Below are 144179 nucleotides of genomic sequence, written 5' to 3'. Positions count from 1 at the left end.
ATAATATTTTCATTTTCAGAGAGATTTAAAACAATCCTTTCTTCCTCATTATTTCTCCAAAGTTCTAAGACATGGCTGTCATATGTGGGCATGAGCTCTTTATTTAAATCAAACTTAATTTTTTTCTAAGACACATCATAAACAATTTCGTGACAAAAGAACATATTTGATTGAATTTTTAGTCTATAATCTTCATTATCTTCATGTGTTTTTGTTTGAAGAGTGTCATATATTGGGTTGTTTCTTTCTTGAAGCTTTATGATATGTGATGTTTCACTGTCTAAAGATTATACACTTGCTACTTCAGAGAACTGATTCTAATTAATTTATTCTTGAATCAAACATTTAGGAAATGAAGAATCTAAAGAAACATATGAACGACTATCCTCATACTTTTGATCAAAAAAATACTGACAAGATTGTTGCAAATTTTCATCGAGTTTAGAGGATGGAACATGACTATCATCATTAAAATCATGTTCGGTTTCATTTTTATCCAAGAGAGAAGCTACCATATCTTCTTTGTGATTAAAAGGGTTATCTTACAAAGCTTTTAGGATTTCTCCATCCATTAACTCTTCATTTCCATAATAATTTTCCTGATTTTGAATGAAATACTCAAAATGGTCAAAACAATTCTCAACCAATGACAAAGAAGGATGAGATTCTTTGTATTTCTCAAAAAATACTAAATGAAAATATTTAAGGGAATACAAGGTACCTGGTGGAAAACCTTCATACCAATTACCCCATTTTTCCTCCAAGGTATCCATGAACATCTTCATGAGGCAATATTCATGAAAAACAACCTTTAGCTTACACACATGCATGTGAAACTTCACCAAATGAAGAGAAGGATGATTTCCTACCCGATCTCTGAATTTTGGAAAACATGTTTACCAATATACATGAGGAATTTGATTTGGAAAACCCGGAATGTGATCTCATTTTAAAGGAGCATACCTTGTAGATATAGAACTCATCTTGAGCCAGTGCTATTGCCAGTAAAGCCCCGATTTTTGGATCCTGCGCCTAGTGGAGTATTTGGACCAGATTGAAACTTGATTTGAGTCACCAAGTGAATGGTACAACCTTCATGTTTCTGATTACTATCAACCATCAAAAATCATATATGAAACTTTTATGATCTTTCCCGGGGAAGATAGAACCTTTCACTCCTCACCAATGACGCCTGAATGTTAGCACTCGGTAATTTCTCTAGGCTAAGGAGAGAAATTCAGAGGTAACCACAGACCACTTAGAGGATGAAACATAACCCTTCCAACATCAGATATATCTCTCTCTATTTCAAATGTTTTAGTTAATTAGATATTAGGATAGGTATGGTGCTCAGAAGGATATAGATTTTAAAGGTTTTCTGGTAGGAAAGGAGACAGATCCATTGGATATGGCGTCATGTCTACATGATTATGTTTGAAGTGATGAAATGAAGAGAAAGAGGAGCTTCTATGGGGGTAAGGTAGGAAGGTGAGTGGAAGGCAAGTGGAAAATGGAAAGTAGAGCATCAAACACCAAGATGAATTCATAGATGTCTAGAAAACTGAAACAAAGCACTATTTGGAGTGAATTATGAGTCAATATATTTGTTTAACTAAACAAGATGATACATTTTAAAGCATTATTCTTATAGAAGATAACTTACAAAGAAATAAAGAACATCTCCAAAGAAAACTAACACAAGAATCCCTGTAAATTCCACTGCTTTTTTCATTCAGCGTAAAATATATATAAATAAGTGTAGTACACAATGTCCCTTCTCTTGAATCTGACCAAATTTTTTCTTAATTACAATCACATAAAAAATAGGCTAATACTAGTATGTTCCCACTTCTAGGAACCAAATTCCTCGTTGGGATGTCGATTTCTAACTGATGCAATGAAAATAGAACTCATTTCTAAAAACTAGGGACTCCTTGACTAAATCTTTTGTAAGCAATTTTACATTAAATTCTTAGCCAAAATTAATATTGTGAGTCATTAGATGATTCATTACAATTACTAAGACCATAAAAACAAATTACAAGATATTTTTTCATGAAAATCTCGGTCAAAAGGCTGATTGTGTGAAAGCACAGTGCTAGCGTTGTGCAACCTCGTAGTTAACCAAAAATGCAACAAAGAAGCACAATGACTGATATTATTTTAATATCTTCTAAACAATAATTTAAATTGATCTTACTTTTTGAAAGCAAGTCAATGTCATTATAACCCTTCTCCACACAAGATTTGAGCCAAATCCAAGTCATGGATCTCACGAAAATCTTAAAATGGTTGTAGATGACGATGGCTCATTTCTAAAAAACTGTGACATATTTTTCCTTGAAATTAAGTGGGCTTATTGATCTCACCCCCATCATCTACTATAAACATTTCATGCAAACTTGATAAAAGGGTTTAAGAGATGTGGTGAAAATACGATGACCGTGTGAAAGCGGAGTGCTCCAAGCTTATACTATCTCCGGCCATCATCTGATATGCTAAGGGTACTGAGATGGCATGGAATGGTCCATACAATGTTTCAAACCCATGAGAAAACTTCTAGGCCAAACACAAATATTGAAACCCTAAACCTTCTTCTTGAAGCAAAAGCACTACACAACTTCCATCTTCATGAATTGACCAAACATTGGAGTCTTCCCACTGAGAAAAATGATTTGGAGTTGATTCAACATTTCACAAAAAATATCCTACATGGACAAAAGTGCAAAAACCCTAGTTTCGCATCAAAATTTGATGCTTTGGTAGAAGCAGAACACCTGTCTGCAAGCGCAGCAAAATCCCCTATCTCCTTTGTGTAGTGACCTTCAAATACCATTTAGCTTGCTTCTAATAAAGAAATGAGGAGTTGTGTGGTTTTATGAAGATAAACCATAAATTTAAACTCCCAAGGTGGTTGAGCGTAGATTTGATGGGCGATAGTTATGATTTTTAACTTTAATAATCAAAGCGCAACAGTTGGCCGAAGCCCAACATTGTCCTGATGACCGCTAAATTGGTGATGTCATGAATAATCATGATTCAACATTCTAATTGACTCAAGATAACCTATAAATATGTGCCCATGATGACAAGGCATGGCAGTAGGACCTTTTGCATGATCTCTTGATCTAACTTGACCCTAGACCTACTTAACCGTTGGAAGTAATACTGAGAAGTGGGGGGGGGGGTGTAGGCGGGTGAATCAATATTATCAAATCAATATAACTTTTTCATTTCTATACTCAGATTCATATATGCTACTTCAGTTAAGGGAACCTGTGTACACGCAACTGTGTCTAATGCAACTAGCGTATATCTAGTAAACTTATGATTCAGTTAATCCATTAAATGTTGATCTTTAGTTAGTGCATCAGAACTTTATTAACCATATGAACAGTAAACAGGTGCAGTAAAACAGAATAGATCATCACACACATGAACACCATGATGTAAGGTGGAAACCCAATGTGGGTGAAAACCACCTGCTGCAAGTCGTCTCTATCTTCTTTTAATAAGAAACTTATTTTTACAATATTTTTGTACTGGTGCAGTCTTATACCAATACACAGGCTTCTACCTGCATAAGGCTACAACCTTCTCTCATTCTCCAGCTTCTCCTGGAAGGGAGCTACAATCCCCTTAGTTCTTGTACTAGCCGATCCTTTTACTAGTACGTAGGTGCTAGCCTACTGAATGCTCCAACCTTCACTCGTTTTCCAGCTACTACTACAAGGGAGCTACCACCCCCTTAGCTCTTGTACTAGCTGATGTACTAGTAAGTAGGTGCTAACCTATAGAAGGCTACAACCTTCTCTTTCTTCCTCCAGGTACCACGTTTCATAAATTTTCAAAGTGGATACTCATGGAACACATCATCATAATCTAAAGGCCACGTTTCATCCAATTTTCATACTGGACCCATCAATATCATTGAAGCACACAATCAATCAACACTAGCATCATCAATCTCTGAATCACCCAATACTGAATCACTGAAACCCAGTCAACAAACTGTAATCACCAGAATACAGAGTAGAACACAAAACTCTGCAACAATGTTTAGATCTAATTGTATCATCAAAAATCATGTATCAAAGCGCATACGCTACTTTCAAGAGTCAAACCAATGTGTATACGCAACTTCACAGAAGCGAACCAGCGTATATGTCATTAATTACTTACTTATAACTTTGCTACACTTCCTGACTCCAGACAAACCAAGATCATTACATAGACAAGGATAATACGTATGTTAGTAACTAGATCTAGTCCATCAAATTACATAAAGATAAGTCATTATGATCCTGATCCATTATAGATATCATCCATCAACACTGAGGCTAAACACAATCAACCAACCTGAATATGCAGAATACTGACACCAGTAAACAGTCATCAAAACTCATCAACAACTAGAACCACCTATAACTTCAAACATCATAGTTCATATGGTATACGCTACTTAGATGTATCTAACATACGTATGTACACGCTTTTATCATAGTCAACCAGTGCATACATCTGTAAATATTCATTCATGATTTGCAGTTATTCCAAAACTTGAGTTATACCCAGATCATAATATTTACAGAACATTACATGTGTCAGTATACAGATCTAGAATAAGTGTGATCAAACCATATAGAGATGATTCATTCCAAGCCATTAGATCCCAATCTATCCTTAGATCTTGTTCTCCATCAGCTGCTGAGGTTCCTCCTTAGTAAAGCATTATGAACCCATAACCTGCATACTAGATCTCATACTTCATTAGATATTCAAGACTTTCTAAATTACATTTGCCTAATGATCTTCTTCTCCTTTTATAGGCTTAGGCCTTACTCAATACCATGGTCCAAAACCATTTAGAACCAATACTAGGGACCCAATACCTGGGTTCAACACTTTGGACGCAATACCAAGGTACAAAACCATAGGTCTAAATACCACGGACCCAAAAATAATATTTCCCACATGTACATGCTTTTCCGTGCATCAAAATGCGTGCATACGCATACGTGACTTTTGATCAACAATCCTGCGTGTATATGCGCCTTTGTATACAGTGAACCTGCGTGTATAACCTGCGTGTATACACTACTTGGTATATAGCGAACCTGCGTATATACGCGACTTGGTATATATTGAACTTGTGTGTGTACATGACTTGGTATATAGTGAACCTGCGTATATACTTTTCTTTCTTAATTCTTTGTAGTATGATCATCAATTCTTTGCTACGGACCTACTGCACTATGATCTGTCATCTATGTGAGTTGCCATCAAGGACAACACTTGTATCATAATGCCAACAATCTCCCCCTTTGGACTTGATGGCAAAGCTAACTTGCCATACTAAGAACTGTCAGTTTAATGAGTTGTCATTGTACTTTACATCTGAACTGATTCCTTTGAGCTGCCCTGCATCCCATGTGTTCTGTCACATCTGGTCTCTCTTCTGTAGATTCATCTAGTTATGTATAAGTGAGATGTTTTGCTACAAGTGGGTTGCCATCAATTACAACACATGCATCATAATGCCAACATTAAGTTGACCCCCTGGGATATAAAAGATCATTTTTTTTACTCTTCACACACTTTTCCATAATCAGATTCAATAATGAAACTTTATTCTATAATAAAACCAATAGATTGATCTCTAGAAGATCAAAGCCTAAAATTATACACATTTGAAAAATAATTTAAAAGGCAAAACTTGTTTTTCTGACTACTCTGACTATAGGATACTAATATTGGCTCCAATGGGGATGGCTTCCTCCCTATGAGGTTCCGAGAACACCGTAGACCATGAGCCTGACAATTGATATTATTGACTCTTTAACTTAACTCAAAAATAACTCAAGGCAGACTCATAACTGGATCAAGGCTTATTTAATTATGAAAAATGACAACAAACCATCAAAATATTAGGGCCTCCTTTTCGACTTTCAAATTATGGTGGCAGTTGCCCACACCTGCAAATACATAATGAATTTGCAAGATGAAAGTTGAAGATTGACTTAGACAAACTTCTTGAAATACTGAAAACCAAATGCTAAAGATGACTGCACACTGTTTATTCAAACCTATTTACTAAACCGAAACATGGGTTGCTCATTCATGTAAAATTCAAAAGCCATTGTAACCATGAAATAATATGACCACTTACTTGAATTGTGCTCACATTTTCCTTGCTTAGGCAAAAAAAAAATAAGAGAATGGAAACTCAAATTGTAACTGAGACTGATATTCTTGGTGCAGACATGCTCTAAAATCTACCTTCATTGATGAATGTGACAAACTTGCAAGAGAACCTAAAAAATAATGAATGATTACCTTTTCTCGATGATCACAAAAATAAGGGAGAAACCTTCAAGTATAATGGCTAATTGTTCTTCTTCATTAGACTTATCATTTTCTAAAGATTGAATGAATTTTCCTATATTCTCACTACCTTTATTATGAAACCCAAATTCATTTACAAAAGAAAATATAACATATTGTTTGATAAAATATTCATTCATATTATCCACAAATAAAATATTTGAATACACATGAAAATCTTTAATAAGAACAACTATATCTCATATGTTTATTTCCTCATTCAAGTCATCAGGGATATCAATTTGCTTTTTCAAAATCTAATAATTTATCACTTCAAAGAATGTGTAATCTTGAATAATATTTTCATTTTCAAATGGATTTAAAACAAACCTTTCTTCCTCATTATGTCTCCCAAGTTCTAAGCCAGGTATCTTAGGTGTGGGCATGAGCTCTTTATTTAAAGTAAACTTAATGTTTTTTCTGAGACTCAACATAAAAAATTTCTTGACAAAATAGCATATTTGATTGAATTTGTAGTCTATGATCTTCATTATCTTCATGTGTTTCTATTTGAAGAGCATCATATATTGGGTAGTTTCTTTCTTGAAGCTTTATAATATGTGATGTTTGAGTGTCTAAAGCTACTACACTTGCTGCTTCAAAAAATTGATTCCGATCAATTTTTTCTTAAATCAAAGATTCAGGAAATGAAAATATGAGGAAATATATGAATGACCATCCTCATACTTTTGATCACAAAAATACTGACAAGTCTGCTTCAAATTTTCATCAACTTCAGAGGATGGAAAATGACTATCATCATTAAAATCTTTCTCGATTTCATTTTCATCCAAGAGCAAAGATACCATTTCTTCTTGGTGATGAAAAGGGTTCTTGTACAAAGCTTCCAAGATTTCTTCTTCCATGAAATCTTCATCACCATAATAATTTTCCATATTTTGAATTAAATCCTCAAAATGGTCACAACAATTCTAAACCAATGACAAAGAAGGATGATATTCTTTGTATTTCTCAAAATATACTAAATGAAAATATTTAAGGGAATACAAGCTACCATGTGGAAAACCTTCATACCAATATCTTTCTTTTTCCTCCAAGGTAGCAATGAACATCTTCATCAGACAATATTCATGAAACACAACCTTTAGATTACACACATGCATGTGAAACTTCACCAAATGAAGAGTAACATCATATCCTACCCAATCTCTGAAATTTTGCAAATAAGTTTTCCAATCTACATAAGGCATGTGATTTGGAAAGCCTAGAATGTGATATTGCTTTAAAGGATCATACCTTACAAATATAGAACTCATCTTTAGGCAATAGAGTTTCCAGTAAAAACCTGATTTTCGAGTCCTACTGCTAGTGGAGTATTTGGATCAGACTGAAACTTGATTGGAGTCTCCAAGTGAATGGTACAACATTCATGTGTATGACTAATTTCCAACATCAAAAATCAAATAAGGAACTTTGATGATCTATTCCGAGGAAGATAAAACCTTTCACTCCACGGAAATGGTGCCAGAATGTTAGAATTTCGTAATTTCTCCAGGCTGAGGAGAGAAACATAGAGGTAACCACATAACACTTTAAGGACGGAATATATCCCTTCTAGCATGAGAGAGGTCTCTCTTTATTTCAAATGTTTCAGTGAATTAAATATTATGCTACGTATTATGTTGAGAGGGGTATATATTTTAAAGGTTTTATGGTAGGAAAGGAGATAGATCCATTAGGCATGGGGTCATGTCTACCTAATTTTGTTTTGAGTGATGAAATGAAGAGAAAGAGGATCTTCTACAGGGGAAAGGTAGGTAGTATCTTTGGATTTTTTCATTTTAAATTCATTGTGGGAGGGTGAGTGGAATACAAATGGAAAATTACAAATAGAGCATCAAACACCAAGATGAATTCTAACTGTCATTTTAACAGAAGACATAGATGTCTAGCAAACTGAAACAAAGCACTATTTGGAGAGAATTTTGAGTCAATATCATTGTTTAATTAAATAAGAGGATACATTTCAATGAATTATGGTTATATAATATAACTTAAAAATAGAGAAAGCATATATCCAAAGCAATATAACACAAGAATCCCTATAAATTCCACCTCTCTCTTCATTCACTGTAAAATATATCAAAATAAGTGTAGTACACAATGTTTGTTCTCCTAAACATGAACAGCCCTCGATTAATTGCAATCACATCATAAATATTCTAATAAAACTTTTTTACCACCTCTCGGAACTAAATTCCTCATTGGATTTCTGTTTCTAACTTATGCAATGAAAATAGAATTGGTTTTTGAAAACTAGGGACTTCTTAACTAGATCGTTTCTAAGCATGTTTACCTTAAATTCTCAGCCCAAATCAAGCTTGTGAGCCATTAGATGCCTTTACAATTAATAAGACCATAAAAATAAATTACAAGATATATTAACATGAAAATCTCGGTCAAAAGGCTGACTGTGTGAAAGCGCAGCGTCGGCGCTGCACAACTTCCTAGTTCAATAAAAATGCAACATAGAAGCACACCATTTGATATTTTTTTAATATATCCTAAATGGTAAGCCTAATTGAGCTGATTTTCTGGCATCAATTTAATATGATTATAACCCTTCTCCACAAACCATTTGAACCAAATCTAACTCACATATCTAGGGAAAATCCAAAAATGGTTGTAGATGATGATGCCTCCTTTCTCGAAATTCATGAAGCATTTTTACCTGAAATTAAGTGGGCTTATTCATATCTGCCCCATGAAAATACTATAAACATTTCATGGAAAAATGATACAGGTTTGGAGAGATATGGTGAAAATATGGTGATTAGATATTAATCAATGCCCTAAGTGATAGCTCAAATTTCAAAGTGTTCGAAAGAGTGTTGAACCTAAGCAACCGGATAAATCTCATCTTCTTGATTCTGGTGCCATGAATGGTTTGAAAAACTGACACCGTGTGAAGGAGTTATCACAATTTGAAAAGTCCAGTAAACTGCAATTTTTGGACATTTGACCAAAATTAATTTGGTTTTTGGAAATATTAAACAAAGTATATTCCATGGAATATTATCTAGAATATTCCCTTTTGGGGACCAATCAAGTGCCGACACGTGGCAAGCTCGGAGGCTGCCACATGGCCCTGGAATGGTTATGTAAAATTTTGTATAAGTTCGACAAAATCGAACCTGCGACCTCCGCAAGACAGGACATCGCTCTACCACCTCTGCCCGATCTGTTTCTTAACATATAATTGTTGCGTTGTATATTTGTTTTGTAACCAGTTGAGGATTGGGGGTTAGGTCCACCAACGGTCCCCGAAAACCATTCACATGTTCCGATGCGAGTAACCACCGGTTGCAAACAATGTATATGCGGTTAAAGTTAATACGACCACCAAATTAGCCTAATCGTCGGGGTTATACCGCCATCATATTCACACCCAACAGTTATGGTAACAGCTACCTCTGACGGTTAGCCTGGCGGAGCAAAGAAATTTAGGCAAATTTTCCATTTTATCTGGAGTTAAGTGCAGTTAACCAATTTTGGTGGAGTATCCCTAGGGGATATTGCCTAAATGCACTCCAGGAGCAGATTTTGACCATAGACAGTGAAACAAGAGGATAGCTAGGCTAATTGGATCCTTTTGAAGCCAATGGAATAGCCCAGAGAAGTTGAAGAAGTCATCTTCATAGATATTTTCATTCAGGGAGATTTTGGAGCTCAGGGCCACCAGGAGTTGGAGGCAGTTCTAGGAGCTACCAGTAATCGTTCTCAGCAAACCAATAGTCATTCCTGACATTAATGAGACTTTTGAATCCACTGCAGGGATTTGAAAAAGAATTTTAAGACTTCTAAATGCCGAGATGCTACAGGTAAGTTTCAGGTAGCCTAGTGCCAACCGTGGAGGAAGGCCTAGTTTGGGGATGCAGTGCTCATTTTGAGCAAATGATCAGTCTATTTTTGGTGTCTGATATGTACTAGAGATAGTATATGAGGTTTCAGTGACAGTTAAATAATTATGAAGGAGTTAATGCCATCAAGAAGCTCATGGTAGCTCAAAGCACTGATCGAAGGAATCAAGTCTAAGAGATCTTAGATCTGTTTGTAGAGTGATGACATCCATGATAGGGATATAGATGGTATTCTAAGCCCATTGGTTCAGTTCAGTAACCTTTGGAGTTAAGTGTGGAACTTGTAAAAGAAACTTTTCCATAATCCCAAAAAGCCAAGTCAAGATGACAAATGCTCAAGGAGACGTAGCCCACAATATTCGGGTGAACTCCTAGATTAAATTTGTGGTTATGTGTTGATGTTTATTTGCTGCATTATATGGATGTTATATGTGTTTAATATCAGTAGAAACAAATGGACTTAAAACACTTAAACAGTTAAAAACAAAAGACATACACCTGTTTCAAGTATTTCATTCCGCAAATGTCATATATAAGCTAGATCATTTATTTGTTAAGCTAAGTGGGAGGTTCTTGTAAGAATAAAAATTTATCAAACCCCCATTTCAGATCAGGTGGTATTAGAGTAGGTTTCTTGTTTGACTTGAAAGATGTTTAAACAGTACAAAGAATTTGATTGTTTGACTGTTTGTAAACTGACTGGTGTTTGAGTTTGTGAAGGTGAAGGGAAAGCTACTAATAGCTAAGTCTAGGAAAGGACAAGGAGGAAGAAGGGTTGAAGGCATTCTCCTTACCCAAAGGACCTCAAGGAAACCATTGAAGCATAAGAGGTTTTGTTTACAAAAGGTTGCTTGAATAAGAGTTTGACTCTACAGCCATTTAGTTCACAAAGTTTGTCAATAGATTTTGAAAGCTTTGTGAATTTTGTTGAAGTTTTTTTGTTCATTTTTATAATGAAAACTTCTACAAGTGAGTTTTCGAAAGCCCCCTCCTTCATAAGATTCTTTGATAAAGACAAGAAGCGAGACTTGTTCATCATGATAGATATGGTGAAACAAATGTATGAAGATGAAAGGAAGAGCACCAAACTTCGAGAGCAGTTGAATTCCATGAAGGAAGAGAAGCAGTTGCTTTTTGACAAGTTGTAGGAAATGCAGAGCCAACTTCATATTACAAATATGAACCTATAAATGATGCATGATATGGAGACACAACTTGTTGTTGCCAAAGAAGCCTTAGTCAAGCATCACTTCGAAGAAGTGGTAAACAATCATATTTTGTCTTGAATTTCCTGTAAGAATGCTTATGTTGTTTCTTTTGAAAAACATACAAGAGGTATAGGGTCCAAGTTGATGTCAAAAATGGGCTATGAAGGAAAAGGATTGGGCAAACATGCACAAGGCATTATTGAGCCAACAATGGTTGAGGAAATGCCTAAGTATTTAGGTCTTAGCTATGGACAATCTTGTGGAGAAAGTTCCAAAGCAGCCATGAAGGCAATTGAAACAGTTCCTAGAAGGAGTTTCATTTTAGGTTCTCTACCTCAAGTTTGTAAAGATTGTATTAATGGGGAATGAAATTGTTTGAAACATACTTTGCAAGAAGAAGGTGTTCATAAGCATGCACTCGAACAAGGGAGTTCTGAAAGCTCTAAAATCATTGAAGAGATTGATGGTGTTCTGAAGGGAGCCACTTCTTCATTCAATTCACCTTCTCATGATGGAAATAAAGGTGAAAGAGAAAGGTATAAATCTGATTTCAATCATATTTATTTTGATCATGTTAATCATGGTAAATTTCCACATAAGAATTGGAAAAAAAATTGCATGTTCCTTTTGTGGTTTGGTTAACCATGGTGTTTCTAGATGTTGGAAGAAAATGGCCACATACAAGAAACTTTTTAAGAAAAGAAGGCAAGAAGCCAAAGGTCCATTGGACAAGGCAAGTTATGTGGTAAAGAGGATGAACATGTGTTGCACTTATTGCCATAAGCAAGGACATATTTCTGAAAAGTGTTGGATTTTGAATCCAACAATGCTTCCATGAAATTTGAAGAAAGTGGAAAAAGAGAATGGCAAGAATGTAAATGAAGTTTCCATAATTTATGTGTTTCAAGATGATTCACCTATTGATGTCGATGTGCAGTTAAAGCACCTTTGGTGTGGATTGGTAAGAAATGGTTAGATTTCTTATCCAATTAAGGTTGCATGTCTTTTGATTTGATACATTTCTTTGCCAATGGAATGCAAGTTGCAGGGTTTTACCAAAAAGGTGAATGAAAAAGTTGAGTATGAGACTCGCTTTATTGCAGCAAAATTATGTTCATTTCAGCTTTGTAAGTACATTTACATATGATTGAGGATCTTGTACTTATGATTGTGCCTGAGATAAAGTTGAAGAATGGAATACATGCATGAGAATGGTATGTATGAACAAAGGAATGTTGATGATTTCATTGTATTTGAACATGTATGTGTAATTGATTTGATGGTTGATTTCTTTGTTTAAACATGCATGCAAATTCATACCAACTTGGAAAAGTTGATTTTGTCTCCAAGATTGAAAAAGAGATAATGATGAAGTGTTTCACAAGAGGTGGAATTCTTGCTACCTTGAAAAAGAATCATCGAGTTCTTTTTGTACATGCTTGACTTGGAGAGTCAATTGTTTGGAAAAGGTATGTTTTTGTCAGCTTGTGATTTAGTCAACCATTTGTACACAAGATGCAAGAGACATGATGATGATTCACATGATGTGAATTTATGTCATCAAGTTGTTCTTTTCGTTTTGTTGTTTTTGACAAGATGTCATAAGAAGATTTGCAGCAGCAAAATTCGCCATAGAAGTGGCTTGGTAAGAAGTGGTTTGACTTCATGACCCAGTAAAACATACTTTCATTGATACATATGCAAATTACAGTTAAGTATGCAAATATTTATGATGTAATCTCACGTTTGTTTGAGCCACCTTCGGTCTATGATTAAGGAAGTGATGTTCAGCTACCTTCTGTAAACTTCTCAACAGAAATTCTGAATGAGTTCAAGGAAGACGGTTCTTAACAGGAGGACAAGTGCATTCAGGAAGGGAAGTATAGACTACCTTCAAGTTTTGGTTCAAAGGCACTAGCCATGCAAGGAAAGTGTATGGAGGCTAAAAAGAAGAGGGTGTTGTACTCTCATCTACTATACATATCAGTATATCAGTCTTTTGGGGTCCAAATGATTCCTAATGGGGAGGAGTGATCAGATATTGATCAATGCCCTAAGTGATAGCTCAAATTTCAAAGTGTTCGAAAGATTATCGAACCTAAGCGATCAGATAGATCTCGTCTTCCTGATTCTGGAACTGTGAATGGTTCGAAAAACTAACACCTTATGAAGGAGTTATCGCAATTTGAAAATTCCAGTAAACTACAATTTTTTGACATTTGACCAAAATTAATTTGGCTTTTGGAAATATTTAAAAAATTATATTCCAAGTAATATTCCTTGGAATATTCTCTAGAATATTCCCTTTTGGGGACCAAACAGGTGCCTACACATGGCAAACTCGGAGGCCACCACGTGGCCTTGGAATGGTTATCTAAAATTTTGTATAGGTGTGGCAGAATCGAACCCGTGACCTCCGACAAGACATGACAACACTCTACCACCTTCGCTTGATGTGCTTCTTAACATATAACTATTGCATTGTATATTTGTTTTGTAACGAATTAAGGATTGGGGGTTAGGACCGCCAGCGGTCTTACCTACCAGCAGTCCCCAAAAACCATTCACATGTTCTGATGCGGGTAACCGCCAGTTGTAAACAATGTATATGCGGTTGAAGTTAATACGACTACCAGACTAACCTATCTGCTAGGGTTATACTGCCATCATATGCGTGCCCAGCAGTTATGGTAACGACTACCTCCGACAGTCAGCCTGGTGGAGCGGAGAAATTTAGGCGGATTTGCCATCTTATCTGGAGTTAAGTGCAGTCAACCAATTTTGGTGGAGTATCCCTAGGGGATATTGCCTAAATGCACTCCAGGAGCATATTTCGACCAGAGAGAGTGAAACAAGAGGCTAGCTAGGCTAATTAGAGCCTTTTGAAGCCAATGGAACAATCCAGAGAAGCTGAAGAAGTCATCTTCATAGATATTTTCATCTAGGGAGATTTTGGAGCTCAACGCCACTAGGAGTTGGAGGCAGTTATAGGAGCTACCAGTACTCGTTCTAAGAAAACCAATAGTCATTCCTGACTAGTACTGTTCTAAGAAAACCAATAGTCATTCCTGACTATAATGAGCCTTTTTAATCCATTGCAAGGATTTTTAGAAGCATTTGAAAACTTCTAAAGATCGAGATGCTACAGGGAAGTTTCAGGGAGCCTAATGCCAACCGTGGAGGAAGGTGTAGTTCGGGGATGCAGTGCTCATTTTGAGAAAATGATCAGTCTATTTTTGGTGTCTGATATGTGCTAGAGACAGTAGATGAGGTTTCAGTGATAGTTAAAGAATTATGAAGGAGTTAGTGCCATCAAGAAACTCAGGGTATCTCAGAGCACTGATTGAAGGAATCAAGTCTAAGGGAGCTTAAATGTGTTTGCAAAGTGATGACAACCATGACAGGGATATGGATGGTATTCTAATCCCATTATTTAAATTTAGTAACCTTTGGAGTTAAGTGTTAAACTTTTAAGAGAAACTTTGCCATAATCCTAAAGAGCCAAGTCAATATGACAAAGCTCAAGGAGACGTAGCCCACGATATTCGGGTGAACTCCTAGATTAAATTTGTTGTTATGTGTTGATGTTTATTTGCTGCATTCGATATCTATTATATGTGTTTAATATCAACAAAAAAAAATGGACTTAAAGCACATAAATAGTTAAAAACAAAATACATACACCTGTTTCAAGTATTTCATTCCGCAAATCTCATATATAAGCTAGATAATTTATTTTTTAAGCTAAGTGGGAGGTTCTTGTAAGCCTAGCAAGTTATCAAACCCCCATTTAAGATCATATGGTGACTATGTAAGAGCACAACGTAAAAGCGTACTGCTCTAAGCTTATACTATCATTGGCCATCATCTGACATGCTGATTGTAATGGGATGGCATGCAATGGTCCATACAATGTTGCAAACCCATGAGAAAAATTCTAGGCCGAACAAAAACCTTCAAACCCGAATCCTTCTTCTTGCAGCAAACATGCAATACACCTCCATCTTCATCACTTGACTAAACATTGATCTTCTGACTGAGAAAAATTATTTGGAGCTGATCCAAATTTTCACAAATAATTTTCCACATGGAAAAAATTGCACAAAACCCTAATTCCTCTTTGAAATTTGATGCTTTGGTGTAAGTGCTTCAAAATCCCCTTTCTCCTTTGCATAGTAACCTTTGAGCTCCATCAACCCTGCTTCTGATAAATAAATGAAGGGTTGTGTGATTTTTCTAAATGAAAACCATGCATTCTAACTCCCAAGGTGGTTGATCACAAATTTGATGGGAGATAATTATGATTTTGAACTTGAATGATGAAAGTGGAGTACTTAGAGGAAGCACAACAATGTCTTACTGATCATTGTACTGATGATTCCATGACTGATCATGATTCGACATTCTAACTGAGTTAATATACCCTACAAATATGTGCCCATTATGACAACGCTTGGAAACATGACCTTGCTCATGATCTCTTGATGTAACCTGATACTAGACCTACTTAACATGACCCCTTGGGATATAAAAGACCATTTTTGTGACTCTTCACATACCTTTCCATAATTACATTCAATAATGAAACTTTATTCTATAATAAAAAGAATAACTTGATCTCTAGAAGATCAAAACCTAACCTTTTACGCATTTTCCAAATAATTTGAAAGACAAAACTTATTTTCTGGCTACTATGATTATAGGATACTAACATTGGCTCCAATGAAGGTGAGGTGCGGAGAACACCGTAGACAATATGTCTGACCATTGAGATTATTGACTCCTTAAATTGTCTCAAAATTAACTCAAGACAAACTCATGATTGACTCACAACTTATTACTTTCTGAAAAATGGCAATAGGGCATCAAAATCTTAGGGCCTTTGGAGTTTAAATTCTAGCGTCAACTGCCCACACTTGCAAATTCATACTAAAGCTGCAAGCTTAAAGATGAATTCTAACTTAGACAAACTCCTTGAAAGGCTAAAAACGAAATACTAAAATTGATTGCACGCTGTTTATTCACACCTACTTACTGAACTGAAATATGGGCTTCTCATTCATTTAAAGTCAAAAAGGCAGTGTAACCATGAAAGAATATGGCCACTTACTTGAATTCTTCTCACACTTTCATTGAGTAGGAAACAAAAACAAGAGAAGGGAAACTCAAATTGTAACTGAGACTGATCTTCTTTTTGCAGGAAAGCTGCAAAATCTACCTTCATTAATGACTATGATAAACTGGAAAGAGGATCTTGAAAATCATGTATGATTACCTTTTCTTGATGATCAACAAAAAGAAGGGAGAAACCTTCAAGTATAATGGCTAATTTTTCTTCTTCATTAGAATTCTAATTTTCTTAACCTTGAATGATTTTTCGTGTGTTCTCACTGCTTTTATTATGGAACCCAAAATCATTGACAAAAGAAAATATAGTAGATTGTTTGATAAAATCTTCATTCATATTATCCACAAGTAAAAACTTTGAATACTCATGAAAATATTTAACCAGAACAACTATATCCCGTATGTTTATTTCCTCATTCAAGTCATCAGGGATATCAATTTTCTTTTTCAAAATCTAAGAATTTATCACTTCAAAGAATGTGTAATCTTGAATAATATTTTCATTTTAAAAGGGATTCAAAACAACTTGTTCTTCCTCATTATTTCTCCCAAGTTCTAAGCCACAACTATCATGTGTGGGTATGAGCTCTTTATTTAAAGAAAAGTTAATGCTTTTCTAAGACTCATCATAAACAATTTCTTGACAAAATAGCATATTTGGTTGAATTTGTAGTCTATGATCTTCATGATCTTCATTTGTTTCTATTTGAAGAGTGTCATATACTGTGTTGTTTCTTTCTTGAAGCTTTATGATATGTGATGTTTGAGTGTCTAAAGCTTCTACACTTGCTAATTTAGAAAATTGATTCAGATCAATTTTTTCTTGAACCAAAGATTCAGGAAATGAACAATCTGAAGAAAAATATGAATGACTATACTCATACTTTTGATCACAAAAAGATTCACAATACAACTACAAATTTTCATCAAATTCAGAAGATGGAACATGACTATCATCATTAAAATACTTGGTTTCATTTTCATCCAAAAGAGAAGTTGTCATTTCTTCTTCGTGATGAAAAGGGTTCTCGTACAAAGCTTACAACATTTATTCATCCATGAAAATTTCATCGCCATAAGAATTTTCCAGCATTTGAATGAAATCCTCAAAATGGTTACAACAATTCTCAACCAATGAAAAAGAAGGATGAGATTCTTTGTATTTCTCAAAAAATAGTAAATGAAAATCTTCAAGGGAAGATGAGTTACAAAGTCACAAACCTTCATACCAATATCTCAATTTTTCCTCCAAGATAGCCATAAACATCTTCATGACACAATATTCATGAAAAATAACCTTTAGCTTATGCACATGGATGTGAAACTTCACCAAATGAAGAGAAGAATCTTCTCCTACCCGATATTTGAATTTTAGATAAGTTTGCCAATCTACATAAGGAATGTGATTTGGAAGACCTAGAATGTGATCTTATTTTAAAGGAGCATACCTTGAAAATATAGAACTCATCTTGATCCCATAGAGTTGCATGTAAAACCATTATTTCTGGGTCCTGTACCCAGTGGAGTCTTTGTATCAGATTGAACCTTTATTGGAGTTGTCGGGTGAATGGTACAACCTTCATGTCTCTAACTTCTTTCCACAATCAGCAATCAAATCTGAAACTTTAATGATCTATTCCAGGGAAGATAGAACCTTTCACTCCCTGAAAACAACACTAGAATGTTAGCACTTCGTAATTTCTCCAAGCTGAGGAAGGAAACTCATATGTAATGATAGACCACTTAGACGGTGGAATCTAGACCTTCCAGCATTATAGAGGGCTCTCTCTATTTCATATGTTTCAGTTACTTGGATCTTAGGCTAGGTATGGTGCCTAAAGGGGTATATATTTTAAAGGTTTTTTGGTAGGAAAGGAGACAAATCCATTGGGCATGGAGTCATGTCTACCTGATTGTGTTTCCAGAGATGAAAGGAAGAGAAAGAGGAGATTTTACAAGGGGAAAGTTAGGCAGTGTCTTTGGAGTTTTTTAGCTTAAATTCATTGTAGGAGGGTGAGTGGAAGACAAACAGGAAATTAAAAACAAATCACCAAACACCAAGATTAATTCTAATTGTCATTTTAGAAGAAAACATAGATGTCTAGCAAACTAAAGCAGAGCACTATTTGGAGTGAATTATGAATCAATATATTTGTTTGTCTAAATAACAGGATACATTTAAAATCATTATTGTTATATAAGATAACTTACAAATAAATAAAGAACATCTCCAAATAAAATTGTCACAAGAATACCTATAAATTCCACCTCTCTCTTCACTCATTGTAAAATATATCAAAATAAGTGTAGTACACAATGTCCCTTCTTCTGACCCTGACCAACCCTTTGATTAATTACAATCACATAAAAAATAGGCTAATACAAGTTTTTTCCCACTTCTAGTAACCGAATTCCTCACTAGGGTTTCTGTTTCTAACTTATGCAATGAAAATAGAACTGATTTATGAAAAATAGGGATTGCTTGACTAGATCTTTTCTAAGCATTTTTACATTAAATTGTCATCCCAAATTGATCTTGTGAGCCACTAGATTCTTCACTATAATTACTAATACCATTAAAAAAAAAAAAATACAAGAGGTTTTTCCATGAAAACCTTCGTCAAAAGGTTGACCGTGTGAAAGTGTAGCGTCGACATTGTGCAACCTCCTAGTTCAGCGAAAATGCAATAGAGAAGCACAATGACTAATATTTTTTTAATATCTCCTAAACGATAAGTTGGATTGAGTTTATTTTTTGACCACAAGTTAATATCATTATAACCCTTCTCCACGAAATATTTAAGCCAAATCCGACTCATGGATCTCACGAAAATCCAAAAATCAATGTAGATGATGATTTTTATTTCTCAAAAACTATGAAGCATTTCGAAATGACATTAAGTGTGATTATTCATCTCACCCCCATGCATCTACTATAAAAATTTCATGGCAAATGGATATAGGGTTTAAGAAATATGGTGAAAATACTTTGACGTGTGAAAGTGCAGTGCAAAAGTGTAAGGCTCCAAGATTATACTATCTTCGCCCATAATTCGACATGTTGAGGGTACTGGGATGACATGGAATCGTCCATAAAAGGTTTCAAATCCATAAGAAAAATTCTAGGCCAAATGAAAACCTTCAAATCCTAAACCTTCTTCCTGTTGCAAAAGCGCAACACAATTGCATAGCACACCTCCACCTTCATGAATTGACCAAACACGGATCTTTTGACTAAGAAAAATGATTTGGAGTTTATCCAAATTTTCACAAAAAACCTCCTACATGGATAAAAGTTTTGAAAATCCTGATTCCTCATCAAAATGTGATGCTTTGGTAGAAGCGCAACACATGTCTACAAGCGCAGCAAAATCCCTTGTCTTCTTTGTGCAACAACCTCCAAACACCATTTAGCATGCTTTCGATAAATAAATAAAGATATGTCCAATTTTTCTAAAGATAAACCATGCATTCAAACTGCCAAGGTGGACGAGTGCACATTTGATGGGTGATAGCTATGATTTTGAACTTGGATGATGAAAGTGCAACACTATCTGGTTGATTGTTGTATTGATGATTTCATGACTAATCATGATTCGACACTCTAACTGAATCAAGATACCTACAAATATGTTCCCATGATGACAAGGTATGGCATCATGACCTTTCTCATGATCTCTTGATGTAACTTGACCCTAGACCTAGTTAGCTTGATCCCTTGGGATATAAAAGAACATTTTCGTGAATATTTACACACTTTTCCATAATTACATTCAATAATGAAACTTTAATCTATAATAAAACCAATAGCTCGATCTCTTGAATATCAAAGCCTAACCTTTTACTCATTTTCCAAATAATTTGAAAGAGTAAACTTGTTGTATGACTACTATGACTATAAGATACTAACATTGGCTCCAATGTGGATGAGATCCTCCCTGTCAGGTGCCAAGAACACCATAGACCATGCGCCTAACCATTGGGATTATTTACTCCTTAACTTGACTCAATACTAACTAAAGACAGACTCATGACTGAATGAAGATTTATTACATGCTAAAAAAAGGCAGTATGACTTCAAAATCTTAGGGCCTTCTCTTTGGGCTTCAAATTGTGGTGTCAGCTACCCACACCTACAAATCCATACTAAGATTGTAATATGAAAGCTTAAGGCTGACTTATAAAAACTGCTTGAAATACTTAAAACCAAATTCTAAAACTAACTACACAATGCTTATTAACACCTACTTACTAAACCGAAACATGGGATGCTCATTAATGTAAAGTAAAAAAGCCAATGTTACCATCAAAGAAGATAGCCACTTACTTGAATTATTCTCACACTTTACTTGATTAGAAAAAACAAATAAGAGAATGGAAACTCAAATTTTAACAGAGACTAATATTCTTGGTGCAGGAATTCTGCAAGATATACCTTCATGATGACTGTGACAAATAGATAAGAGGATCTTAAAAATCATGAATGATTACCATTTCTTGATGATCAACAAAAAAAAGGGAGAAATGTTCAAGTATAATGGCTAATTTTTCTTCTTCATTAGACTTCTAATTTTTTGAACCTCGAATGACTTTTCCTGTGTTCTCACTGCTTTTATTATGAAACCCATAATCATTGACAAAAGAAAAGATAGTAGATTGTTTGGTAAAATCTTCATTCATATTATCCACAAGTAAAATATTTGAATACTCATAAAAATCTATAACTGGAACAACTATATTCCTTATGTTTATTTCCTCATTCAAGTCATGAGGGATATCAATTTTCTTTTTCAAAAGCTCGCAATTTATCACTTCAAAGAATGTGTAATCTTGAATAATATTTTCATTTTCAAGGGGATTTAAAACAACCCTTTCTTCCTCATTATTTCTCACAAATTCTAAGCCATTACTATCATGTGTGGGCATGAGCTCTTATTTTAAATTAAGCTTTATGTTTTTTTGAGACTCATCATAAACAATTTCTTGACGACATATTTGATTGAATTTGTTGTCTATGACCTTCATTATCTCCATGTGTTTCTGTTTGAAGAGTTTCAGATATTAGGTTGTTTCTTTCTTCAAGCTTTATGATATGTGATGTTTAAGTGTCTAAAGCTTCTACACTTGCTTCTTCAGAAAACTTATTTTGATCAATTTATTCTTCAATAAGAGATTCAAGAAATGAACAATCTGAGAGAAACGTATGAATGACTATAATCATATTTTTTATCACAAAAATACTGACAGGACAGCTGCAAATTTTCATGAACTTCAAAGGATCGAACGTGACTATCATCATTAAAATCATACTCAATTTCATTTTCATCCAAGATAGAAGCTATCATTTATTCTTGGTGATGAAAAGGGTTCTTGCACAAAGCTTCCAATATTTCTTCATCCATGAACTCTTCATCGCCATACGAATTTTCAAGATTTTGAATGAAATCCTCAAAATGGTCACAACAATTCTCAACCAATGACATAGAAGGATGATATTCTTTGTAGTTCTGTTGTGGTCACCAAAAACCCCCCTCTTTGTTTGATATTAGTAATAACATCAAGCAAAGGGGGACCCTTAACCAAAAAATATTTTTGTTTGAAAAAAAATCTTTTGTATCAACTCCCTAAGAGCTATATCACGTCGCAAAGGAAAAAGGAGAGCTTTCCCAAAGCACACAAACACATCAAGGAAGAGCGACGCGAGAACTCATCGCATCGCGTGCATTAAAGGCGCTCAAAAGAGGAGAACCTAAAGAGCAGCCGACGACCGATATGCGATGTCGCACATCGCAATGTCGCATGAGCAGCACAAAGTGACAAAGCGAAAAACCTTGCGACCTTGCGATATTGCGATATGCGATCTGCGACCATGCAAAGCTGTGACATGCGATCTATGGTGTGCGACAAATGAGACTATCAATTGCTGCGATGCCACCTATTTACCTCGCAATCTTCGATGCTGCAATGCAAATCGCAGAAGCCAATCATCGCAGGCATTCCTCGGCATGATCTAGGAGCCTAAAGTTAGGCGCGCACCTTACGGGAAATTAATGATTGTACGCCTGAGTATCCAAGGATGATTATGTTGCGTTTTTCGAAGAGTCAAGTCATAATGGGTGACATGATTATGCATTCATTAGAACTTAATTGCTTTCATGTCAATCTTTTCTTCTGTCTCTTTTCATTTACGTGAACTATAAGTCAGCAACTGATATAAATCTATATGCAGGAAACATCCAAGGAAAAGCGCCAGAACTAGAAGAAAAGAGAGGAGATGACGTCGCAGATGGATACCGCATACAGCAGGACCGTGGATCCCAGAGTATCACTCAACAAATGCTGATGGAAATAGGCTATCTAGGACTCAGAGTCAAAGGCGCACAAAAGCAAAGCGTTTATGAAAGATCCTGAGTCCCAAATGGGGTAAAGCAAAAAGAAAAACGCTTAAGGGGAAAGACATCTCAGAAAAGCCTGGAACAAAGAATGGAAACAAGTTTCAATTGAGAAAATCGTTCAGGCAACAAAATCCCCAGCTCATTGAGTCATTCGCACGGCCGGAAACTGAAATAGCAACAGCACAATCAATTTGAAAGAAATCTGAGTTGTACTAAGAGTACACGCCGTGAAGACACTCCTCCAGAAGAACACTTTCAAAAATATCTTCTAGTTTGTCAGAAAGAGGTGCCAGCTCTTGTTATTTCTAATTTTCAAGCTTGAACAAAAGGAAAGGACAAGCAGCTGACTCTTTCACAGCGAACAGCGCATCGCTTACAACACTAAGGAGCAGATACATAAATGGTTAGAAATTAGATTCAGTTTTTAGAAATAAATTTGTTTTAGTAAAAGGGCGGTCATTTGAAGTCGTTCCCTAAATTTGTGTAATTAAAATTAGCCGGTTAGTAGTATTTAACCCTTCTCGTTGCATTGGAGAAGGGTCCGGAAATTTGTCAAAAAACTTGTCCTTAGAACATGCACTTCTGCACCCTCGGAGGGGGTTTTTGATGAATGGACGGATCAAGATTTATTTATGTTTGCATTTTAATACCTGCTATTGATGTTGCACTTCTGTACTCTTAGTAGGCATTAGAAGTAAGTAGAAATAGATCATTATTGCTTCAGGTCTGTGAGTATAAAGTCAGTCATAAATGGTACTTTTATCTCTTGACGAGTTTCTGCTTGCATTCTTAGAGTAATATACAGCTGATGTTGTTTATATGTTAACGTATGAATGAGTAGACTACCATTTGGCACTTCTGTACGGTGGAGTCATTGATTTATGCTTAATACATGAATAACTGATTATGTGATATGCTGTTCACAACCGTTTTGTTTAACTTTTTATGCAGGATGGTTCATCTTAATTGATTTATATTCTCATAATAGCTGAATAATCTTCATTACCAGTTATTGTGTGAAATCTTTCTAGATCGCATAATGGAAAAAGTTCTATCCCGGGTTAGCGTAGATTAGATGTGTTGTTCTTGATAGATTAAAGTAGTATAAAGTTTAGTCTCAGAGTTTAGAACTAGATTAGCTTAGAAATAATTCCATATTTTCATTATCTAATCTTACACACACACACATCACCGAACTCTATACACACACACCCCCATAGAACGGGAAGCTGGTCCTGTTATCCCCAGTCGGACCCGCTACACCAAACGGGCACGGAGCCGCCAACCAGGTTCCTGACCGGGTGGGTATCCCCCTTGTTGTTGACCCGATTTCAGGGCCCTCAACATATTTGGCGCTAGAAGGAGGGCATGAACTATGAATGGCACATAAAGAAATATCAAAATACCATTCTGAGAGTAATACACCCTCATCAACTCCCTCGACTTCTCCAACACGGTTAAACCCAGAATTTGAAGTCGCTCAAGTACCTACCACTGCTACATATCCGAACATATCAGACCAATCTATCATTGATCCCCCTGAAATTCGAACTTTGATTCGTAAACTCCAGGGATTCTCTATTTTTAACCAGAAGTCTGATAAATCTAAAAGCAGCGTGACTTCGCAGTACAACCCTGCTCATCCCCTTACCAGATCAAAGAGTGAAAAATTTGGCATACAACCAAGTGAACTCCCTCTCCCCACCAGGAAAAGAGCAAGGAAAACACCACCAGAGTCTGACAGTTAGACTCCTTCATCCACTTCATCCATATCAACTCCCTCACCGCGAAGTCAACCACCCACTCTTTCGTTCCAACTCACTCACCCATCTTCTACAAACCTTCCTCTTCAAACATCAAAGATCTTAATATCTTCATCTTCTCAACATCAGAGATCATCTTCTGCGCTTCCATTAACTAGCAGCTCAACGATGGCTCAGTCTCCATGGAACAATCCTGGGGCGGTTTTAATGCCTCCACCCCTGAGCCCTATACCGGCCCATCCTGAGAAATGGCTGCCTAAATTCAATCCGGAAGCAGGAATGCTAGCCGAGGAACATATCAATAATTTCATGCTTTCTGTTAATCTTAACGGAGTCACTAAAGAAGACGATGTTGTCCGTCTTTTCCCTTATACAATGCAAGGAACAGCCGGGTCATGGTACTTTTCGTTACCTTCTGGATCCATCACAAGCTGGGACATTTTTCAAAGCCATTTCCTCACCAAGTTTGGTGATGACAGATCCACGGCGACATTGATCAATGACCTATCTAATCTTAAGGCTGAGGCTAGAGAACCCATTAAAGATTTTAACTTAAGGTTCAATAAGATCCTCAACAAAATCCCCGCTGCCTCACAACCCAACGAGGAAGTAAGATGTGAATGGTACATCACGGCTTTACCTCCAAACTTGGCTATCTTCATAGATAGGGCAAACAAGACCACCTTAGTCGACAACTTAACAGAAGCGTTAGCAGTGGAAAAATGCGTGGTAGCCCTAGAAAAGAGATCCGCTATATAATAACGCAAATCTAAGAAGATCTCTTTCAAAGAAGACACCAAGAAGAAGCAAACGAAAGATCCTTTCGATTTGGAAGGATTACAAAAAGTGTTGAAATCCATGTCAAATGAGATGATTGATATTAAGAAACAAGTAGTAGAGACTTCTTCGAAAAAGCCTTTTAGGACTTTTAAAAGAAATCCTCCCATGGAGGTAAGACCACCTAGTGTTGTCTCGAACGTTGAATCTGAGGAAGACGAAGAAGAAGAGAATACCACTGAAGGGCAGACCGACGAGGAAGAGATCGTAGAACTACAAGGAATGTGGGACTTCATCCTCCCACAAGAAGATGATCAAGAAGCATTTCCTGTTAGCACGAGAAGCAGAAACCAACTTGATCCTCCCCTAACTACCCGAAAACAAAAGGGCGCAAGCCCTGCAACAAAAGAAAAGGTCACGACAAAAAAGGCAACTGCTAAAGCGACCCAGATTAGCCCATTCCAATCTGATCAAACGCCTCCATCAAGAACACTAATAGTGTCGGATGAAATGGAGTATAACATCATTAATGACATGAAGAAGACTAGGGCTAATATCACTCTGTATGAATTGAGTAAATTGAAACACCAGCAGAAAATAATGATGAAAGAATTACATGCTGTGCCTACTACATCTTTACCTACAGCTGTAGCTTCCCACAATCTGGGGAGGCCTCCAACCAACACGATCAATAAAATTGATCCAAATGACATCGCCTTGATTGGAGGAAGATCAAGATCTCATACTCCTCCTTTTCTTCTCACATATGAAATCTTCAACAAAAACATGCACAATTGCTTGGTCGATTCTGGTGCTTCAACGAACATTTTACCCAGGTCAATATGTGCCAAATTGAATGTGCAACCTCAAAAATTCGCAGTACGTATAGTTCAACTTGATCGATCCCAAGTCGAAGTGATTGGTGAACTCAATCAGGTGACCATAAGATTGTCGTCTAACCCAAAAGTGTGTCAGGTTATCGACATTCTAGTAGTTGATATCCCTGAGTTCTATGGTTTGATTCTTAGCAGGGATTGGTCGGAAAAACTCCACGGATATTTTTCAACCGATTGGTCGCACATGTGGTTACCATACAATGGTAAACCAAATCAGATAAAGGTTGAGCGAGAATTGCACCAAAAATACATAGTGACAGAACTGGAAGGATAAAATGAGGCCATAACGTACAATAGCAGCATTGTAGGAAATTACGCAATAGATTCTTTCCTAGGTAATTTCAATGCTCATATTTCACCATACTTAGAGAATTCAGTTTTATCCCAAGTTGAAAATTTCTCCCAAACTGATGACTCAAAATGTTTTAGTTTTTTAGATAATTCTGTAAATACATCTTTATTTTGGAAATTATATTTTGACGGATCAAAATCCAATGAGGGGGCGGGAGCAGGATGTGTTCTGATTAACCCAGACGGGAATAAGACTATGCTCACATGCAAACTTGAGTTCGATTGCACGAACAACACAGCGGAGTACGAAGCCTTGGTTCAAGGCCTATGCAAAGCAATCAGATTGAACGTTAAGTATATTCAAGTCTTTGGAGATTCAGAGATCGTCGTAAAACAGGTACGTAACACCATACATTGCCTGTCAAGTCATTTAAAGCATTATCAATCATTAGTTCAAGATCTCACTGCACATTTCGTAGCATTCAACATCTCGTCAATTCCAAGAATTCAAAACGCGAGCGCAGACCTGTTAGCTAACGTAGCCTCTAGACTCATCCCTTCTGAAGATTTTAGTCCTGATAGGTTTTCAATAGAATTAATCTTTAGACCATCCATCCCCTGACAATATCACCAATTGGAGAGTGTTCAACGACGATCCTGACATCGTAAATTTCCTTACTTCTGAAGGATCCTACTCAAATCAGATAATCGACGAAGACCATCATGATCATCAAATACAACAAAATGGCTCCGACAATGCTATACCGAAATCGGTGGTCAAGTTAGAAGATTTATATGATTTGAAAAATCGGTTCAAAAGGTCCGCCAATGCTAAACTGTGCAGTTCTACCCTGAACTATGAATTGGTAAACCTAGGGACCGATCAGAAGCCACAAAACATTAACCTAGGTCATGGCCTAGCCCCTGAGGAGAAATCAGCATATATCCGTCTTCTGAGACAATACAAAAACGTTTTTGCCTGGAATTACGATGAGCTAAAAACATACAACACTTCTATCATTCAACATGTTATCCCTATGATTGACAATGAAAAACCTGTCCAGCAGAAGCTCAGAAAAATACACCCTAACCTAGAAAATCAGATAAAAACTGAGCTTAATAAGTTGTTGAGAGCCAGAATAATTTTCCCCGTAAGGCATTCTAAATGGGTATCCAATATGGTGCCCGTTAGGAAGAAAAACGGAGACATTAGAATCTGTATCGATTTCCGAAATCTCAACAAAGCCTGTCAGAAATATAACTTTCCCCTCCCACCTATGGAGCAAATATTACAAGTGGTAGCAGGCTCAGAATTAATGTCATTCCTGGATGGATTTTCAGGATACAATCAAGTACTGGTGCATCCCGATGATCAGTTAAAGACTACGTTCCGAACCAAATGGGGCATCTATGCATATCGGAAAATGCCATTTGGTCTGATCCATGTCGGAGCTACCTTTCAGAGAGCCATGGACATCGCGTTTAAAGGGTTAGTCAATAAATCAGTAGTGATTTACCTGGATGATATAACAGTGTACTCCAAAAAACGAAACAACCACCTCAAAGATTTGAAGCAAATCTTTCAAAGATGCTTGAGGTATGGGATTTCGCTCAACCCAAAGAAATCTTTCTTTGCATTAAGCGAAGGGAAATTGCTCGGATTCTTAGTGTCAAAATCTGGTATTCATATAGAACCTGACAGAATCAAGGAAATTTCCGAAATATCCATACCTCATAACAAGAAAGCCATGCAATCCTTCCTTGGACAGATCAATTTTGTCAAAAGATTTGTCCCAGATTTTTCACGTATTATTTCTCCCTTACAAAATATGATAAAAAAAATTTCAAATTTCAAATGGGGCCTAGATGAGCACGAAGCGTTCAACTTAATCAAACAAGCTATCATCAATGCTCCATCTTTGGCCACCCCAAATTTTTCAAAATCTTTTACCTTATACACTTTTGTCTCAGAGAAATCCTATGCCGCGATTTTGACCCAAACAAATCAAGAGAAAGCGGAAGCTCCAATCGCATTCTTTAGCTCGAACTTACAAGGTGTTGAACTTAATTACTCAGGCGTAGAGAAACAAGCATACGTTGTTTTCAAAGCGATCAAATATTTCAGACCTTTCTTGCTTAAAGCCCACACTAAAGTCGTAGTACCGTTTCTGGCGGTAAGAAACCTTTTAGTGCAGAAAGACGTGGGCGAAAAGAGAGCTAATTGGATTACCGCTTTACAAGAATATGATCTTAAGATCAAACCAGCAAACATCGTAAGAGGTCAAGGCTTCTGCAAGATGTTAGCCGGAGCAGCGCAAATCCCGGAGAACTCATCTGAAGAGGTACAAATGTATGAGGTAAGCCTAAACGATGCAGAATCATCATATGCTGACACCATTTATTTTCTTAAGAACGGGTATGCTCCATCACGTCTGGATCATACCAAGAAAAGAGATCTGAGATTAAAAGCTAAACAATACCAGCTCATAAATGATGTCTTGTTTAAAAGGAATTACGATTCTGTGCTTCTCAGGTGTCTTGAGAAAACTGAAGCCGAAAAGGTTTTGCAGGAACTCCATGATGGACCAGCAGGCGGACACTATGCCGGAGATGCGACTGCACATAAAATCTTGCATGCAGGATATTATTGGCCCACGCTGTTCAAAGACTCATACAATCACGTGAGGAGATGCCAAGTCTGCTAGACTATTGTAGGAAAACAAAGGAAACCTGCCATGCCGCTACAACCAGTCATCATCGACCAACCATTCAGTCAATGGGGCTTGGACATAATAGGTGAGATCGTTCCTCACTCTTCTAAGCAGCATAAGTATATCCTTACGGCAACTGATTATTTTACCAAATGGGTAGAAGCAGTTCCTCTCAAGACAGTTCATTCTGAAAATATTATTGAATTCATAGATCAATTTATCATCACCAGGTTTGGATTGCCAACAACATTAATATTTGATAACGCTTCATATTTTTCTGGAAATACTATGACTGAGTTTGTGCTTAAAAGAGGTTTCAAACTGAAATATTCTGCCAACTACTATCCGCAAGGTAATGGATTGGCTGAATCAACGAACAAGAACCTAATCAGAATTATCAAAAGAACAGTCAACCAAAACCAAAGGAATTGGCACAAAGTGCTGGTAAATGCTTTATGGGCTGATAGAATCACAAAGAAAGCTTCAATCGGCACCTCTCCCTTTAATTTAGTTTATGGGAGAGAAGTGGTTCTTCCGACTCACCTAGTCATTCCCTCTTTGTCCTTAGTGCAATATATCGATGAAGTATCTACTTCCTCTTTACAATTAAGACAAATGGAAATAATCAAACTAGAAGAACAAAGAGAACAAGCTAGGAAAACCCATGCTCATCACCAAGCGCTAATAAAATCTTCTTTTGACTCAACCATCATAACCAGAAAAAACTTTCAGATGGGTGATTTAGTTTTGAAATGGGATAAGGATCATGAAGAAAAGGGCAAACATACGAAATTTTAGAAGCTGTGGCTTGGCCCTTTCCAAATTGTGGAATTCGTAGGCCCATCTACATTCGTGTTGCAGGATCGGGCAGGAAGGAGAGATTCTTTACCTGTCAATGGACTGATTCTTAAATTATATTTTCCATAGAAGAGAAATCTTCTAATTTTTGTAGGATAGATTTAGTTTTTAGTTTTTATTTTGTTTCGATTTTCTCTTTTGAATAAAACCCATTGTAGATGATCATTTAAAAAGGATTCATGAAAGAGCACGCCAATTCTCTATCAGATTTTGATTTCGCTTGTACAAATAGCAAAATTTTTGAAAATCTGAATTTTATTATTGACAAATAGAGTTAACTTCACTTTGATTACGATACTCGTTTCAACCTCTAAAAAACTTTGACAAAAGCAACCTCTGGTAAAAGAATTGTTTTGTATCAGCACCATGAAGGGTATCATCAATAATAAAATAAGCATTCTCTGCAAAGATGTTGTTTTCAAAAACTCTATTATTGTCGTCCAGAGCTTTCTTAAGGAAAAACAATGACTTCCTCCCTACAAAAAGGAAACTACAGCATCCAGAGAAACAATCCAAGCAAAACACTACATCTCAAAGAATACGAGGTCTCATCACGAGCCGACTTATCATGATCACATATATTATAACTTGCTGACTTTGCCAATACTGTCTATCAAAACAGGGCAACGACTTAAGATTGTTGCAATCCAAAGACAAGAGGTCTCATCACGAGCCGACTTGTTCAGCACAAGTGTAAATCAGGTGAATGACTGTGTCATAATTTGGCCACCAAACCAAGACATTGTTCTTTAGAGAATTAAAAAAGGAAAAGTGTGTTAAAAAGGATTTTTCTTTGGAATGTTGCGAGTAACCTCAAGCAGGAAAAACGATCATTGCTAGATAATATGGTAACCCTGTCGAGGCTATGGACGCTTGCAGGCAGCAGAGGCTCTACCTACGGCAAATGGGCATACTTTTAAGCCAGTACGCAGAGAAGACCTTATTTTATCTTTTATCAAGACCAAGTAACGTCTGATGCAAATGCAAGAAGAAACCTGAGGAAGCAAGAAATTGAGATATAAAACGGGTTGAAACAAAATATCGTCGACAAGGTGAGGGGAAATCTACTCTATCTGTCCATAACACAATTTAGACATATAAAAATTTTTGTTGTTTCGGAAGTGAACGATCAATAGAAATGCAGAGATAACTGGTTCTTCACAGTGAATCGCCATTGTTGTGGTCACCAACAACCCCCCTCTTTGTTTGATATTAGTAATAACATCAAGCAAAGGGGGACCCTTAACCAAAAAATCCAAAAAATATTTTTGTTTGAAAAAAAATCTTTTGTATCAACTCCCTAAGAGCTATATCGCGTCGCAAAGGAAAAAGGAGCGCTTTCCCAAAGCACACAAACACATCAAGGAAGAGCGACGCGAGAACTCATCGCATCGCGTGCATTAAAGGCGCTCAAAAGAGGAGAACCTAAAGAGCAGCCGACGGTCGATATGCGATGTCGCACATCGCAATGTCGCATGAGCAGCACAAAGTGACAAAGCGAAAAACCTTGCGACCTTGCGATATTGCGATATGCGATCTACAACCATGCAAAGCTGCGACATGCGATCTATGGTGTGCGACAAATGAGACTATCAATCGCTGCGATGACACCTATTTACCTCGCAATCTTCGATGCTGCAATGCAAATCGCAGAAGCCAATCGTCGCAGGCATTCCTCGGCATGATCTAGGAGCCTAAAGTTAGGCGCGCACCTTACGGGAAATTAATGATTGTACGCCTGAGTATCCAAGTATGATTATGTTGCGTTTTTCGAAGAGTCAAGTCATAATGGGTGACATGATTATGCATTCATTAGAACTTAATTGCTTTCATGTCAATCTTTTCTTCTGTCTCTTTTCATTTATGTGAACTATAAGTTAGCAACTGATATAAATCTATATGCAGGAAACATCCAAGGAAAAGCACCAGAACTAGAAGAAAAGAGAGGAGATGACGTCGCAGATGGATACCGCATACAACAGGACTGCAGATCCCAGAGTATCACTCAACAAATGCTGATGGAAATAGGCTATCTAGGACTCAGAGTCAAAGGCACACAAAAGCAAAGCGTTTATGAAATATCCTGAGTCCCAAATTGGGTAAAGCAAAAAGAAAAACGCTTAAGGGGAAAGACGTCTCAGAAAAGCCTGGAACAAAGAATGGAAATAAGTTTCAATTGAGAAAATCGTTCAGGCAACAAAATCCCCAGCTCATTGAGTCATTCGCACGGCCGGAAACCGAAATAGCAACAGCACAATCAGTTTGAAAGAAATCTGAGTTGTACTAAGAGTACACGCCGTGAAGACACTCCTCCAGAAGAACACTTTCAAAAATATCTTCTAGTTTGTCAGAAAGAGGTGCCAGCTCTTGTTATTTCTAATTTTCAAGTTTGAACAAAAGGAAAGGACAAGCAACCGACTCTTTCACGGCGAACAGTGCATCGCTTACAGCACTAAGGAGCAGATACAAAAATGGTTATAAATTAGATTCAGTTTTTAGAAATAAATTTGTTTTAGTAAAAGGGCGGTCATTTGAAGCCGTTCCCTAAATTTGTGTAATTGAAATTAGCCGGTTAGTAGTATTTAACCCTTCTCGTTGCATTGGAGAAGGGTCCGGAAATTTGTCAAAAAACTTGTCCTCAGAACATGCACTTCTGCACCCTCGGAGGGGGTTTTTGATGATTGGACGGATCAAGATTTATTTATGTTTGCATTTTAACACCTGCTACTGATGTTGCACTTCTGTACTCTTAGTAGGCATTAGAAGTAAGTAGAAATAGATCATTATTGCTTCAGGTCTGTGAGTATAAAGTCAGTCATAAATGGTACTTTTATCTCTTGACGAGTTTCTGCTTGCATTATTAGAGTAATATACAGCTGATGTTGTTTATATGTTAACCTATGAATGAGTAGACTACCATTTGGCACTTCTGTACGGTGGAGTCATTGATTTATGCTTAATACATGAATAACTGATTATGCGATATGCTGTTCACAACCGTTTTGTTTAACTTTTTATGCAGGATGGTTCATCTTAATTGATTTATATTCTCATAATAGCTGAATAATCTTCATTACCAGTTATTGTGTGAAATCTTTCTAGATCGCATAATGGAAAAACTTCTATCCCAGGTTAGCATAGATTAGATGTGTTGTTCTTGATAGATTAAAGTAGTATAAAGTTTAGTCTCAGAGTTTAGAACTAGATTAGCTTAGAAATAATTCCATATTTTCATTATCTAATCTTACACACACACACATCACCGAACTCTATACACACACACCCCCATAGAACGGGAAGCTGGTCCCGTTATCCCCAGTCGGACCCGCTACACCAAACGGGCACGGAGCTGCCAACCAGGTTCCCGACCGGGTGGGTATCCCCCTTGTTGTTGACCCGATTTCAGGGCCCTCAACAAGTTCTAAAAAAATATTAAATGAAAATATTTAAGGGAATAAAATCTACCAGGTGGAAAACCCTCATACCAATATCTTGCTTTTTCTTCCAAGGTAGCCATGAACATATTCATGAGAAAATCTTCATGAAAAACAACCTTTAGCTTATGAACATGCATGTGAACCTTAACCAAGTGAGGAACAACATCATCTCCTACTTGATTTCCGAATTTTGGCAAATAAATTTTCCAATCTACAGGAGGCATGTGATTTGGAAAACCTAGAGTGTGATCTCATCTTAAAGGAGCATACCTTGCAAATATAGAACTTATCTTGAGCCAATAGAGTTTCCAGTAAAACCCTGACTTCTAGATCCTACTACTAGTGGACTCTTTGGATCAGATTGAAACTTGATTGGAGACACCAAGTGAATGGTACAACGTTCACATGTGTGATTGTTGTCCACCATCACATTAGGGGATTTTTGAGGTCTAAAATGGGCCTCCTAAGGAAATTATAAAATAATAGTGCAAATAATAAAATAAGATTAGATTACATCATCAAATTTTAGAAGGAAAAAAGACAAAACTATTTTTTCAACTCGTATTTTTAATGTATCTTTATATGGGTTTACTCAAATTTCACGCAGAAATGCTCATTGGATGCATAACTCTATTCCTCATCCAAGTAGTACCCATGTTGCATACTTTCGATGGATCCTTCTACACGAAAAAAGAGAAATACATGAAAAGTGTGATTGCAATCACGTGTTTTCATGTATTTCTCATTTTTCGTGTAGTAGGGTCCATCGAACGTATGCATCATGGGTACTCCTTGGATGAGGAATTAAATTTTAAATTCAATGAGTACTCCTGCTCGAAATTTGAGTAAAATCTTAGGGAGCTTAGTTCAAAATACGAGTTGAAAAAGTAGTTTTATTATTTTATTATTTTTTAATATTTGTACTTTTTTACTCCAAAAATGGTGAATCATCCCCCATGGTTGAAATCATCATCTTGAATCCTATTCGTTCTTACAAAGTTTATTTTGGTTGTACATTTTTCTTAAGAGACCCATTTTAGACCTCAAAAATCCCCTAATGACAATCATATCTGAAACTTTAATGATATATTCAGGGGAATATAGAACCTTTCGCTCCCAAGTAACAACGGCAAAATATTAGCAATCCATCATTTCTCCAGGTTGAGGAGAGAAACTTAGAGTTAACCACGTACCACATAGAGGCTCGAATCTAACCCTTCCAACATCAAAGGGGGCTTTCTCTATTTAAAAGGTTTCAGTTACTTGGATATTAGGCTAGGTATGGTGCTCATATGGGTATATATTTTAAAGTTTTTCTCGTAGGAAATGATACAGATCCATTGGGCATGGAGTTATGTCTACTTGATTATGTTTCGAGTGATGAAATGAAGAGAAGGAAGAGCTTCTACAGGGGAAAGTTAGGTAGTCTCTTTGGAGATTTTTAGTTTAAATTCATTGTAGGAGGGTGAGTGGAAGAAAAATGGAAAATGACCAATAGAGCATCAAACACCAAGATGAATTCTAATTGTCATTTTAGTAAAAAACATAAATGTCCAGAAAACTGAAACACAACACTATTTGGAGTGAATTATGAGTCAAATTATTTTTTTTTAACTAAACAATAGGATACATGTCAAAGAATGATTGTTATATAATCTAACTTATAAAAAAAAATCACATCTCCAAAGAAAACTAACACAAGAATCCTTGTAAATTCCACATCTCTCTTCATTCACTGTAAAATATATCAAAATAAGTGTAGTACACAATGTCCATTCTCCATAACCTGTCGCTTAGTTATGTAGAGTCCCTACTTTACACCTTATCATCCACCATTACCTACTGTTTTCATCACTTTCCTCTCTCTTTTGCCTCATTTTCCACCCAGATCATTACATTAGTTGACATTAAACATGATCAAGTGAGCTTTGCTAATGGGTAATTGTTTTTTTTAGTTTTTGACATACTTGCAGGTATTCCGCAGCTTTCTGCTGATTCCGCAGCCATCTGCTGATTCCGCAACCATCTGATGATCCCGCAGCCATTTTGTTGATTTCAAGGTTCCACATGCTATTTTGCAGAATGAGCCACGTGGGCATGTTGGAATATACGTGCTCGAGGTTCCTGTGCCATCAGTTCAGCCGGCCACGTCATTTGTACCTCCGGTCAAAGGGGGTCAAGTTTCGGTCAAATAAAGGCAGCTTAACGTGGATGCGTAAGCTGTTTGATCACGTCGGTGGAAAAGGTGACTTGGCCGTGTTTTAGAAGCCGTGGGGGACATGATCTAATGTTAGATTCATTGCCCATATCGACCAGGACCTCCAGCTTGACCACGAAGCCTATGACGTGTTAATTGCACCTTTAATATGCATGACAGTCAGTTTATTTTCTGTTTTTATGTTTACGTATTAGGCCATCTTGCAGATGCCTATATATATTTGCGTCTGCGTACGCTTATGTTAACTTTTCAGATGCTGTAGTGTATGTACTTGTGAGAATTTTGGCACGTTTTCAAACTCTGTTTTTATAAGAGCTGTTCCAGCACTTTTTGATTATGTATCTCTGTATATAAAGTAATGGAAACGCTGTTTTGAAGTCTTAAGAGCATCTGAGTTTTCTGTGGATAATATGAACGGAGGGCCCCTGTTCGTATTAGCCTTGTAAAGTATTTTCATGTTTATATTTCTGCAATTTCTTTATTTTACAAATAGAATTTCTTTTCTTGAGTTATGTACAGCTTGATTTCTCTTTATTGTTGCAGCCTTTATTTTCACTGATCAGATTTACTTCTTTGCAGGTTTTCACCCGGGATTAAGTGTGTTGTGTTCGCTTTAATATCTAATGGTAGTTTCTGTTGTCTTGTTCATAATGCTGCCCTTTTTACTCTGTTTTCTAGATTAGTTTTAGCTTAGTTTTACAAGTTGGATGCTAACTAATTTATGCTCTCTTTATCATGAATGGCTTATCTTTCAAGAGAACAGAACACTAATTAATTGCAGCTTGTATTTGAGTAGTCTTGGCTTGTGATACTAATACTTTTTCCACTTGTTACACATAATCACATATGTAGGAAGCAGTATGTTGGAAAAGGCTTAGTAGTGTTACAATTTGTCAATTAGAGTAGATTAGAGTTTTTATCAATTCTTGGATTTGTCTTCAGCTACCTCCTAATCGTGTTTTACGCAGTACTATGTGGTAGAAGCAGGGAGTTAGGAGGAGATAATCATTATCATCAATCCTTGAAGTGATTTTATTGTTTCTTTTATTTGCAGCAATATGGATAGAGACTAATGCCATTAGAACGTGGTCATTTACTTTCAAGTCATTTCAATTTATTCATTTCTTTCAAGCTCTTTTCCTTTACAAATTCAGCAAGTAATTAGAATCACCAATCACACACACTTCCACTCATCTAGAACTCACTTTTCACACACTTGCACTCATCTGTCTATAATCATCACTCCATCTTAGGAAGATAAGTTAACCATAAACAACACCCCCAAACGACAAAAGCTCTAAGAAAGTTACTTAAGTACATATAGTACACCTTCACTTCATCAGCTTACGAGCCCCGGGTTGACAATTAGTGACATCAATTTAGGAACACTAAATTGACTAAACATTTTGGCGCCGTTGCCGGGGAAGTGAAATTAAGTGGCCATACTTAGAGAAAAAAAACATAAAAATTTTCAAGGAAAGAAGTTAATAACCTATCCAAGTATGCTCTCCTCTTGCACTTTAAAGTGATCTGGAGGATCAGAAAGGAGAAAGTTATTGATTTAGTAGTTTCTTGAGTATGCTCTCTTATTGCACCTAGAGTGAACTGGAAGATCAGAAAAAGAACTATTAACTTGACTTGAAGAAAAAATAAAAAAATGACATGCATAGAGCTAGAGATTCTAGAGGACGGTTTTTAGCTAGAGCTCGAAGTTCAATTTTTACAAGTCCATCTACTTCAAGGGATAGACAAGAGACACCCCCCTTATCTCCAACCGAAACTCCTAGTCCTAGAATTCCTGGAATTCAAGAGCCAAGAGTTGACTCTCCTACACCTTCTATTGAGTTTGAACCAGGAAGAGACTCTTCTCTTTCTCCTACAGGAAGACCAATTGTAATTGAGGAGTTGGAATCATCTGAAGAAGAAGGAGAAATCTCTTCGCATTCACCTTTTGTAGAGGAACCAGAAGATTTTGAAATCCCTAGGAGAATCATCATGGCAGAGGAAGAAGGAGGAGGTAGAGGTAGAGGTAGAGGAGGAGGAGGAAATAACAATAACAATAATGGAGGTAGAGGTCCCATAGGAGGAAATAGAAGTGGGGATAATTCATTTGGGTTTCCCATTGTTAATGAGGATTCCCAGCCACTATGAAAAACATATCACCATCTGTCCTCCCTAACTTCCATGGTTTAAGGACTGAGGACCCCGAAACATTCTTATTTGAGTTTGAAGTGGTGTGTCGAACTTATGACTACCTGGATGACTCTCAGAAACTCAAGTTGTTCCCTTCAACACTGAAGGATCAAGCCTTGAAATGGTTCATGGGGTTACTCACTCAATCCATTAGGAGTTGGGATGAGATGAAACAGACATTTTTGGATAGGTATTTAGACTATTGCATGCCTACTAATCACAAGGACGAGGTTTTTAAAATGGTACAAAAAGAAGATGAGAGTCTAGAAGATTTACTTGAAAGATTTCAATATAACTTAAAAAGAGCAAAGATGAATACCTTGGATGAAGAGACCTTAAAAGCCCTCTTATTAAAATCCATCAGGGATGAATGGATAGACATCTTAAACATGATGGGGAAAGGGGATATTTCTCAACTTTCTCTCAATGACATAGCAGAACTTTGTATCCATCTCTCAAGGGGCAAATCAAAAACTCAAAAAGGGCCTAGAGATCCTTCTCTCCTTAGGGCGAATAAATCTGCAACAGGATCAGTGAGTAGGGCTGAAATCGGCAGTATGCTTGATGAATTTAAAACTGACATCTTAGGGAGTCTTAGTGAACAACTTGATACCCTTAAGATTCGCAATAAACAAAAAGCAGAGGCTGAGGCTTTGGCTATCTTTTGCCCGAAATGTAGAAAGAAACATGCTTTAAGGGAATGTCCCTTAGATGCACACGTTGTAGAAACATGTGTAATTTGCTCAGAAACTCATGAGACCAAGGATTGTCCTTCAATCCCTGGCCTCAAAGCAGTCTTTCAAGAGGATCCAGATACACTCGAATCTCTCTGTTTTATTGCAAGGAGACCTTGGCAAGGATAACAGAATCAAGGGTTTAACAACTCTATGAATTCTCAATCCCAACCAAGTTGGAATCCTTGGCAACAACCTTGGCCTCAACCTCAAAATGCTTTCCAAGCGTGGATGCAAAGCATGCAAAATCCTTATGGGAGATTTGCACAATTCTATCAATATCCTCCATCATTTCAGAATCAGCAAGCTCCCCAACTTCCAAACCAAGGTCAACAACTATCATTGCCATACCCTCAACAACAACAACCTCCTCCACAAAACCAAAATTCTCAATTAGCACTTCAATCCCAGCAGAAATCTAATCAACTTCCCTCTCAGCCATTACCGAATCCAAATAATAGGAACCCTCAAAATGCTTACATGATGGAAGGTCAACCATTCCCTACCTATATGGTTGTTCCTCTTAATGAAGTACAACTTAGATCAGGTAGAATCCTAGATCAACCTTCCACAAGTGTTCAACAACCAAGCATTTCTGAGGAGGAATCTCTCAAAGTCAATAAAGGTTCTGAAGTCTCACTTCAAACCCAAAATATCCAAAAAGAAAAAGAAAAAGAATCAATCTCTACAACTCCCCTAGTTGAGCAACCTACACCTACAGCTACACCGCCCTTTCCTGAAAGATTGCAAATTGATAAAGGGGTGGAAAAGCAGATATGGGTGCCTGACTATAACTTCCTAGATGAATTGAAAAATGTATGTATCAAGATCCCCTTGTTACAAGCCATTAAGGAAATTCCCATTCTAGCGAAGACAATAAAGGAGTTGAGTTTGAAGAAAACAGTAAAAAGAACCAAAGATACTAAAAGGATACATCTAGTTGGAAAAATTGCAGACATAATGATGGGTAAGATTACCATGCAAAAGTATGTAGATCCCGGTAGTCCTATTGTCAAAACTCATATTAATGGGGTTGAAATCCCAAATACTTTGATTGACTTAGGGGCCGCGATCAACATCATGAGTAGACAGACCATGGATCAGTTAAAGCTTCCTAACCTTCTCTTTACACCTACTTTGCTGCAGCTTGCAGACAGATCAATCATTAAACCTGATGGTGTATTGGAAGACATTCCAGTCTCTCTAGATTCTTGGGAATATCATGTTGATTTTATGATTTTAACTCCCAAGAACAATCTAGGAGGACATCCTCTTATTTTAGGAAGACCTTGGCTGGCCACAGCTGATGCTTTCATAAGCTGTAGGTCTGGAGACATGTATATATCAGATGGTAATTCCACCAAGAAGTTCAACTTGTATCCCCCAGCAAAAGCTATAACAGAAATAGGAGAAGATGAATGGGTAGAGGATGAAGATACTATACAACCAGTTCTAACCATCTCTGAGATCAGTGAGGATAGTCAAATTCTAAATACATTAGAAAATTTTGAAGTATCTTTAGAATATGACTCTGAACATTTTCAGATAGATGCAGACATTGAATATCTCTCCTCTAGACAAATGTCTCTCTTCTCAATGGAAGAGTTTGGGAGTTCTACAGTTGAAATTCTCCCAGGGAAAACATTAAACATTAACAAAAACTTGGGAAGACCACAACAAGAAGAATTAACTAAACTGTTGCAAAAACATTCCACTGCCTTTGCATGGGAATACACTGACATGAAAGGAATCGATCCTAAGACTTGTATTCATCACATCTACATTGAAGAGAATAGTAGACCTATTAGGCAACCACAAAGAAGGATGAATCCAAACCTTAGGGAAATTGTGAAAGAAGAATTGCAGAAATTGCTCAAGGTAAACTTCATTTACCCCATCTCAGACAGCCAATGGGTTTCTCCCTTGGTTATAGTGCCCAAAAAGAATGGTAAATGGAGAGTTTGCATTGATTATCGAGAATTGAACAAGGCAACACTAAAGGATCATTTTTCTTTACCTTTTATTGATCAGGTACTAGACACTTTAGCAGGTAAAAAGTATTTCTCATTCTTGGATGGTTTTAGTGGGTACAATCAAATTCAGGTAGCACCTGAAGATCAAGACAAAACCACATTTACTTGTCCTTGGGGAACTTTTGCCTACCGAGTACTCCCTTTTGGATTGTGCAATGCACCTGCTACATTTCAAAGGGTTGTATTAGGAATCTTTTCAGATCTGATTCATGATTGTGTAGAGGTATACATGGACGATTTCAAAGTTTATGGTAATACATTTGAAGAAGCTTTGGAAAATTTGGAAAAAGTACTGGTAAGATGTAAGGAAACAAATCTTTCTTTAAGTCATGAAAGGTGTTTTATGATGTTTACTGAAGGGATTGTTTTAGGACATCATATTTCAGGAGATGGGATCAAGGTTGATAAATCCAAAGTTGAAGTCATCTCTAAGTTACCTGTTCCAAATTGCCAAAAGGATGTGAGGAGTTTCCTTGGGTTTACTGGGTATTACAGAAGATTTATTGAAAACTTCACTAGAATAGCATCTCCTCTTTTCAAATTGCTTACCAAAGACTGTGAGTTTAAATGGGATCCTGAGTGTCAATCTGCCTTTGAAGCTTTAAAGTCTAGAATATCTGAAGCACCCATCTTAAGGGGGCCAAATTGGAAACTCCCTTTTCACATCTCTACTGATGCTTCAGATACAGCTCTAGGAGCTGTTTTGGGACAAAAGGATTTGATCCCTTATGCCATTTATTACACAAGTAAGAATTTAACTCCTACTGAGTTAAATTATACTATTACAGAAAAAGAGTTCTTAGCTGTGGTACATGCAATCAACAAGTTTAGACACTACATAACCGGCTAGGAAACCTTTGTCCACACTGATCACTCTGCCATAAGATACTTAATGAACAAACCTGTCACTAATGGTAGAGTTACAAGATGGCTTTTACTCTTGCAAGAATTCAACATTACTGTGTTAGATAGACCTGGAAAGCAAAACACAGTAGCTGATTTCTTGTCTAGAATCCAAAACACTAATGAGGATTCTCCAGTAGAAGATAAGTTTCCAGATGAATACTTGTTTGCAGTGACTACCAAGACACCTTGGTATGCAGATATGGCTAATTATCTTGTTACAAGGAAACTTCCTCTACACTTATTTCCTAATGAGAAAAGGAAAATCATTCGGGAGAGTTCACATTATTCTTGGATTTCTAATGAATTGTTCAAAACAGGGCCAGATTGTATAATCAGAAGGTGTATTCAGGAAGATGAAATGCCTGACATCCTTAAGGCATGTCATGATGAACCATGCGGCGGGCACTTTGCGGACAAGAGGACAGCCTATAAAATCCTTTCTCTAGGATATTATTGGCCTTCTCTCTTTAAAGATGCAAAGCAGTATGTTAAAAGGTGTGATAGCTGCCAAAGAGTTGGGAAACCAACTCCTTCAAATGAAATGCCTCTACAGCCTCAGGTATGCATCAAACCCTTTGAGAAATGGGCTCTAGATTTCGTTGGACCAATTAATCCACCATCAAAGCAAAAGAAATATATACTGGTTTGTACTGATTATGTTACTAAGTGGGTAGAAGCAAAAGCATTGTCTTCTGCCACTGAAAATTCAGTTGTTCAATTTCTTTTTGAGGATATCTTCACTCGTTTTGGTGTCCCAAGGGAAATTGTGACAGATCAAGGCAGCCAGTTTACATCTAATTTGATGGAGAAGCTGATGGAGGAATATAAGATTAAGCACAGAACATCTACTCCCTACCATCCACAATCCAATGGTCAAGTGGAATCTACTAATAAAGTTCTTGAAGGCATTATCACCAAGACTGTTCATCTTCATAGAAGAGATTGGGCGGAAAGGCTCCCTGAAGCCTTATGGGCCTATAGGACTACATGGAAGAACACAACAGGACATTCTCCCTATGAACTTGTTTATGGGAAGGAAGTCCTGCTTCCTATTGAGTTTCAAATCAAGACCTTCAAGATGGCAGTCCAATTGGGAATGAGCCTCTCAGAAGCTCAAAGACACCGAATGGACCAGCTAAATGAGCTAGATGAAATGAGACAAGATGCAATTCTAAGGACCGATCTAGTTCAGCACCAAAGATCTAAATGGCATGATCGTCATATCAAAGAAAGAAAGTTTCAGAAAGGAGATTGGGCTCTATTATTTGATTCAAAATTCAAAGACTTCAAAGGAAAGTTTCAAACTCATTGGCTTGGGCCATATGAGATTGATGAAGTCTTCAGCAATGGAGCAGTTCGAGTAAAAACTATCGATGAATTTCATACTCCTCTTATTGTGAATGGCCACCGCTTGAAAATCTACCAGAAGCCATTCTCAAAAGAGGAGTTTGTCAAATTGTTCAAGGAAGATTCTGCAATCAGGCTGGTGGAGAAGGATTCTTCTCCTCCATCAGCCTAAAGCTTTGGTTTTTGAAAAAAAAAAGAAAAAAAAAAAGAATAAGTGTATGAGCCTGAAAACCAATCTCTGATTGGCAGTCTCATACAGAAAACCTGAGGTGAAAATCAGGGTCACCTGACACCTCATGTTTTCTAAAAGAAAAAATCTCTCTCTTCCCTTATTTCATTTCATTTCATCAATACCACCATTTCACCCACCATTTCATTCATTTTCCACTCCACCTCATTTGTTTTCATTCATTCATCCACCCACTACACTCCATCTCATCAATAAAGTCATTTTTTTTTACAACTAAAGTTGCTTTTGTGCAGTCGGAGGCTACTACTGCAGATTCCGCAGCCATCTGAGGATTCTGCAGCCATCTAATGATTCCGCAGCTCTCTGTACCTGCATAAAAAAAAAAAAAAAAAACACGGTCTGTTTGAAATTTCTCTACAGCAGTAGTCATCAATAATAAATGGAAAATAATCATGCAACAGTCATAAGTCAGTGAACGGTTAAGTGGCAAGTCATCAAAGGCAAATCTAAGTGGGAATCTGAGGTATGTTTCAAATCCTAAGCTTACAGTTATTCCATTATGCAAAGTTTTCTAAGTTGTGTTTCTTGCCACTAAGTGTAATGATTACCAGCCATGAGACCATATACCCACGTATTATCCACGTCTATCAGTCCTTGATTACCACGATTTTAAATCTCACTTGCGGCTGCTTCTTTCATTAAGATCTCATACTTAGGTGACGTAACCTAATGTACTACGTCTCTACGACATTAATTCATGCAGCCAAGTGTAATTTCGAAGCCGAGATCTAAGGACATAGCCGTTGCTCATTCATTAACCCTTCTACCCTCTTACGCTCATATCATTTCACTCCCATTTCCACTCGCATGTTTCATTCCATCTACGCTGCTACCATTCACCACACTCTGTTATGCTGTGCTCACTACGCTGCCATTCACCATACTCTGTTTTTTTCTCTCTGCTAATTCTAACCACCAGTGGAGGTCTGTTACGGCCGTATTCAAAGTTGAACCCATAATCCACTGTGTTGAGGCCGTCAATTCACTGTGTAAGGCCATTATAAAGTCGAGTTCCAAAACAGAGCCGTGAATTCACTGTGTAATACCCTTGTTGAAGCCGTGTTCCAGAACAGAGCCGAGAATTTACTGTGTAAAACCCTTGTTGAAGCTGTGTTCTGAAACCAAAGCCGTGAATTGACTGTGTGAAGCCGTTTAGAAGCCGTGTTTCAAATAGAACAGAGCCGTAAAAGCCAATGGGGAAGCTCTTGAGGGCAGAACCGGAAGGTTCAAAGTTTTTGGAGGGTTATCCTCAAGTCAAGGAAGCATTACAAAAGGCAAACTGGTTGCAATGCGTACAGAAGTTCAAAGGCTACCATAGGGAGGTGACAAAGGCCTTTGCAAGGTCCTTCAGAGAAAAAGATGGTCACGTGGAGATAGGAGGCTTACAATTCACAGTCAATGAAAGCAGCATAGCTCAAGCTACCTCACTTCCACAGACCGGAGAAAGGTGGTTTAAGAACCGGGCAGTTCAAGATCAGCAGTGGAAACGAATTTTGAAAAACCCAGGTATGGACACAAGTATCTTTACCAAAGGGATTCCGGTTTCTTATGTTAAAGAAGAGTGGACCACTTTACTCTTGTTAGTGCAGAAATTTTTCACTTGTGAAGGAAGATTTGGGGTCTTATATGTTTATCATGCAAAGGTGATGATGCATTTTCTAGGAGATGATATTAACCTCCCTTACTTTCTATTTTCAAGTCTTAAGAAAATGTGTGCAATGGTCCAAAAGAACCCTAGAAATGTTGAAGCACATTTATGTCATCACGGTCTTGTGAAATTGCTGGTAGAGGAACAATTAAAATCAAAAAGAGACTCATGGGAGAGGTTTCTCATAAGAAACCATTTTCAAGAATTAGGAGAAACTTCTAGAGGGTCCCCTCAAGTGCCAAAAAGAAGTAGAAGGAAAAGAGGAGAGGGGGTTAACCAAGAAACTACTGCCCAAACAGAAACCATTGTTCCTGATACAACTATGCCTGAAACAACTGCCCAAGAGGAAATTGTTCAAGAACAGTTTGATGAGGAAACTGATATACAACATCCTGAATAGGATATTGATCCTGGATTTACTGAAGATGATAACCAAGCAGCCCAAGGAATTATCACTGAAACTCTTTCAGAACTTGCTCAAGAAATTGCTCAGAAAAGGAAAGAAGGGAAGAAGAAACGTAAGCAAGATAAAGGTAAATCTGTAGTCCAAGAAACTCCCCTCACTCCTGAAGATACTAGTGAGGAAGACACTCAACCCTTAGCTCAGAGAATGGCCAAACTTCACAAAACTGCTCTTTCCAAAAAGGAGGAAAAACAGAAGCAAAAAGTACCAAAAGAAAAACATCAGAAAGTATCAAAAGTAGAACAGAGTACCACCTCTGTAAGAAGGAGCAGCAGATTGCAAAATAGAAAAGTAGGGGCCACAAAGGGTAAACAGTCATTCTTCATTGACTTAAGCTCACCTCAAAAAGGTGCTACAAGTCCTCCACATGCTGAGCACATTGAGACTACTCCTCCACGTGAGGAAAGTCCGTTTGAACATGAACTTGAGCATGAACATGGATCTGAATTTGATTATGAACCAAGTACCAAAAAGTCACCTGAAGTGGACCCGGAGTAGCAAAAAGTATATAATTAGCTGGCCCAAGTAATGTTCAGCCTTTAGAACAACAAGTCCACTCCTTGAAACAGGAAATTTTTGAGATTGAGGTTCTAAATCGACATATCACGCAAGAAAATGAGAAGTTGAAAGAGCAAGCCAAATTGGATAAGATGATTCATGATAACACCATGTTACATTTGGGCCTGTGGAAAAGAAATAACAACAAGTTAAGGAAGAGATGCAAAAAGCTCAACAGAGCCTTGATCAACTTAAAGTTCAGATGCTTAGTAAAGAAGCCAAGGGTAAATGTGTCTACACAGAGAAAGAAGAGGAGATTGGATGTCTTGGCAGAGGCATCACAGCAGGTTGATTGATCAGTCTTTTTGCATGAGGACATGCAATGCCCTCGTAGTGGGGGTATGTAGAGTCCCTACTTTACACCTTATCATCCACCATTACCTACTGTTTTCATCACTTTCCTCTCTCTTTTGCCTCATTTTCCACCCAAATCATTACATTAGTTGACATTAAACATGATCAAGTGAGCTTTGCTAATGGGTAATTGTTTTGTTTAGTTTTTGACATACTTGCAGCTATTTTGCAGCTTTCTGCTGATTCCGCAGCCATCTGCTGATTCCGCAGCCATCTGATGATCCCGCAGCCATTTTGTTGATTTCAAGGTTCCACGTGCTATTTTGCAGAATGAGCCACGTGGGCATGTTGGAATATACATGCTCGAGGTTCCTGTGCCATCAGTTCAGCCGGCCACATCATTTGTACCTTCGGTCAAAGGGGGTCAAGTTTCGGTCAAATAAAGGCAGCTTAACCTGGATACGTAAGCTGTTTGATCACGTCGGTGGAAAAGGTGACTTGGCCGTGTTTTAGAAGCTGTGGGGGACATGATCTAATGTTAGATTCATTGCCCATATCGACCAGGACCTCCAGCTTGACCTCGAAGCCTATGACGTGTTAATTGCACCTTTAATACGCATGACAGTCAGTTTATTTTCTGTTTTTATGTTTACGTATTAGGCCATCTTGCAGATGCCTATATATATTTGCGTCTGCGTACGCTTATGTTAACTTTTCAGATGTTGTAGTGTATGTACTTGTGAGAATTTTGGCACGTTTTCAAACTCTGTTTTTATAAGAGCTGTTCCAGCACTTTTTGATTATGTATCTCTGCATATAAAGTAATGGAAACGCTGTTTTGAAGTCTTAAGAGCATCTGAGTTTTCTGTGGATAATATGAATGGAGGGCCCCTGTTCGTATTAGCCTTGTAAAGTATTTTCATGTTTATATTTCTGCAATTTCTTTATTTTACAAACATAATTTCTTTTCTTGAGTTATGTACAGCTTGATTTCTCTTTATTGCTGCAGCCTTTATTTTCACTGATCAGATTTACTTCTTTGCAGGTTTTCACCCGGGATTAAGTGTGTTGTGTTTGCTTTAATATCTAATGGTAGTTGCAGTTGTCTTGTTCATAATGCTGCCCTTTTTACTCTGTTTTCTAGATTAGTTTTAGCTTAGTTTTACAAGTTGGATGCTAACTAATTTATGCTCTCTTTATCATGAATGGCTTATCTTTCAAGAGAACAGAACACTAATTAATTGCAGCTTGTATTTGAGTAGTCTTGGCTTGTGATACTAATACTTTTTCCACTTGTTACACATAATCACATATGTAGGAAGCAGTATGTTGGAAAAGGCTTAGTAGTGTTACAATTTGTCAATTAGAGTAGATTAGAGTTTTTATCAATTCTTGGATTTGTCTTCAGCTACCTCCTAATCGTGTTTTACGCAGTACTATGTGGTAGAAGCAGGGAGTTAGGAGGAGATAATCATTATCATCAATCCTTGAAGTGATTTTCTTGTTTCTTTTATTTGCAGCAATATGGATAGAGACTAATGCCATTAGAACGTGGTCATTTACTTTCAAGTCATTTCAATTTATTCATTTCTTTCAAGCTCTTTTCCTTTACAAATTCAACAAGTAATTAGAATCACCAATCACACACACTTCCACTCATCTAGAACTCACTTTTCACACACTTGCACTCATCTGTCTATAATCATCACTCCATCTTAGGAAGATAAGTTAACCATAAACAACACCCCCAAACGACAAAAGCTCTAAGAAAGTTACTTAAGTACATATAGTACACCTTCACTTCATCAGCTTACGAGCCCCGGGTTGACAATTAATGACATCAATTTAGGAACACTAAATTGACTAAACATTTTGGCGCCGTTGCCGGGGAAGTGAAATTAAGTAGCCATACTTAGAGAAAAAAAACATAAAAATTTTCAAGGAAAGAAGTTAATAACCTATCCAAGTATGCTCTCCTCTTGCACTTTAAAGTGATCTGGAGGATCAGAAAGGAGAAAGTTATTGATTTAGTAGTTTCTTGAGTATGCTCTCTTCTTGCACCTAGAGTGAACTGGAAGATCAAAAAAAGAAATATTAACTTGACTTGAAGAAAAAATAAAAAAATGACATGCATAGAGCTAGAGATTCTAGAGGACGGTTTTTACCTAGAGCTCGAAGTTCAATTTTTACAAGTCCATCTGCTTCAAGGGATAGACAAGAGACACCCCCCTTATCTCCAACCGAAACTCCTAGTCCTAGAATTCCTGGAATTCAAGAGCCAAGAGTTGACTCTCCTACACCTTCTATTGAGTTTGAACCAGGAAGAGACTCTTCTCTTTCTCCTACAGGAAGACCAATTGTAATTGAGGAGTTGGAATCATCTGAAGAAGAAGGAGAAATCTCTTCTCATTCACCTTTTGTAGAGGAACCAGAAGATTTTGAAATCCCTAGGAGAATCATCATGGCAGAGGAAGAAGGAGGAGGTAGAGGTAGAGGTAGAGGAGGAGGAGGAAATAACAATAACAATAATGGAGGTAGAGGTCCCATAGGAGGAGGAAATAGAAATGGGGATAATTCATTTGGGTTTCCCATTGTTAATGAGGATTCCCAGCCACTATGAAAAACATATCACCATCTGTCCTCCCTAACTTCCATGGGTTAAGGACTGAGGACCCTGAAACATTCTTATTTGAGTTTGAAGTGGTGTGTCGAACTTATGACTACCTGGATGACTCTCAGAAACTCAAGTTGTTCCCTTCAACACTGAAGGATCAAGCCTTGAAATGGTTCTGGGGTTACTCACTCAATCCATTAGGACTTGGGATGAGATGAAACAGACATTTTTGGATAGGTATTTAGACTATTGCATGCCTACTAATCACAAGGAAGAGGTTTTTAAAATGGTACAAAAAGAAGATGAGAGTCTAGAAGATTTACTTGAAAGATTTCAATATAACTTAAAAAGAGCAAAAATGAATACCTTGGATGAAGAGACCTTAAAAGCCCTCTTATTAAAAGCCATCAGGGATGAATGGATATACATCTTAAACATGATGGGGAAAGGGGATATTTCTCAACTTTCTCTCAATGACATAGCAGAACTTTGTATCCATCTCTCAAGGGGCAAATCAAAAACTCAAAAAGGGCCTAGAGATCCTTCTCTCCTTAGGGCGAATAAATCTGCAACAGGATCAGTGAGTAGGGCTGAAATCGGTAGTATGCTTGATGAATTTAAAACTGACATCTTAGGGAGTCTTAGTGAACAACTTGATACCCTTAAGATTCACAATAAACAAAAAGCAAAGGCTGAGGCTTTGGCTATATTTTGCCCGAAATGTAGAAAGAAACATGCTTTAAGGGAATGTCCCTTAGATGCACACGTTGTAGAAACATGTGTAATTTGCTCAGAAACTCATGAGACAGAATTTATTTTCTTGAGTTATGTACAGCTTGATTTCTCTTTATTGCTGCAGCCTTTATTTTCACTGATCAGATTTACTTCTTTGCAGGTTTTCACCCGGGATTAAGTGTGTTGTGTTTTCTTTAATATCTAATGGTAGTTGCAGTTGTCTTGTTCATAATGCTGCCCTTTTTACTCTGTTTTCTAGATTATTTTTAGCTTAGTTTTACAAGTTGGATGCTAACTAATTTATGCTCTCTTTATTATTAATGGCTTATCTTTCAAGAGAACAGAACACTAATTAATTGCAGCTTGTATTTGAGTAGTCTTGGCTTGTGATACTAATACTTTTTCCACTTGTTACACATAATCACATATGTAGGAAGCAGTATGTTGGAAAAGGCTTAGTAGTGTTACAATTTGTCAATTATAGTAGATTAGAGTTTTTATCAATTCTTGGATTTGTCTTCAGCTACCTCCTAATCGTGTTTTACGCAGTACTATGTGGTAGAAGCAGGGAGTTAGGAGGAGATAATCATTATCATCAATCCTTGAAGTGATTTTCTTGTTTCTTTTATTTGCAGCAATATGGATAGAGACTAATGCCATTAGAACGTGGTCATTTACTTTCAAGTCATTTCAATTTATTCATTTCTTTCAAGCTCTTTTCCTTTCCAAATTCAGCAAGTAATTAGAATCACCAATCACACACACTTCCACTCATCTAGAACTCACTTTTCACACACTTGCACTCATCTGTCTATAATCATCACTCCATCTTAGGAAGATAAGTTAACCATAAACAACACCCCCAAACGACAAAAGCTCTAAGAAATTTACTTAGGTACATATAGTACACCTTCACTTCATCAGCTTACGAGCCCCGGGTTGACAATTAATGACATCAATTTAGGAACACTAAATTGACTAAACAAGTTACAATCACATCATAAATACTGTAATAAAAAAAAGTTCCCACCTTTATGAACTGAATTCCTCATTGGGATTTATGTTTCTAACTTATGCAATGAAAATATAACTGATTTCTAAAACCTAGGGACTGCATGACTTGATCTTTTCAAAGCATTTTTACTTTAAATTCTCAGCCCAAATCGAGCTTGTGAGTCATTAGATGCTCCATTACAACTACTAAGACCATAAAAAAAAAATTACAACATATTTTGACTTGAAAAACGCGGTCAAAAAGGTTGACTATGTGAAAGTGCGGCGCGAGGGCTGCGCAACCTCCTAGTTCAGGAAAAATGCAACAGAGAAGCACAATGAATGATATCTTTTAAATAAATCCTAAATGATAAGAAGGTTTGAGCTGATTTTTTGACAGAAAGTTAATATAATTATAACCCTTCTCCAAAAAACATTTGAGCCAAATTTGACTCACGAATGGCGAGAAAATCCAAAAATGGTTTTATACAATGATGGCTCATTTCTCAAAAAATGTGAACCATTTTGACCTAAACTTAAGTGGCCTTATTCATCACACCCATATGCATCTACTGTTAAAAAATCGTGGCAAATAGATATAGGGTTTAAGAGATATGGTGAAAATATGGTGATCGTGGGAAAGCATAGCACATAAGTGCAACACTCCAAGATTATACTATCTCTGGCCATCATCTAACATGATGAGGGTACTGGTATGGTATGGAATGGTCCATACAATGTTTCAATTCCATGAGAAAACTTATAGGCCAAACAAAAACCTTCAAACACGAAACCTTCTTCTTGCAACAAAAGCGCAACACACCTCCATCTTCATGACTTAACCAAGCATTGATCTTCTGATGGAGAAAAATGATTTGGAGTTGATCTAATTATTCATAAAAATCATCTTACATGGATAAAAGTTCCAAAAACCTTGATTCCTCTTAAAAATTTGATGCCTTGGTAAAAGTGCAGCAAACTCCCATGTCTCCTTTACGGACCGACCTCCAAACACCATTTAGCCTTCTTGCAATGAAGAAATGAAGAGATGTGCGATTTTTCTGATAAACCATGCATTCAAACTCCCAAGGTGGTTGAGAAGAGATTTGATGGGCGCTAATTATGATTTTGAATTTGAATGATGAAAGCGAAGAACTTGGCAAAAGTGAAACCCTATCCTACTGACAGTTGTACTAATGATGTCATGGTTGATCAAGATTGAACATTGTAAATGACTCAAGATACCCTACAAATCTATGCCCATTATGACAAGGCATGGCAGCACGACCTTTCTCACGATCTCTTGATGTAACTTGACCCTAGACCTACTGAACTTGACCCCTTGGGATACAAAAGACCATTTTTGTGACTCTTCACACACTTTTCCATAATTACATTCAATAGTGAAACTTTATCATATAATAAAACCAATAGCTTGATCTCTAGAAGATCAAAGCCTAACATTTTATGCATTTTCCAAATATTTTGAAAGACAAAACTTGTTTTCTGACTACTATGACTAGAGGACACTAACAAAACCCAATTTGATGAGTAGAATAGTCTTTCATCTTCCCCAAATGTTCCATTGCATAAATCCCTTTGATAGTTTCAATTCATAATTTATTTTTATTTAAATTATTGGGTAGGTATATTTGAATGAAAACACTATATTTATTTGTAGAGAAATGACAATTTACCAGCTTTGGAGGGCGACACTAATGAAACCAATAAATAAATATAATATATATATATATATATATATATATATATATATATATATATATATATATATATATATATATATATGTATGTATGTATGTATGTATGTATGTATGTAATAAGGATCTCGCGGAAATGCTCAAGTTTGAATTTTGTAGTTGATAAACATCCTGTGAGGATATGGCCCATTGAAATCTCAATCACGCGGAGGAAAATTTTGTCTTATCTTTGTATGAGTCATTGTTGAGTTGAGAAATGAAAGCATAACCTGTGATTAGGTTTAATTGCATAAAATAATGACAAATAAATAAGATAACAAAATAATGAAACACATAAATTGACACAGTGTTTTACATGGTAAAACCCTCCTTATGAGGGGAACATCCATGGGGCTATGATAATGGATATTCTTATTATTAAAGGGATATTTACATAAACCAACTTAGAGGCATACAATTTCCAATAATAATTGCCTCTTTGCAAGCATGTAAGGAAACTATGTATTCTGACTCAATAGTGGATAAATCAACTATGTTCTGAAGCTTCAACATCCAACTAACAACTCCACCTACAAGAGTAAAGACATAAAAAAGTGCATCTCCTCTTGTCCAAGTCACGTACAAAATCTGAATCAACATAACTACAAACTGAATCATTACTACCATTATATGTGATAGAATAATTTCTTTTGCCGTTAAGATAACAAAGCACCCATGTCACTATTTCCCAATGCTCTTTACTTGGATTTTCCATGTGCCTACTATCAACACTAGTTGCATGTGAAATATTTGGCGTTGTACTAACCATCACATACATTAAGAACCCTATTGCATTAACATATGGAACACAAAACATATACTCCTTTTCTTCGTCATTACTAAGACACAAACATGAGAAAAGCTTGAAATGGGAAGCTAAAGGGATTTGAACATGTTCCACATTATTCATACCAAATATCAAAAGTATTTTCTCCATATAGTTTTGTTGTGATGACCATAGCCTACTATTTTTCTTTCTCTATGTATCTCCATGCCAAAGATTTGTTTCTCTTCTCCAAGATCCTTCATTTCAAAAGTCTTAATGAACTAAGCCTTTAACCTATTTATCTAAACTGTGCGTTTGCTTGATATAAGCATATTGTCAACCTATATCACCAAAATAATGAATATGTCATTTTCCAACTTTTGAAAGTAAACACAATGAGCATACTCACTTTTGGTAAAATTGTGGCTCATCATGAAGGAATCAAAATTCTTGTACCAATGGCTGGGAGATAGCTTCATGCCATATAATGACTTCTTGAGTTTGCAAACAAACCTCTTGTTGTGATTTCGAACAAACTATTTTGGTTATTCCATATATATATCCTCATCCAAATCTACATGTATGTTTTTTTTTTCACATCTAGTTGGTCTAATTCCAGATCAATTAATGCAACTAATGCTAACACAAGTTGAATTGAAATAAGCTTAACAACTGGTGAAAAAATATCATAGAAATCAATGCCCTCTTTTTTAGAATATCCTTTTGTAACTAGTATTGCTCTGTACTTTTGAAGAGTACCACCGACAAATTTCTTCAATTTGTAAACCCACTTGCAACCAACAAATTTCATGTTCGTAGGAAGTTCCACCAAATCCCATGTCTAATATCTTTGTAATGCATCAATTTTCTCTTTCATCGTTGCTTTCTAATTATCAATATTAGGTATTTATATTTCTTCCTAATAATAAATAGTTTCTCTATCATTAGCAATCAAAGCAACAAATGTAGGAAAATCATTATGCCTTTCAGGAAAATATCTCATCCATGTAGATATTCTTAGAATTTGTTGCGGTATTTTCAAATTTTCTTCAGAAATTTATTTAACATCATTTTCTTTTGTAGGAGTTTCTTCATGTACATATTCAGAAGCAAATGTAAGAGTACATCTTCAAAACTAATCCTTTGTTTAATTCTCTCACCAACTTTGTCTTTCACCACTGTAAGAGTTTCCTTGAACTTGCGATAAGTATGATATCATTTACATATAATATTAAAATAAGCATTTTAGAATAATAAAAAAACCAGTTAATTTTTGAATTTGTCTTAGTGTAACCTAAACTTGAAATAACTCATTGATCATGTAGTACAATGTACATGGTGCTTGTTTCAAATCGAGTCCTGAATGATCCTTCATATCAAGGTACTTCACTTCACAAAAATTCTTATTGACATTAGAATATACTAACAATATCACTAGAAAGAACCAACCACATCGATATAAAAGATATCTACTCTATTGCATATGCATATGTTCAATAGAGAGTAAATTAGGATTCAAATAATATTAGATCATACCTCACTTGATCCAACACAACAACAACAAAGTCAATGTTGACTTTGTGTATGCTTCATCAAATCAAGGGAGGTTTGATCCAAGACTAGACTACTCCAATAAATTATTCTCGAAACCAAGAGGATCTCATCCAAGTATTCATGCACTCACATATTTTTAATTATTATTTAATCATAAAAATTTATATTAATTTATTTTATTATTTTTCCAATTTTTAAGTGTTGGTTGAATCTGTAGAACAACTATTGGAGGACATTACAGTAGGAATCTTTGGCGTTGAGTCTTTTATACATAACCCTATTATATATTCCCCTAAACCCTGTAACTTAAAAATGGAATAATAAACATGGGGAATCTTCATATCCCCTTTATTGTTCTCTTCGTAAAAATACAAAATTCAACCATTGTAATATCTCCACAATCACTAATGGATTGTCAAGATGCTACGATGGTTGAATGTTGTATTTGTTAGAATGAGGACAAAGAAGGAAATATGTAGATTCCTTATGCATATTATACCATTTTAAAGGTATAAGGTTTATGGTAGAGGCCGTAAGATCTTCCATCTTCACGTGGTTGTCCCTTTTCAATAGAGAATAAATTATGAATAGAATAATATTGGAGCAAATCATTGTCGATCCAACAAAGCAACAAAAAAATCGGTTTTGACTGTGTTGTTGCTCCATAAAATCAAGAGAGGTTTTCTCCCAGATAAGAACACTCCAATAAATTATTCTCAAAACAAGAGGAGCTCATTCAGGTATTCATGTACTTAAGTCTTTTTAATTATTCTTTAGTCATAAAATTGTTTGGTAATTTATTTTCTTATTTTGTCAATTCTTTAAGTGTTGGTTGAATCTTCTGCAAATATCTCCTCCAACAAAATTTATAGATTATATCATTCATCTTTATGTGAGGGACAAGGAGGATTTTGAGTAAGAAGTTAGGGGTATTTCAATTGGGACTCAAGGTAAAAAAACTTGTTTGATGTAATATGTCTCTTGTTGCATATATATATCTATATGATTTTCCCCTTCATTATCTTGTGTATTTAGTCTTTTATGGAAACAAAATGGTATATATAATATTCCTTGAGTATATTATGTTATATTATTAGTGGTCAATATGCCTATTGTTTGAAAGGGTTTTATATTGACATTCTTGATCTCTTGTGTGTAGGAATCAAGTGGTAGGAGCTGGAACTTGATATTTGGGGCTCTATCAGCCAACATTATGTAAGGAAAAATATCAAATAAATGCTATGGACCATATTCTCCATTACCTTAGCATATATTAGGATTTAATGCATGGATATTGTGTAAAATACGATTATAGTCTAATGTACCACATTTTGTCTTGGAAGTATGTGGAAATATGTATGAAATAGTTTGAATTTCAAGGCTCTAGTATGTGTCCATTACTCTATTGTGTACCATTATGGTATATGGGTGTTTTTTTGAAATCTAAAACAATATTATTCATGTAAACATATTGTAGGTTCCCTACTATGTTCAATGCTTTAACATAACACTATTTCATCTCAATCCATGAGATGAATCCATGGACATAACATTAAACAATAATGATCATCATCCTTGATCCAATTCATGGATCAACCCTTCTTGTCCTGAAATTAATCTTAAATGTAGGGGCCTTAGAGTAGTCATCTTAGTCTTAATACAAGGCGAAATTTTATACATATTTTCTTAGACAAGGGTTGAGTCCTATTATAGATCCATTCCTTGTTTGATCATTATAGGTCCAAGAATTATGCTTGAAATGAATCAACCTTTTGGAATAAAAAGAAAACCTCACTCTTTCCTTATATCAAAACTTGATGCCTCAAGATGTGGCCTCCACAAGGCTACTATGGACCAACTACAAGTTCAAATTTGACTTAGAACAAACATCAAATAAGGTCTAGTTTGTGTCTCAAATATTAATTTTATTCCTTGCTCTTCATACAAATATCCATATAGGGTTCATCCTTCACTTCATCTTCATAAAATTGTCTTTTATTTTATTCATATAATAGAGGTACTCGACCTCTTATAGGATTGTAGCCTCCTTCTCCAATTGTGTCCACAATAAAGCACTTATGCTATCCTGAATTATTCTTTAATATGTTTATCAAATTTGGCTCCAAAAACATTAACATGTAATTAGTATCTAAGGGTTCTACTTCAAATATTAGCATCTTCTAGGCATTAAAGGACCTCCAAATGTGACCTCAACATAGCCCTAACTAGAGCCAAATTATTTTCAAAAGATTGTCATAGGGCTAGGCTAAATTAGGCCCAAATGTTTTGGTTTAGTACCAAGTTAGGCTTCATGATACTCTTTAAATGGTGAGATAATTTGGGTTCATGCCATTGTCCTCGATTTGAATCCATTCAGGTGTCCTTAAGCAAGACATATTAGTCATAGTGGCATATCAGATCTTATATTTTTCTTCTACTATGACTTCAACCCTTGGTGGGTTCCCAAGCCCAACCCTTGAAACCCATTTTCACTTAGAAAGAAGGCATTAGTTTTGGAACCCTCCTTAGAAACCATATTTATCCATGACTTTCTATCTTACATTCATGTTGTGATTAAATTGATATATCGGGAATTTATTAGAGCATATTGCTCTTCAATCCATATGTTTGTGAAAACCCTCTTAATAAAATCATGAATCTCAGGAGAATTCAAGCTAAAATCGCAATGAATACTTCACAGGTTATAATACATAACTCACACAACATTTAGACTTGTTTCTTATGTAAGGGGTTAATGTGGAAATTTATGATGATGATGATGATAGTGGTTAACGTCCACTGAGACCAAATTGGTCTATTGGACCTATAATTTTCTTAGTTTTTAATTGTCTGGCTCCTTGTATTTCTTGGCGAGATTGATGTTGTAGCTTTCTTTTTTTTCTCTACGGTATTCCAACTTCCTGTTTCTTGCATCTCCTTCATCCCTTCTGGTTCTTGGGACATTGGTGTCTTAGCTTCGCGATCTATTGTGTTCGTCCTCTTGAAGATAGACAGAGAAGAAGTTTGGTCTAGGAGAATTTCTTTGTTGTTAAATGACGATTTATTTTGTGCGGTATCTGAATCCTCATAATTGTTGATGCTTGAGGGGTTGTCGAGTTCACTTTTTTGTTTCTGGGCAAGGCTTTCTCCCTGCTTGTATTGAGAGTTGTTTCTTTCTTGTGATTTAGAGTTTTCTCTAGAGTATTCTTCTTTGATGACAGTGTAGTGTTATTTTTGTGCTCCTTCCCACCATGTAGATTTGTGGTGGTTTTTTCTAGCAGAATTTTTCTGGGAGGCTTTTGGGCAATTTTTGGCTAGATGGCCTGTCTCAAAGCAGGATCGACATCTGAAGAGGACACTTTCATAATCGAGTTTCTGGTTCCACACATAGTCTTTACTTGTTAGGTTTATTTCAGCTGGGAATCCGGCGTTGAAGTCCATTTCCACACAGATGCATGCATAGGTGATTCTGGCATATTCCTCTGTTTCTGGGCACCTGCAGTGAAATTTCCGAATTGCATTTCCAATGGATTTTAGCGAGGAGAGATTCCAGAGATGCAAGGGTAGGCTTGGAAATCTCACCCAAACTAGTGCTGAAGTTATGACTGCAGTTGAGGGATCGAATGATGGGTTCCATGGATTCAGGAATAGGCCTGAGTTTTCCAAAACCAAGGGCCGGAATCTAGAATACGTTGTCTTCTTTCAGGATTTTCAAGATATACTATAAAGAAACCCCTAGCACAGGGGTAGATATCAATTTCATCAGAAATGACAGGCTTCCATACCTCCGAGATCCAATTGTGGAGATTTGTCAACTGCGGCCAAAAACCATTGAACTGGCAGATTAGGACACTTTCGGAAAACTTCAAAGCCTCATCGAGTGAGGCCTGGACCACCTGGACAGTGGGAGCTGGGGCTTCACTGACAATATGCGCAGGAGCTTGCCCTCCAGAAGTGGATGGAACTGAGCCAACAACTATTTTCGCAAAGTTGGGAGCCATATTTTCCCATAGAAAGCTGAGACCCAGTCGCAGAGAAATAAGGCAGAAGATTAGATCTAGATCTAGCCACAGAGGATTAGATCTAGAACCCAGCTTCAAAGAAGATTAGATCTAGATCTAGATCTAGTGGCAGAAGATTGGATCTAGAACCCAACAGGAAAAATAAATCACCAACTTTCGCTTCATGAATCACTTCAGACATTGATCAACTGGAGGTTTAATTTTATATCCTTCACTCGCAGACATGCATCACTTTGCAATTGGCTAAGGGATAATATGATTTGGTATGGTGGACCTTGCCTTGATAGTGAACATTGATGTGACCCAAAATAATTGATGGTATAGCAATCACATATGTTGTATTGGAAGCCAATGCTTTATAAATTCACTATTAATATTAGCATGCCACATAATACAAAATGGTTTTGTGCTACATGGAAAATAGAGGACGTGAGTGATAAATTATGGTTTGAGAATGTTGGTCAAGCACTATTAAATTTTGGCCATTTGATCGATATCTCGACAATCTCCACCATTCACATTTCACGTAAACCCCTCCCTAATGCATCATAACTCTGAACGCATTAAATGGAAAGCCTAACTGTGCTCACATGGAATACAACTCCTTTTCTCTTCTATACATTCATTCCATGTTTTATGGTGGTGATATGGTTGCTCCCACATATTTACAATCACCTCTCACTTGGTACATATGTTGTAAGGATCCTCGACTATATACATAGGAAATTATTGGGTTGCATTCTGCATAAATTCCCCTCGCATGCAGATCTCTACTCTAGTTCATATCTGAGCTTGCTTCAAACTCAATCCCCGATCCTTTGCATCCTCTCTACCCATGCTCCTTTGGGTTCTTCCTACCAAAGACCTTATGTCCTTGTTTTCTATATTCTTGTCCTTGGTTTAGTGGTAGATTTTGTTCTATCTAGCTTACATCCATGAATTAGTGCACCTTCTCATGTCCCTACTCTTAGGTGCCTTCCTTCCTAGCTACTCCATTATTTCAGAATTTTCTCTTTGTACTCACTTCAATCTCTTCCTCCCCACCCACTCTTCATCTTCATCTATTGGCCCAATGGTTCAAGAAAGGGAGCATGATCACTAGGGGGACCATGGTGGAGGTCGGGCTCCACTCCCACCATAGCATGGTTGTGGCCAAGAGAACTAAGACCCAAGCATTCCCAAATGATATTGTTTGCAGGTTACTGGCCTCAAAGTGACAAAGCTATGGTTCATTGATGACAATGCATGGTCACTAAGGAACATCATCATATACCACCTAAGGGACCATGAAAAGAATATGATGGTGATGGAAGCTTGTATAATGGATATGGATTAATTCAAATTAAATGTCAAGGTTTCACTTTGGTATATGTCGAATGCTCTATGGGTCTCACTACACCCATCCTCTCCTTTTCAGTCACCCTCATCCTATCAAAGGCTATACGTTGAAAATCTAAGACAATATACTCCCCACATAGCGGGCCTTCCTTCCACATCTACTCCAAAATTTGATCCTCCATCTACCTCATTGCCTACAAGCAAACTTAAGAAAGTTGACAATGCCACCAAGCCCATAAATAATGAATATTATAGGATGGTTCCCATTGAATAGGAAGTCTGAAATTCTGCGTAGATACCTAAGAAAATGTCTCTATTAGGTATCTCATGTCATTTGCTTCTCATCTCATGAGATTCTCTTCTTTGATTTTTCATGGTTGGTTTCTAATGTCAATTGCAATGCACATAGTTCTCAGTCAACTATTTTTTAACTAGTTTTTTCCTTTCCCTTCATGTTCTAGTTTACTCTTTTTGGGCATATCAAATGTAATCACTAGCTATGATAGTTGAAATCCCTAGAAAGACCACATGGCTTATGGGTGAAAAACAATAGAAGACACAATTTTTTTATTTCTCCAGTAATATAAATACTTTTGTATTAAAAAATAAAATTATTTCACTTGAACCAATTTGGATTTTTTGACATATGTTAAGACCCTTTGATTATAAATGGAATCTAACTTGATTACAGAGGGAAACTAAGTATGGAAGTCAAACACCTTTTCTCACACACAAACATACACACATACACAAAGGTTGTACACCTGATGAGGTTTATACATCAAATCTTTGCAAGGTGGTTCCCTCTCCTAAGTAAATCACAACCCAATGAAATTAAATCACACAAGCATATTTTTGGTCAATTCAAATTCTTTTCGTTAAATATTCTAAATATGTTTTCTGATATTTTTTTGTGAAATAATCAAATATCTTAAATGATCAAGTAATTTTCCTACAAATCTAATCACAAAATGCAATGGTTCTTTCAGGATTCTCTTGGTGGAAACTCTAAAATGAGTATCAATGCCAATGTTCACACTTCTAATTGGTATAATTTCTCTAATGATATTTTACAAAGAAACACACTTATAACCTTTTGTGCATGACTAAACAAGCATAATTCTTTGTAAATCTATATTATGTATACTTTACAATGGATTTTACAAATCTTAGATTTTGTATAAATGGTGTACATTAAAAAAAACATAGATTATTTGTGAACCACAACAGCGCAATAATTAAAAATAAATACTATCAATCTTATAACATTTACTAACTGCTACTCACCACTCTTACATCGCAACATACAATGTCTCCTAATGTTGGTCATATAGTAGACCTGCCACAAAATAAAGCTTAATGTCGCTCTTATGATGATAACTACTTGTCACTATTATGATGGCCACTAACATTGTAAAATAGTGCCTAGTGTCAGTCATACGATGGTTACGACTCATATTTGTCCCAATGGATGCTATTGTTCACTAGATAACACACTTGTCACTCTGTCGACACCTATGCTTGGGAGAGTCGCTAGAGTGATGAAAAATACCTTCAGTCTTTCGAAAAACTATTCATTGAAGTAAGTATTGTTTCATCCATAGACCAACCACTTTTATCTTCATTCATAGAACACCATGATAGTTCTACTTCCATTAGTATTCTGACGACATTTGATTCATCCATTCATCGATGTGCTAATGTTTGTTTTCCTTTGGAATTGTGACAAGTTTGAAAAACATAAAAAATGTGATTCTATCATGTTCTAAGTTTAGAAAAAACTCCTTTTGTCATAATATTGATGAATTATCACCATAATACTGACAAATGTTTGTCAAAAAATGACCATTTTTACCAGTGTATGATGATGGTTTTTAAGTAAATGCTTATGGTCTAATGAACCTACCTATTACATATAGGTTGGTCATGTAATGATATTGAAATCCTTGTACTCAAATGAATTCTATTATTTGTGGATGGATGTGAAAAATAAATTATTCTTATTAATGAAACAACAATAATTAACCATTGTGGTGTAGGTGTATAGTAAATTTCTTCCCTCTTTTAAGGATACTTTTCTATCAAAGCTTGCTAATGAACCTTGGATGATTTATTGCTAGTGAATTGATCTTATGATAGGGGAATTGAGTATAAAATCATCAATAAATGAATATATTTGTTGTCATAAATCAAAGATACAAGTCCATTCTTGAATATACATCAAAATGATCAAGTAGATGGTCAACCCACAAGGAAAATTTCTAGAAGGGCCAGTGGAATTAGAAGATGAAAATAAAACAATCATTTGTAGCCTCTTATACCCTAACCATTTATTATGACGTCAAATACACATATATTGAGTTAGTTCTCATTTGAACCCTGACATACTATGTGTGACTTGACAACTAGTTTTTTTCTAGGGAAACCTCATGGAAAATCCCCCAGTAACTTCCCTGCATTTTCTAGTTTCTATGAGGGGGGATCTTAACATGCCCAAAATATAGCACGATGGGTACTCCTTATGCCCCAAAAGTTGTTATGAGGAGGTTTCTCAACCCCCTTTGTAAGTTACTACAAGGGGGGTTCTAAACACCCCTTGTAAGTTTCTACAAGGGGGACTCCTATCACCCCCTAACATTGCTACAAGGGTGTTCTAGACCCCCGTCGTAAGTTTCTAGAAGGGGGTATCCTAACACCTGCAAAAGGTAATACAAAGGGGGAACCTGATGATAAAAAACGTTTCTATAAGGGCGGTGCATATCTCTTCAAAAAATCATTCGTAGAAGGCTTAATTGTTGGTGGCAATGCATTTTTTCTTTTTGGTGGGGCGGGGGGGTTTAAAAAGACTGCCCCCAAAATTCAATTTTCAAGGGGGTTTCTAAACCTCCCTTAAAAGAGCCATTTATGGGGCAGTTTGCAACCTCTTCCAAAAGGTGACTTTTTGGGGTGGTTTGTATCTCTTTAAAAGTCTCCCATAAGATAATTGTCTTTTATAGGTGTTGATTTTGTTGTGTAGGTGTCAAAAATTCCCTCTAATACTAAACACCCCCCGTCTCCCCCAATTCCACTTTTGTAGGAGGTTAACAACCCCCCCTAAAAATATTTGTAGTAGTGTTTGAATATTTTATTTTCATGATGGTTAAACCACATGGAAATAAATTTTATCAAAGTAGAATGAAAACAAAAATTCGTTGATGTCAACAAAGTTGTTCATATTCACAGTGATGATGGTGAAATGGACAAGCATGTGTGGCACAATCATAGTTGTGCTAACAGGAACTATAACAATTGTTGTAAGTTATATGTCCCAATGTTTTGTAATTATTCATGCTTAAAATGTTCTTTTGGACAAAAATCTACAGATTTAGCAATCTTTAACTTGTAAGTTAAATGTCCCACTGTTTTTTCATTGTCCATGCTTAAAATATTCTTTTGGACAAAAGAATATATATTTTCTATATTTACTTACCTTATATTAATTTTTCATGATGATTAAACCACATATCGATAAATTATGTGAAATAAAAAAAAAGGACATGCCAATATACATGTTTTCAAAGTTACACAACTTCATGTCAATGTTGATAGTGATTATTATGAAATCAACAAGAATATGCATGATATTGATAGTGGTAGTGGTGTTGAACTCCAGGTGAGTGCTACGAAACAACATGAAAGTAAGTAATTCTTAATCAAGTCACATAATTATGCATGATGCTTAATCCAATACCCACATGCACCTCTTAGGGCATTACCAAACCTCATTAATCTATTTCGAGGTTGAGAACTAGGAAAATTTTATAATTTTTGTCATAAATCAATAAATGATATAGGTAATTATGTCATATTTTTATGTAACAACAATTGCATTAGAAGTTTCAACATGATATGTCATACTAATATTATTTTAAAAGAATATAAACAAAGGATTCCTCCCAAAATTTGTCATGATATCTAAGAATATGTTTCACAAACTCATAGAGATGAATATTTGTCATTCATGGTTGTAATGAATCAACTCCACCTTTAGGGAACAAAAAGAGAAATTCCATATCATTTAAATATTTAGTTTCATAGTGAATTATGGGGGATGAACCAACTCAAACTAAATTAATACAAATGTAGATTCACCATTTAGGTGTTATTCCTCTCTTTTAGGATTATTTATGCAAGCTTAAATAATTCCAACTCTACTGGATGCGTTCGTAGTTACTAAAGAACACGAATTTTCCTTACAACATTCTAAGGTATCATAATTGCCTAGAAGCCCTTCCAAGATTGCAATGTCCATGTCATTTTCCATATTTAGTAATGTAATATAATTAATCACATGTTAAACATATATTACATTTTTTTCTATCCCAGTAAGAGCATCGAAGTATCATCCAACACCAAAATAATATGGATCATGATAGAATTTTACACCATAATGAAACCATTACCTTTTTCTTTTTAAATCAGAGGTTGATCTTTGCAAACTTCTTTTTACACATTAATCCAAGTCTTTACTTTCTTGTCAATACATTTCACCACTTGTTGAAAACGTAGGTGTCTCCTCTATATTTTACTTCTCACATATTGAATTCTTAACTTTTGAAATTAGATTGGATCCTCAAATCAATATCTACTTGACTTGTTTTAAGACATTCCATGACCAAATATTGCAACCCTAGATTCATATAGATTTGAAATGAAAGTTTGTGACTAGTTCCCTCTCTTTTACATATTGTACACATAATATTTGTTTAAGTAGTCACCACTTAAATGTTGAGATGTCACTCCTCATGTAGTGACACATAAAAATATGACCCAAATTATCAATTCTTCTACAATTCTTTTGCAAGTAATAACTTCACCTTCATATGAGACCATTGGTATAGTGTATTTTATTTTAAGTTCATCATCTCCAACAATTATTTCATAAATTTTGGTGATTGGTTTATTCGATGGAGAAATAGGTTTAATTTTTTTCATTAAGTCATCGACACTTATACATTTTCTCTATTGATACACACTTGATTTTGATTTCTACGTTCTTCTCCATCATCCTTAATCATTCTTTGCAATTATAATTTTTTTCTTTCATAATAATTTTTCATTATTCTTTGCTTTAATCCTCATTCATTATTCACATTTTCTATATTTTTGTTCTATGGTCATTTCTTCATTGTTTTTCCCTTTAATCCTAAGTGTTTTGTTGTCATCATAATATTTGTCATCCATTTTTCTATTTCCTCATGTCTTTCCTTCCAATTTAAACAAATCGTTACATTCGATTCAAAGCATGTTTTCTAATTTATTAACATTATGGATTTCTTACATCCCAATATTATCCTTATTCATTTCCTATTAAGAATATATAAGTTGTTGTATATTTTTAATGATTTACCATTCATATTATTGTGCTAAGAAAAATAATATAAATAATGTTAATTTCATAACAAGCATATGGGACATATAATAGATTGTGATAGGGTACACAATTAAGACGCTTTATGATGTCAAGGTCATTGGTTCAAAACTTTGTGGGCAAAAGATTAGCCATGTTAAAGTTTGGTGTACCGTAAACCAAAAACAATCCCAGGTGATTTTGATGACTTAAATGTTTCCAGGTTATTGTATCCAAAATAAAAAATTAAACATATAATCATATCAAAATTCACACAATTTAATAAATAAAAAAAATCTATGCCCAAAAATCAAAACTAAAATAAACATAATTACATAGCCAAATTTAACAACAAAAAAAGAAAGAGAGAAAGAAAGAAGAAAAAAAAAAGAAAAAAATCAAAGGTGAAATAAACATAATTACATAACCAAATTGAATATAAATTATGGTGAGATCATACTAAATTAATTAAGTTGAAATCCTATAAATTAATATGAGGATCACACTAAGTTGAAATTAGTGAATGCTCAGTTGAATAAAGCATAATCAGAAGGTTATAAAAGAAATTTATCGTCACTATGATAAAGATATGTACATTCATTAGCTCGTGAATATGGTGGCTAATAACCACCTTAAGTCCTTTTCGTCAGCACTATAATATATGTTTATTATTAGGAATTGTAAAATTATGAATAAACATTTTTTGAAGTTGAAATTTGTAACTCGAACCTATAAAGTTGTTTATACATATTTCCAACTTTCTAAGATAATACTTTTTTTTATTCATACTAAATATTTACATAAGAAAGAACTGTGTAAAGTATAATATATGATCGAATAAATAATTCAATTACACATATCTATATATTCTTATAGTGAATATGAAAGAAACCTTAAAGCTAGAAGAATCGTATGTAAGTAATTAGTTATATTATCGTGTAGAAATGTCTCCTTTAGTAGAGTAGAGATGAGATGTTGTAAATTCATATTTTATTAAACATTTAGGATAAAATTATAATACATAATAAAAATATGAAATATAAAGTTAATAATTATAATTAGACTATAAAACATTTATTTTAATTTGATTTATTATTTAAAATAGTTTTAGATACAAAAAGTTTTCAAGTAAAAAAATACAATAGATGTGAAATTAATAATAATTTAGACTAATAAATTTATTATTATAAATATGAAAAGTAATATTACAATATAGTGGGAAGGCTATATGTAAGTATGTCTATTTACTTTAAAACAAAAATAAAATATTTTTTAAATAGAAAAGTAATATTAGTGATAATAAAAAATAAAAAAATAAAAAGTAAAAAAAAATATTATTTATATTTAATTAATTGTCTATATAACCTAATATAGTTTTATGTAAAGTACTTAGAGGTAAAAGAAACTATGTAAGATATTGAAACTTTATACTTTTAAAAAATATTTTAGTATATGTATATCTATATATAGAAAAAAAAATTATATAAAAAAACAAAAGGTTGTTATATGAATAAAATATTTTAATATGAATTAATGTTAACTTATACTTAAAATATATTAGTAACAAAAAAAATCAGTTTAATGTTCCATTTTAACCACAGATTTGCAGAGAGGATTAACATTAATTCATATTAAAATATTTTATTCATTCAATAGTAAAATATATTTTTTAATATTTTTTTCTATATATAAATATACACCACTTAAAATATTTTTGAAAAAATATAAGGTTTAAATATCTCAACGAACATGTTATGTCTATAACATTCAAAATAATAATTTAAACAATAAAAAATTATACATTTTTTTTTTCACTCTAAAATAAGTTTGTACTTAAAAAATTTGATCTATCTCAATTCTTAATTCTTAGATCTTTAGTTAAGAAATTTGATCCTCAGTTTTTAGATTTTTAGTTAAGATAGATTTATACTAATTTATATGTAAATGTAAAAAAAATCAATTACAAATGAACCATTAACCAAATTCAAGTAATTTAAAATATTTAGGAAAAAAAAACAAAAATAACCCCCACACACAAGAAAACCAAATATTTTTACTATAAAATAATGCAAATGCCTCCAGACTGTACTCAGAAATAGGCCTGGCTCATTTATATTCCGATAATCAATATACGCCATGAATTAATCTTCCGATAATCAATATACGCTATGAATTAATCAATTCAGTTAAGAAATATCGACGCATATTTATGTTCATGAGGCAGTGAAGATGGTGGCATACAGTCACACAATCTCTTATTGCTATTTCATCGTCACTATAGTGTGTTTGTGATTCACTACTGTAAACTTATGAATAACCATCGGAGAAAAATGTTTTTGTACATGGATTTTGTGAGTTACACTTCAATTATATCTCCGACATTGTGATCTCTATGTTGATAGGTTACACCATAATCTCTACGATAATAAGTTACTAGGTCAACTGAATGAAGTTGTACTATGACGATATAAATTACAGAGCACTATGAGGATATAGATTACCTCGTGTGCGTTAAATGTCCTCTGTAATTTCATAACGAATTGTAATTTTTTTTTTTTAATTTAAAATTTTAAGATTATAATTATATATATTATGTTATATGAATGAAAATCTATATTTAGAATGTCGATTATCCTCGGATGAAGAAGTATTAATAATATCGTTTATGGCGAATACAAGACTAAAAATTCCAAAAACCAAGAAATTTTATTCTCGTAATTTTTTATATGTGAATGTTTATAACCTTCTATATATTATAAAAAGTCTTTAGCAAACCTAAATCTTCAACATGTTTTAAATACATTTCATATTTTTTTTAAATTAGATCGTAAGTGTATATATGGTATTAAACATTAAACTAATGTACATATTAACTAGTCTATTTATTTAATATTTTTTTTTAAAGCATAATGTATGTAAAATTAAAAAAATAAAAGTGATTTATATTTATAAAATAAGAATTGACATAAATAATTTTATTGAAGGAGCTTTAGAAATTTTTGGGGTAGTTAGCAGTTAGGGTTTCATTCTACTCATTTAATTTTTGTTTTGTTTATGTAGACATTTTGTAAATTTCTTTTACAAATTATTAAATAGTAAATCTATATGATTTAATAAAAAAAAAACAGTTTATTTTGTAGGTATGGGTATCAGTCAAGCAAGTTCTTCTTTAGTTTCATAAACTTCTATGATGAATTTTTTCTCTGCTCTTTAGGTGGTTCAAGAAATTCCTTATTCAATGTTCTTGTGCATGAGGAAGCTTTCTATAGTGTACTTTTTTTTCGAGAATGTTTTGGTTTGCAAATTTAATGGCCATTGGCCACACCTAACCAATCTCCACAAATGGATATACGAGACTTTGAAACCCGTGACAAACAAATTGAACATTTATTCTATGGATCGTTTTATTGTTGTGGTTTTTGATAATATAGAGGACAATATCACTAGAATTTTGTATTTTGGGTTTAGTTCAAGTAATGAGGAAAACCATTTTTCATCCTCTCCACTTAGGACATTATTTTTCTTTTTTCTTGTTAGTAGAGGAATTAGAAACTCGTCAGTACTAGATCAATTGTGACTACTACCACCATAACCTCTAGGTGTTTACATATGCCCCTTCCATTGACATCGATAAGTGGTGAGATTTGAACCTTGAATCTTCTAGTGCATAACACATCATGATCACGACACTTGCTAATTGAGCTTTTCTTAGAGGCTGCCACCTGGGACATATTAATCATGAACCAAACATAGATTAGATCAAGAACCATGGTAAAAAAATAAAAAGATGATAACATCATCTTAATTGTTATGACTTAAAATGTTAAGAAAATGTGAAAAACATTTTTAAATTAAGATTTAATTTAAACATATAATTGACAGTGAAAAAAAATACTCAAATTAGTTCTTTCTTATTTTAATTTTGTTGATTCTTTTTTTCTTTGTATTAATTAAAAGTATCATTTTCTAGATTAAAGTTGCCTACCTCCTTATAACATCTTGACTTTCTCTTATTCTCTAATTTTTTTATCACATTATTAAAACTCCTATTTAAATATAATAATATTTTTATTATCATTAATATTTTTTATTATCAATAATATGTTACAAAATAACTTATTTTTATTTTTATATGAACCAATTTTTTGAACAAAACCTAATATTTTTATTATTAAGTATAGTTCAAATTAAACTTAATTTTTTTATCGCATTATTAAAACTCCTATTTAAATGTAATTATATTTTTATATATATTTAAATGTAATTATATTTTTATATATATACAAAATAATTTATTTTTATTTTTATATTAACCAATGGTTTGAATAAAACCTAATATCTTTATTATTAATTATAATTCAAATTGTAATGCCCCAGCAGATTGTAAATGTGGATTTTACTGTAGTAAAAAGACAATATGATAGTAGTTGTTGTTTATGTTTTAAAAGAAACAAAAACTGTGATAAACTACATTATTAAATAAATGGAATATTTTCTTGAAATGCTGGCAGCCTCTGGGAGGTGTATTTCAAAGAAAGGAAGTCAGTTGTCATAACTGATTTGAACTGCCCTCCCAAACAGGAAAAGTCCTGGGGTGTAGGGAGGAGGTTCTGTGCTGTTGGGACAGACAGAAGAGGATTCTTTTCCAGAGACCAAAAAGGAGGAAAAGAGGACATACTGAGAAGATTGGTTAAGTCTGGTAGAGACCAGATAACCAGGCACTAGGTGCTCAGATCTTGTTGAGGGCTTGAGGCCTGCAAGATAGCTCGAGGGAGAGAATTCTGTCAGAAGATGGATCTCATGGCTGGGTGGACGAGCAAACTCGAAGCACAGGTGACTGCTTGAGTATCTGATTGTGATTCTGTCAAACCAGGTATGGTTTTCTAACTTCAGAATCCTTTTGTATTAAGGTGTAAGACTTAAGAAATACCACAGTATCTAAACTAGACTTGCTATGGTTCTTTAGTACTGTTCCAGTGTACCTGGAATCGCATAAATGTGTAAGATAAAGGCTACCTGCTGATTGATCGGGTATAGGAACTGACTGACAGTTGATAAATACATGAAGGGTTAGAATTACGGAATATCTGAGAGACCTCTGTAAATATTAAGTTAGTTTATTCACTGACTGAATGATTTATTAAAGGTCTGTCGAAGGTGCAGTGTATAGCATGAACAGGAAGAAATAACCATGGAGTATATAAACAATAGTTATGTGTAAAGGAACATGTAACTGAAAATATCCGAATCACAACTATTAGTATATTTTGGAAAACCTTGAGATACGAGTCTGGACCAACCCAGATCTCGGAGAAAGGTCACGGCTGTAGCCGGAATACTCTAATGAAACAGAATAGGAAAGCGCATGTCGACATGTAGATACACATATTCATGATATATAAAACACGAAACAGAAACCAGTTAAGAAAAGAAAAACATCTCACAGCTACCTCGAACTTTGTCCCTGAAGGTCAACCTATGCGACTTAGTCGCAGTTCTTCCATAAAAACTCACAGTGAAGTTATTCCCTGGATGAGGAACGAAGGTTGGAGGGTAGACCCTAAACATCGTATTAACCCTCACACCCGTGAGACCCATATTTCTGGGCAGTATTACTTGCATAAATTAAAGAAATCAACGGAAATAGCATTGTACCGAGGTACCGAGAGCATCCATAGTAAAATAATAAAAACAGGACCACATGCAACCTATATGAATCTGTGTATAAAGATCTACCATTTTTGCATATCAACCGAAAGAAAAACACGAGTGCGGTAGCGCTGAGTTATACAGCGTCCATATGTACAGGATAAACAAATGTACAGACAGTCGAACACCATTAAGCCAAAGCGGGCATATATTAAAAGGAATAATATAACATATATCTAAATGAAAGGCTTATGCCTTCTGGGAAAACGAACAAAACAACAAGTTCCTGTCTGTCATCCATTTTAAGAACAGTATTATACCCTGTTAGGAAACCATATACATCTACAGCAAAATAGAAGTAGCATATAACAAGGACCTGATGCCGTCATTTACAAGGTAAGCCTCCGGCCAGGCCAAAGCTGGAAGCTATATAAAGATCTAAAGACCTAGTTCGACAGTTATAGAAAACTATCATGACCAATGAGGAAATAAGAGTCGGAACACTGTTTTCCATCTGCAAGACGAACTTCCAGAGAACTTCAAACAAATAATGTATCATTCATAATGAAACCTCGAGGGCTCTCATGGAGAATACCTCGACGGACCCAAGTGCAAGCCAGCAGCCTCGACGGTCTGAAATAAGCATGTAGGTATAGCTCAGAACGATAGGTTCCGAGCCCTTTTAACTAAACCAGTAATTAGTAAGGGAACCAACCTGTAACCGCCAGAAAGTGAGCTGTTGAGAACCATTACCTCGACTCAGTGATCGGGTTGAGCAACCCCCACCGGTGCTTGCCTGCAAAGAAGAGCAAAAACATAATCAAAACGCATCTTTCAGTGGAATAGCAGGACTTTAGCAGTGTAACAGTATGCGAGATTACCTGAGCTGAGCAATCCGGTGCTGGTCCCTTGCGGCCTCTAGAGCGATAGCAGGTGAAACTGTAAACTGGGGAAGACCAAACCATAGTCGCGGCAGAGAGCCGAACTGACGGAGTAAACGCAAAACAAATGAACCTTGCCCTTGATTCACGGGGTTTAAGTAATGAAGTGAAACCCTTAGAGTCATATCCACCCTTCGATCGCCAAACGAAATCTGGGACGTCCAAATGAAGCGGGAAGAAGAGGCGGGAAGGCCGAGGGCCCCAAGGCCAAGGTGTCACATGGCCTTGTGTACCAGCCATTCCACCTGTCCAGCAGTGAACCCTCGTAGACGGTGCGGTAGGTGGAGAAGCCTGCCAAACCTGCATCTGGATCTTCGAAAATCGAGACCAGCTAATGCTCCGTATGCTGGGGAGGGTTTAGGGGATTAGGTCCAGATCTCAACGCTCATGGTACTTTGAAGTTTAACACAACTTAACACCACTATGCAACAGTAAAAGCCATTACTTGTATGCGAATTTATAACAGTATTATGGTGAACCCTATATAGTATAAGGTTGATAAATGTTCATTAGATTAAGCGCATAAGTTTGTACATGGTGACAATGCGTAATATATATATATATGGTTGCCTATGATAATGTTTAGTGTGTCCACTTATAAAGGAGTATGAGTGCTAGCATGCAGACCATAGTTAAATTTTTTTTTACTAAGTATATTTATGCGTGAAGGGTTGTGACAAATTGGTATCAGAGCCCAGTTACAACACTGTGGCCTCAATCTGACATGTTTCACTGTGCAGCAGCATACACCATGTATATTTAAAAAAAAAAAACTGATAAAAGTACTTAACTGTTGTTCTGTTATGAAGGGGTGACACACAGAATTATAACAAGCTAGCAGACAAACCAAAGAGAAAAGCAAAGTAACAAAATGCAGGGTGATGGCAGTAACCCTCAGGAAAATCCAGAACTGTGGGTACAGTTGGGTGAGGCAACACGAAGTACCAACCTGGCAATACTTGAAACTGTTCAGGAGTTGAAAAATGAGATGGCACGCTTACGAGAAGACAATGCACGTTTAACAGTAGAACAAGAAAGAATCCTGAAGAGTTTGTCAGACAGGCAGAACCCACCCTCAACTAACCCCAGCGCGGAACAGCAGAGAGTAACAGAGGAGCAAGACTTTCAGCATGCACCTGAAAATTCAGAAGACAAGGAGGATCATTCTGACAATGTGCCACAACAGCAAACCTCAAAACGTCAGAAATTGGAGCTGCAGGGAGAATTCCGGAAGATTAAACCCCCGCATTTTGATGGCGAACAGGAAGAGGCAGCAGAGGCATGGTTAATAAATATGAATAAATACTTCCAGTTGTATGAATATGACCACAACTTGAAAGCAAGGCTGGCCATTTTCCAGCTACAAGGTAAGGCAACCTTGTGGTGGGAGGAAATCAAGATCGTTAAAGGGGTCAGCGAACGAACCATTACTTGGGAAAAGTTTCAGAAATACTTCAAAGAAAGGTACCTAACTGAGCGTTTTTACGATGAGAAAGCAAGAGAGTTCCATGATTTAAGACTGGGGCAGCAGACTATGGACGAGTTCATTAATCGCTTTACCTCTCTGCTACGTTACGTACCTTATATCAAGGAAGAGAAAGCCAAGGTTCAAAGGTTTGTGAGCAGCTTACCTTCATATATAAGAGAACGGATTGAGTTTGACAATCCTAGAACCATGGATGAAGCCATTCGAAAGGCAAGGATCTGTTACCAGCAGAATAGGCAGAAGGGGGATACTTCAAACAAAAGATGGAATGAGAAAAAGAACAGTCGGATGGCTGGAAACAGCAAGGGAGGGCGCAGCAATGGAGGTAAGGGAGCTGGTAAAGGATTTAACAGTAGATCTGCAGCAAGAGGTGCATCCCGAGCAAGGCCAGCAAGTGAATCTAGAGTAAATGAACAGCCTGCTAGGCCAGAAAGTGAAGGGGTGACCAGACCTCCAGTGCAATGCTGGGGCTGTGGAGGACCTCACTATGTCAAAAACTGCCCGCAGCGAAAGGGGACAGATCAGATCTCCCAAATTCATGAAGCATCAACCGTTGGGGACGTGGCACGTAGCATACCCAGAATTAATGCAGCCCTGGAGGACCGCCAAGCAGAGTACCAGCCATCTATGGTTGAGTTTGAAGGTAAAATTTCAAACCTTTCTTTAGCTGTTCTTATTGATCCAGGAGCTACTTTAAGTTATGTTAGCCCTAAGATAGTAGAACAGTGTAAATTACAATCTGAGAAATTCAGAAATCCGTGGCTGGTTCAATTAGCTACGGGAGCCAAGAGGCGAGTCTTGGCCAAAATAAATAAATGCTCCTTAACCATAGCAGGGCAGCCAATAGTGGCAGACTTAAACATACTACCGCTGGGTTCATATGACGTCCTGATTGGGATGGATTGGCTGGAAAAACACTGGTCACTAGTGAATTGCAAGACGAAAACCATCTATTATAAGGACGACCATGGGGAGCAGCAGGAGCTGCAAGGGATCAAGCATCCCGTACAGATTCGACCCATTACAGCATCTCAGTTAGCTAAATGCATCAAGAAGAAGTGTCAAATTTATGCTATTCAGGTGGGTTACGCAAACCAGAAGGATAAAACAGCTGTGCTGGACAACATTCCAGTAGTACAAGAGTTTGTAGATGTATTTCCTGAGGAAGTACCAGGACTGCCACCTAAAAGAGATGTGGACTTCACCATTGAACTAATTCCGGGAGCGGCACCTGTGTCACGGGCGCCTTACCGAATGAGCGTACCAGAGCTAACAGAATTAAAAATGCAACTGCAGGAGCTGTTAGACAAGAATTACATCCGTCCCAGCGTATCACCCTGGGGAGCCCCAGTGTTATTTGTCAAAAAGAAGGATGGAACCTTCCGGATGTGTATTGATTATCGTCAGCTGAATAAGCTCACGATCAAAAATAAATATCCCTTACCTCGGATCGATGAACTTTTCGACCAGGTAAAGGGAGCAACGGTATTCTCTAAGATCGATTTGCGATCTGGTTATCATCAGATCAGAATTAAGGAGGAGGATATCGCAAAAACAGCTTTTAGAACGCGGTACGGGCATTACGAGTTCGTGGTGCTACCTTTTGGTCTGACCAATGCACCTGCTACATTTATGTGTTTGATGAACAGTGTGTTTCACAAGTTCTTAGATAAGTTTGTGTTAATCTTCATAGACGACATTCTGATTTACTCCCGATCAAGAGAGGAGCATGAAGAACATCTTAGAGTGGTGTTGCAAACTTTGCGGGAACATCAGTTATATGCAAAGTTTAGTAAGTGTGATTTCTTCAAGGAGGAAATACAATATTTGGGTCATGTGATCTCAAAGGAAGGAATTGCAGTGGACCCTGAAAAAATCAGAACTATAATGGAGTGGCCTATACCAAAGGACGTGGCAGATATCAGATCCTTCATGGGGCTAGCAGGTTATTATAGAAGGTTTGTGGAAGGCTTTTCAAGGGTAGCATACCCTATCACCTCCTTACAAAAGAAAGGGAAGATATTTAAGTGGACACCAGAGTGTCAGCGAAGTTTTGAGCAGCTCAAACACTTACTCACCACCGCACCTATTTTGAGTATAGCTGATCCTAATAAGGATTACGTGGTCTGTACTGATGCAAGTAAAGAAGGTGTGGGGGGAGTGTTAATGCAAGAAGGAAGAGTGATTGCATATGAATCAAGGAAATTGAAGGAACATGAACAGAAATACTCTGCTTACGACTTGGAATTGACAGCTGTTATTCATGCGTTGAAAATGTGGAGGCATTACCTGTTAGGGAGAAAATTTCTGTTGCTGACAGACCATCACAGCCTGACGAACTATTTCAGTCAACCCACCTTAAATACGAGACAAGCTCGTTGGGCAGATTTCTTAAGTGGGTTTGACTTCGAAATTAAGCATTTGAAGGGAAAGGAGAATAGAGTGGCTGATGCTTTGAGCCGAAAGGTGCAATGTGTGTGCAGACTTTCAGTCAGTAAATGGCAGAGTTCCTTACTTGAAAAGATACAATTAGCAGCTGATCAAGATGCTGAATACCAGCAAATTAAACAGCAAATACAACAGCTTTCTGACAAGGAAATACAACAAGGATACGAGTTAGATGATGCCGGATTGTTGTATTTTCATAAGAGGTTGTATGTGCCCAATGGGAATGATCTTCGGAAATTGATTCTGGATGAATTCCATACCAGCCATTACACCGGACATCCAGGGTACCAGAAAATGGTTGTCGCACTTCGGAAAGAATACTATTGGCCAAAAATGAAAAAAGAGGTGGCTGAATATCTAGCACGGTGTCTAGAATGCCAGCAGATTAAGGCAGAACATATGCATCCAGCAGGGTTGCTACAACCCTTACCCATTCCGGAATGGAAATGGGAGATCATTTCCATGGACTTTATAACCGGGTTGCCCCGAACAAAGAAAAACAATGATTCTATTATGGTAGTAGTGGATAAATTAAGTAAGGCAGCACATTTCATACCGGTTCAATCCACGTATAAAGCTGTGCAAATTGCTCATATCTTCATGCAAAATGTGTTTAAGCTGCATGGACTTCCGAAGGTGATAATCTCGGACCGTGATGTTAAGTTCACATCAGCTTTTTGGAGGACATTGTTTGCGGAACTGGGGACACAGCTGAACTTTAGTACAGCCTATCATCCCCAGACCGATGGGCAGACGGAGCGGGTAAACCAGGTGGTGGAAGATATGCTGAGGGCATGTGTTATGTTGCGGCCAAACCAGTGGGAGGACTATCTCCATCTGGTTGAATTCGCATATAATAACGGGTATCATTCATCAACACAGTTGAGTCCTTTTGAGGTACTGTACGGGCGGAAGTGCCGCACACCCTCAAGTTGGGGTGGACCTGAAGATAGATTAAGATTGGGCCCGGATATGCTCAAAGAGATGGAAGACATGGTGAAAAAGGTGCGCAATAATTTAAAGGCTGCTCAGGACAGACAAAAAAGTTTCGCCGACCGAAAGAGAAGGTTCAAGGAATTCCAGGTCGGAGACCACGTTTTCGTAAGGATTCAAACCAGAAGAAGTGCCTTGCAGTGGAGTGGGTGTGCCAAGCTGGCACCACGCTATTTTGGACCTTTCCAAATTTTGGCTAGAGTAGGGCCAGTAGCCTATCAGCTTGCCCTACCAAGCCATATTAAGATTCACAATGTTTTTCATGTTTCCGTATTAAAACAATACGTCTACGATCCCAAACATGTGATTCAATGGCAAGGAATTCGGGTAAGAGTTAAAGTTGGTCATTATGAATAAGTTCTATTCTTAAACAGTGAATAACTAAATCTGTTGCTTTCGCAGGTCGAGCCGGAAGGCGAGGTTCTGGTCGAACCACTGACCATTCTCGACCGGAGAGAAGTGCAGCTGCGGAAACGGGCTATTATCCAAGCTAAGGTGCAGTGGCAGCATTACGGGCCTGAAGAGGCCACTTGGGAGGATGAGGAACTCCTTGAAAAGGCTTACCCGAATTTGTTTAAGAGAAACGGACATCGGGACGATGTCCAATCTTAGGGGGGGGAGATGTAATGCCCCCAGCAGATTGTAAATGTGGATTTTACTGTAGTAAAAAGACAATATGATAGTAGTTGTTGTTTATGTTTTAAAAGAAACAAAAACTGTGATAAACTACATTATTAAATAAATGGAATATTTTCTTGAAATGCTGGCAGCCTCTGGGAGGTGTATTTCAAAGAAAGGAAGTCAGTTGTCATAATTGATTTGAACTGCCCTCCCAAACAGGAAAAGTCCTGGGGTGTAGGGAGGAGGTTCTGTGCTGTTGGGACAGACAGAAGAGGATTCTTTTCCAGAGACCAAAAAGGAGGAAAAGAGGACATACTGAGAAGATTGGTTAAGTCTGGTAGAGACCAGATAACCAGGCACTAGGTGCTCAGATCTTGTTGAGGGCTTGAGGCCTGCAAGATAGCTCGGGGGAGAGAATTCTGTCAGAAGATGGATCTCATGGCTGGGTGGACGAGCAGACTCGAAGCACAGGTGACTGCTTGAGTATCTGATTGTGATTCTGTCAAACCAGGTACGGTTTTCTAACTTCAGAATCCTTTTGTATTAAAGTGTAAGACTTAAGAAAGACCACAGTATCTAAACTAGACTTGCTATGGTTCTTTAGTACTGTTCCAGTGTACCTGGAATCGCATAAATGTGTAAGATAAAGGCTACCTGCTGATTGATCGGGTATAGGAACTGACTGACAGTTGATAAATACATGAAGGGTTAGAATTACGGAATATCTGAGAGACCTCTGTAAATATTAAGTTAGTTTATTCACTGACTGAATGATTTATTAAAGGTCTGTCGAAGGTGCAGTGTATAGCATGAACAGGCAGAAATAACCATGGAGTATATAAACAATAGTTATGTGTAAAGGAACATGTAACTGAAAATATCCGAATCACAACTATTAGTACATTTTGGAAAACCTTGAGATACGAGTCTGGACCAACCCAGATCTCGGAGAAAGGTCACGGCTGTAGCCGGAATACTCTAATGAAACAGAATAGGAAAGCGCATGTCGACATGTAGATACACATATTCATGATATATAAAACACGAAACAGAAACCAGTTAAGAAAAGAAAAACATCTCACAGCTACCTGGGACTTTGTCCCTGAAGGTGAACCTATGCGACTTAGTCGCAGTTCTTCCATAAAAACTCACAGTGAAGTTATTCCCTGGATGAGGAACGAAGGTTGGAGGGTAGACCCTAAACCTCGTATAAACCCTCACACCCGTGAGACCCATATTTCTGGGCAGTATTACTTGCATAAATTAAAGAAATCAACGGAAATAGCATTGTACCGAGGTACCGAGAGCATCCATAGTAAAATAATAAAAACAGGACCACATGCAACCTATATGAATCTGTGTATAAAGATCTACCATTTTTGCATATCAACCGAAAGAAAAACACGAGTTCGGTAGCGCTGAGTTATACAGCGTCCATATGTACAGGATAAACAAATGTACAGACAGTCGAACACCATTAAGCCAAAGCGGGCATATATTAAAAGGAATAATATAACATATATCTAAATGAAAGGCTTATGCCTTCTGGGAAAACGAACAAAACAACAAGTTCCTGTCTGTCATCCATTTTAAGAACAGTATTATACCCTGTTAGGAAACCATATACATCTACAGCAAAATAGAAGTAGCATATAACAAGGACCTGATGCCGTCATTTACAAGGTGAGCCTCCGACCAGGCCAAAGCTGGAAGCTATATAAAGATCTAAAGACCTAGTTCGACAGTTATAGAAAACTATCATGACCAATGAGGAAATAAGAGTCGGAACACTGTTTTCCATCTGCAAGACGAACTTCCAGAGAACTTCAAACAAATAATGTATCATTCATAATGAAACCTCGAGGGCTCTCATGGAGAATACCTCGACGGACCCAAGTGCAAGCCAGCAGCCTCGACGGTCTGAAATAAGCATGTAGGTATAGCTCAGAACGATAGGTTCCGAGCCCTTTTAACTAAACCAGTAATTAGTAAGGGAACCAACCTGTAACCGCCGGAAAGTGAGCTGTTGAGAACCATTACCTCGACTCAGTGATCGGGTTGAGCAACCCCCACCGGTGCTTGCCTGCAAAGAAGAGCAAAAACATAATCAAAACGCATCTTTCAGTGGAATAGCAGGACTTTAGCAGTGTAACAGTATGTGAGATTACCTGAGCTGAGCAATCCGGTGCTGGTCCCTTGCGGCCTCTAGAGCGGTAGCAGGTGAAACTGTAAACTGGGGAAGACCAAACCATAGTCGCGGCAGAGAGCCGAACTGACGGAGTAAACGCAAAACAAATGAACCTTGCCCTTGATTCACGGGGTTTAAGTAATGAAGTGAAACCCTTAGAGTCATATCCACCCTTCGATCGCCAAACGAAATCTGGGACGTCCAAATGAAGCGGGAAGAAGAGGCGGGAAGGCCGAGGGCCCCAAGGCCGAGGTGTCACATGGCCTTGTGTACCGGCCATTCCACCTGTCCAGCGGAGAACCATAGTAGACGGTGCGGTAGGTGGAGAAGCCTGCCAAAACCTGCATCTGGATCTTCGAAAACCGAGACCAGCTAATGCTCCGTATGCTGGGGAGGGTTTAGGGGATTAGGTCCAGATGTCAACGCTCATGGTACTTTGAAGTTTAACACAGCTTAACACCACTATGCAACAGTAAAAGCCATTACTTGTATGCGAATTTATAACAGTATTATGGTGAACCCTATATAGTATAAGGTTGATAAATGTTCATTAGATTAAGCGCATAAGTTTGTACATGGTGACAATGCGTAATATATATATATATATATGGTTGCCTATGATAATGTTTAGTGTGTCCACTTATAAAGGAGTATGAGTGCTAGCATGCAGACCATAGTTAAATTTTTTTTTACTAAGTATATTTATGCGTGAAGGGTTGTGACACAAATTAAACTTTAAAATAATTTCGGTGAGCCTCCTATTATCCATATTGTTTATTTTTCTCATTAATTACTTAGTCATAACTATATTCGCAAAACATTCTATTAATCTTTTTTATTTATCTTTAATATTTAGAAATACTCCATTCCTAAATTCATTTTTGTTAAAAATTTCGCTAAATTATAATTGTTTTTAAATTTATAGTAATCCTTCGACCCTCTAAATATTTATTTTCCACTAATATGATGATGATGATGGTTAACGTCCACTAAGACTAAACTTTTATCTATCCGACCTAGAGAAACAAATTATTTAGTTTGATTTAAGGTTTTATTTCTATGCTCAAAAAGCTTGGAGAGAAGGCTCCCAAGCTCACTGTAATTTTGACATTGTGAAAGGCTAGGAAGGTAAGTGTTGCGACAAAGATTATGAAACTCAGATCTAATGTGGTTGTACGCGGGGCACTCTAAGAGGATGTGGTTTTCATCCTCAATGTTCCTATTATCACAGAGATGAAAGATTCTTTCGGTCCATGGTGTTTTAGGAATTGTCTAACGAGTTGTTTCACTATCGAGCTCATGAAAATTTGTTCTAAACTTTGCTAAATTAATTTTCTTAATGACCTTCTTATAATAACTCAATTTTCTTTTAGACACTAAATCTTCCTCCCACCACATTTTTTCCTTAAACTTAAAAGTAACAATATATAAATTAATAACCATCAATACAAAATATACATATATACATATTGCTTTTACTTTAACATTTTACACGCCTACAACAAATACCCACGAAGATACAAGATTTTGGTTTTTTTATAGGTCTTTTTCGAATTAACGAATGTAAAATTTTATTATTTATTTAAATCACAACTTTTGATTTTACAATCCAGCTAAACGACCCAACAAATATTTACAATATTCACTAATTAATATCTAATTCAATAGCTTGCTCATGGGTTCTACGCCAATTGACCAGGTTTTTTAATCCTCTAGGATTTTTAACGATTTTTTTCAAAACTAATATGAAATTCTATATCTATCTATCTATATATATATCGAATTAACATTTTTAAGAATTACAATTATTGATTTATCCTTTTATAGTTTTTTAATATATTATTTCTCTTTCATGTCATCACATGAAAAATTGTAAATCTGATGGCAACTTAATAAAATTAATTTTTTGATTTCTTGTTTCATGAATTGCTTTTAGTTATTTTATTTAAAATTTAATTAGAAATTGAGAAAGTATAATTACAAATTATTAAATATAATTTAGTTGCTAAAGGTCTTTTCAAAAAGCCAATTCTATATTAAAAAACAAATGGATAGAATTTTTAATTTTAATTGCATTGTATTTTTAAATATATGTTTACATTTTCACATTATGAAATTGATGAAAATATAGATAAGTAAATTTATAAAAAAAGATAAATAAATTTATAAAAATCAAAAGTGATATAATTTATTCTAAATCAATTATTTTTATTAATATAATTATGTTAATAAAAATAATTATTACTATATAAACAACATTAAATTAGTGTATAAGACTTTTTTGTTTATCTGACAAGGAATTCACTTCTAATACATATTCAACAGTTCTGATTTTAAACTTATAACTTAAAAAAAACATATAATCTTAACCATTAAACCCACAAAAATCTAACCATTCTACACTCTTTAAACCACTCATCTTACTGTCCAACAATTTCCTGCCCAATCTCGTCTTATTATATTTGCTTACCAGTGTTATTCTCTCATTCTTCGTTGTCGATAAACGATATAATTTCGTCCGCGTCAGCTGATATTTAAAAGATATCGTGTCCAATCTCCACCCATTTGTGTGGCCAGAAAGACGACGTATTCCTTCCCGATGTGATCCCTCCTTTCCTATAGGCCCCATAATTTCCACGACTGTGGCAGCCGCCATACAAAAATTATCGTTTCCTTGCTTTCATTTTTGTTTTTTAGTCCTAGTTGCTTCTAGTTAAAGAAAGAACCAGTTGATAATTCATATCATTGCCGCAGGTTTTTTTTAAATAGAAACTATGCAGATTGTCATCTATAAATCCATTCCTCTGTTCAAGTTTTTTCTACAATCGATATAGCGACGACATCGACTTCAGTTTCAGAAAGCGCTGCCTCTGAAAATCAGGTACTTCGACAATTAAAATTTGGTATGCAAATTTCAGATTCTGCGCCTTTTTTAATTATCATATATATGCGCCTTTTCTTGTAAAATAAGGAGCTTGGGTCAATGAAATTTTAGGTCTGTCCCAGATTCTTAGCATTACAGATACATATTGAGTATGTGCTTCGAAAATAGTTATTCTCAAATTTTACAATAATAAGTTGTAGATATGAGTTTCTCTATTTGCCGAATAGTGTATATACCACTTTATTTTTAAGGCAAATTAGATTTAGTTTATTTTATTTTAATTTATTTCTGTTTTTCTTCTAAGTTGAGCTTGGTATTAGGTTGGTTTGCCTTTTGGTTGTTAGAACATATGAGATGTTTATCTTTATGATTATGTGATGTATGTAATTTTTGTTTTGTTTGTGGATTTAAAAAAAAAAAAAATTACAAATTATTAAATAGTGAATTTCTATGATTTAACCAAAAAGATAGTTTCATTTGTAGGTATGGTTACCAATTAAGCTAGCTCTTCTTTAGTTTCACACACCTCTATGCTGAAATTTTTCTCTACTTTTTAGGTGGTTCAAAAAATTCCTTACTTCAATGTTTTTGTGGATCTGGTTGTGAACTTTTTTTTTGGAGAATGACTTGGTTTGCAAATTTAATGGGCATTGGCCACATCTGGCCAATCTACACAAATGGGCACAAACGAATATATGAGGCTTGGAAGCCTCTGAAAAAAAAAAAAAAAAAAATTGAACATTTAGCCTATGGATTGAGGTTTTATCGTTGTGGTTTTGGATAATATAGAGGACAATAAGGCCATTTGTGAAGCTGGGCCATGGTTTTGGGTGGTGCTAGATTCTTCATGCAGCCTCAACTCCCATTTATTATTAGGTCATGGAATCAATCTCCACGACCCCAATTTGGGTAAGGCTTCCAAACCTTCCCTTACATTTCTAGAATCTCACATCACTTTCCTCCATTAGGAATCCTGAGGGAAATTTTTATCACTATTGTTTTGATATAGAGAAAAATTTCAAGACTACTTATCCTTGCATTTGTGTGGAGATGGACTTCAACAAGGTTTTTCTTACAGATATTAATTTGATATTACTATTATTTTGATATGGAGAAATATTTCAAGACTACTTATCCCTGCAATTGTGTGGAGATGGACTTGAACAAGGGTTATTTTACTGATATTAATTCTATGGCTCCAAACTATGTTTGGGTTAAAAAGATCAACTATGAAAATATTTTATTTCATTGTAGAGCATGCTACGAAATAGGGCATGTAATTAAAATTTGCCCCAAACATTCTCATAGTAGAAAATACCAGAGAAATTAGTAAAGGGCCCAATGGTGGGAAGGAAAACAAGGTGATCACTATACAATATATAAAGAGGAAGAAATTTAGGACAAGAAAGAACCAAAAGACAAGAAGGAAGAAGATGCCCTCAAAAAAATTACAAGCCATTATGGAAAGATCCTATGGTTTCGAGAAAGGATTCCCCAAACACAACTTATTTAGTGGAAGAGGTAGATGAGGAGGATCTCAAGAACAATATCGTGCACTTTTTGAATAATGATCTAACGGTATTTGCAAAAAAATGTGGGTTGGTCTCAAGTTGGGAAGAAAGGAAAAAATGGCACCAAGAAAAACAAGAATTCAAACTAGATTAAAAAAGAATTAGTGCAAAATGGAATGTAGATGTGTCTAGATATTGAAGGTTTTTTTGGAAAAAAAATTAGGATGAAAGGGACTAAAATTTTTGTGTCATAGGGAAGTTGCTTGAGAGTTTGGATTAAGCCTCCATACAAAATCTCAAATTTGCAAGCCTTGGATATCTCTGAAACAATTAAATGGTTCTAGCCATGTATCCAATTACTTTAATATAAATGTTATCTATTTAATTTCAAATAATAATAATAAATATAATTTAATAATAATTGATATATTTGATTTTAGGAAATATAAAAGATTACTTGAATTTTCTTAAATATTTATCCAAGAGGAACATTACAATATTACTAGAATTTTTTATTTTGGATTTTGTTCAAGAAATGAGGAAAACCATTTTTCATCCTTTCCACTTAGGACATTTTTTTTTCCTTTGTCATAAGAAGAGTTAGTAACTGGGCAGTACTAGATCAATTGTGACTACCACTATCATAACCTCTAGGTTCTTACATATGCCCCTTCCATTTAGCAATTGGGTGGTACTAGATCAATTGTGACTGCTACCACCATAACCTCTAGGTGCTTACATATGCCCGTTCCATTGACATCGGTAAGTGGTGAGATTTGAACCTTGAATTTTTAATGCATAACTTGCTAATTGAACTTCACTTAGGAGCTCCCACCTACGACGTATTGATCACGGCCAAGCATAGATTAGAAGTATTGATCATAGGCCCGACATAGATTAGATCATTCAGCATGGTAGAAAAAAAGAGAGGATAAGATCATCCTAATTTTGATTACTTAAAAGGTTAAGAAATTGTGAGAAGTGTTTTTAAATTAAAATTTAATTTATACATATAATTGACAATTATAGAGAATACTCAAAACAATTCCTTCTTATTGTAATTTTTTTGATTTTCTTTTCTTCTTTGTATTAATCAAAATAATCATTTTCTAAATTAATATGGACTACCTCATAATATTTTGATTTCTTTTATTTTCTAATTTTTTTATCATATTATTTCTTCAATTTAAATATAATAATAATTTTATTATACTTATCTTTATATTAACCAATATTTTCAACAAAACCTAATATCTTTATTAATAATTATAATTTGATTTAAAATAATAATTATAATTTGATTTAAAATAAAAAATAATTTTGGTGAGCCTCCTATTATCTGTATTGTTTATTGCTTTTCATTAATTACTTAGTCATAAATATTTTCAAAACATTCTAATAAACATTTTTATCTATCTTTAATATTCTAGAAATACTCCATCCCTAAATTCATTCTTATTAAAAATTTCGCTAGATTATAATTGTTTTTAAATTCACTAGTTAATATCTATGGGTTCTAGGCCAATTGACCATGTTTTTTAATCCTCTAGAATTTTTAACGATTTTTTTCGAAACTGATATAAAATTATAATATAATATATATAGCGAATTAACATTTTTAAGAATTACTATTATTAATTTGTCATGTTATAGAGTTTTTTTTGTATATTATTTCTCTTTCAATTCATCAAAGGAAAAATTATAAATGTGATGGCAGCTTAATAATTTTTTTCTTTTGATTTCTTATTTAATTTAATTAGAAATTGGAAAATTATAATTATACATTATTAAATATAAAATCTAAATCTATATTAAAAAATAAATAAATAGAATTTTAAATTTTAATTGCATTATATTTTTAAATATATGTGTAACACTCTTCTGTTGCATCATATTTACTTTTAATTTTACCAAGTTAGGTAGAATTTAGAAACTTTTAAATTCACTTAACATGTTGTTAAAAGAAGTTAAGACTGGAAAAGTCAAGTATCATGACATTTTGTTTAAAGAAATTAAACAGGATTAATTAAGGAAAATACTAAATACAAAAATAGTTATAACAACTCCTCGCGCAGTTGGAAACAGTCGCCACCACTTTTCTCCAAAAGGGAAAAGGAAAGGGCAGCAAGGGGCTGCAGAATTTTTTTCCCTGAGTTAGGTAGAGATATCAGTGGGAACATTTAATTCATGGGAAACAGTCAAGTGGGTATGTAACTTGAGGGTGAATAGTAGTCCTGATGCCCAAGATACCCGACTGCCTTTATTCCAACTGTTAGGAGCAGGAAGTGCTTGGTGGGGGAATGTGGACGTGATTGCTAGGTCCATGGCTGGGTGGTGAGACCTTCGAGAAAGATTATTGAATTGCACAGAATAAATAACTCGGAACAGATAAGTACTCAAATAATTCTAATTATTTTGACAGTTAAATGGTGTGTAATAGGTGTAATGGTATCATTTTCTTGTCTTAAGCTAGATACTGACAATTTATGGGTAGCATTTGTATACCAGATATATTCATCATAGAGAAGAAACTGGATGCAAAAATTGCCCATAACCTAACAAACACTTAATACAGACATAGAAATAAATAGAGTCACAACTAGCAATGTATGCAACATTCATAATTAATGACCAGTTTGAGAAAACATTCAGAAAATCTCAATTAAGTCCCGACAGTCCTCTGTGAACCCAAACTGGACTCATTTAATCGCTACACCCTCCATTTCCTAAGACCCTTGCATATTTTGGAATACGGTGAGGGTTTGGCTGTGTTGAGAGCCAGTAAACCCTTCCACTGTCATCTTGGAGCTGAACCTAACATTTCAGACAAGCAGACTGTCTACTTGGGGAAATTAACCAACCTGTAGATATCAGAAAAATTTAGCTTAGGTTTAGTTCCTCCTTGAAAGCTCTTTAACTCCAGAGTCAGAGTCGAACCATTACCTATAAAAGCATCGAGAAAACTTATTAGAGATAGTTTTCAGGAAGATAACCTGCAGAAAATGCTTAAGTGAAAACTGTGTTAGGGATTTCGCTACCTAAGAGGAATGGCACCACAGTTGAAGCACTGAATACCTGGAAACTGGCAGCATTTGTCATTCTCAATTGCTAGAAAGGAAAATAGAAACAATGAGGGTGTCCCAGAATAGAACAAACCCAGTCTCAGTGGCAGAAGCGTATCCTTGTTTAGCTCTCAGGGTCGAGGGATGAATCCAAAACCGTCCACTAGACCATACCTATAGCAAACATTGTGGTCAGTTAAGCTAAGAAAGAATAAGGGTAGTTTTGTTTCCAAACGAAGATTAAATCTAGTTATGTTACCGCCTTAGCACTGTAGCCTAAAGGCGACAACCTTTGATCTCCAAAGCTATAAGAGCATTCACATAGGAAGAGGTAAAACCCTCATTCCATTATTTCTTACCCTACTCACATCAGAGCTGCTTTCTCTCCTCATAGACAATGCGAAATGAGATGGAAAGGTATGGTTAGGGTTTCATTTCGGGTTAAGTCCTCCTGCCTGAGCCACCTATGATGGCCGAACACAAAATTCCGTCCTTACCTATGCATTAATCACCCAAGCAGAGGAGTCATCACCTCTACAAGGCGCGGACAGGTGGAACACATCCATGACTTTGGTCAGATAGTCGTGCAAAAGAAATTTGTGGATTATTTAATTACCCCGTAATACGCACTAGACCTTGTTGTCACTCATGACCCCTTTAACCTTTTAAACACAGTGCATTGATTAAGTCAAGGTGATAATTTAATCATGGTAAATAAGGAGACTAATATTTTATTTATTTTTCGAGGTGTTACAAATGGTATCAAAGCCCAAATTCGTATGCTAAGGCTTCTGGGTTAAATAGAATACAACCTAAATTTTTTTTATATTATGCTTCAAAATGTACAATAAACAGTTGAGTTGTAAATGTGAACGTAGAGACAGAGGCAGAAGTCTACCACCAACATGCAAAGAAGCATCAGGATCGCAAGCCCGTTGGAGGTGCCTTATGTAGAGGCCAATTCAGATATATGGATACAACTGGGAGAGGAGTCTCGACAAGCTAATGTTGTGTTGCTTGAAACAGTGCAACAACTACGTGCAGAGATGATAAATTTGAGGTCTAATAATGAACACATGAGAGAGGAGCAAGAGAAGATTCTTAAGAGCCTGTTCAACTGACACAATTAGCGAGGGCCAGACCCTAGTACGGAGGACAGAGAAAGAATAGCAACAACTCACCATGGTGAAGATAATGCTGAGTCGGGAGAAGGACATAAGGAGGATGAAGAAGGACATTTGGATAATGTGTCAGAATAAAGCGAAAGAAAAATTACAGGGTGAATTTAAGAGAATAAAACCATCACTTTTCGAAGGAGAATCCGAGGAGGCTATCGAAGCATGGCTAATTGATATTGGGAAATATTTCAAAATTTAGGAATACGCTGACAAGCTCAAAGCACGTTTATAGGTTTATCCATTACGGGGAAAAGCCACTCTTTGGTCGGAGGAAATCAAGACAGTGAGAAAGATTGATGAAGAATAGGTGACATGGAAAGAATTCCAAAAACAATATAAGGATAAATACTTGATTGAGCATTACTACGATGAAAAGCAAAGGAGTTCCATGAATTAAGGTTGGGAACCTTGATTATGGACGAATATTTGACGAGTTTCACCTCCTTGTTACGATATGTTCCGTACATGCAGGAGGAGAAAGCAAAGATTCAGCGATTTATTAGCAGTCTGCCTAATTTCATGAAGGAAAAATTGGAATTCGACTATCCAAGATCAATGGATGATGCGATGCGTAAGGCCCATATCTATTACCAACAGATGAAGTAGAAAAATGAGGCACCCAAAGGAAATTCAAGTAGAAAAATGAGGAATCTACCCCCTAATAGACAACAAAAATTTGGAAATGGACAGAATAGTCAGCAGAGAACCTTTGGAAAGTTTTCTAGAAATCCACCAAAATTTCCAGCATACCCTGAAAGAAAACAGACAGAAGGTATTAATAAGCCTATGACCAAACATCCACCTAAGCCACCTCTGCAATGTTGGAGCTGTGGAGAATCTCACTATTATAAGAACTGCCCACACAAGGCCCGAACTAAACAGTTATCCAATATGCAAGAAGCTTCTACAGTTGGAGATATAGCGAGAAGTATGCCCAGAATTAATGTCGCATTGGATGACCATCAGGTAGAATACCAACCGACTATGACCGAATGTGAATTTATGATTGCTAATCAACCTGTTTCTGTTTTATTTCATCTAGGTGCTAGCCTGTGTTACATTAGCCCTAAGGTGGTAGAAAAATATTTGCTGCCCAGTAGCAAATTTAAGAAATCATGGCTAGTACAACTAGCCACTGGAGCTAAGAGGAAGGTGTCTGCCAAATCAGAAAACTGCCCTATCATAGTTTCAGGGCAGCTCATTCATGCTGATTTGAATATATTACCCCTAGGTTCCTACGATGTACTGATAGGAATGGACTGGTTAGAAGGACGTTGGTCCTTAGTGGATTGTAAAAAGAAATCTGTGAGCTACCTTACCAAACTAGGAAAAAGAAAAGAAATTCATGGAATCCAGAAAAGTATGAAATTACGCCCCATCACTACTAACCAGTTGGGAAAATGCATTAGAAAAGGCTATCAGATTTATGCTATTCAGGTAGGATATTCTAATGACAGAATCAAAATCACTTCTTTAGAAAAAAATCCTTGTAATCCAAGAATTCGAGGATGTCTTTCCAGAAAATATTCTTGGACTTCCCACTAGACGTGACATCGATTTTACTATCGAACTCATACCTGGAGCAGCCCCGGTTTCAAAATCCCCTTACCACATGAGCGTCCCTGAGTTAACGGAACTCAAAATGTAGTTGCAAGAGCTTCTAGAAAAAGGGTACATTCGTCTCAGTGTATCACCATGGGGAGCCCTCGTGTTGTTTTCTCGAAAGAAGGATGGGACCTTAAGGCTGTCCATTGACTACTAGTAGCTAATAAACTCACCATCAAAAATAGATATCCCTTACCTCGAATTGACGATTTATTTGACAAGGTTCAGGGGGCTAGCGTATTCTATAAGATTGATCTAAGATACGTTTATCACCAAATCTGAATAAAGCACAAAGACATCTGTAAGACTACCTTCCAAACTCGCTATGGCCTTTACGAGTTGGTAGTACTGCCTTTCAGCCTCACAAATGCCCTAGCTACTTTTATGAGCTTGATGCACAACATATTTCAGCCTTTCCTAGCTAAGTTTTTGCTGATTCTTATAGATGATATTTTAATTTACTCAAAAAATCAGGAGGAACATGAAAAACACTTAAGAATCATTTTGAAAATCTTGCAAAATAATCAGCTATATGCTAAATATAGCAAATGCAATTTTTACAAAGATAAAAATCAGTATTTGGGTCATGTTATATCAGTTGAGGGCATAACGGTCGATCTAGAAAAGATAACAACAATAATGGAATGGAAAGCCCCAAAATTTTGCTGATATCCGATCTGTTTTAGGCCTAGTAGGTTATTACCTTCGATTCTTTAAAAAAAATTCAAAGATAGCTTTTCCTATGACCTCCCTACAAAAAAAGGGGCGTGTTTTTCATTGGACAGTTGAATGCTAGCAGAGTTTTGCGCAGTTGAAGCAGTTACTCACCACGACACTGGTACTGATGGTAGAAGATCCAGAGAAAGAATTCGTTGTTTGCATGGATGCAAGCAAGGAAGGATTTCGTGGCATATTAACTCAAGAGGGAAAGGTCATTGCATATGAATCACATAAATTGAAGGACTATGAACAACAGTACTCTGCTTATGATCTACAGTTAACCGCGGTTGTGCACGGACTTAAAATGTGGCAGCACTACCTTTTAGGGAAGAAATTTCTACTGTTAACCGATCATATCAGTTTAACAAATTCTTTTAATCAGTCACATTTGAATGCTCAGTAAGCCCGATGGACTGCATTTCTAAGTGAGTTTGACTTTGATATGAAACATCCTAAAGGAAAACAAAATTGAGTGGCTAATGAACTAAGCAAAAAGATGCATTATGTCTACGAGATACAACTCAGTCAGCTATAATCTAACCTCCCTAAAATGATCAAGGAAGCATCCATCAAGGACCCAAAATATGCTTTTTTATTGCAGCAAGTAGCAGAAAATCAAACAAAGGGAAAAAGATATGATTATGATATAACCTCTGGAGAATTGCTAACCTTCAGGAAAAAATTTATGTTCCCAATCAAAATTACATTAAGCAATTATTACTGGACGAAATTCATAGGAAGCCCTATGTCGTCCATCCAGGATATCAGAAAGTGTTAACAACTATCCATAAAAGTTACTTCTGGTCAGGATTAAGAAAGGTGTTGCGGAGCACTTATCCAAGTGTTTGGAATGTCAACTAGTAAAGGGAAAGCACCAACATCTTATGGGTCTCCTGTAACTATTACCAATTCCCAAGTGGAAAAGGGATACAAATACTTTATATTTTATTATAGGATTACCCCACACTAGAAAGAAGCATGATTCAATTATTGTGGTAGTAGATAAGCTGAGTAAAATAGCCCATTTTATACGAGTGAAATCCACTTACAAGACAGTAGAGATAGCAGATATATTCATGAAGGAAATCTTCTGATTACATGGGATACCACAGGTTGTGATTTCCGATAGAGATGTGAAATTCACATCCGCTTTTTGGAAAACCAGTTTTTGCTAGGTTGGGTACTCAAATTCAATTCAGTACCGCTTACCATCCGCAAACGGATGGCCAAATGGAACGATTCAATCAAGTCCTCGAAGATATGTCAAGAATGTTCGTTATGCAACAACCCCACAAATGGGAGGATTACCTCCATTTATTAGAATTCGCGTATAACAATGGCCATCATGAGTCATTAGGCATGAGCCATTTTGAGGTAATGTATGGACGGAAGTGTCAGGTACCCACTGACTGGAATAAACCAGTTAATAAATTGGCATTAGGTCCAGATATGTTAGCTGAAATGGAGGCCACATTGAAAAAGGTTCATAAAAAATTAAAGGTCGCGCAAGATAGGCAAAAGGCTTATGCAGATAAAAAGAGAACTCATAAAGATTTCCAGATAGGGGATCATGTATACTTAAAAGTTAAACCCCAGAAAAGCACTTTACAGTGGAACGGTTGCACCAAGCTAGCACCACGATATTGTGGACCGTTCCAAATCCTGGACCGAATTAGACCAGTGGCATATAAATTAGCACTTCCACGCCACATCCAGGTTCACAATGTCTTCCATGTATCCTTGCTAGGAAAAATGTGTATACAACCCTCAGCATATAATTAACTGGGAAAACATACATGTAATAGGAATAAATGAATATATGAAGTTGAAATTGTTGTTTGACGCAATTCTAACTAAAAATTATGATTTGCGCAGCTCGAGCCCGAGGGAGAGTTCCTGGAAGAGCCTCTTTGCATTCTATATCGGAGAGAAACCACCTTACGGAAGCGAACCATCCCCTAGGTTAAAGTGCAATGGAGGCACTTTGGCCACGAGGAGGCCACTTGGGCAGAGGAGGAGGTCATGTTGTAGGCCTATCCGACATTATTTTCTTACAAGAACACCGAGGACAATGTTCCTCATAAGGGGGGAGAGCTATAACACCCTTCTGTTGCATCATATTTACTTTTAATTTTACCAAGTTGTGCAGAACTTAAAAACTTTTAAATTCACTTAACATGTTGTTAGAAGAAGTTAAGACTGGAAAAGTCAACTATCATGACATTTTGTTTAAAGAAATTAAACTGGATTAATTAAGGAAAGACTAGATACAAAAACAATTATAACAACTCCTAAAGCAGCTGGAAACAGTTGCCACCACTTTTCTCCGAAAGGGAAAAGGAAAAGGTAGCAAGGGGCTACAAATTTGTTTTCCCTGAGCTGGGTTGTGATACGAGTGGGAAGATTTTGATTTATGGAAAATAGTCGAGTGGGTATGCGACTTGAGGCTGGACAGTAGTCCTAATGCCCAAGATACCTGACTGTCTTTATTCCAACTATTAGGAGCAGAAAGTGCTCGGTGGGGGATCGTGAACGTGATTTCCAGGTCCATGGCTGGGTGGTGAGACCTTCCAGAAAGATTATTGAATTTCACAGAATAGATAACTAGGAACAGATAAGTACTCAAATAATTCTAATTATTCTGACAGTTAAATGGTGTGTAATAGGAGTAATGGTCTCATTTTCTCGTCTTAAGCTAGATACTGATAATTTATGGGTAATGTTTGTATACCAAATTTTTTCATCATAGAGAAGAAAATGGATGCATAGTATTTTCTCTAGTTACATAGTATGATTAAATCTAAACTCAACAATATTATAATATTATAAACCTATTTAATGCTTGTTGTATTAAAAACAAATATTATGACAGTAGAGTTTCAATTCCTACTTAGACCCTGTTAACTATAAATATTCTGGAATGGAAATTAATCTAAACTATCTATACAAATAATACCAATTTACCAATAAGAAGCAAACAGAGTAATTGTTATTTCCTAAACGAGAAGGTTTGCAATCTCAAGTATGAATTACTTTCGTTGTAAAACAGGATCGAAACCAAATTATATGTATATATATATGTCGAGACTTAATATACTTCCATGGTTCGATACTATGTATTGAATCAAGATTCATATGTATGCAAAGGCCCTTCATTATGAATTATTACAATTCACGAACATATATCAAAATCATGAATAAGAACAGTATTATATAACTAAGAAGTCCAGGAACTAAAATATATATTAAGTATTCCTCTATTCTAAAGTCTCAGTTCAATCGTTCCATTCTTTATACAGGATACGTTCAAACTTCAACAAATATGTTCACATTCACAGCATATCTGGGTAAGGTCCAAAACTTGGCAGAAACTGCCCATAACCCAACAAACACTTAATACAGACATAGAAATAAATAGTCACAACTGACAACATATGCAGCATCCATATTTAATGAACAGTTCGAGAAAACATTCAGAAAATCTCAATTAAGTCCCAACAGTCGTCTTCGAACCCAAACCGCACTCATTTAATTGCTACACCCTCCATTTCCTAATACCCTTGCGGATTTTGGGTTACGTTGAGGGTTTTGCTTTGGCGAGAGCCAACAAACCCTTCCACCCTCAACTTGGAGCTGAACATAATATTTCAAACAAGAAGGCTGTCGACTTGGGGAAATTAACCAACCTGTAGATAGCAAAACATTTAGCGTAGGTTTAATTCCTCCTCGAAAGCTCTTTAACTCCAAAGTCAGGGTCGAACCATTACCTATAAAAGCATCAAGAAAACTTATTAAAGACAGTTTTTAGGAAGATAACCTGCAGAAAATGCTTAAGTGAAAATTGTGTTAGGAATTTTGCTACCTGAGAGGAATGGAGCCACAGTTGAAGCACTGAATACGTGGAAACAAGCAGCATTTATCATTCTCAATTGCCAGAAAGGAAAATAGAAACAATGAGGGTGTCCCAGAATAGAACAAACCTGGTCTCGGTGGCAAAAGCGTATCTCTGTTTGGCTCTTGGAGTCGAGGGAGGATTCCAAAACCATCCACTAGACCATACCTGCAACAAACGTTGTGGTCAATTAAGCTAGGAAAGAATAAGGGTAGCTGCATTTCCAAATGATCCAAATGGATCCTAGAACACTCTCTAAGTTTTCATGAACACATTAAATTCAGTATTGAGATTGAAAAAGACAACCAGCTCCCCTTCCTAGATGTCCTCCTTACCAGGAAAAATGGTAAACTAAGCCACCAGGTCTTCAGAAAACAAACTCACTCCGACAAATATCTTCACTCTAATTCCCACCACCATCCAAAACAAAAAGTAGGAGTCATCAAAACCCTAGCTACCAGAGCTTCAAGAATCTCTGACCTTGATCATTTAGAAGAAGAACTTAACCATCTCTACAAGGTATTCATCAACAATGGGTATCAGAAAAACATTATCCAAAAGATATTCAAAGAATCCACAACCAATACCCAAAAAAGAAAGACTCTGGAAAACCCTAGAATCTCCTTACCCTATATTAAAGGAACCAATGACAAAATCGCTAGAATTCTCACCAAGCATAACATTATGGTTGCCTTCACACCCCCTAACACCATCAAAAACATGCTAGATTCTGCTAAGGACCTAATAAACCCAAAAAATCACAAAGGAGTATACTCAATTCCTTTCTCTTGTGGCAAAATATATATAGGTGAAACAGGGAGATCCTTTGGCATTAGGCTAAAAGAGCATATTAATGACATTTCAGGAAATAGGTCAGAAAAATCTAGGCTAGCTGAGCATGCTTGTTCCTCCTCACATTATATTTGCATGGAACAGGCAAAATTAATTCATAAGGAAGACCATTATTTAAAAAGAAGGGTAAAAGAAGCAATTGAAATTGAAAATTCCTCCAATAATATGAATAGAGACAACGAACTAAAGTTAAGTGACACCTGGAAACCCCTTTTAAATAAAATAAAAAAGCAATAAACATAATAATAATAATAATAATAATAATAATAATAATAAATTGATAAAAATAAATTAATATATAGATAAATAATAATAATAAAAAAAATAATAATAATTAAATAATATATTTATTTTATTTGAAATTTAAATGATACATTTTATTTTATTTTATTTTATTTTATATATATATATATATATATATATATAAACAATAATATAGTAAAATTATAACTAAATAAATAAATAATAATAAATATAATAAATATAATAAATACCTAGCTAAATAAATAGGTATTTATTAATTTATTTGAAATTTAAATAATAAATTATATATATATAGATATAAACAATAATATATTAAAATTATAATTAAATAAATAAATAATAATAATATATAATAAATACCTATCTAAATAAATAGGTATTTATTAAAATAATAATAAATAAATAATAGATTTATTGTATTTGAAATTTAAATAACAAATTGATGATGATTAACGTCCACTGAGACCAAATAATGGTCTATCGGACCTAAAGAAACAAATTATCTATTTTGATTTAAGATTTTATTCCTCTGCTCAAAAAGCTTGGAGAGAAGCCTCCCGAGTTCACTATAATTTTGACATTGTAAAAGGCTAGGAAGGTCAGTATTGTAACAAAGATTGTGAAACTGAGATCTAATGTGGTTATACGCAGGGCATTCTAAGAGGAAGTGGTTTTCATCCTCGATGTTCCTATTCTCACATATATGGCAAATCCTTTCCGTCCATGGCGTTTTAGGAACTTCCCAACGACCTGTTTCACTATGGAGCTCATGAGAATTCGTTCTAATCTTTGCTATATTAGTTTTCTTCTTTGAGCTAGTTAAAATAGAGAGATACTTTTGATCTTCTAGGGTGGGGTTGATGACTTTCTTATAATAACTTAATTTTCTTTTAGCCGCTAAGTCTTTCTCACACCATATTTTTTCTTTGAACATAGAAGTAACAATATCTTTAATGCTATTTATGTTTTGCAATGCATCATTTTGGTTGATCTCCCAACGAAAATGAAATAAGTTTCGTCTGAGGATGCCGCTATGTTTATTATATTATTGTTTATATAAATAAACAATAATATAATAAAATTATAAATAAATAAATAAACAATAATAATATATAATAAATATAATAAATACCTATTATAAATAAAAATAAATTAATAAATAAATATAATAATAAATAAATAATAGATTTATTTTTTTATTTGAAGATATAGATAATATATATATATATATATAAACAATAACATAATAAAATGATAACTAAATAGATAAATAATAATAATATAGAATAAATATAATAAATACCTATCTAAATAAATTAATTAAATAAGTATTAATTAATTTACCATTTATAAGCCGACTACTAATAAAGACAACAACAATATTTTTCCAATAATTATTAATAAAGCTCCGTATTTTTCACGTTCTCTATTCTCAAAAACAAATCTCATTGCCTTGATGTTGGACTCACTAAGCTAGTCCGAAACGTTCGTTTCAAATCTGTTCAGAGGTTTTTCCTCAATAAAATAAAAATCCTTAATCATGCCAAAGATTCAAAGTATTATAAAGATCAAGCTATCGAAGGCAATCCTCAGATAGTTGCAATGGCAATCAGCGTGGATCAACGAGGGCCATCGATCTAGCGCGTAGAGTGGCGGACCATGGTAACACACACTGACACCAACTAGCAAATGCAGGGTCAAATTTAAGCAACGAAGGTAGTTTCCAATATGGATTAGCGACAAGTCGCTAATCGTATATCGCAGGGAAAACCTCTCAGTGAAGAGAAGCCTCGAGCATCTGGACCCGAAATAATTATAAAACGCTAAAAATATTGTTTCGGTTCCATCAGAGCGGGATTCCACAAAATTGGCACGATATCGGACGGGCTTCGAGCGGTAAGCAGTTTCAACTAAGTTCCGCTCGATGCCATACAACGATTGCCACGTGTCCCGGTAGAAGAGAGAGAAAACTGCTCACATCGGACGTGTAGACATCATGCTACGCAGCCACCCGATATGAACGACAACCGTAGGATCTGGGGCCCCCAAATCAACAACGGAGACGTGTTCCAATGGATGACCGGATTAGACAAGATTATAAAGCAAGATCACATAGGATTTGAAGTCCGATATGGACGATGTGTTGGCAGAAAGTCCTGTTTTGCGGGCATTCTTGGAGTTAACAGAAAAAAATGGCTGTTTCAAATATGTCCAAGAGAACTGACACTCATCCGTTATGAAATAGGCGTCCACCTCCCTGTGAGGCGTTATATAGTGACTGATTACGTAGGATGGAGGGATTCAAACGGGCAAAGGCAGGGGAACCGGAAAGTCGGGATGCGAAAACGAACAGTCAGGGAGAAAACTGGCTTTAAAGCCACAAACTGAAAGAGAGTAAGCCAAGAAAGAATAAAGCTGAAAGCAGAGAGTAAGAGGAGAGGCAGTAAGACAGAGACAGAGAGAGTCAGAGAGTCTGTGTACTCCAGAGAAGGCTTGAGAGGTTCAATCAAACTCCTCTGCATCTGTGTCATGTATTGAGTCTCAGATTGGGCTCATACTATTGCAATCAACAGAGACCGAGAGCCAGTAAGGAGAGTTTGTGTACTCAAAAGAGAGGGATCCAAGTACAGTCTTACTGATTTGTATATGTTGTGTGAGACTCAAATTGAGCTCACTATTGTAAAAACTCTGCTATGAAGACATAATAGAAAGGCCACCACTGAAGGTTGGACCAGGAGATGTAGCCCAGGAGTAATGGGTGAACTCCTTATTAAACTTGTTGTGTTTATATGTGTTGGCTATTATGTTTTCTTTTACTGCTTCATTGCCTGTGTATTTCACAATCTTATCAATCCGTTGCACAAAATAACATGGGCACATCCATGCACATGAGTCTGTAATACCTTATTAATTGTCATAGATCAAATATCAGATCAAGTGGTATCAAAGCTTTAGGTTGCTAATGTTAGACAAACTTATGTTGGACTGTTAGTGAATGATAACTAGATCAAAGCTTAAACTAGGAGGGGGAAAATTGGCTAGAGTCTATACTAGGAGGAAAATGTCAGAAGAGATTCCCTTGGAATCAGACCCTTAGTTCATGGACAATTTCTTGACTATGAAAGCCATGGTAGAGGAAATGTATAGAGAATTTAAGAAAGGTCGAAGTGAAGATTCTTCAACTTCCCAGCTTAACAAAGGGGTAGAAGAATCTCCCCTCAATGACCATTCTAAAGGCAAAGGGAAAGAAGAAAAGCTTCCCACACCTCCTAATAGCCTTGAAAATAAAAATAAAACATCTTTGATTAAATTAGATGTTAAATTTGATTTGCAGAGAAGTTGGATAATTGGATTAGACAGATTGATGTGTATTGTAGGGTGCAAAGCATTGATTCAGACAGAAGTAAGATTCAGCTGGCCAGCCTACGCCTTGGAGGAACTGCCTTGGTATGGTGTGAAGGCAGGACACAAGCTGACATGAAGAAGCATGGTAAAATCCTTTCTGTCTTGAGTGAATTTGTTTCTGCAATTAAAAAACAATTCTATCCACTAGCTTATATGCAGCAAGCTATGATGAGTTGGCAAGGTCTTCACCAATTGAAAGGGCAAAGTGTACAAAGTTACACCCAAGAATTTAGAAAAAGAGCTTTGATTCTAGGCATTTCTTTAAACTCACCTGAAACTTTGTTGAAGTATATAGGTGGTCTACATTGTTTTTTGACACATACCATTTTCATGTTCAATCCTACTAGCATAGATGAGGTATTTGTTCAGGCTACACATCTAGAGGCTAGGGGCAAGAATGTGAACCCAGAAGTTGGGGGATCATGAAAACCCGCTGCAAGCGAGAACAAGGAAAAGAGAAAGCAGAAATGGAAAGAGAGGAAGGAAAATGTTATACAAAAGACCAAATCTTCATGCACTCACTGCAAGAAGGTTGGGCATGAGGATGAACAATGCTGGATTTTTCATCTGGAGCTGAAACCCAATAAGTTCGGTGACAAAAAAAAGAAGATTGTTATAGCTATTCAGAAGGATTTGGGGTCAAACTCAAGGGATGAAACAACAATCAAAACCATAGGTATGAATGGTAAAAATTCTTAAGCATCTACTAGTAATTCTGCACAAACTATTGATAGTGAAGAAAATGAGAGAAGAAGACATGAGATTTTTCATATTAGAGTTATTTCCAAGCATCAAAAGATTGATACTTTATTTGATAGTGGTTCACAAGTTAACTTAATTTATGAAGCAATTGTGAAGAAACTGGGATTACTAACCACACCTCGCAAGAAGCCATATCCATTGGGTTGCTTATGTGATAAAACAAAGCTACAAGTGACTAGACAATGTAAACTTAGGTTTGCCATTGGTTCATCATTTGTAGATGAGGTTGAGTTAGATGTAATTCCCTTGGATATCTGTGGAATTGTTTTGGGAAGTCCTTACTTGTATGATAGAAAAGTAATTTTCTATAGAGCTGAAAATAAGTATCAACTCGTTAAAGATGGAATTGAATATATTGTAAGAGCTCATAAACTCAAGAATAATTATTCTCTCATAAACTCAGGGTAGATGAAAAGAATTGTAAATTCATGCAAACAATTTTCACTGATGGTTGTAAAGGAAAAGAACCTTGATAAAACCAATGTATTTGAAGGTTGTGATGCTAAAAAGCAAGCTGATTTAGAAAAATTTGTTTCAAAATATGATATGTTATTTCAAGGACCTAAATGTTTGCCACCCAAAAAGGAAATAGTACATGATATTAATTTGCAGCAAGATGCTCCATTGCCTAACATTGGAATGTACATGTTATCCGCTTTAGAGAATGCAGAAATCAAGAAGCAGGTACAGGGGCTACTCAAGAAAGGCTTCATAAGACCTAGCACATCACCATGTGGTTCTCCAATTGTCTTGGTGAGAAAGAAAGATGGCTCATGGAGAATGTGCATTGATTACCGGGCACTGAATAAGATAACGATCAAAAACCATTATCCCCTTCCTCGCATAGATGATCTATTAGATCAGTTGAAAGAGGTTGTTTACTTTTCCAAGTTGGACTTGCATAGTGGTTACCATCAGGTGAGAGTCACAGAGCAAGATGCATGGAAGACTACTTTCAAAACAAAGCAAGGACTGTATGAGTGGTTAGTTATGCCTTTTGGCTTAACTAATGCTCCTACTACTTTCATGAGAGTAATGAATGATGTACTCAGGCCTTTTATTGATGATTTTGTCATTGTATATCTAGATGACATTCTTGTATTTAGTAAAACATGGGAAGAACATTTGAAGCATGTAAAGCAGACTTTAGATGTTTTGAAAAGAGAAAATATTTATGTTAAGCTATCAAAATGTGAATTTGGCAAAACATATTTGAATTATTTGGGTCATATTATAAGGGGTGGTGAATTGAAGATAGATCCATCTAAGGTTGCATTCATTGTAAACTGGCCTCAACCCAAAACTGCTACAGAAGTTAGAAGCTTCCTAGGAGCAGCACAATATTGGAGAAAGTTTATTGCTAACTTTTCCTTGATTGCAACTCCCTTACATGCTTTAACACGATTGAACAGGGTGTTTGAGTAGGGAGGCAAACAACAGAAAGCCTTCAACACATTAAAAGAAAAGATTAGTATAGCACCAGTACTAGCATTGCCCAATCTTCAAAGACCATTTGAGATTGAAATCGATGCCAGTGACTATGCCATGGGAGCAGTGTTGATGCAGCAAAGTAAACCCATATGTTATCATTCTGAGACATTTAATTCTGCAGTAGTTAATTATCCCACATATGATAAAGAATTGTATGCATTAGTACAGAGTGTGAAAAAGTGGAAACATTATCTAATGGGCAAAGAGATAGTTATACATATTGATCATCAACCACTTCAATATTTACACTCACAAACTAAGTTGCAACAATCAAGACACTATAAGTGGATGGGTTTTCTACAACAATTTCATCTTGTCATCAGATATAAAAAGGGCATACACAATAAAGTTGCAGATATGTTGTCCAGACCAATCATAAATGCATCTACTATACTTAAGCATAACTCAGTAATGCATGAAAGCTACATTGAACAATATGCTCAAGATATAGACTTTAAAGATGTATATGCAAATTTAAGTCATGGCAAACAAGTAAAAGAATTGGATTATCATGTTAAGGACCAACTCTTATATCATTTTGGAAGGTTATGCATTTCTCAAAACGAAATAGTAAAGATAATTGAGAAGCACACACTTCTCTAATATCAGGTCACTTTGGTGTAAGTAAAATAGTTGCACAACTGCAAAGATTTTGTTATTGGCCAAAAATGCATGAAACGGTTTCTAGATATGTAAGAGGGTGTACCATGTGTGCTAAAAGAAAGCACAGTAATAGAAAACTAGGCTTGTACACTCCACTACCAGTTCCTTCTCATCCTTGGGAAAGTGTTTCCATGGACAATTGTTGGGAGATTCCCTAAGTCTAGTAAAGGTCATGACTATTTATATGTTGTTGTGGATAAGTTCAGCAAAATGTGCATTTTAAAACCTTGTAACAAACAGATTACACCTGAACAAACAACAAATTTGTTCTTTTAGCATGTATGAGTTCATTTTGGATTACCCACTTCCATTGTATCTAATCGAGATTCCCGATTTGTTGGGAAATTTTGGTCGAGTCTGTGGGAATTGATGGACACCCAACTGAAGAAGAGCACAGCCTTTCATCCACAAACAGATGGCCAAATGGAGGTTATCATCCGGACAGTGATCCAGTTGCTCAGAGGCTATTGCAGCAAGATTCCCAAGATTTGGGATGAACATTTGTGTTATGTGCAACATGCTTACAACCGGGCTAAACATTCTTCTACATAGATATCTCCTTTTGAGATCTGTTTTAGTTTCACACCAAGGTCTCCCTTGGATTTTGTCTTTGGTAAAGACATAGCGGTTGATGAACACAATGATGTGGACAAAGAAACCAAGTCCATTGAACAAATCCAAGAGATTCACCAGGTAGTACAGGAACAATTGGAAAAGAGCCAAGCCAAGTACAAGGCAAGGCATAATAAGCATCGGACTAAGCATAGTTTCCAAGTTGGTGATCAAGTCTGGCTGTATATCAGCAAAGACAAAATGCAAGGTGAAGGTAAGAAGCTGAAGCCAATAAGGTATGGACCTTTCAGGATGCTTGAGAAAATTGGTGAGAATGCTTTTCGCCTTGATTTTCCAACTTACATGTGCATCTATTCAATAGTTAATGCATAAAGCTTAAAGTTGTTTGAACCTTCATTGATTGAAGATCCCGAAGAGCAGAGTCAATTGCCTTCTATTGATGATATGTTGTTTGAATATCTCAATGAGTTGCAAGAGGATACAGTTCTGGACAAGAAGGTGAGAACTACACACAAAGGGGATATTGGTTACCTCATAATTGGACTCAAAAGCTCAAAACCAAGCAGTGCAAGATGGATAGAAATTTCGCAAGCAAGGAATCTATATCCTCACTTGATTGATGCTTAAAAACCAACTTTTTCTGGTCCAAAATCTTTTTCAGTGGGAAGGCGTTATCCAAATGGATCCTAGAACACTCTCTAAGTTTTCATGAACTTTTTAATCATGCCAAAGATTCAAAGTCCTATAAATATCAAGCTATCGGAGGGAATCCTCAGACAGTTGCAATGCCGATCAGTGCGGGTCAACGAGGGCCGTCGATCTAGCGTGCAGAGTGGCGGACCATGGTAACACGCGCTGACACCAACTAGCAAATGCAGGGTCAAATCTAAGCAATGGAGGTAGTTTCCAATATGCGATTAGTGACACACTAATCGCATATCGTAGGGAAAACCTCTCAATGAAGAGAAGCCCCAAGCACCCGGACCTGAAATAATTTTAAAACGCGGAAAATACTGTTTTGGTTCCATCAGAGCGAGTTTCCACAAAACCGATAGGATATCAGACGGGCTTCGAGCGGTAAGCGGTTTCAACCGAGTTTCGCCGGATGACATACAGTGATTGCCATGCGTCCCGCGGAAGAGGGAGAAAAGCGCTCACATCGAACGGGTAGACATCATGCTACTTAGCCGCCTGATATGAATGACAATCGTAGGATCTGGGGCCCCCAGATCAACAACAGAGACACGTTCCAATGGATTACCGGATTTAACAAGATTATAAAGCAAGATCACATAGGATTTGAAGTCTGATATGGACGATGCGTTGGCAGAAGGTTGTGTTTCACGGGAATTCTTGGAGTTAACGGAAAAAACAGCCATTTCAAATATGTCCAAGAGAACTGACACTCATCCGTTATGAAATAGGTGGCCACCTCCCTGTGAGGTGTTATACAATGACTGATTACGCAAGATAGAGGGATCCAAACAGACAGAGGTAGGGGAACCAGAAAGCCGGGAAGTGGAAACGAACAGTCAGGGAGCAGACTGGCTTTAAAGCCACAAACTAATAGAGAGTAAGCCAAGAAAGCAGTAAGCCAAAAGCAGAGAGTAAGAGGAGAGGTAGTAACCCAGAGACTGAGAGAGTCAGAGAGTCTGTTTACTCCAGAGAAGGCTTGAGAGGTTCAAGTGAACTCCTCTGCATACCTGTCATGTATTGAGTCTCAGATTGGGCTCATACTATTGCAATCAACAGAGACCGAGACCCAGTAAGGAGAGTCTGTGTACTCAAAAGAGACTTGGGGGATCCAAGTACAGCCTTATTGATTTGTATCTGTTGTGTGAGACTCAAATTGAGCTCACTATTGTAAAGACTCTGCTATGAAGACATAATAGAAAGGCCACCACTAAATGCTGGACCAGGAGTCCTAGACTAGGAGTGTTGGGTGAACTCCTTATTAAACTTGTTGCGTTTATATGTGTTTCCTATTATGTTTTCTTTTACTGCTTCATTGCCTGTGTTTTCGCAATCTTATCAATCCCTTGCACAAAATAACATGGGCACATCCATGCACATGAGTCTCTAATACCTTATTAATTGTCTTAGATCAAATATGAGATCACCAAACGAAGATTAAATCTAGTTAGCTTACCTCCTTGGCATTGTCGTCCTGAAGGCGACAACCTTTGGTCTCCAGAGTCGTAAGAGCATTTGCATAAGAAGAGGTAAAACCCTCATTCCATTGTTTCTTACCGTGCTCGTATCAAAGCTTCTTTCTCTCCTCATAGACAGTGTGAAATGAGATGGAAAGGTATGGTTAGGGTTTCATTTCGGGTTAAGTCCTCCTGCTTGAGCCACCTGCGATGACCGGACGCAACATTCCATCCTTACCTTTGCATTAATCACCCAACCGGAGGAGTCATCACCTCTACCGAGGCGCGAACAAGTGGAACACATCCATGACTTTGGTTAGATAGCCGTGCAGAGGAAATCTGTGGGTTATTTAATTACCTCGTAATACGCGCCAAACCTTGGTGTCACACGTGACCCCTTTAACCTTTTAAACGCAATGCATTGATTAAGTTAAGGTGAGAAGTTAATCATGGTAAATAAGGAGACTAATTATTATTATTATTTTTCGAGGTGTTACAATATGTTTATATTTTCGCATTTATTTAATATTTTTAATGAAATTGATGGAAAATATAGATAAGTAAATTTATAAAAAGATAGATAAATAATTTTATACCAAAAAAAAGTGATGTCAATCATTCTAGATGAATTATTTTACTAATATAATTATGTTAATAATAATAATTATTATTATCCAATTTTAAGGTCAGAGCCAAGGGAGATGCCAAATGGATGATTGAGGCTCCATCTTGTTTGTGGGACAAGGGACCCACCTCTAGGCAGCTATATCGCTGGTAAGTCTACAAAAGCATACATACTCTCCCCCTCTTAGAAACCCCTTTTAAAAAATTACACGCTCTTAACCATTAAACCCATTCAAACTATATACATTAAAATAAGAAAAATCATATCAACCGATATTGAAAAAAAAAAACTAAAAATTAACTTATAAAATTCCCCTCCTAAATTCACGACTCCAGTCTCAAGGATCTACGCCATTTTACACGCTTTAAACCACCCATCTTCCTGGCCAAAACAATTTCCTGGTCAATCTCGACTTCTTATATTTGCTTACAAGTGTTATTCTGTCCTTCTCCGTTGTGGATAAACGATATAATTTCGTCCGCGTCAGCTGATATTTAAAAAATATGGTGTCCGCGCTTCAAACAATCTCCACCCATTTGTGTGGGCCAGAAAGACGACGTATTCCTTCCCGACTGTGGCAGCCGCCATACAAAAATTATCGTTTCCTTGTTTGTTTGTTTTTTTTTTGGGTTCTAATTGCTTCTAATTAAAGAAAGAACCAGTTGATAATGAATATCATTGCTGCAGGCTTTTTTAAAATAGAAACTGTGCAGATTGTCATCTATAAATCCATTCCTCTGTTCTAAGTTTTATCTACAATCGTTATATCGACGACACCGACTTCATTTTCAGAAAGCGCTGCCTCTGAAAATCAGGTACTTGGACAATTAAAATTTGGCATGCAAATTTCAGATTCTACGCCTTTTTAAATTATCATATGTGTGCGCCTTTTCTCGCAAAATAAGGGACTTCGGTCATTGAAATTTTTTGTCAGTATCAGATTCTAAGCATTACAGATACATATTGAGTATCTCCTTCCAAGATAGTTATTCTCAAATTTTACAATAATAAGTTCTAGATACGAGTTTCTCTATTTGCCGAATGTTGTATAAATCACTTTATTTTTAAGGCTAGTTAGATTTATTTTATTTTTTTTCAAATATTTTTTTTTTAAGCTTGGTACTAAGCTTGTTTGTCTTTTGGTTATTAAATTATGATAGGATGTTTATCATTCTTATGGTGCGAAGTTTGTTTGAGCTTGCATGCTATTGGTGATATTTTCAATTCTTTTTAAATAGTTTTAATTTTTTTTTTGATAAATTTAAATTTATAACTAAAAAGACTAAATTCCATTCAAATCAACTGATCTATTTCTCACTTCATAGATTGTTAAATTTATTTTAATTTATAATTAATTACTCTTTCATCAAATTTAAATTATATTTTTCAAATAATTTACTATACAAAGATTATAATATTTTCCAAATTTCTCTATGTATTCAAAGCTTAAATAAATGTAAAACAACATCCATTATTAACTCAACTCCCAGCCAAATATATTCAATAACGGATTTAAAAAACCTTCTTAAAACATTGTAGATGAGATAATGTTATAAACCCCATATTCAATCCTCTAAACATATCAGTGAGATTAGACAGAGCATCTTTATTTTGATTGCTGATTCCCTAAATATTTGATAATTAAAAAGACATAAACAAGTCAATTATTTGACCTTGTCCATATCTATCTGATTGCGGAATATTCTGTCAATGTCCATAGTCCATTATATTTCCTCTTCCACCATTGAGGCGATTTTAGCAACCTGAATTCCACGGAGGTGTCTCACTTAATTTTTTCTATATGATTTTAGGATCCTGGATTCCAGGTATTTGTCCGTCCATAGTTCTTTATATGTAGATTAAAACAAGAATCCATCCAATTTTCCTCTTCAAAATATACATAAAATAGAGGTCATTCTTTTGTAATCCCTTTAAACTACACGCCTAAATCTACTTGTGTGTAATTCAATAACTTCCCCTCCTCATGCCGCCCATCAAACAAACTTAACGATTCTCCTTACCCAAAACAAGTCCTATTTTATCGTAAATATCCTTGGGTATTTACTTATATTTGCCCCCGACTCTTATTTTATGATTCTTCACAGTCGATATAATTTCAACGAATAATGGTAGCTGCTAGAAAAAAATATATCGTTTTGCCTGGCGTTTTATTGGTTGCTTGCAAGTACACTCGTAGATAGGAAGAAATCGATTAACTTATTTGTTATTAGTGTGGTGGGTTGTGAATATATGTTTATCCGTTTATATTAACTATATTAATAAATGTAATTGTGATAATAAATAAATAAAAAACCGATTGTTAATTTGTATTAGTCCTGCCAGAGAAAAACCATGCAGACAATCAGCTAGAAATGTATTGCTCTGTTTATTCCTTTAGGCAATCGACATAGGCTCAACGCTAACTGAAACTGGAATTTCACCAAGGGCACAACAATAAACCTGGCCTCGATAGTGACTGCAATTTCTATAAAAGGCCGAGGTGTGGTTATAACTGAATCTATAGTAGCAAATATGCGATATATATTTGGATGGTATTCTGAGTAAACTTGTCGCAATATATTGGACACCGGCCAGAATTTATATAAAGTAGTACTTCTCAACACACACTGTTTTTGAGGAATGATTTTGGCAGGAAAATAATGTTTTTTTTTTATAAAATAAGATTTTGATGATATTTGTAGAAATTTTTGGAAATTTGGTTAAATTTTAGAATTTTAAATATTTCAAAATTTTTTTATTACGATCAATCTATTTTATCATCAAAAACAATTCAAACTCTCTAAATTTCAATTTTTTTTCCTAAAATCTCTAAATTTCAATTTTTTTCCTAAAATCTCTAAATTTCAGCTAAATAATCACCCTCCAAATGAAATGGTCACCTACCTTGACAATTCCCTTTTCCCTAGTCACTAATGGCATGCCTACCCTCTGAACTAGACACTACTGGCGTTCCTACCCACCCTCCGGGCAGATGATAAATTACAAAGAGAGCCGTCGCCTAAACAAAAAACCGGCAATAAATAAAACACAAAACTCCCTCCCCCGGGAAGTCAACGATGAGTTCATTATTGATTTTGCTACGTGATTCTCCTACCTTAACGATTCATTATTATGTGATTCTCCTATTAATCTTTAACTCTATTAAATATGCTATGATATTTCGAAAGTATGACGTATACTTCAGATTTTTTATATATTGAAGAAATGAATCTTCTATAAGTGAAAACATTGTATCAAGTGTAGAGGAAAAAAAATTCTTACCTAGACATCTATCAAGGCTTTCATCAAATTGAGAAACAAGCAAGGTAGTACTTGAACAAGCAATTAAGGTATATCTCTCATTCTTTGTTTCAAAACTAAGGCATGTATGACAAGTTGGTTAAAAAAATTAAGTGATCACGAAGACTAATTTCATGTATAGATTTAGATGGATGATGGGTGGGTAATTGGGTGTAGGTTATTTAAGTATTTTTGGTTTGGAAGAGAAGATAGTTGATTTCTTGGGTGGTGATAGTGAAATATGGAGTAAAGAAATGAGCATTTTAATATGTTACATGGTTGAATATGTCTAACTTTAGATTTAGTTACTACATGATGGTTAGATGTATTGGGTTTGATATAAACATTCGATAGTGATTTTTCCAACTTGCAGTGTTCCCCAATGACTAACTTTGTTTAGCGGTATGTGATATTCAGTGGCATAAAAAGTCTGGCCTTGCGACAGATGGTATCTAAGTGACATTAAATGTGAAAATTATGGAAGTCCCTCTTCACCACAAATGCCCCTTTCAGTGGATGAGATGATGGAGTTTCATTGATGAGAATGGTGTTGACAAAGATGTGAAAGATTTTAAGTGGGGGAGAGTGTAAGGACCCTAACTTGAGGCATTGTTGGCAATGACACAACAAAGGGTATATGGGGAATATTTGGCAAGTGTTATGGTGAGTCCGTATTCTTGATGGCCTTGTTGAGTGACTCACAATGATGTGTGACAAAGTAAGGATGGTGTGATCGCATGTAAGTTGGGAGTACCAAGGACGTATTTTCAAGGAGGATGGATGAGCTAACTATGAGGTGCCACTTTGCAGGCTTCACTGCATGACAATGTGGCTTGGCAATGTACATGATCATGTGTGTTGTCCATGATGATGCAAAAATAGTCATATGTCTGATGAGCCCCAAATTTGGTAACATTTTGGGCTCATTTGGCCTCACTATCCTTGCTCAACCCTTCATTTTTCATGACTTATGCATCATTTTTTAGTATATTTATGTTATTTGTACGAATGAAGGGTAGTCACTATTCCTAGGTGGCTAATACATGTTTATTTCAGGTTTTTTGACATTAAATGGAGCAAAACCACGCAGATGAAGGCTAGGAGACAGCCAAGGTGGCATTGAGGTTTTGTAGGAAGGTTGTCCACGGCATTGAATGGCCTTCCTCGTGATCTCCTCCCATAACTCCGAGCTCCAACAGCTATCACCACTGAGCTAGAAGGCAGCAAACGGATTCTAAGGGAACAACAGTTTACTTTTAGTTGGTCAGCCAAGCCCCACTAATTTAGGAGGCCAGCATGGCCCTCATAATGTATAAATGTTGAGGTTGTAGCCTTCGAAAGAGACTTTCGAAACTTTGTTGCAGATTCTGAATTACGAGCTATAGACCTGTTTTGCTCTTTGTAAGCCATTTTTGGCATGTTATCAGACTTTTTACTATTATCTTTTAATGAGTAAGCAAGCAGATTTGAGGCAGCTCTGAGTTCTTAAAGGAGCTTAAGCTCTCAGGGTTGGGCCCAACCTGAGAGTCTAAGGCTTCCTTCCTTTGTATTGTTACCTTTCTTTCTTTCAGCATTATATTTCTTTTCCTTTACATGCACTTGGAAACACAGTTTGCTAATTCGAATTTCTTGGTGTGGTTACATAGGTTAGTGTTATGAACAAAGTTGCTTCAGTAGTTTAGATTAGAGTAGGGAGATTGAAGTTAATCTGAGTTCCAAAAAGGGTTGAATGCACACTCACTTTCACCTCTGTTTGGGGACTGGGAGTGCAGACTGTGCCAACTACCAAAAACACAGTTTTACATGTTCATGCAAGCTTTAACGTAATATTTCCGTTTGTAGAAGTGTCCATGCATTTAGATCTTGAGCAATAACTCTTTGTTTCAGCACCATGCACGATTTTCCCTTAAAAACGACATTGCTTTTCTTTGGTTTCTAATAAAACAGTTAGAGTAGGTTGATGACATTTCGGTTATACGCAAGACAAGGGTGATTTGTTTCATTTACACTGCGCAGCACCACTCCATCGTTTCCTTATCCTTCTAAGTCGTGCCTAGGCCATCTACTTATCCCCCAGTTAGATCATTTGCCTCCGAACTCTTCTATTATCCACGTTGTTTTATCTTTTCAGCCTTCCATTGTCTCTACCCTCCTCTAGACCAACCAGCTTTACACACCCCCTCTCCATCTCATCTCTCTGTCCATAAGCCATCACAAGCTCCCCTCCTACCTCCCTATCCACCCATATCGCTCATTCACTCATCCATCACCCAAAACTCTGATTGTAGAACATCCTGTAGAAATTACGGGACTTCCTGTAGAAATCTTGAACTTCCTGTAGAACTTCTTCTGAGAACATATAGAAGTTGGCTTGAGCCCTAGTGGACTTGTGCCAGCTGACCAAGTGACAGCTGCGACAAGAGCTAGTACTTGTGCATACAGCACCGTCGCTTCCAAGTTTGTTACGAACTATCGGGTTGATAAAATTAGAGAAGGAAGCTCCAGGAGTTGTAGCATTATTGCTACAATACTAGAGCCCACCATCTTTTTGGCGCCGTTGCCAGGGAAGCGTCAGAGTATTAGTAATTGTTGATTTTCTTCTATTTTCCTACTCACTCATTCTGCTAAGTAGTTTGTTTCATTTCCATTCTGCAAAAGTAGCATAGACATTTCCTGCTTTCATATATTAACATTTCAATTCCGCAATTTCATTTTTGCAAACGTAGATTAGCATTTCAATTCTGCAAACGTAGATTAGCATTTCAATTCTGCAAGCGTAGACTAGCATTTCAATTTCTGCAATTTCATTTGAGCAAAGTAGATTAGTTCTTTCTTGCTTTCATTCCAATTCTACATTTTTCTTTCAGCAAAATAGTTAGTTGTAGATCAATCTGTTTCAGTTTTGCAGGTACCAGAAAAAACAAAAGCAATCAAAAAAGTCTTTCCATTTCATGCCTCGTAGGAACCGTGATAAAACAGGAAAATTCTTACACAACACCCCCACCACATCACTGAGCCACCCTTCTCTCTTCTTTGGTGACAGTGATCCTGAAGAACCTATAGGCGAACCTCCTGAGATATACGAAGATCCTATAGCAGAAGAAGAGTTAGAGACTATTCCACCTGAAGCTATGGCTGACAATAGGGAAGAAGATGTGAGAATAGAAGGTGCCTTCCCCATCTGAGAGACCAATGGAGACATGAAAATGAAGAATATTAGCCCCTCCGCTTTACCTCACTTCCATGGGCTGACTACTGAAGATCCTGATACCTTCCTGTTTGAGTTTGTTGTCCTGTCTCGAACCTATGACTATATTGAAGATGAGCAGAAGCTGAAACTCTTCCCTTCAACCCTTAAGGATGCAGCATTACACTGGTTCATGGGCTTACCTGGGAACAGTATCACCACTTGGGCTCAGATGCAGCAAGCTTTCAACACTAAATACCGGGATTGCTGTAGGTCCAAGGAAACCAAGGGAGAAATCTTTCGGATGACCATGGGAAATGATGAGTCCTTAGAGGATTACGAGGAAAGGTTCCAACTTAGTTATAAACGGGCCAGGTGCACACTTGACCCTGAATCCCTCAAGTTGGTCGTGCTCCGAGGAGTCCCTGAAGACCTCTTAGATACCCTTCACATGTTAGCTGGAGGAGATATTTACCAACTGCCTTATGAGGATATAAAGACCGTATTTAGAAGCCACTCTAGGGCAGCCTGGAAAAGAGGTAGAGGAAACCTCTTCTCAGCTGGTATTCCTTTCTCCAAACATGAGTTTGCAAATCAATTAGAAGATCTCAAGAGTGAGGTGAGACAGACCATTGCCATGCAACTTGACACATTCAGGATCCAGCAGAAGAAAGAAGAAGCTGAGAGGGCCTTGGCTATCTTCTGCCCTAGGTGCACAAGGAAACACCCTAAGAACGAATGCCTGTTACATTCGGTTGAAGTATGTTTTGTTTGTGAGGAGGACCACCCCACAAACCAATGTCCAACCTTACCTGGGCTTAAAGCCATGTATCAAGGGACAGAAGCCCCCACCGAACCTCTCTATTTCCTCAACCAAAGGAGGCCACAAGGACCTAGACCTTACCTGCAGGGGATGCAAGGGGCACCCCAAGCTTATTACAGCCCCAACCAATCTACTCTTATGCCTTCCTGGGGTCCCCCTGCTCATCCTTCTTGGTCTATGCCTCCTCCATGGTCTTACCCACCTCAGTATCATACTAAACCCACTACTCATTCGTATCACTCACATGCCCAGCCACAACCTCAGTGGAATGCACGTCAATCGGGGTGGAGGCCCCAATACAATACTCCTCCCGCCATTTTGCCTCCACCACCAGCTCAACCACAACCATTACCTCCTGCTCCTCCAAGGCAACCTCAAATGCCTGCTCAACCGAACCCGAACCCCAACAACAGACAGGCCCAGCAGGTATATACTGGGGGAACATCATGCCCTACCTATGCTGTGGAGATCCAGGAGATCAATCTTCGATCCGGAAAGACTCTTCCGGATCACCAACCTCCTCCCCCAGAGGATGAGGAAGATAAACAGGAAAGTGAACCAAAGGCTATTCCACCCTTTCCTGAGAGACTAACGGCCACCACACAACCCAACCCAGAGGAGGATGAGCTTCTGGGAGAACTCAAACAGTTGTGTGTGAAAATTCCACTTCTCCAAGCCATCAAAGATGTACCGATATACAACAAACTGGTTAAGGAAAAGTGTTTCAGACACCCAGGCAGGCGAAAGAGAGATGCTTCAACCATCAATGTCTTAGGACAGCTGTCTGACCTTATGTTAGGACAAGTCATCTGCCCAAAGTATCTTGATCCTGGGAGTCATGTAGTAGATGTCCACATCAATGGCACCATCATACCTCACACCTTGATTGATCTGGGGGCTGCCATTAATGTGATGACCAGGGATACCATGCTCAAACTCAACCTTCAGGGTTCCTTGTGTTAGAAAATTATATATTACGGAGCAATGGAACACATAAAATATTGCAGAAATATAAACACAGAAAACGCACAAAACAAGAGAGACACAGATATACGTGGTTCACCCAGTTTGGGCTACGTCCACCCCGAACAGCCAGTCCTTCCATTTTATTATCCAGCAAAATGAAGAGACACAACCTACAGCAAATCCGCTGTAATATCCTCTGTTTTCTCTCACAGTCTCACCTCTCTGTTTCTTGCTCACAGAATACACATCTATCTCACAGCCTGAAATACAATACCCTCATACAAAGAGAGGGGTTGCCTTCTAGGGCAAAAAACCCTAAAGTAAACATAAGTTCTACCGTCAGATCATCCGCCTAATGGACGGCCCAGATTGACTAGAAATTACTATACTTTTACAAGGCAATTTTACAGTTGTTTTTAGCTTCGGGGGCGCTGCCCCCAAAACCCCCCAGTAGGGGGGGCTCCCAAAGGTCGCAGCCGCCTCCCCCTGGACCCCCCCTGCAGCGAACATTTTACGGGCGGCGTTGCCGCCCCCATTTCGAGCTGGGGTCCTATGTGGCGATAACTTTGAATACAGAAAATAATCAGGCTCCACACCCAACAATCTCCCACTTGGATACTGATTGTAGCAACTCCACCGCTGCTCCATTTGCTGGACAATGACTCCTCTTTGGACCTGGCTGTTTCTCATCTTCATCGTCATCCTTGAAGACCAACTGAAACTGAGCATATTCTCAGTTTCTCCCTGGTTACAACTTTTGTTAGCATATATGCAGGATTCTGGCTAGTGTGTATCTTTTCCAGCTTCAACTCTCCATCTTCCAACACTGATCGTATGAAATGGTACTTGAGCTGTATGTGTTTAGTCCTGGAATGAAATGCTGAGTTCTTGGCAAGATGAATGGCACTTTGGCTATCACTTTATAACGTGCCCATATCATGCTCCTTACCCAATTCACCCATAAACCTTTGTAACCAAATCATTTCTTTACTAGCCTCTGTAGCAGCAACATACTCTGCTTCTGTTGTTGAAAGTGCAACAACACTTTGGATTTTTGAAACCCAACTGACAGTTGTTCCTCCAACAGTAAATACATATCCTATAGTGCTCCTCCTGTTATCTCTGTCACCTGCCATATCTGCATCAACATATCCTTGTAGGGAGATGTTTGAACCACCAAAGCATAATGCTTGATTTGTGGTACCTTTCAAATATCTGAGAATCCATTTCACTGCCATCCAATGTTCCTTTCCTGGATTGTTCATGTCCCTGCTTACAACTCCCACTGCATGTGCAATATCAGGCCTTGTGCAGACCATTGCATACATTAAGCTTCCAACTGCTGATGCATATGGAACTTTAGACATATAATCCATGTCTTCTTGGGTCTTTGGGCACATTTCCTTGCTAAGTTTGAAATGGCTAGCAAAAGGTGTACTAACTGGTTTTGCATTGTGCATGTTAAATCTTTTCAACACCTTTTGTATGTACTCATTCTGAGACAATGTTAATTTATGATTTTTCCTGTCTCTAGTTATTCTCATACCAAGGATTTGTTTCGCAGCTCCCAAATCCTTCATTGCAAATGAATTTGCCAATTTTCTTTTGAGCACATTTATTTCCTGCATGTTAGATCGTGCAACAAGCATGTCATCTACATACAGTAACAATATAATATAGCTGCCATCATTTTGCTTTTTCAAATAAACACAATGATCAGAGTGACATCTAGTATAACCTTGTTCAGACATAAACTTGTCAAATTTTAGATACCACTGCCTTGGAGCCTGTTTTAAGCCATACAAGCTCTTCTTCAACCTGCACACTAGTTTCTCCTTCCCTTTCACCTCATATCCTTGTGGCTGCTGCATATATATCTCTTCCTCCAAATCCCCATGGAGAAAGGCTGTCTTTACATCTAACTGCTCAAGATGCAAATCTTCAGCTGCTACAAGACTTAAAATAGTTCTGATTGAAGTCATTTTAACAACAGGAAAATAATTCATCAAAATCAATACCTTCCTTTTGTGCAAACCACTTCACCACAAGTCTAGCTTTATACCTCTGTTTTCCTCCATCTTCTTCCTTCAGCCTATAAACCCATTTATTCTTCAATGTAGTTTTTCCTACAGGCAACCTGACTAAATCCCAAGTCTGGTTATGCATTAAGGAGTCCATCTCTTCTTTCATGGCTACCTCCCACCTCTTCCTGCTTTCAACCTGCATTGCTTCTTCATAACATTCGGGTTCACCGGAATCAGTCAACAATAAATAATATAATGAAGGAGAGTATCGTTCAGGGGGTCTACCTATCCTGGTAGATCTTCTAACACCACTTTTAGGTGTTTGGGGTGCCTGTTGCTGTTGTGGTGGTTGTTGTTGTTGTGGTTGTTGATTATTATTATTTTCAGGCACCTTTACTTTTTCAGTGATTTCATCAAGGACTGCATATTCCTTGTTTTCCTTTTCCTGTTTCTTTTCCTGCAACTGATTCTTATACAAGACCTTTTCATTGAATATTACATCTCTGCTCCTAATGATTTTGTGATTTTCGTAATCATATAAGTGATAACCAAAATCATTAACACCATATCCAATAAAGGTACATTTCTTTGACTTTGCCTCAAGCTTTGTTATATTTTCTTTATCAATATGGACAAAGGCCTCACAACCAAAAGGCTTTAAAATAGAGTAGTTTACCTTTTTACCTGTCCATGCTTCCTCTGGAACACCACCATCCAAGGAACTTGAAGGCCCTCTGTTTATTAGATAAACAGCAGTATCTACAGCATCTGCCCAAAACTGTAAAGGCAATCCTGCATGCAATCTCATGCACCTTGCACGCTGCATGATTGTTCTGTTCATCCTTTCTGACACACCATTTTCTTGTGGTGTTCTTGGAACTGTCTTCTCTCTGCGAATTCCATGCTCTGAACAGTACCTATCAAACTCTTTGCTGCAATATTCACCTCCATTGTCTGATCTAAGACACTTCAATTTCTTTCCTGTCTCAATCTCAACCAAAGCTTTCCATTTCTTGAAAGTATCAAATACATCAGATTTATTCTTAATACAATAAATCCAAGTTTTTCTAGTTGCATCATCAATAAAAGTAACATAATAACGAGAGCCACCGAGAGATGATACCTGAGCAGGTCCCCATACGTCTGTATGCACAAGCTCTAATTTTTCGTTCTTCTTTTCTTTCCCAACTCTGAGAAATCTGACTCTCTTCTGTTTTCCATAAATGCAGTTCTCACAGAAGTCCAAATCAACATTCTTCAAACCCGGCAACAAATTCCTTGAGTGAAGAATCTTCATCCCCTTCTCACTCATGTGTCCGAGCCTATGATGCCATAATGTTGCATCTGCTCCTCTGGAAGTTAAAGCATTAACAGAGTTAGAAATACCATTGCATAAATACAATGTACCAACCTTTTCGCCTTTTGCTATTACCAGGGCTCCTTTAGTGACCTTCCAAGCTTTATCTGTGAAAGTTGTCACACAACCTTCACCGCCTAACTACCCTGTTGAAATCAGATTTTTCTTTAGATCTGGGACATGCCTTACCTCCTTTAATAGCCATTGGTTTCCATTCTGCTGTTTTACAAGAACCTTACCCATTCCAACGATTTTACAGGGTTTATCATCACCTAGACGAACTTGTCCAAAATCTCCTTGAACATAGTCATGAAAGTATTTCTTGTCAGGTGTGGCATGGAATGAAGCCCCTGAATCTACCACCCAGGAATCAGTAATATTTTCGAAAGAAAGAATCAAAGCATCTTGTAACACCTCACCTGTCACATTTGCTTCATGATTGTTTTCTTGCTGTGCATCTCCTTCTCTTCCCTTCCGAGATCTACAATCTTTCTTTAGGTGTCCTTTCTTTCCACATTTCCAGCACACTATCCCCGATCTGGACTTGGATCTGCCTTTCCTTGATTTACTGCGATATCCTCAGCTCTTTCCTCTTTCCATTTTTCTTCCTCTAGACTCTGCACTCAAAGCATTTCCCGATGTCTCACCGGAGCTTTTCCATCGCATTTCCTCGCTAAGGATAGCATCGACAACATCATCGAACTTTAAAGTACTAGATCCAGAAATGGAGTTACTAATGGCCATTACCAAACCATTCCAACTTTCTGGTAATGAGCACAAGAATAACAGAGCTCTAACTTCATCATCAAAGTTTACCCCTACAGAACTTAATTGACTTGTAACTGTATTAAAATCATTTAAATGGTTTGCAACAGATCCACCTTCCGACATATTCATATTAAATAACCGTTTCATAAGAAATACCTTGTTTGAGGCCGAGGGTTTTTCATATAGTTTCGACAACGTCTGCATCAAACCCTCTATCGTGGTTTCCTTCGAAATGTTGAAGGCGACTGACGCAGCAAGGCACAACCGTATTGTTCCGAGTGCCTTTCTATCGAGAAGGTTCCATTCTTCGTCTTTTATACCCGTCGGCATCTTTGTTTTTCCGCCCAATGGTAGGTATAGATCTTTCTGATACAGATAATCTTCCATCTGCATCTTCCACAACGAGAAGTTTTGGCCGTTAAATTTCTCGACCCTAAACTTACCATCTTCCGCCATTGCTCCCACTTGAACCAGGAATCCTTCTTTCCTGCGAGTTTATCTGCCAAATAGACCTTCAGCTCTGATACCAGTTGTTAGAAATTTATATATTACGGAGCAATGGAACACATAAAATATTGCAGAAATATAAACACAGAAAACGCACAAAACAAGAGAGACACAGATATACGTGGTTCACCCAGTTTGGGCTACGTCCACCCCGAACAGCCAGTCCTTCCTTTTTATTATCCAGCAAAATGAAGAGACACAACCTACAACAAATCCGCTGTAATATCCTCTGTTTTCTCTCACAGTCTCACCTCTCTGTTTCTCGCTCATAGAATACACATCTATCTCACAGCCTCAAATACAATACCCTCATACAAAGAGAGGGGTTGCCTTCTAGGGAAAAAAACCCTAAAGTAAACATAAGTTCTACCGTCAGATCATCCGCCTAATGGACGGCCCAGATTGACTAGAAATTACTATACTTTTACAAGGAAATTTTAAAGCTGTTTTTAGCTTCGGGGGCGCTGCCCCCGAAACCCCCCGCCAGGGGGGGGATCCCAAAGGTCGCAGCCGCCCCCCCCTGGACCCCCCCTGCAGCGAACATTTTACGGGCGGCGTTGCCGCCCCCATTTCGAGCTGGGGTCCTATGTGGCGATACCTTTGAATATAGAAGATAATCAGGCTCCACACCCAACACCTTGAGGAAGACCTCAACAGTCCTACAACTAGCAGATCGCTCCACCGTGACTCCCGAAGGGATTGTGGAGGATGTCTTGGTCTCTGTTGACTCTTGGGAATACCCTGCAGATTTCTTAGTTCTGCAACCAAAGGCAAAGCTTACTGGATACCCTCTCATTTTGGGAAGGCCTTGGTTAGCCACTGCAAATGCTTACATAAGCTGTCGTGCAGGAAACATGACCATAAAAAATGGTCCTATGTCCAAGCAGCTAGTCCTATACACTCCTCCCCAACCCTCCTTAGAGCATGACTTACCACTTTGGTTGGAGGAAGGAGAAGAGGACGAGGTGTACTCAGCACCTTTGTGCACCCTAGACACCACTAGAAGAGACCCCCCAACCGAGGATGACTTGATTGAGACCTTGATCCAGAATCCACCTCCCAGTGCACTATCCTTAGAGAAATTGGTGGAGGATGCCCAAGCCAGCTTCCTAGTGGATCTTTGTGCAACCAACCCTGTCACTCCCAGAATCAAAAATGTGGAGTTCGGCCCTGAGAGAACGTTAAAGATTAGCTCCTCCCTATCTTCTTCCCAGGAAAAGGAGCTGTGTAGCCTGTTGGCCAGTCATCTAGATACTTTTGCTTGGAGCTATAAGGAGATGAAAGGAGTCCATCCTTCGGTCTGTACCCATCACATATACATCAAAGAGGACTGTAAACCGGTTAGGCAACCCCAAAGGAGAATGAATCCAGCCCTTAAGGACATTGTCAGGGAAGAACTACAAAAATTGTTGGATGCCGGATTCATCTACCCCATCTCGGATAGCGAATGGGTGTCCCCTCTGTTGTTGGTTCCCAAGAAAAATGGGAAGTGGAGAATCTGTGTGGACTACCGAGAACTGAACAAAGCTACCAAGAAAGACCATTTTCCTCTACCTTTCATAGATCAAGTGTTGGATGGACTGGCAGGAAAGAAGTTCTTCTCTTTGCTAGATGGGTTTAGTGGGTACAACCAAATCCAAATCAGCCCGGAAGACCAAGATAAGACCACCTTCACTTGTCCTTGGGGTACCTTTGCCTACCGAGTTCTTCCCTTTGGTCTGTGCAATGCTCCCGCTACCTTCCAGAGAGTCGTCTTGAGCATCTTCTCGGAGCTGGTCCATGATGCAGTGGAAATCTATATGGATGACTTCACTCCTTATGGGTCCAACTTCCAGGAAGCATTGTCCAACCTGGGAAAGCTCCTAACCAAATGCATTGAGATGAGCCTGTCCCTTAGTCCTGAAAAATGTGAATTCCTGATAACTGAAGGGACCGTGCTAGGCCATACCATTTCTTGCCAAGGGTTACAGGTGGATCCTAACAAAATTGCTCTCATCAAGAAGGTTCCACCTCCTCAAAAGGTAAGGGATGTTCGGAGTTTCTTAGGATTAGCAGGGTATTACAAGAGATTCATTAAAGACTTCAGCAAGTTAGCCTCGCCATTGTTTGGCCTCTTGGCAAAGGATGTGGAGTTTAAATGGACTGACGACTGTCAGAGGGCTCTAAATGAATTAAGGACAAGTTGGTGTCTGCCCCAATCTTGAGAGGTCCAAACTGGGCCCTACCTTTCCACATCCACACTGATGCCTCGAACAAAGCCATAGGGGCAGCCTTAGGACAAGTTGAACAAAAACTTCCATATGCCATTTACTTTGTTAGCAAAAACTTATCCAAAGCTGAACTGAATTACACTGTAACCGAGAAAGAATTTTTGGCCGTGGTCCATGCACTGAACAAGTTCCGACATTATATCACTGGCTATCAAACATTTGTACATACTGATCATGCTGCAATTAGATATTTAATGAATAAACCAGATGTGAATGCTCGTATTATTAGATGGTTACTTTTGTTGCAGCAGTTTGATTTGACCATCGTTGACAAACCAGGTAAAGAAAATGTTGTTGCTGACTTTTTATCTAGATTGGACTTGTCTGCAGATGAGGATGGAACAGTGGATGACCAGATGCCCGATGAACATCTGTTTGCTATTTCAGTACTCTCTCCATGGTTTGCTGATATAGCAAACTACCTTGTTTCCGCACAGTTCCCTCCGCACCTGTCCTCAAGAGAGAAGAGCAGAATCGTCAGAAAAAGTGCCTCGTTCACTTGGATTGGGGGCAACCTGTTCAAGCTTGGCCCTGATCAGATCTTAAGGCGTTGTGTAAGGGAGGAGGAAGTCTTTGATATCCTCCTCACTTATCATGATGGACCTTGTGGAGGACATTTTGCAGCAAAGAGGACCGCCTTCAAAATCTTGCAGGCAGGCTATTATTGGCCCACACTTCATCAAGATGTCAGAAGGTATATCAGCCAATGTGACCAATGCCAAAGGATGGGGAAACCAACTCAAAGGGATGAAATGCCTCTCCAACCTCAAGTGACTCTTGAGCCATTTGAGAAGTGGGGTATGGATTTTGTGGGTCCCATCAACCCTCCTTCGAGGCAGAGATCTTACATCATTGTGTGCACCGACTACCTGACAAAGTGGGCAGAAACCAAGGCAATCAAAGCAGCAACAGAAGAAAAGGTGGCTGAGTTCTTAAGGGAAAACATCTTCTACAAGTTTGGCTACCCAAGAGAGCTAGTCACCGATCAAGGAAGCCAGTTCACATCCAACTTAATTGAAGACCTACTAGCTCATCACAAAATCAAGCATAGGACTTCCACCCCCTATCACCCTCAAGCAAATGGGCAGGTGGAAGTCACCAATAGAGCATTGGAAGGGATCTTGACTAAGGTGGTGAGCAGCAGCAGGAAGGATTGGGCAGATCGCCTGGTTGAGGCCACATGGGCTTACAACACCACTTGGAAGACCACAACCGGCTTCACACCTTATGAGCTGGTCTATGGGAAGAGAGCTTTGCTGTCAATTGAATTTGAATACAACACTTTGAAGTTGGCAGCTCAGCTGGACCTAGATCTCAGCCATGCCCAACAAGAAAGGTTATTGCAGCTGAATGGACTGGACGAGCACCGAATGCAGGCCCTCCTTCACTCAGAAGTGGTTCAACTTCAGAGAAAGGTGTGGCATGACCAACACCTCAATGACAAGCAATTCCAGCCAGGAGATTGGGCACTGTTGTATGATTCCAAGCATAAAGATTTCAAGGGGAAGCTGAGAACCAGATGGCTGGGACCATATGCAGTAGAGAAATGTCATGACAATGGATCTGTCCTCATTCGGACCATTGACGAGGAGGCCATCCCCATGCTTGTCAATGGGCATCGACTGAAAATCTACAGGAAACCTCTCTCAAGACAAGAATTCATTAAAACTATGGAGAAATCAGTGCTGGTCATAGAGAAGGGTTCTGCCTCTGTTTTGGGCATACCCTGAAGATCTTAAAAAAAAAAAAGAGAAAAAAAAAAGATCCTTGGATGAAAACCTCTCTGAGGCTCCCAAGGCAGATGGTAGGGGTGAAAACCTCATTGAGGCGCCCTTGCTGTCTTTCAAAAAAAGAAAAAAAGTATGAAAAAGACCCTTGAGTGAAAACATTTCCGAGGCGCTTGAGGTAGATGGAAAGGGTGAAAACCTCATTGAGGCACCCCTGCTGTCTTTCAAAAAAAAGAAAAAAGAAAAGAAAAAAGAAAAAAAACAAAAAAAAACAGGGACAGCAAGTTCACAATGTGGTAATGCATGCAGGTTGCAGGTTTATGAAGGAAGAAGAGGTCCCTCAACTTGAAGACAAGGGTCCATATCATGCTGCCAGGAGACCCTACCAGCACCTCCTCCGAGAACACTCATCTTCTCCAAGGTATGGGCACGATTTCATCACAGCTTAGTCTTCTACAGGAAGTTACAGACTTTCTGCAAGAAGTTACAAACTTTCTACAAGAAGTTCTGTATTTCTACAGGAAACTTCCTGTAGAAGTTTTGGACGGCCTAGAACTAATTGTATGAGGAGATCTAACGACCAAGGTCCGGTATGGACGCATGCAAGCTACTATTTTCTCCCTCACACACTGCTGTCACCTCCTTCTACCACCCCTGTCGACATGCAATGAAGATACCTATACAATCAAAGCAGATCAGTGAATTATCAAGAGGAGGCAATTCTGAAATGAAAGAAGACGCTGAGATGCCATGCAATACTCAACCCAGCTATCCAAGGGCCCTGCGAGCGTGATCGTGATGCCACTATCTTCATCGTTCAGCATGCACCCAAGGAGGACAAACTGCTACAGGACATCCTACAGGAATCCCATAGCAGTTTAGCCAACTAGAGTGTACACCATTCGATCGCCTGCAGCATGCCATAACAAAGCGGGCGCATGCAGCGGACTCATACGCTTCATCATCAGCAGTAGCAAGAAAATCCAGACCTATGCAAATAGTAACAGCAGCAAGCAAATCTAGTCATCGTTGTCCTGAAGCCTGGAAAAGCATGTCGCGGCCGCACAGGTAAGTGCCTTGCCCTTTCTTTCGTCGAATTACATGAATATTACTTTGAAATGTTTGCAAGCATGAAATGAACGGGTTGAGCAGTTGCATGGCCATTCAACTGGCCACATCGACCAGTCAGCTGGTCTAGTCGGATGTACAGAATGGTGGCCGTGGAAAAAAACGGGTAGTGGACACGTGAGAACCGTCCAGTCGGGGAGAAGCACGTTTTAACAGAAATGGCGGCGGCAGATCTGCGTAGAATGATGCAGCAGTCCGGGAATTTGCAGGGGAATGAGTAGACGACGTCATCCAATGGTCCGGCAGGGACAGCTCACCCCCGCGCCACGAATTCCGCCGAATTCAAATCTATCGGCTAGATCGCCACCCCACGCATTTATCATCAGCCGTTTGGAAGTCGAGTGAGCATCCGCATTCCTCTGAAGCTCGACACTCCAAGCCTTCGGTCGTTCAAACGTCTGATAGCAGCACAGAAGGCGTAGACCCACTGCAATATCCTCTAGAATTCGTGCGCTGCTTCTACAGGAAAGCTGCTTCTACAGGAAATTGGGTTCCTCACGTCAAAAGGTGGCGGATTAAAAAGGTAAGCCTGAACCTTCCATGCAATTGGTTTCGAGGGTGGCAGAGTCGACGTTCTACAGTATGGTCGTAAAAAAATTACAAGTATTGTCTGTCGTTTGCATGAATTGTCGTCCTACAAGATGTGAGTTATAATTAAGCCTTGTTAAGGCTCATCGGGAGATAAGTTTTCGTGAATTGTATGCGTGGCAGAGGCGTAATTCTACGCTCTATCCCAGTAGGCCAATTTTCTTCCGCACTCGCCACCTCCAGCTAACGCAGCAGTTTTTCACCATGCCGGGTGGGTTCATCAGAAGGGAACCAACCGACTCAACAAAGCTAAGAGAGAATCCTGAGGTGGTGGAGCTGTTCACACAAGCGCAATGGATGTCGTTCTGCGAAAAATTGCAGGGCTATGATGATGAGGTGGCAGAGGAGTTCTTGCAAGCTCTGAAGCCGAAATCCAAAACATTGGCCACCGTCAACTTCAGCGGTTTGAGTCTCAGACTCACCCCACCATTCATCAACCGAGTTACTGAGCTCCCAATGGGGTTACCATCGGATAAAGAAGAGAGGAAATTGGGTCAGAAGGCTAAGAAGGAATTCTTCCCCCCAGAGGAGGAATTCTCAGAAGATAAAAACGGGGTTCGTAGAACCAGCTTACTGCCACTTTGGAGTGAAGTTAGCCTCCAGATTATGAAGTACATCACCTGCGAAGGTCGGTTTAGCATTGTATATGGGTACCATTTTCGGTTACTCACGGAATTAAGGCATCAGATGGACCTACCTGTAGAAAACAAACTAAGTATTCCCTACTTTCTACTCCAGTCTATGATCGAATGTGTCACCAAGTTGAAAGAAGGCACACCAGACCAGGTAGCCCACCATGGACTCATTAAACTCCTCGTGGAGGATGCGCTCCACACATACAAGGTTCCTCTCTCATGGGAAGCCTTCAGAAATTTGACCAAGGATGGTGATATAAAGATGTTGACCGAAGAGCTCGGTTCATCCAGCAGTGAGGAGGAGTCAGTGCCCGCAGGGAAGAAAGAAAAAGGCCAGAAGACCACGACCACGGAGCAGAAGAAAAAGCAAAAGAAGAAAAAAGAGAAAAAGGGTGCCAAAGAGAAGGATGACACACCCATGTTGACGGCCAGAGAGAAAAGATTACAAAGTAGAGTGGACAAGGCTGAGCAGGTCCACATCAACAAAGGCACCTCGACAGCAGCCGCAACCAAGTCAAAAAGTAAAACACATTCAGCAAAACAAACTAAAGTGGTGCCACCTGTTTCTACAAGAACACCAAAACCGGCTTCTACAGGAAACCAGAAATCAACTAAAAAAGGGTCTTCTACAGGAAGCCCTGAGAAAGCGAAACCCAAGGAGAAGAAAGCTGACATTCTTGCAAGGGAGGCAGCAGCCGTGCTGGCCGCCCTCAGTACACCTCCTAAGCCAAAGGAGAAGAGAAAGAGGGAGACCCCTCTATATTTCAAAGCTAGGAGAAGTGTGAGAATAAAAACGGGCAAGCCACAGCCTCCATCCAGCAGCCCAATCACTATAGAGGATGCCCCTACTTCTCCCAAGGAGAGGTCCCCCTCAAAGATATCAGTCACCTATGAGAGGGGGAGCCCGAAGAAAACTACTTGGAAGGATAGGTTGGACCAGTTGGCCTCAAAAGCCCGGCTACAGGATGCTGAGGATGCTCTACAGGAAACCTTAGCCCGGCTTAAGGAGACTGAGAGGATGGAAGGAGAAGCACCCTCATCACCACCGAGGGAGGGCGAAGTAGAGCCACGAAAAGAAGTAGAGAAAGAGCATATTCCAGAGCCTAGCCCTCAGCCAAGTCTGAGTTCATATTACAACTTCTTAGAGGCTGGCAAAATTATACCTCAGAAATTCACTGTGCCACTGTTCTTTGCATTGGAGGAAGAGCGAGTACGAACCCACATGTGGATTGAAATAGCCAAATCAAAAGGGTGGCAGACATAGGCCCCTTGGAGGAACAACTCAAGGAGGCTAGAAAGGAATTGGCTATGGCTAAACACGTGGCAAATTTCCAGCGGGTGTTCCTACAGGAAGAAAACGAAAAACTTAAATTGCAGCTACAAGAGCTGAGGAAAGGAACAGGCACAACCTCAGGGGACATCACAGCAGAACAACAAAGCAAAAAGGAACTGAAAATCGGTCTTGGGGAGCCAACCTTTCATCTACAGGAAGCAGAACAGCAAGCACAAATTGAAGTGCAAGCTCTCAGACAACAGCTGCAGCAGAAAGAGGCACAATTGGCCTGCATGGCCAGTTGGGCCATGGATGCTATACAATGCAGACAGCCAGCCAAATCCTATGGCCTGTACCTGAAAGACCAATGGCTGCAATTTCAAATCAATACCTTGGCACAAAGGGGTATCTCTCAGCTCTAATACCCGCAGTAATTCACTGAATTATGCAGTACCAGCTCATCAGAGGATAAGGCCAAATTAGCGGAGTTCTACCTCCATAATTTGGCCCTACCTAATGTAATTTCATGGGATCCCAATACGGCCTTAGGAGATATGCAATTAATGGCATTTGCCTCATGGTTGAACCATGAGGACAAAAGAGCAGCAGAAGCCAAACCGGTCATGAACCGAGAGCTGAATGAGCCATTGCTAATCAAAGCAGAACCAGGGGATCCAGTTGCACTAATCTCGGCACACCAACACTTGTCCACCGACCCTCAAGCTTCATTGAGATATATGGATCAGCAGGCCCAGGCCATAGCGCATTTTGAGGACATGGAGAGACTGTTAGGAGACAACTCTATCCAAGCTTGCACCTGCCGATGGAATACATTGGCCCACAGTCTGAAAATCAGAGAGTATCATACCCCAACTCGGATGAGGGAAGCTCTAGTACGGGTGGCCCTCTATAAGAAATCCATGCAAAACCTCCAGGCCAGCTGGATTGGCCTCAAGCTAAGCCCACCACTGCTGCTAGGATTGATGGAAGGCAGCACAGAGAAAGATGATAATGAACAGTGGGAAGAGGTGAACAGAAAGGCTGGGTTCCATATCAGCAAGGAGGACACTACTACAGAGGCTTGGGAAGTAAGGGTGGCAGTAAAGGCAATGAAAGACGAGGAGCTGGATTAGTTGCTCAAGGATGAGCAAATATTTTAGCTGGGGGGTGATGATGAGCCCCAAATTTGGTAACATTTTGGGCTCATTTGGCCTCACTATCCTTGCTCAACCCTTCATTTTTCATGACTTATGCATCATTTTTTAGTATATTTATGTTATTTGTAAGAATGAAGGGCAGTCACTATTCCTAGGTGGCTAATACATGTTTATTTCAGGTTTTTTGACATTAAATGGAGCAAAACCATGCAGATGAAGGCTAGGAGACAGCCAAGGTGGCATTGAGGTTTTGTAGGAAGGTTGTCCACGGCATTGAATGGACTTCCTCGTCATCTCCTCCCACAACTCCGAGCTCCAACAACTAGCACCACCGAGCTAGAAGGCAGCCAACGGATTCTAAGGGAACAACAGTTTACTTTTAGTTGGTCAGCCAAGCCCCACTAATTTAGGAGGCCAGCTTGGCCCTCATAATGTATAACTTTTGAGGCTGTAGCCTTCGAAAGGGACTTTTGAAACTTTGTTGCAGATTCTGAATTACGAGCTATAGCCCTGTTTTTCTCTTTGTAAGCCATTTTTGGCATGTTATGAGACTTTTGACTATTATCTTTTAATGAATAAGCAAGCAGATTTGAGGCAGCTCTGAGTTCTTAAAGGAGCTTAAGCTCTCAGGGTTGGGCCCAACCTGACAGCCTAAGGCTTCCTTCCTTTGTATTGTTACCTTTCTTTCTTTCAGCATCATATTTCTTTTCCTTTACATGCACTTGGAAACACAGTTTGCTGATTCGAATTTCTTGGTGTGGTTACATAGGTTAGTGTTATGAACAAAGTTGCTTCAGTAGTTTAGATTAGAGTAGGGAGATTGAGGTTAATCTGAGTTCCAAAAAGGGTTGAATGCACACTCACTTTCACCTCTGTTTGGGGACTAGGAGTGCAGACCGTGCCAACTACCAAAAACACAGTTTTACATGTTCATGCAAGCTTTAACGTAATATTTCCGTTTGTAGAAGTGTCCATGCATTTAGATCTTGAGCAATAACTCTTTGTTTCAGCACCATGCACGATTTTCCCTTAAAAACGACATTGCTGTTCTTTGGTTTCTAATAAAACAGTTATAGTAGGTTGATGACATTTCGGTTATACGCAAGACAGGGGTGATTTGTTTCATTTACACTGCGCAGCACCACTCCATCGTTTCCTTATCCTTCTAAGCCGTGCCTAGGCCATCTACTTATCCCCCAGTTAGATCATTTGCCTCCCAACTCTTCTATTATCCACATTGTTTTATCTTTTTGGCCTTCCATTGCCTCTACCCTCCTCTAGAGCAACCAGCTTTACACACCCCCTCTCCATCTCATCTTTCTGTCCATAAGCCATCACAAGCTCCCATCCTACCTCCCTATCCACCCATACCGCTCATTCACTCATCCATCACCCAAAACTCCGATTGTAGAACATCCTGTAGAAATTACGGGACTTCCTGTAGAAATCCTGAACTTCGTGTAGAACCCCCTGCAGACATCCTGTAGAAGCTTGCAAACACAGTTGCCAGGCATCTCAAGTTTGTGAACTTCTGTGGAATGATGTTAGGGATCCCTTGGACCCTCTCAGTGTCCTCCTGACCTTTTCCAAGCCTTCCTCCCCTTGATCTACCCCTGCACAGACAAGACCCAGTAAGAAGCACAGTCATAATAACTCCAACAACTTGAGCAAAAATACAAAAACATGTTCTCTTCAGATGAAAGTAGTTTAGACACATTCCTCTCATCTCAATAGAAGTAATGGCATCACTTTTAGAAGTTGCATTCCCACCATTGCATCATAAGGATTAAGCTGGTAGAATTATGGTTTACTAGGGTTTCCATGTTTTGTTGGCTTTCAGTTCATTCTTGCAAAGTAGGTTAATTTCCTTTGAGATAGCTTTCGTTCATCATTTAAAAAGCTTCTTCTGAGAACATATAGAAGTTGGCTTGAGCCCTAGCGGACTTGTGCCAGCTGACCAAGTGGCAGCTGCGACAAGAGCTAGTACTTGTGCATACAGCACTGTCGCTTCCAAGTTTGTTACGAACTACCGGGTTGATAAAATTAGAGAAGGAAGCTCCAGGAGTTGTAGCATTATTGCTACAATACTGGAGCCCACCAATGTCCATTGAAGATATATAAGTGGGTTAAAGAGTAAGATCAAGATATTTAGTGACTATCATGTATAAGATTATATGGATAATAGCATGGTAGCATGGTCACACCTTACTTAGTCATTTGAAAAAAAAAAAAAAGTTATCCATAATAAAATAAGCATTCCCACATTTCACCTAACTTAGTGTATTTCAAATAATAATATTATATATTATTACCATAATAATATGATATTTGCTATTAAATATACTTCACACATGGTTTGGATTTCTTAAAGTACACTCGTGAATTTAATATAAATTATTTTTTCATATGAGACTTTTTAATATAAAAAATAAGAAATATGTATTTTTAAACACACTTTAAAGAGGTATTATATAATATAATATAATATTTCAAAATATATGTATTTTTTATAAATAAGTTTAATGGAGTAGAATATGTTTTTATTTTACAAATATTAATTTGATTTATTATCATAATAATAATAATAAATATTGACGTTATTTTCAATTTTTACTTTATATTATTAGTCTTTATCATGATCAATATTAGTTTAGCATTGACCCATCTAAGTTATAATGTTTTACTTTGAAACAAAAATATTTATTTTTGAATATTATTGAAAAAAAAAATTTTCAAACATTTGATTACACCATAATTTTGAAGGTATATAGCCTTTGTGCCATGTGAATAACTCCCTCAGATAGTTTTTCATAATTTGTGGATCTAGTTGCAATATTTATGTCATGATTTTTAAATATTTGTTTAATGATTTTTCATTGTTAAGTTTCATAATCAAAATCTTTGAAACTAGCTCATACTCATGCAAATAACCTATTTACCATCATTTACCACCCATCATAATTTAAGCAAGTATTTCCATAAAAAATGAATAGAAATAAGATGGATATAAATATACATGCCTGGAGTTACTACCTACCATTATTTATGTTTTCTTCAATGCATTAACATATAGGAATAAAAGTGTAAACATGACAATTTAGTAGTGGTTATTACCCACCAACAATTTATGCAAATCCAGATCCTTAGCAATTAATTTTTCTACTTCATATATCAATTTAAGCATGCTGCAAGTTGTGGAGTGACCTTTGGTCTAATATTCGTGAAGTAAAGGTATCTATGTCTACCCTGACCTTGTTTTCATCCTCTGGCCAAGGCCGGTCAGTTCACAGTGTTTTCATTTTGATGTTACATTAACCCACTATCACTTGCTTGGCCTCGCACCTTCTCTAAGCAGACGCGTATCCTTTTCACGGCTCTGGGCTCCCATAAATTATCATTTATCCCGTTAGTAACGGAGAAAGTTGTGACAATAATCAGCGACATATTTTTAACACATTAAATGTTATCCTAGATAGGTTGCTGGCTACATAACCAGAAGGTCTTAATTCTCACCTACAAAAAGAAATTTTCTCGGGGCACAGTTACATCTGAACATTTCAATCTCACCATTGCGGGTTGTTCACAATCTAAGCATTGCGTGCGATTAGGATTCCACAGTTAGGTGTGAATATTTTTTAATAGGATTATAAGAATTTTTATTTTATTAAAAATAATAGGATATGGATTTCTATATTTTAGTTACATTTTAGGTTTTTTTTGAGTGGTTTTAGTGGAAATCTAATAATTTTAAATTGTTATATTATTATTCAATTTTAAGTTTACTGTATCAAATTGGTGTATGAGACTACCTTGTTTGTGGGACAAGAGATTCATTTTCGCTCACCTAATGATTTGATTGCTAAATTTACTAAGGCATACATACTCTAACCCTTTTAATTTTAAATATATAACTTTTTAGGAAGAAACACACACTCTTAACATTAGACTCACACTCAAGTTATATATATATATATAAATTTAATCATTCCAAAATATATATATATATATATATATATATATATATTAATGATATAGACTTTCAGTCAATGAAATCAAGAATTTTTAAACAATTTTATGTTTCAAAACTTAGGAAAGTTTTAGCCAAGTCCACTCATCCTGTCTTGCACTATACATTTTCAACCTCACATATCTTGCACTATACATTTTCAACATCACATAAAATAAATGGCTGAGAAATTAAATAATACATAAATGTGTTGATGACTATTTACATTTTTCTTCAGCCAGTTAATTTAAATGGCTATTCTAGTTATAACATTGGTGGTTTTATTTCTATATATCTGATCGGAATGCTCCTTCTTCTGTTACATTCCACATTATGACTCATGTCGATGGTTTTACTTTCTATTCCTAATATCTAATCGGAATGTTCTTTCTGTAATCTGACCTTCAACAGTATAGGGTCATGGAGAGCTCTGGACCTTTAGCTTCGGCATCTACACTGGGCACTATACTGCTGGTGATATTGATGTTTCAAGCATGGAACTTTAGGTTAATTGCAGAGGCTCAGAATGTATCCATACCTGCAGTTTTTGTCTTTGGCGACTCATACGGCGACACAGGAAATAATGATTACATCCCAACATTTTTCAAAGCAAATTTTCTTCCTTATGGCCGAGACTTCGTCAACCATCTGCCCACAGGACGTGTTTCCAATGGAAAACTCATGTCGGACTATTTTGGTGAGTATGCTTAATATTTACAAAGATGAATTTCAACGAAATCCTATGGGAGCTGGTAATTACTTTGTTCAAACACTTTCAAATGTAATTTATGTTTGCAGTTGAATTGCTGCATGTCAAAGAGTTGCTGCCGCCATACCTGGACCCTAAGCTTCAGGACTCGGATCTAATAACAGGCGTTAGCTTTGCTTCTGCAGGAACGGGTTTAGATAACCTAACTAGTGAATTACTGGTATCAATGTTGTTATTTAATATGTATTTATTGAATTTACGTAAATTTTAGATGCTGAAGAATATTTTGGAATCTTATAGTCAGGAAAGGGTCTAAGCTTTCTTTTATAATTAAATTTTGAAATATTCGAAAAGTCTGCCAAAAACATAAAGATAGCCCTACCTAATATTAATTTTAATGCGGTATACCTAACATTGATTTTCATCTTCTAATTTCCAAAGTTAGTCAGATGGGTAATGGCTAGCGTGGATGTGTAGGAAGTTATGCCAGTATGGAAAGAAATCAATTACTTCAAAGAATATAGAGCAAGATTGATAAAGTTGGTGGGAGATGAACGAGCCGACAAGATTTTGAGCGACGCAATATTTTTCTTCGTCATCGGCACAAACGACTTCATTTACAACTACTTCACATTTCCATTTCGTTCACTGCACTATAGTGTTTCAGGTTACACGGATTTTCTGTTGCAGACATACGCGTCTTACATCAAGGCAGGGGAACAATAAGTTTCAATCTACAGATTTTAAGTCTGATCGCTGCCTAAAGAGATTCTTACTAGATTATATATTTGTTATGACAGGATCTATAAAGTCTGAACGCACGCAGAATTGCGTTGATTAACGTTCCTCCTTTGGGATGCCTACCTGTGGAGAGAACATTGCATTTCGTTGAGAAAAAAGGAGAATGTGTGGAGGAAATCAACCGGGCTGCATCTGGTTTCAATGAAGGGTTGAGTCCAATGATGGAACAGCTGAAATCTGCCCTTCCTCAGTTGAAGATTGTTACTCTTGATTATAACGGTCTCATTCTAGACTTCATACAAAACCCTAGCAAATTCGGTAAGTCTCCTTCCTCAATAGCCTTCCACTAGTACATCCATATTATATTCCCTTAGCTTTTAGGTATTACTATGATTATAGTCAATATCGCTCATGATAATTTGCGTGCAGGTTTTGAGATGACTGCTAAGGCTTGCTGCGGCACTGGATTTATAGAGACTGGGTTGCTGTGCAACCAATTGACTCCATTCACCTGTTCTGATGCAGATAAATATCTGTTCTTTGACTCCGTGCATTTATCTCAAAAGGCGTACGAAATCATAGCAAATAAGTTTTTGGGTCTCGAAATCTTGGCACTTGTGTCCAACTCGATGACTGAGTAGATAGCTTATTATCCAAGAGACAAGACCATGACGTTACGGTTTATGGTGTGATATGGATGCAAACCTTATGTATGGAGTTATTTGTCTATTAATGAGTGGGACAGTATATGTCACCTTCTAATTGGTGAAATCGGATGGATGAAATATATTACCCCGCCTTTTAATAGAGCGATAGCTCTATATATATTGTTAGTTAGTTGGACATGCATGGATTATAGCTCTATATATTGTTAGTTGCACGTGCATGGATTATTGGTGTATATATTTTTTTATAATATTATTACGATTAATGTAGTTGTTAGATAATTATTACTTTGCTAATGAAATATGCATAAATACTTATTATCATTATTTATATAAGCAAAATTATTAACAATTTTGTCTTCCCATTGTTAATGAATATTGTTCAAAGCTTATTAATGTAGAGAAGTTCATAGTGTGAACTTTTGTATTTAACCTATTAAATTTTAATATAAATCATAGTATTAGTCTTAATAATATAGTTGTGGATAGTTATTTTTGAGAGGGAAAAAAATATAAATATAGATTATCGTATGTTTATATGAATAAAATTGATAATAATTTGAAGTATTGATTGATAATATTAATATCATCGTTAATTTATATTATGATTAAACATGTTTACTTATGATGGACAATGTTTCGCTATGGTTGAATATGCTCAACCATATTTGGCTAGAGCTCATAAAGTATTTCATGATTGAATATGGTTACACATGTTTGATTATGGTTGGACATGTTTTTCCATGGTTAACCATGTAAGACTATCATTAAACACGGTTAACTAATTTTGACAATCTATTGATATAGTTTACCATATTTTATTATGGTTAATGATGATTGGTTATTTTAGACCGTCCTTAAGCATGACACTAACTTTTACCATGGATGATTATGTTCAACATTGATTAGCTATGATTCACCAAGTTCCACTATGGTTAATGATGGTTTCGCCAAGGCATACTATATTTAAAAATTGTTGACCATGGTTGGCCACATTTGATTATGGCTTAATGTGGTTGACCATGGTTGACAACGGTAGAGACGATCATCTTTAAAATCCAATCAAATTGTGATATCCATATCATGAAATTAAGTGGTTAGATATATTGGTATGTTGACCTTGGTTGACTTATGTTGACTAGTTATGTTCTTCACTAGTTAGGTTATATTATAACATTCATTAAGTATCACGCTACACTATGACATTAATTAAGGGTTATGATTTGTTTATTATTTCACTAAATACTCATATCATAGCAAGACATTTATCTTAATTGACATTATTGAATTTATACATTACTCAATGTTTATGTCGCATTGTAAGAGTCATCAAAGCTTATGTTGCATTGAATTTAGTTGAATTTGGTGGGCCATGATTGATATGGTTAACAATGTTTGAATGTGCTTGACAATGGTTCATTATGGTTTACCATACTTGATCATGATTGACTATGGGTGACTATATTTGACCAAGTTGGCTATGTTTGATTATGGCTAAGAATGATTGGAGATGGTGCAACATAATAGACCTTTATTAATCATCATTGATTATGATTGATGATGTTTGATGATGCTTAACTGTGGCCATGTTTGACCATGGTTCACTATGATTGGACATGGTTAATCATGGATAATCATGTTTTACTAGACCATTCTTGACTATGGTTGACTTTATTTAACCATGATTTAATTATGGTTGTTCATGTTTGGCTATGGTTAAAGGAAATTAGATATGTTACACCATGTTCAACCATGATTGAGTATGGCTCGCCATCTATGACCATGCTTGATTATGGTTGACAATAGTTCAAAAATGGTTGACCACATATGATTATCGTTAACTATGCTTCACCATGTTTAAATATTGTTAGTGATGGATTCTTAATGGATGATTATGTTTGACCATTGTTAACTATGTTCGCTAGTTTGACTATTGTTCAATATAATCCAAGGTCTTTACTATGGTTAAGTATAACTATGGATAATTGTATTTATTATGCTTAACTTGTTATCATAACCATGGTTAATTATTGTTGACTGTTGTTGATTATTGTTGATCCAACTTAAATCAACATAAACCTTGATGAACATCACAATGCAACACAACCACTAACTTTAACACAAAATATAGCCAAGATGAAGGTTACAATTTGAAATAACCATTGAGGAATGTTATCATGTGACGTAAACTTCGATAATTCTTGCAATATGACAAACCCTTAATGAATGCTAGAATGTGAATTTGCATTTGATAAATTTCACAATGTAGCATAAACATTAACACCAAAAGATGAATGCCATGATATGAAACAAAAATTATGAAATGTTAACCATGAATAACCCAGATCAATGAAATTCAATTTGGCCTTAGGCATGATGAATTTTACATGTAACGTAACCATGTTGGAATGTTGTAGTCTGGTGGATCCCAAGAAAAGAATTTTAACACAATGAAATGCTTGATTAGTTTTGCATTGGTATGCCAACTTTCATAAACTTTACAATGTGACATAAGTATTAATAATATTATTAAACCATTATACTCTATCAATCACAAATCAACATAACCATGCTAAAATTCCATAAGACCACGTAGTTATTACACATTGGGATATCATGGATTTGATAGTAAATAAGTCTTTGAGATTGGAAAGAATAAGTATGACCATCATAGTATAACATAAACATATAGGATTTGCAAAAAAATAATTTAAAATGACAATTAAATTTAGTATTAAAATTAGTTAAAATGAGTATCACAATTTGACATAAGCCTTGGGGAATGTAAAAATAAAACATAACCCTTGATGAACATCAAGATGTCACATAAAATTTCCTAAATATCATTCTCACATGAAATTTGATGAATATTGCAATGAAACAAAACCCTTAATGAATATTCTATTCTTATATTATGTTTCATGGACACTATAATATGATATAACCATTAATGCCACAGGATGAATGTCAAAAATTAAAATATCCATTAATGAATGTAAACATAGACAGCCAAAATAAAAATAAAAATCAATTCATCATTAACCTTGATGAGTGTTGCAATGAAATGAAGCCATTAAGTTAGTGAAGACAAATATGGTAGTGTGACATAATTGTGTTGGAAAGTAGTAATACAATGAGTTTATTATGTTATAGGTTATCAACGTTGTAATGAAGCATAACCATTAATAACACTAGATGGATTTATTAATATAAAAGAACAATTAAGTAATGGAAAGCACAACTAACAAGAATGAAGAAAAACCAATGCAACATTATGCTTGATGAATACAACAACCTAATTCATCCATTAGGTGAGAAAATAAGAATTTTGTAGTGTGGCATAACAATGCAACATAACCTTTGATAAATTATGTAATGTGACATAACTATTAATAATATTATTAAACCACTAACTTTGTTCAACCAAAATCAACATAACCATGCTGGAACATAGTAATCCAACTTGGTTTTTCAATTATAGGTTATCATGGATTTGGTAGTAAATAAGATTTTGTTATTATAAAATGTAATGATGACCATGACAATGCAACATAGCCATTTCGGATTATGAAAATAGCAAATTGACCTAACCATTAAATTTAACATAAATGTTAGGTTAGATAAATGTCATGATTTGAGATAGCCATTGAGGAAATCCATAATACCACATAGCCCTCCATGAATGTCACAATTTGACAAAACCCTCCATGAATACCATAATGTCACATGAAATTCGATGAATATCATAATACAAAAAATCTTTAATGAATATCATAATGTCGCTTTAAATATCATTAATACAACAATATGAACATAACACATATTTCATTAAATTTGGAAGTAGTATGTGGATCTAGAATATATAACTTTAACTAGATTAAGTTTTTTCAAAATGGGGAATTAGAAAGTCACTTAGTTCACTAATTTTAATGTAGATATTCATAATTTTTTGTGAAAAAAATATCATGATAAAATTTATAAAACAAATTCATATAAACTTGCAAAAGATAATCTTTCACATCTTAATCTTGGATTCCTTACATTATCTATTTTAATATTTTTATGGTTTGTATTTAAAGATAAGTTTGTTAAAGTTATTTTATGAAAAGAATGATATGTATTTTACTATTATTAACGCACTTAATTATAATCCGGTATAGTAAATATCATGTATGTGTTAAGTTACAATTATTACTAAGACAATGTTGGCACAATTGAAAAGTCTATCACCTTTGCAGCACTAGTAATATCATTGAAGATTTAAAAAATCTCATAGATCATTGAGTTTATACTCATATTGGATTTAAATTTCAAATTATTTATAATGCTACCAACCTTCTTGATCTTTAACTAAACAAAATTATTATGAGCTTGAAACACTTCTTCTAATGATTTTTTAGCATAACAATAAAATTTGAAATAATTTTGGGTAATATCTTTTTGCCTTCTTATATACCATATTTGGTATTAGTGGATGATAATCATCATTATCATCATCATCATTTCATACTATTTTAGGAAGTTTGCACAATTTTAGAGTTGAGGAGAAAATATTTTTTTAGGATCAAATTAAATGTTGAATGCAAGTAGTAGCATAATTTTTTTTATTTATTATTTGTACTTTTGTGTTAAAAACTAAGTTGATTGAGGCTCCCTTAATGAATAATATATTAATATGCAAGATATATATTAAGTTTCAAATTATTTAATGACAAATGATCATAGTAATGTGTGCAATATATACCGAAATAGATCCATCTTAAGTGCGAATGTAGGGATCAAATTTCTTCATGTGCAGACATTTTTAGAGTGCAAAATACAATGTGTTATTTTTCATTGTTGAAACTGTATTTTTGAATGCTAAATAGAGTATATATAAGACCAAATAAAAAATTTAACCATCATATATATATATATATATATATATATATATATATATATATATATATATATATATATATATATAGATATACGAAGTTTATATTGACATAAATTAGTTAACATAGATCTTCAAATAGTTTTTTTGAATCTTTAGCTGAAATATTTTTGAAAAGTATAAAATTTAAACGTCTAATTCACACATTTTTTTTCTTCTAATTACTTTACAACATATTCATTTTTTATTTTTTCTATTTAGAACATAACTTTTATTTTAAAGGGGCACAGACATACAAACAAACTTACACATCCCCCTCATGCTGGGCTATAGAATGAGCCTCTTGACTCAATTACTAATCATTTTAATGATTAAAATAATTCATGAATTAGAATAGTAACAAAGTAATACAATTTGATTATTTCAAATACAAGAGAAAAGAGAGAAAATTGAATAAACTATTTATTACAAATGTTTAGTTTTTATTCCTGTAGTGTTTAAGGATATTGTATTGAAAAGAACATATTAGCATTCATCTAAAACTTAGATTCCTTACATTATTTCTATTATCATTAATATTTATATTTATGTATTAAATTTAACTCATGAATAACGGATTTTGTAATAAAATTATTACCTATAAAGTTATTTAACAATATATTAATATTATTTTTCTTACTATTATTGACCATTTTAAATTGACAGTAACTAATTTCCTAAATTGAGTACAAGTTTATTATAATAGTACAATGTTGGCACCACTTCAAAATCTATAAGAGGAAATATTTTGTAAGTCTAGTTATGTTGTTCAATGATCAAAATATTTTTTTATAAATTAGAGTGCAACAAAATAGCAAATTTTATTTATATCAATTATAATAAGGAATATTAAGGAAAACTCACTTCAAACATTATTACAAGTGTCCACCATCTATTCATTAAGTGTTTAAATGATTTATATTAAATAGAATACTAATTAGGTACCCCACTATTGTTTTAATAGACCAAGTTTAGAAGATGTTTTTAAGTGTATTATTGAATTTGATTATTCATATTTGATATGGTGAGAAGTCATGTTGGTCAAATAAAGCTTTCAAAACTTAAATATTTTATGGAAACTTAAATATTTTATGACATTGTCATGTAATTTGTATCAACACATGATTACATTGAAATAGTAAATAATATAAAACTCCAAAAATAATACGTGAAGATAATATTTATATACAAGAAATATTGAAAAGTGTGTCTAAATGTATGTTAATAGATCCTTAAAAAAAAATTACATTCATGAATCATATAAATCTAATCTTAAGATATTCGTTCTTGCAATGTTATTTCTTTGGCATCCATGCCCACACTATGGTATTAATTGGAATAGAGCCAAGTTCTGTGTCATCAGGATTTGGTATCCAATATTTCTCTAAAAACAGTCCATTGTATTTCCGTGACATAGGCTTCCACTAGTAAACCTTTACATGAAGATTCCCAATTTCATTATCCCTAAAGATATCTAAGATGGATTTTTCCATCCAAATCAACTCTCCTGCATCTTCATTTCCTAATCTAACTAGCAACATCCTTCCTTTCTCAACATCAATCATCCGATTGAATATTGGCTTTGGCTTGTTTCATTTGGGTCCAACATATAGTGGTCCATCTATTGCGTTATCAAAATCTCCATCCATAATACTTGAGATTACATGGAGTGCATTATGATCAACATCAACACTTTTCCTTCTCTTGGGCCCGAAATCCTCAGAATATGAATCACTTCCATCTACTATTCTATGATCATTATAGATTCCATCTAATGTATCAAGAACTCTTTCCCAATACACTACTTTATTTTTCCATTCCTCTGTAAGAGTTGGTGAATCCTCATTCCCGATAATGTCTTTCCACATTTTTATGTATGATGTTATCCCTTCCTTTAGTTATTTTAAATAGACATCATTCTGTTTGGAAGCTAAGAAAGATGTCTTCCCTATGGGAATTATAGGTCGACCTTCATCGTCTCCATAATTCAACTTGTTCTGACCACTCAGTATCTCTAATTGATTCTTTGTACCTTAGTATTGAAACATCATTGAGTACAATACATTGGAAGTATTGGAAATTAAGATGTCCAACTGATGCATGTTTCCCCCCATGGTGTATCAATTAAGGAAACTTTTGAAGTCATAGACCTTGTCAATAAGTGTAGGTGGAAACACTCAATTTTCCTCAATTATGCAATATGTATCCATCATTTCAAGTTAAGAATATATATCTTTGCTTTTTAGGTTGGAAGACATTCTTCTGTAGGTTCCATCTATGTATTCATGGGTGTGCCCCACAGGAAAGAACCCAACCTCAATAGTGATGAAGACACCAAGTGCAGTTAAAAGTGATAGAAACATGAAAAGATAGAGATTCTTATTATGACTTGTTCCATTGTCCAACTGTGACAACAAATATCAAGGAAGAGTTTTAAAATCAACATTTTGACATTTTGATCTTCCATGAGATATAAAATCATCCTTGTACACTTCACATTTTGAGTAAATAGAGGTTTCAAGTAATGCATTTGTAAGTGGGTTTCTTGAACTTCCACTTTCATAAAGTAGATTACCATACATATCCATTTGTGGGTATTCAAGGTCCCTTAAGCACTTTGCAAGGGATGTAGTAGTAAATTGTGATCCCATATGTAAAAATGAAAATGACCAAAACCTCTTTTCTTATGCCCATGTGTAAGCATACCTTTCAATGAAAAACCTAAAATTGTTCCTACAGTAGATTTTGATTTGAAACATAGCCTTTGGATTGAAGTCTTTTTTCGGTCCATTTTTTCATGGATAATGCTCAAATACTCCTTTGGAAACTGATCTAACATAATTCTGTGGGCATAGTAGCAATATCTTCCACACATAACAATATTGTTATGTTTGTTCAGCTTACCTCGTGCCTTTCCTTCTAACTCTTTTGTAGTTGTTGACTTAATTTTTCATTTCAACATAACACATTCACTACATTTATTAAAATTGGTGATATTTGGAAATGCCACATCACGAAACTTAGTATTCCAAATATTGCTCATTGTTGACTGTGATATTGATGGGTAATTGAGCTTTTGAAGAGCCTCATTGATCTCTTTTAACAAAGAATTTTGTGTGTAAGTCGAAGGAAGAAATATTAAAGGAGAATATGTTCCATCTTCTTCAACTTGACGTGTTTGGTTTGGTGAAAAATCTGAATTATACATTACAATATTGTGCAATATTTCTATGGTTGCCATTGTGTGAGCTCGTGTTTTGCATGTGTTGGTGCTACCATGAATAACTTTGATGTCTCCAAGTTGGAAATAATGTTGGTAGTTATAGAATGTGCTTTGAGGAATCTTATGTATCTTATACCAAACTTTCTTACAAACAATGTTCCCATTAAATCTCATGTCCTTTACATTTCTAGCAACAGGTGGCAAACCATGGCCATGGCTCTTTCACATGATTGTGTTTGACATGAGTGAATTCAAGACAAATTCCCTAATACAATTTTTATGTATTTGTCTCATACCCATTTTAGCACTTGCAATGGCCTTCCTATCCACATGTTGAAGACGATATTTTCTAAAACATACACCTGCTGCCAAAAGTCGGATTTATTTCTCTTCATCTATTTTTGTTTGACATTTTGCAGTTTTTTTTGTAGCAATAACTCATTTAATCCTTTTATATGACCTTGTTACATACATATCAATTGATTTTTTATCTTTTTCATTACAAAGATACCCATGCCATTTTTTTAAGGGATTTGTGTCCTCAATAACATCCCATATCACCATTTCCTTGGGTGGCTCCTTGAACTTTTCCTTGACCCTTAATATCACACCTTTGTTGTGCACGAACTTATTTATTGGCCATCTAACCAAACAATGTAAAGACTTATCCCCAATTATTTATATCTCACAATTTTCATCTATCTCTTCCAAAAAAACACCAAATTCCATTTCACCTAGTGTTCCACCCTCACCATTGTCCTCCTCGCAAACATTAACTAGCAATCCTTTGGCAATGCACATGATTGTTCCCATGATTTCATGTGTAAGAGAAACATTTGTACATATGAATCTAACCCTATGTTGGGGAATATTTATAGCATGATCATGACAGTGAGGCTCCAAATTTGATTCTCTCCAAATCTCATAAGGTTCCAATGCATCCCCTAATGTATGCTCAAATTTTGTTGGAAGTGGTAGAGGAGCATCATGTTTTAACATCTTCTCAATTTTAACCACTATGCATCCTTTATTTACCATATTTCCATGCACTTTATGCCCAAGATTTGTATTGAATATGGAGCCCTCACCCACCTTCACTCCATGTTGCAGAAGATCTACCTTGTCTCCAATAGAAAATGTAGAAGAAACATTTCATCCTATAAACGAATGTAAATAAGGTTAGTATTTACTCAATAAAGGATTTATTATACTATCAATAATATTTAACACATGCCTCAATATTTTTATTTACCTATGTTGTGTCATAAATCTATGATCTTCCATGGATGTATATCCCCTTCATTAACATCCTCATCAATAAAATGTGGTTGAGTGACACCAATTATCAAAATTGTAACATAACCCGCATTAACCCTTTCTCTGACATGATAAGTTCTAGACTATACAAATTCGACCCTTCCTAGCCTAATGACCTTACCATCAATAAGGATATCAACATATTCCCCTTTTGCCAAAATTATATTTTCCATTGTAGCATGTATCAATTCTGTAACAAAAATTAAATCGTAACTTGTAATTAAAAGGTTGAACCATGTAAATTGTGACTTTATATTTTCACAAAAACACACAACTTACCAAAAAGTAATATAGATGCAATAATTTAAATAGTATGGTAGTCATATTGTATGTAATGAAACAGTTTTTCCCACCATCTAGTGCCTACTACAAAAAATTACTTTACATGCAAGTTACACAAAAAATATATATATGAAGACCGGGAAATTAGAGATGTAGATAGTATCATAGAATGAAAAATATAACCTCATATCAAACCACCAAGTTCCTATTTAACTTTATAAATTACACTTGTAGCCTTGATGCATGTGTATGAATAATGATCATAAGAAATTTGTAGAAGTTGAAGAACCAAAACATGGTCTTTTGGAAAATATACGAAATTCCAAGATTGATGCTACATAAGATGTTTAAAATCCCCATGAGAAGGAGAAATTATATTTATATTTCACTTCGTGAAGATGTTTGATGTTTGAACTTGATAATAGAAAGCCAAATTAGAGGTTTTATTCCAAATAAAAGTTTTGGTACTATAAATAGTAGATAATTCTCATTTTTATTCTAAAAGAAAAGAAATTGCATTGGAAGAAAAATATAGTATACCTCAATAATACATTTATTAATAAACTTCAAAATTATACAAAGCTCACATTATTCTCCATGGATCAAATAATTATGATTGGATTATTGTGTTTGTGCCAAAAGGAAAGTTATACCATTATCTTTCCTTCCAACTCAAGCACAAATGTAGTGCCAACAACAACATATATTTATATACAATTCTTTTGCACTATCATTGATCTTCATAAATTGTTCCAAATTCAATAAAAGGGTAGATTAAAAGCTATAACTCTAACCATTGTGATTATTTAAACAATGTCACTCCTAGAGCATTGGTTGCATAAGTGTAATGGTGTCAAGAAGAAAGTTAGTAATCACTGGGTATCCTTTTTGCATAATCACAAATACACTGCTAAGAACAATATCAGAGCACTAACCTTAGTGAGGGTGAAATCTTGATAGTTTTCCTTTTGGCACAAGAACAAATATCTAGTGCATTCTATAATTTCTTCTAACACAAATACAAGCACATTTCCAACAATAATTTTTCATTGTGAAAAAAAGTAACGGATGCAAGATCTACTTCTATCACAAACACACACACATTTTC

General features: G+C 36.5%; 1 protein-coding gene, 1 long non-coding RNA gene and 1 pseudogene across 3 annotated transcripts; 1 reads left to right on the top strand and 2 right to left on the bottom strand.

Moving 5' to 3' along the window:
- Nucleotides 1-71385: 71385 nt before the first annotated feature.
- On the bottom strand, nucleotides 71386-72202 carry LOC149172715 (uncharacterized). Its single transcript, XR_016259639.1, has 3 exons — nucleotides 72071-72202; nucleotides 71943-71985; nucleotides 71386-71822 (listed from the first exon to the last, which is right to left on the bottom strand). It is a non-coding gene; the product is annotated as an uncharacterized LOC149172715 (long non-coding RNA).
- Nucleotides 72203-79383: 7181 nt separating this feature from the next.
- LOC149172714 (uncharacterized) lies at nucleotides 79384-80314 on the bottom strand. Its single transcript, XM_089427797.1, has 3 exons — nucleotides 79847-80314; nucleotides 79719-79761; nucleotides 79384-79598 (listed from the first exon to the last, which is right to left on the bottom strand). Exons 1-3 carry the CDS (start codon nucleotides 80168-80170, stop codon nucleotides 79525-79527), a joined length of 441 nt encoding a protein of 146 aa, XP_089283923.1. The 5' UTR covers nucleotides 80171-80314; the 3' UTR covers nucleotides 79384-79524.
- A 2191-nt stretch (nucleotides 80315-82505) lies between these two features.
- On the top strand, nucleotides 82506-133604 carry LOC149172713 (GDSL esterase/lipase At2g04570-like; annotated as a pseudogene). The gene is made up of 6 exons (XR_016259092.1): nucleotides 82506-82747; nucleotides 131631-131916; nucleotides 132018-132148; nucleotides 132406-132639; nucleotides 132729-132987; nucleotides 133099-133604. The product of XR_016259092.1 is annotated as a GDSL esterase/lipase At2g04570-like (transcript).
- The last annotated feature ends 10575 nt before the right edge of the window (nucleotides 133605-144179 follow it).

The sequence above is a fragment of the Pinus tabuliformis genome, chromosome 4_2, assembly GCF_031772625.1.
Source record: "Pinus tabuliformis cultivar Carrire ecotype Pingquan chromosome 4_2, CPIR1, whole genome shotgun sequence".
NCBI lineage: Eukaryota > Viridiplantae > Streptophyta > Pinopsida > Pinales > Pinaceae > Pinus > Pinus tabuliformis.
This window is presented reverse-complemented; position numbering and strand designations above follow the sequence as displayed.

Bases quoted from the DNA above. Each gene is read 5' to 3' on its own strand.
- LOC149172714 (XM_089427797.1), bottom strand. From the start codon at position 80,170: ATGGTTCTCCGCTGGACAGGTGGAATGGCCGGTACACAAGGCCATGTG. The intron at 79,762-79,846 runs GTAATCTCACAT...TCTTCTTTGCAG, and splicing joins CACCGGATTGCTCAGCTCAG to GCAAGCACCGGTGGGGGTTG. The intron at 79,599-79,718 runs GTAATGGTTCTC...TGCTTATTTCAG, and splicing joins AACCCGATCACTGAGTCGAG to ACCGTCGAGGCTGCTGGCTT.